Below are 144,179 nucleotides of genomic sequence, written 5' to 3' on the forward strand. Positions count from 1 at the left end.
CCTGTGAATGTACATAACAAAACAAGATGCTGATTTCAAATTCACTTTTTCTTTTTAAAATAGGAACTTAAAATACTGTTCAATTGTTTCTTTTTACATTTCCCTCAAACTATTTTAGTTCCCCCCCCCCACTTAAAATATGAAAAACTGGGATATTTTAACCACCTATCTAGGATTCTGAGTCAGTGTTTGTAAATAGTGAAAAAGATTTGGTCTGAACTTTAACAGTGGAGGGTAGATTGGGTTTTGGAGGCAGAGTCATGTAAACTCTGTCAAATATGCAAAAGTGATCATCTTTAAAGTTGGCACTGTTGAAGCCGACCTCCATTCGCTTTACTCGGCAGTTCTGTGTTGAACTTCAGTGAAAAGGGCTTATTATTCTTTTCCTACGGCCATATTCAGTTTACTTTCATTGTTTAAACTCCCAAACTTAGAAATGTCTGCCTGTTACATCTTGGTTTACCATGAGCTTTGAGCAAATGATGTCAGTTTGCCTTACAAGGCCCTAAAAAGCTAGTGCGTGGGCCTCAGGGGCAACAGTTCCAGCAGAAGGGAGGGTTGTTGGTGAACAAAGTGGCATCAGATCTGCTAAAACGTCCAAACAAAAGTCATGACAACTGATTACGGCAACAGTCACCTCAGAGAGCTCTTAGAAAATTCTAGTGAACTTCCCTAATGTGAAAGCCAGGAGTTACATTTTGCAAACATGTTTTGGGGGTGACTGACTGCATTGAATTTGAAGGCTGAACTTCACATTCTCATTTCAAGGCTGAACGTGTACACCTTGAGCATAATCACATATATTTATAAATTTAAGAAGAAAATGACACATAATCAGGTTTTCTCACGATACTTTTACATTTGATAAGCACTTAGATGTTGTAGAATGAAGATTTTAAACACTATATTCAAACAGTGAGATACTTAGTATGGTTGCTGGGTTGAAACATGCACACAAAAGCTCCGCAGATGCCACTGAATGGTTTTGTGGCAAGCCTGTATGACCACCTGCCATTTCAGTTTTAATTTTGAATTCAGTCCTTACATTAATCATTGCATTCATTTTGATAGTGTATATCTGCACATTCATATATGTATGTGGCTGCCTAATTGTTGGAGTTATTAAAGTACACTCAAACATATATGACTTAGTATTTTAAACACTTGAAATTGTGTAGCAACCAGGTATTTTTGGTTTGGACTTCAAAGAGGAGAGGAGGCCAAGAGACTAATGACATGATAATCAACCGTGATTTATCATCAGATAATTGTTTTTGTCTTACTCTTCAAAAAAGTATTTGGTTCTTATGTTGGTGGAGCATAAAAAGGAAATAGGTGTTAAAGACAATTATTTTAGAGAGATAGTCTTAACAGCCCACTTGAATGTTTGGAAAGACAAGTTTGTAGGGCATAGCTCATTCCCAGAGGGTTTATGATTTCCTGGACAAATAGTTGTAGAATCTGAAGGAGAGATGACTTTTAAGGAACAGAGTCTGGAAGACACAATCTGCATTTTCAGGTGTTGCCTGTTTCATTCTAGGCCTTGGAAACATGCCTGAATGTGATGGAAAATCATACATATCCTGTAACTGAACAAAGAGAAATATCACAATATATTGCAAACATAAATCATAAGGGAAGAAATTATAAGTCCAAGAAAGAAGACCGCCCAAAAATACAAATAAACATTAAGTAAGTCAGACAAGCTCTAGAAAGGGATACATATGTACATACATACACACATACAAGTGTCACTACTTAGTTTCTTTTTTTTCATTACCCAAGCACAGGAAAGCAGAATTATTTTCCTGGAAGCATGTGTGCTGTCCTCTTCTCATCTGTAATTAGCTCATGTCCCTAGACTATTATGCAGTCTCCTTTTCTGTCCAGCAATGCACAGGTCTGCTTCTTCTCTGATTTACCAATACGTATCTTGATATTTTTCAACATGTCCTTCTGTTCTCAACTTACACTTGAAATATATTATGTTATTTCCCCTTGGCCTTTTCTTATCCCAGGGAGAAAACAGGAGGAGGACAACATATTATAAAATGTGTTGTGACTTTTTTCTTTTCTTTGTTCTACAGTGGGAAGCAACTGGCTTGGGGACTTGGAGATTCTAGTGTCTGGCTTGATAACCATTAAATTGTTATCTAAATCCAGATAGGGAGTTACAGAGGCAAATGTGAGTCTTTCCTTCTGCATTAGAAGATATTTTTAGTGTTTTACAATTTACTTATTTTTTAATGTGCAAACAATAAAATAAAGAGGATTGTAAGAATGTTCTTTGTCCTTTAAAGTTTTAAATTTGACTTAGTTTAGCACTTAAAACACCTAGTAATCAAAGTTAAATGATGACTCTTTGTTTCTTTTGAAATTATTTCCTTGGAAAAAGTAAGAGAAAAACATGTATATTTGGGCAATGACTTGACCGTATAGTCTTTCCTGCTAAATGTCTTAGAGGGAATTTCTGAAAATTTTCATTCTACAAAATGAATTTTTTCTGAGCAAGGACTTTCAAATCTTCCTAATCTTTGAGGTTGACCATCCACCACTCTCTATTCATCGCTCTTGCGGGAAAATCAGTCATCTGCCATTCCATTTTCACAGCAATACAGAACTTGTTATATATAGGCATTGTTTCCCTTTGCTCAGTAATGTATTGTAAAGCCTCAATCTCTTGAGAAACCTCTATGCTGTTTCTGTGTCGCTAGGTGCGTTGCAATTGTTAAATGACAGACACTGGACACTTAGGGCATTTTTCTGACTCACACTTTGTGCTTGTTGCTTATGGTCCTAAAGTTTTTAAAGAATAAAATGAAGACTTTGTGCTGGTTGATATGTTGTTAGATTTTGTTATATTTATATTCCCTCTTTCTGATTAAAGTATCCCTTCCTAGTAATTACCCTTCTGCTTCCTCAAAGTACCTAGGATGGGACTTGACATGGTTAGGAGAATGGGGGACCTAGGCTTCATAACAGCCTTCACTTCAGGACATGGATTTAGGAATATTCATCTACAGAGGTATACGGTGAGCTCATGAAGCTTGACGTGGTTGACGCAGATTTGGAATCTTTGCGGGAGCAGCCATTGGCACTTGGGTCTCTGGGCACCCCTCTTTTCTTGCGGCTAGACTTGGCTGGGTCCCCGTCATTGGGGTCAAACAGCACGGTCACTGACTCCATTCTGCTCACGGTGTACAGGCTGCTCTGCCGCGTAGGATGAAACCTGGTGGTCTTGAGCTCCAACTCGTCATAGCTGGAGACTTGGATGAAAGGACACCAACGAAATGCTCTCTTGAAGCCCGCGCGGAATCTGAGAGGCAGAAGAGAAAAGACGTTTTTCAAGTGGGCATTTCCTTCAGATGCCCCTGAAAAGCATGTAGGCTTACAGTGGTTTTGAATTGAGTCAATTTCTACAGAGGCTTGATTCTATGCTACAGAATGAGTGCTGTGTGTTCTTGTTCAAAGAGAATCATTTCCATCATTGGGGAAATAATTCATCAAATTGGAAAAGCATGGCAAGGGGTTTATCACCGTGGCAAACCACTTGTTGGCAATGATCTCATATATTTACATAACTAATTGCAAGAGGCTGGCCTGTTAAAGTATTTAAAAATGGCATCCTCTATTTCATAAAGGCTTTTCCAGAAATATTGCACATTTGCAAATTAGATTCATTTAATATTAGAATTACTTGTTAATTTTAGTGGCTTTATTTAATCATATATAAATATATGACAACCTTGTGATTAAATGACATTGATTCAAAACAGATTTATTGCTTGTACAGTGGTTTAAATTGAGGTCTGGCTTATACAATTAGTTTAAAAAGAATTAATTATGTATTTAATCAACTTAAGGCACAGATCTCTTGGTGTCTTCCCAAGCTAGGAAATTAGACTGTGCAGTTACTTACATTTACATAGAGAACCAGTTCTACTGTTGTATAAAACCCATTGGCTTATTGAGGGAATTTTCAACCACATGGGAACTGTATCTTACTCCTCTTTGTGTTCAATATACCAAGAAGGTGAGGATTTTTTTTTTTAAATTTTGTAAAATATGGAGGGCACAGTTAATCTTCTTTATAGTATTAAATTGTTTATAAATGCTCTTACTTTATTTAAAAACAGGATCTCGATGCATATCCTTTACTCAATGCAAATTTCACAATCCTCTTGTCACAGTTTCTACTGAGACAACAGGCATGTGCCAGCACACTTGACACAAATGATGTTTTTTTTTTTTTTTTTTTTTTTGAAAGGATCTTTTACTTGACCTTGTCAACATTTTCACCATTCCATGGAAAGTACAACTCTTTGTCAGCCTGCAAGGCTGTGTGGGAAGGGCAGGAATTCACCTTGCCTTGATAGTTATACCCATTTTGAAGGATATTGGCAGGAGAACTTTCTTAACAGAGTTCATCATGTATGGCATTATTTCCCTCTCTTGTCGAAAGTGTATTTTATTTTCTTTGAAGAACTCTCCCATCTTTGGGATTGCGGATAAACTTCACTCATGAGGATTTCTTTTATACTGGTAGATAAAATTCTGAAGGTTTAAAGAGGAGAAGGTTGGCCCATGTAAAAACCACCCAGGGCAAACCTCTAGTTCAGTGGTTCTTGACCTGTGTGTGTCACAACAGCTTTGGGGGTTTAAGGACCCTCTCACAGGGTCTGCTGAAGACCATTGGAAAATATACACGTTTCCATTGTGATTCATAACAGTAGCAAACTTACAGTAATGGAATATCAATGAAGATAGTTTTATGGCTGGGGGTCACACACTACACAAGGAATCGTATAAAGGGTCACTGCATTAGTAAGGTTGAGGACCACTGCTGTAATGCCACTTCCGAGTCCCTCAGTTTTAAGGTAGAATACTTTGTGAACTAAGAAACGTCTACAGCAAGCTCTGTGTTTTCCTCTGAGTTCTTCCACTGTGTCCCATGTCTGAACTTTAAATCAGAACCAAGAAGCCAGGGTGACATGTGCTTCCAGGGAAGGTGAAGTGGTAAGATGCCCGTGACAGCAGTATTGCTTTTACCTTTTATTCAAACAGCAGTAGATGATGGGGTTGTACATGGTTGAGCTCATTGCTAGCCAGAAACTGGCCAGATAGATCTGTTGGATGTATTTCCACCTATTTAACTGTTGGTAGATCGCAGTGAGAATGAAATAAATGTGATAGGGCAGCCAGCAGATGGCAAATGTCACCACGACAATAATCATCATTTTTACAACCTGGAGAGAAAGGATAAAATCGTTTTGAGTGACTTAAAAAGTCAGTAGAATAGTTTCAGTAGCTTTCTACAAGTTATTTTTTAAGCAATATAGCTAAATACACACAATATATAGCACAACTTATGAACAGCTGAAGCACTGTAAATGGTAAAAACAAATATATTTTTATATACATATATATGTATACCTATATACATATATATATATATCTAAGCTAAATATCAAAAGGTATATTTGCCACAATTCCATCTCTACCTAATAGTAACTTACGCTAATACAAAGATAAATGAGTATATTTTCATTGGTATGGAATAGAGATAGGGATATTTAGTTCAATGGTAGAGCATTTGTCTAGAATGCATAATAATAGCCTGGTTCGATTATTTGTATTATATAAACACACAAAAATTGACCTAGAGAAAGTACGTACAAAAATCTGAGAGGGAGGCAGGATCTAGGTTTGGTTGTGATAACATGTAATGTGTAGCAGTGAAACTATATTTAGGGAAACTAAGTTATTATGAAGGTATATTATTCTACAAGATATGGGCTGGCTTTTCACTATTTACTACAGTCTTCTCAGAGCTACAGACTATTAAATTTGGTTAATATTTGCTCACTAGGCAACTGTCTGAGTATTATTTTGTAGAGACATTTTCTCTGAATAGTAATTATTAATTATTAATCTAAGGAAATTTCACTAACTTTCAATTTATAAGTAAGTGATTGGTTTGATTTATTTGTGTTATTATCATTTACTAGTAGGTAGAGATGGATGTTGCTTTCAGAAGAAGAAGAGGAATCCCTGTCCTTCCCACAGAATCTCCAAATGAATCTTTTCGGATACTGCTTCATTTTTTTGTTTCCATAATTTTGAAATTTAATATCCTAGAAGATTCTATTTGAGTAGGATGATAATTGTGTAGCAACTCCCTCAGAGTTGAAACCTCCCCTCCTGAAGGAAGACCCTTTAAAGCTTAGGGAGCTCTAAGTGGGAATGCTTCCTTTGGGAGTAGAGTGGGAGGCTCATGTGGGACTCAAAGAGTAAACAATACACATATCCCAGAAAGTTCAACATTACAAGTTCTTGGGGATCCTGCCTTAGGTTACAGAAATAACAAACAGTTTCTGAAGAAGAGATCTGACTTGTTTGCTGCCTCCAAGTCATGCAGAGCACTCTAGGGATGTGCCCGAGTCAGTGTTTGGTGATACAGTTGCCTCTGTTGCTGTACATAACCTTTTCACCCATATTAAATCATGGAACAAAACTTCCTTTTGGGTTATCATAAAGACTTGTAACCACGAAGCCCTGAGAAGTGACTGTGCTGTTACATAGTTCTCCAGTGGCTGTGGATGAGCATCTAGATGGTGATAAAACTCAGTGGCATAGCACTTGCCTTTCATGCAAGAGGCCCCAAGTTCAATACCTATCAACATGCATTGGTTAAAAGGGTAGATGGCCATCTATAACACCCCTCCATGGATTAGGAAACATCACAGAAGAGAGAACAAAAAGAATGTAAGAGTTGGAGAAAGGGTTGAAGTATTGTATAGCAATTTCCTCCTAGTTGGAACATCTGTAAGGTTCCTTAAGGCCTCCAGGAAGGATGAGGTAAGTTTACAAGACCCAAGAAATAAACAAACTTTACATATCTAGGGAAGGTGAAAATTCTAAGATTCATGGGCTTCTTCCCCATCTCCATGGATATGGAGGCATTCAACAACCACAGGGGATGAGATTCTCTGATGCATTGTTTATAAGTCACACATAGAGCTCTAGGTATGCAGCCTTCCTGGGCAAGACAGCATCCACTGTGTTAGTGTGAGTTTCTCAGTAATGTAGTTGTCTTTGACTTGTCTCTTTTCCAAGAAATGCCTTATCCATACTCCTATAAGTAATCTGAATAAACTCCTGCTTCATCAAGTTGGACTCTGGTCTGTCTTTGTTTCTCTATCTGGAGTCAATAGAAGTTGTGTTGTGTCTCCCCAGGAAAAGTCTCACAAAAATGCCAACTTCTGTTTTTTCTCTACCTGTCCTTGAGTTCATGAAAGGCAGAGAGAACCAAACACAGGATTAGTCTCTAATGTACTTGGAGATAAATAAGCAGGCAAAGAATATATGCACAATGAGCAACCCCAGGAGTGAAAGGAAATGAATGGAAGTACGTTTTATGTCTATAAATGAAGTAAAATCTCTCCTGTGTTTACAAGAAAGAATGAAAAGCCCCACACACTGCATCATGGACATGATTACCTCTTTTAATATTTCTTGTAACTTGGGTATCCCAAATATATTCATACTTCTTTAATAATTAAAAATAATATTTCATAATAATTTTTATCCAACAAGACAATCTTAAGGCATAGCAGCACAACTTAAAGGAATACCCTGATGCATGGCCCATGAGGCATCACAGAAGCAGAAAAATACATTATTTATGAACTCCTCTTGCCGTTTGACTGCAAGGTTTGAATTTGGATGAGAGTTGGCAAGGTTAAGAATCTTGAGAGACATTATTCTAGAAACAGACAAAGCCTGACATGGCCAATGTGGAGGGTAATGCTTCCCTTAGGGTCTAAACACTACACGGTACAGGTGATTAGTACTGACCTCATGGGAAATTGACCATTAGAGCAGAAAATCCAGGTCAATAGCTCAAAGAGTGTTGTCATTGGCTCTATCAAGTTACTTGATTTTTGTCATTATTCTTTAAATTTCATTTTATCTGGAGATCACATTTCTGTAGTCTCATGTTTCTTATTCATGTATTTGTAGAACTCAAAGCTACTCTAATTAATTCATTCAGCATCACACATATCAACAGGTTATGATCTCTGTTTCATTGTGAAACTAAAGACTAAAAGATTTAATTGCTGCCATTTATGGAACAAAGTTATACTCAGACTCTTAAATCTTTGTTTTTCAAATTAAATCTGAAAACGTTTGTTCTGTTGCTTGGGTCTAGAAATATATATTGGGAAATACAATGACAAGGACATGCTTCTTGTGATGCTTATAGCATAATGAAAATGATAACAATGTATGAACCTTGTGAGATGCTAGCAATGTGATGATACATACATTTGTCAATAAAATGAAAGTATTCATTACATGGACTTGCTTATTGCAATAATTAGCTGAATGTAAGACTTAGCTGTATGCTGAAGGGATACTGGACTGAATGAAATTGGATATAAGAACATCCTATTCTTTCTGGAACAATTGAGGCAAGCCTCTGCCCTTCACTATTCTCCTTGACATACCTCTTCCCCTAAAACTCTGCTGCTAGATATTTCAATGGCTAATATTCTCATCTCTCTCAAGCCTTTGAACAGCTATCAATCAAGACTCTTGTTTAATAATGTGAATCTTTCTTGCACAACCAGTACTGCTTAGTCTGTGCCTATTTTCATTTTATTTGTTAGCTTTACTCTGTACTTTTTTTTTTTTTTTTACTACTTTATTGATGTATTCTAGACACCCGGACAGAGTGATCAAAACTTTTAAATAAAAAAATGAAAGTGAATATAAAGGGAATGATATTAAAGGGCATGCAGTTGGTTAAATAGTGTCCAAGATTATACACAGTAGTGCATTGTGGGTGTCACTCATTCAATTAATTTAGAGTGGTTATTTATATAAAACATACACGTTATTTACTGTTATTTCTTCATGTCAAATGAACTTAGGTAAATCAAGAGAGAGAATGAGTGTACAAGTAATATCAAAATATGCTCCTTGGATAAGGCATATATTTCATTTTGAGCAAATATAAACAGCCAGAGAACCATCCTTGAAAATGGATGTGGAGCTTATTGGAATCATTCATAGACACAAAAATGCCTAAGAGTGAAATTATTCTGCATAATACTGAATGAAGATCCTTTAATGTTATCAGAGTATTTGTAAATGGAATCCAGGCTGTCAGGTTTAGTTGTAAGCACTCATTTGATGAGTCATCTCACTCACATTCTAGGTTTTACATAAATACAAAAGTAGACTTTTTTGATGGGAAAATTATATTGCTTTATGAAATGCTAAAGTTACAGAATTATAATCATCTCCTCATAAAATACCTACTGAACAGGTTGTATTCATGTTTTAGGAATATTTATGTATATACACATACATATACAACATGTAAAGAAAAAAGAGGCCATAAATTTGAAAGAGAGTAAGGAGGAGTATATGAGAGGATTTGTAGGGAGCAAAGGGAAGGGAGAATTATGTCATAAACTAAAAAAAAGAAAACCCAAAAAATAATTAAAAAATATCTAATCAACTTTAAAAAAGGAAAAGTACCCTTTGAAGCACCACGTTTGACCAATGACAAACACATGAGTGTTAGAAGCAGTTGCCATGATGTGTACAGGGCTGGCTGGGGCTGGCTGGGGCTGGCTGGGGCTGGCTGGGGCTGGCTGGGGCTGGCTGGGGCTGGCTGGGGCTGGCTGGGGCTGGATGGGACTGGATGGGGCTGGATGGGACTGGATGGGGCTGGATGGATCACAGACAGGCCACATCAGCCAAGCAGAAAAGAGACTCAGTCAATAGGAACCTATACTACCTGTGAATTTTAGGTAAGAGGAGAGTCTGGGATGGAGAAATTAAAATCTTTCATCATGTCCTAACAAAGTTTAACTCAATTGGATCGAAAGGCTGATCAAGTGTTGGTTATTTCTGAAGTTGAAGAAGGTACATTGCTTCTGAGGCAGTAGGATTTTTCATGGCAGTATTTGCATTGTCTTTGGTACAGGATTTTACCAGCAACAGGAAACAGGAGAATGATGCACAGACAAGTGACATAGTACTTAAAAGGCTGTTTTTATTTATTTACCTTAATTACATATCTATCATCTATCTATCTATCTATCTATCTATCTATCTATCTATCTATCTATCTTATCTCTCTCTCCCTCTCTCCCTCTTCCCTCTCTCTCTCTTTCACCTACCTATCTTTGTGTGTTTGTGCATGTGTGTGGGCACATGTATGCCATGGAATCCATGAAGGTAAGGGGACATCTTTGAGTTGTTTGTCTCCTCCATTGTGTGGGTACCAGTGACCCAGCACAGGTCACCAGGCTTGATGACAAACACATTTACCAGTGGAACCATCTCCTCTGCCAAGTGCCTGCTTTTAGTGTTAAGAATCTCCTTTAATCACACAGGCAGTATTAAAACACAGATCATTCACTGGTGGTCTACTGGTTAATTCTATATGCTCTGTGGAAAGCTAATTAAAGTCTTTCTTTCATATGGGATTAACTACTTAGACATTCAGACACAAAAAAGTGCACTTGGAAATATATTTTTTTTTTATAATAGTTGGCAGTTATTTTAATTTCCTAGGCCAGTTCTTTCCTTGTGACCTAAACCTCAAAACCATCCATCCTGCTGTGATTGAATATGAAAGACAAGAAGAGCTCCAGGCATTGCAGTCTAACCTGGCAAGGCCCAGAATGATAACGTTTCATTTTCCTTTTGTTACATACACAAGTGGGTATTTGTTCACAGAGCATATAGAACTAACAATAGACCACATCCTATCCCTTCCTGTTCCTGTTTTCTGTGTTAGAAACCTAAGTGGACATTGCATTGAAAAATACAGGCCTTCTTATTTGAAGTACAAATTACTAATAAAAAAACAACAAAAAAGAAAAACATTTAGATTGAAAACATTATTCCAATAGTAATTTAAGCTTGGTTTTGGCAATTCAGTTCCAAAGACAGCGCTTAAAAAATTCATTCCAAGTAAAAAATAATTCTGTGTGTTGTCAGTTATTTCAGCAAATTTCAAGATAATAGGCATATTGTAAGTGTATTATGGTAATGATGTTAAGGCCATCCAGAAATTAGACACTATTCCAAATCTAACTAACATGGACATCTACACAACTGAAACCCATAATATGGCCTATAGGAAGTTGTATGAATCTCACATGAGTAAAGACAACATCTATACTCAGGGATCAGTTGAACTATTTGCATATACAAATTATAATTGCAACTTATTTTCTATACTTTGTTAGTCACAATTGACTTTAATGTCATTTTTATTTTCTAATTGGAAACACAGTCTTGGGATTATTGTAATACTTTAGTACTATCTGTCAGCTTTCACTGATCTATGCAGATCTGCTTTGAACTTGGGATCTGAAGGAATGAGGTGGACTACAGTCCACTGCTGTAGACAGTTTACCTCAGTTTCAGTGTACTTTTATTCAGGAAGGTAGCAAAGAAAGCAGTGATCCAAGGAAGATTGTTTGAGTTCAGAAAAATATGTAAACAATCACCAGTAAGTGCACACTAAGTATTAACAGAGCAGTCCTTTCCCAAAACTTCCTCAGGACAGACCAATTTAAACACAGTCAACTGGTACATGCTATAAATTCAATGTGAGAAAGCACAGAATATCCAGATTTAGGGTATAATGACGACAGCACACAGCATATTCTTTCACCAGATCAGGTTCTGTAGCTATGTAAAGATGTCTAACAAGAATAAACTTGTCTCACAAATTAAAGGCCAATACTTGTCACAGGAGGCATGACTCCATGTCCAAGAACAATCCAGAGAACAAAATGCACTTGAGTAAAAGACTCCTTGCCTTGGCTTATTTATTTATATTTATTGAGCCTCTCTCACGGTTCCCTAAGGAACCATGTAGCATTCTTTGGACTGTGTTATGACATTAACACAACTAAAAGGATGTGGCCATAGAAAGGAGATGTATATCATTATGAAAATATATTAAAGCAAAAGGAGTAGAGATTGATTTAATGGGATTATGGCAGTAAATGACAGATAACTTACAGAGGTTTTCCCTAGCCTGTATAATGTACCCTCCAAATGTTACATCTTGGTCTTTGAGCAACCAGTCTCTCATATGTGATCCTATTTGGATAGATTTTTTTTTTTTTTTTTTTTTTTTGCAAATGTGATTCTGTCAAAATGCAAGATAGTGGGCTCCATTCAATACGAATAGTAGTTTTATTGGAAAAAATGATTTCATATAGACACATTCATGGGAAAGCAGATGAAGGCCTAGATGCCACCTTTCTGCAAGTAGAACAGCTTTGGAAAAACAACCTGTGCTGATGTTTCCTTTGCACTTCTGACCTTTGTAACTGTGAGAGAGTAACCCTTGTTATTTACATCTTCCTGTCTGTCATTTGGCTGCCCCAGAAAAAGAACTGTGGAATTTGTTTATGAAAAGTGGGGTGCTGATGCAAAACCTATTTTAAAATGTGCTTGGAACTAGGCTATTGTTGGTTCAAGGAATTTTGTAGGTAATCAAGAGCCTGGATTTCCTCTAAGACACTATTGACAAAACAGTAGATACAAAAGGCAACTCTAGTGTGGGCTTTAGTGAGAACACCAGAGAAGGGTTTTATAGTTGTAGAGATGTGCATGCATAACAATAGATGGAGTATTCATTCATAGGATATGAATATTTAAGCTGTGTCTGGTGAATTCTGGGATAAAATTCCAACAGTGTTATTGGAGGAAAGACAATTTTTGTGAGATGGCAAACAATATAGCCAGATAATGTTCTAATGATTGTGAAAAGTAGAGCTTGTGAGTAAGGCATATATATGCTCTCTTGTGGTTGCTGACAAAGTATGAGAAGAAATAGATGAAGGAGGAATTTTAAACAAAAATTGTGAATCTACATCACAGAAACGTGAAAGTGTTTTCTGGAAGGAATACGGCATATACACCATCAATTGGTGAAGGGGTTACAGGAAATGACATAAGGACCTAACCAGGTGTCTCAGTGGATGTCAGAAATATGATAACTTTCACTAGTAGAAAATCTGTCAGCTTTGGATTTGGGGACAGAGATGGGGCCAGACAAGGGAAAGCATACTGCAAGCCAGATAGTAGAGTTGTTCTGTGGTACAAACATGTTTCCCTTCAAGAAAATGGAAGGAAGACCGTGGTTAACAGGGCTCTATTGCCACCCTGGCCCAGAGAATACAGATGTAAAGCACTTTGTTCAATTATTTAAATGCAATAGAATTTATCCCACTATGTTTCAAACTTTCTAACCTTCAAGACTTGGAGAAAGTGAACTTTGTTATTTGCATTTTCCAGTTTGGTATTCTGCTGTCTCAGAAAAATAAATGTGGAATTTGTTCATGAAAAGTGGTGTCCTGATGTAATAAATATTTCAGAATGCTATTTCTGAGTCTTGGAGCCCATCCCTACTCTTTCCTGGTTTATCCTCTTCAGAGTGGCCTTTCTGCCTTTGTATTTTGTAAGATAACTTGTCTGGCACCACAGATGTTGTGTGACAGACTTTTTCTGGGGAGATGAAACACACACACACACACACACACACAGACACACACACACACACACACACACACACACACACACACTTACTCACCCCATAATGGGAACCTGTGAATGGCCCAATGGTAGAAACGTTCAAGTTGGCAAACCAATGAGATTTCTGGAGGTTGCTAATTGAAGTATATGTGACGGATTACTTAAAAGAACAGGGGTGTCTAAAAACTTGTGTACATCATGAAAAGCTCACAAAAGTGGCAAGCATGGAGCTTTCTGAGCATCTTGTAAGCAGTGGACAGACCCATGGAATCTCTTCTCACAGCTAAAAGTTCTGTTTGCACCTGGCCTGTTGTCTTCCTAAGCAGGTATTTATTCTTTTGTACAATGTGGGACAGGAGCCATCAAGAGTTTTTTTCTGTTCTTCTAGACATGTGATCTTTTGTTTACCCCCTGAGTCTCATTGACTTTTCCCTGGAGAGAATGTGTCATCTGGGGAAAAAACCTGTTGCACAGCAACTTTTGCAGGTAGAAAGAATTTGTATCAGAATGGAGATCTTCCTTCAGTTAAACCCATATTTTAAGTAAGATTGTGTGTGTGTATACATATATACATATGAATTTGAATTTAAGAATTGATAAAGTACATGCATTTTGCATTTAAGAAAGGATTTGGAATAAAATGGGCTGAATTGTAGCCTCCTCAAATTCATACGTTAAAGTTTCAATTTCCAGCAACTCAAGAATATGGTTTATTTGTACAGAGGGCCACTCAAGAGATATTTCAACTAAGATGAGGTCATTGGAATGGGCGTTGACCCAATCTGACAGCTAACACACACAGAGGGATGAATGACCCTGTGAAGAAACAAAGATGTAGTTGTGTGTAAGTAGTCAGACCTGATGACACCTTGGTCTTGAACTCAGGGGCTTCAAAATTTGTTGTTTAAGGCAAGTATTCTGAGGTGTTTTGTTATGGTAGCCTGTGCAAGTGTCTGAAATATCATTTTTGTGGTAGATAGTACACGAATGTGGCTCCATTCAAGTAAAACAAGAAATAAATTGCTGTGTAGGATCCTTGTGAAAAGTAATTCTCCATGGTGGTTTAGATTGCTTGTAGACTGTCTTGTAGCAGTGTACAGGATAGAACAGGGAATCTATTCCTCTCACTTTGGCCTCTTTTAGATTAAATCTGATTTTTCTCACAAGATCTGCTTTCCATGATAGTTCCCATATCAAAAAAGGAATGACAATTACACAGAAAGATTGCTTTCTGAGTGTAGACTGATTAGTCTTGGTTTTCATACAACTCAAAACTCAAATTGAATCTGTCACTTAAGCTTAGATTGAAGAGTGAATCCTTTTGATGATGTTTCTTAGTTATCATACTCAAGTGTTCACCTCTGCCAATTTGTTGTTTGAAGAGAACTAAAATAGAAAACAGCCAGTTCAAAGTTCATAATCTTAAATTAATGGAAAAAAGGCTTACTTATCAGTATTGCATCAATCAGAATAAGACAAATTTCAACAATAAATTTTAGAGGAGATCCCCAAATATGATAAATATTGTGAGACATCTAATTTTTTAGAAGTCAAATATAGTTTAAAAGGCACTGTCTACTTTGGAGGTATGTATATGAGTAAATAAATACAAATGTAATAAATATACATTATTCATAGTGCACATAGTCAAAATATGTAAAATACATAACAGAGTATAGACTCTTGTAATAGGAATAGGAGCTTTTCAAATTTTTGTTAGTTCTTTGGGAATTTCATATATTATGTTTTTATCATGTCACCCTTCCTGTTTCAACTCTCCCAGATCCAGTCTCCATACTCTGTACATACAATATTGTATCCTTAAAATTGGTCATTGTATCATGACCAATTTTTGCTGCTTAAATATACATGTATGTGTGGCATTCCACTGGAGCCTAGCTGACTCAGTAGGAGCCACACACTTACAAAACAAAACAAAACCCTGACTGCTCCTCTCTTACCTATTGGCTAATGATCTCCAAAAGTTCCATGGTTATGGTGGGATTTCATGTCCAAGTTCTTTCTCCAAGCTGGGATTTGGCCTTGGGTTTGTACAGGACTTGACATGCTATCACAAGTGCTTAGTTCATATGTGTAGCTGCCCCACTGTGTCCATAAAATACTGTTTCTTTGTAGTGTCCCACTACCTCTGGCTCTTACTCTCTTCCCACTCCATCTTCCTCAATGATCCTTGAGCTGTGGGAGCAGGAATTGTTGTGTGTGTTCCATTTAGGAGGGCACATTCTTCAGTCTCTTATTTTCTGCACTCTTGCTACTTGTTAGTTTCTATGCTAATTACCATCTCCTTCAAACAGAAGCTTCTCTGATGAGGGCTGAGAGATGCATTAATCTATGGGTATAATGATATACCACTGTGAGTTTGTTTCATACTAGGTGTATTTACTAAAACAATAGTAATAAGTTCTCCCTGAGGGCCTATGACCTGCCTAGCCACAGGTATTGGTTTCATTTTATGGGGTAGGATTTAAATCAAAAAAGAAAGTGATTGGTTACTTTCAGAATGTTCATGCCATTACTTTGCCAGGGGGCAGATCTTGCTAGTTGAGGTTGCCATTTTTTGGCAAGTATTTTTCCCCTTTATGTTTTGTTGAGGCATCATGTCTTTCTGTATCCAAGACTGGTGTTGATCACATGTTGCTACTTGCTCAGCCTCCCAAGTGCTTGTTTTATGGGTATGTATTACAGTTCTGCCTTACTTATGGAGATGGCTGACTTGTTATATGGAAATAGACAATATAGAGAGCCTGTTACTGTTTATTCCTTTTCAGATTTTTCTCTAATAAAATCAGAATGGGCCAGCAATATTTTCAAAATTTTCAACTCATGGTCTAGTTAAGGATTTTATTTTCTATCATTTAAGCATCTATTACTGCATTTTTCTCCTCACTATTTACTCAACAAATTTCTGTTTATACCTCTGGGCTGCTGAAGGCATTGTCCAGTACATAAAAAGACTCATTCTTCAGTCTAAGCTTGAGTGACAGTTTCAATTATATCTGAGGTTTATGAAATCCATTACTAAACCATCTCTTTTCTCTGTAAGCCATACAGTATCTCTTTTGGAGAATCACCATAGAAACTCATCCTGGTAGTATCTTGGAAATGGAAGATGATGACCATAACATCTTAAAACTCTAGAGTATGATAAAGAGACCAAACCTAAGACTGGGATATAAGAAGGACCTGAAATAAGTCATAGATGATATATTTACTTATTGGATTATTTATTCAATGAAATTGTAATAGAAAATGTCCAATTTCTAGAAGAAAAAATGAATATCCAAACACAAAAAGCATTTTGAATCTCTAGTACAAAGGTCCAGAGATGAACCTCTCCACAATATAGTCAAGGTGCCAGAATATAAAGCAAAGAAACAATATTGACAGCTGCAAAAGATAAGGGCTGACTCATCTACAATGACAATCAGTAAAATATCAGAGTCCTCATCAGCACCTCTAAAAGTCAGCAAAGCATGGAACAGCCCAGTTCAAGCCCTGAAAGCAAATAATTAACCAAGATTGTAATACCCAGAAAATCTGCCTCTTAAAAAATTGTTGAAGTCAAGGAAATTACAAGAGAATCCACAGAAACAATTAATCTGGGCTCATAAGAGTTCATAGAGTCTGGACTAATAGTAAGATAGCCTACATTGAACCAACCTAGGTCCATTACAAATGTGTGACAGTGTAGCTTGGTCTACTTGTGGGATTCCTAGCAGTGGGATCAGAAGCTGTCCTTAACACTTTGACTGGTGCTTGGAAACCTATTCTTCATACAGGGTTGTCTTACCCAGCCTTAATACAAGGAGAGGAGCTTAGTCCTACCTCAACTTGATATGCCATGCTGTGTTGATGTCCATGGGAAGCCTGTCCTTTCTGTATAGAAACTGAAGAGTAGACTGGGTGGGGATGCAGAAAGGAGATGGGGGATGGAAAGGGAGGAGAAGAATAAGGGGAAACTGCAGTCAGGATGTAAAATAAATGAATAAACTTAATTAATAAAAATTATAGAATAATAAATACAATCAAGACAATCACAGAGTAAGGCAGATCATAACTTCCAATCCAGAACTGCCAGGCATTTAAAAGAATATTGTATAGAGATGATGAAAGCAAAAGAAAGAATGGATTTCATCAGAGGAGAATATTAACAAAGCAGAGCAAAGCAGGAATCTATCATGCCCAACATAAAATAGCAGCAAACCTTTATAAGTCAAAGGGGAGAGGGGAAAACAAACACAAACAAACACTAAAACAACCAGTCACAAAAACAATGAACAAATTCCCAGGAATTAGTGAATCTATTTTAATAATAATCTCAAATGTAAATAGCCTCAGCTCACCAATACAGACTCTGACTGTTTGAGTTGGCTAGAAATATTTGTTTGTGTCAAGCAGTGTGCCTCACCAGTAAATACAACTATAGACTGAGAGTCAAAAGATGGAGGTCAATCTAACAAGTGAATAGGCAAAAAGTAGCCATTTTGATACCAGGAAAATAGAGTTCTATCCAAAATTATTCAGGAGAGAAAAAAGGCTACTATATATTAATAAAAGAGAATCACTCATCAAGAAGATGTAAAATTATAAATACTTATCTAATATTGGGTCTTCCCATTTCCATTTCCTCCTTTCATTTTCTTTTCTTTTTTTTTTTTTTTTTTTTTTTGAGGCAGGGTCTCTGTATGTAGCCCTAGCCATCATGTAACTCTATGTAGACCAGGCAAGATGCATACAGTCTTATACAATTAATAGTAATGACATGATTTCAATAACCCCACACTCATTTTTTGTTAGGTCTCCAAACTAAAAGACAACAAATGTCAGACTTAACTTATACTATAGATCAAAAAGACTTAACAGAATCCACAGAATATTTTATCTATCAGGAGCAGAATATGTATTCTTTCCAGCCATCCATGAAATATTTTCAAGTGACCAAATTCTGGTCCACTAGTCAACTCTTAGCAAATACAAAGATTCAGAATAAAATTTTCATTTTTATTAGATCATAGTGTAGTGAACCCAGAATTCAATAGCCAGGAAAACCACACAAATTCTTGGAAACAGAATGGAACATTCTTGAAAGATCAGTACATTTTTGAAGAAATCAGGCAGGATATTAAAAGAATTCTGTGAATCAAATAAAAATGAAGGTACAATTTACTAGAGCCATTGTGGTATAGGAAAGGCACTTCTGAAGAGGAGAGCTTATATCTATGTATGTTTACATAAAATTTCAGAAAGATTACAAATAATAAACCTAATGTTATACCTTAAAATTGGCAGAAGTCAAATTCCCAATCAGTAGTGACAAAAATTTATAGTTTAGGGCAGATATGAATGAAACAAAAACAAAAGAACAATATGTAAAAATAGTTTTATGAAGAAATAAATAAGATTGACAAGCCCCTAGCCAAACATATCAAAGAAAGACAAAACCAAAATTAATAAAAAATGAGTGATAAAGAGGTACTTCCAACAGATTCAAATGAAATCCAGATAATCATTAAGGAGGTCATTGAATATTTATATTTCCCTAATTGGAAAATACAGAAAAAGTGAATAAATCTGAAGAGTTTTAAAATTGATTACTTCCCTAGCTTGACGACATTTCCCCCTCCATCCTCTCTTCCTGGCCACTACCCCTAACCTTCCTTTATTCCATCTACTCCTCTTTTCTCTTTAGAAAGGGCAGGACTTCCTGAATTAAGTAAAAATACATGAACATAATAAATCTATATTAATCTATATTAAATAATTAGAATGAAGCAACAATGTTTGTGACCGAGCGGGTTGCCTTCAAATTCTACCAAGTTTTAGAGAAGAGCTGAGACCATTGCTCCTTAAAGTGTTCTATGATTTAGAATGAGAAGGGATACTGCCTTCCAAATTGATTCCAAAGTCGGCAATACTCTTGTACCAAAATTGGATAAAGGACACAGCAACAATAGCAACAACACCCATAGACCAATTTCTCTGATGAATTCTCATCAGAGATACATTCTCAGTTTTGCAGCGGAATTCAAGAACACAATAGCATTATACATTGTAACTATTTGTTGTCATTCAATAAATTGGAAATAGCACATAGATTAACTTAAGGACAGAAATAATGAGATTGTCTAAATTTCTTTAGCAAAGTCCTTTGACAAAGTTCAGTGCTGTGGAATAATCCTTCTGTACACTGTGAAAATGTGTTTCTCTTATCAAAAGCTGTTTAGTATATAGCTAGGCAGGATTTTAGGGGCAGAGAGAATGCTGGGAAAAAGAAGGGCTGAGTCAATAGTCTCCATCCAGATGAAGAGAAAATATGACATGCTAGAGAGATAAAAACCATGACCCTCAGGGCAGCACAGATCAATAGAAATTTGTTAATTTAAGTTGTAAGAGCTAGTTAGTAATAAGCCTGAGCTATTGACTGAGCATTTGTAATTAATACTAAATACCTGTGTCAGTTATTTGGGAACTGTTAGGTGTAAAAGAAAAGTCAGCCTACAGTTCATCATCCCTGTATGATACAAGTCTTGAATCTACTAAAGAATTGTGTAAACATTCCTCAACATAAGAAAGACTATGTGTAACAAGTCTACAAACAACATTGTATTAAATAGGGAAACACTACAAGTATTTCCTAAAAAATTCAGAAGTGAAATAGTGTCCATTATCTTCCACCTTATTATAGAGCTTAAAGTGTTAGCGCATTAAATCAAGAGAAATAAAAGGGATACACATAAGAAATAAATAAAATTTCCCTATTTGCAGGTGACATTATAGTATACTTGAAAATCCCTAGTGACTCCACAGAAAACCCCCTAGGTCTGATAAGTATTTCAGTATATTAGCAGGATATAAAATAAGCATACAAAAATCAATAACCTTTTACATAACAATAATGAACAATCAGAGAATAATAAAAGGCCAAAGAACTACCAACTGCTAAAACAAAACAAAATCAAACCTAACCAAGCAAAATAGAGACTTTTATAATAAAAGATTTAAAGCGATGGAGAAAAAATTGAAGACACTAGAAGATGGGAAGACCTTGTGTGTTTATTGATTGGCAAAACCCATATTGCATATGGTTATTTTACCAAAAATCTACAGGACAAATATAAGCACCATTGAAACCTCAATTATCTTCTTCAAAGATCTAGAAAAAGAAAAAAAAATCAATAAAACCTGGAATAGCTAGCTTGATCCTAAGCAGAAAGAACAATGTTGTTTGTGTCATAGACAACACCTGGTTTTAAACTATATTATAATGTCATAGTAACACAACCGTATAATTCTGACACAAAAGCAGACATGTAGGCCTAGCTATGATGCTTTTAAACTACAACACTGACCAGCATGGTGTGATAACCCCAAGGGTAGAATAGTGGAACATGCTTTGGTAGTAACCAACGGCTCTGTAATTGAACTTCAGGCTCATTCAGCAAGAGGAAAACCATGACTAGTAATGGAAACCTAGATAACTACCTGGGGACAGTGACATCATAGATCTTGAGAGAGAACTAACAACAACCACTTTACTAAACCAGGGTAATTCCCAGCTACATTCTATATATTTGTTGGTATTCACAGTGTCATCTAATGCTTTATGTAGTAAGCGAAACATCTTTGCAGCAAATGCAGACCTCTGTAGAAAAACACATCTAATCAAAATGCAGAGTTGTGGCTTTGTTCCCAATGGATATATTTTATAAAAGAGCTTCCATGGAACACTGAGGAAGAGGAGACAGAAAGATTATAAAAGTCAGAGGATCAGGGAGTTTCCTTTAGGCTGTGTTTTCTAGTGATGCCAGAAGTTATACCTATAAAATGTCACCAATGTGACTGCCCAAGCATGAACTGAACAGAGACAACACAGAGCAGACAGGGGAAAGACCTTGAGGCACTGACCCTATGCATGGAACTGCAGGCAACTGCAGAATGCTGAAAGTGGGAAGTTTGTCTTCTCCAGGGAAAAGCATGCCAGTTTGTTATCCAATATCAAATGTCAGGCTTGAAAACATAAATATGAGTAACATTAAACAGAGTGAGCAGATACATTTAGGCACACGCACGTTCGCGTGCTCACACACACACACACACACACACACACACACACACACACACACATACTCAGAGCAATTAGTGAAAAAGAGACCATGAATTTGTAAGAAAGCAAGGAGGATAGTTTAGAGAGTTTGGGGGGAAGAAATGGAAGGACAAAATGATGTAATTATGTTACAACTTTAAAAATAAAATTAAAAATAACCTATAGAAATGTCAGAGATGCTACAACCACAAAGCCTCATCAATGGCTGCCTAAAGAAGACCTGGATGAGGATGACACACTGATCTGGAAATCTCATGTGGCTTCAGCCTAGACAAAGAGCCACAGGCAACCAAGGAAAGACAAGAGCAGGAGAAATAGTCTTCCCTCAGGAAAATCCTATACGTTGGTTTTTGAATACTAAGTGGTCAGCTTTGAAATAATTTACATATAAATAACATTATATAGACTATTCAGGTTATATTTACATACTTAGAAATATATATTATGTATATCAATAATTAAAAAATAGAGTCTATGAATTTGAGATAGTGATATGGGAGAGGGAAGGGAATGGGGGAAATATTGCGGTTAATAAGGATCAGGATAAGCAAATAGGCCGAATAGATGTTTATTCTGGGAGAAATAACTTACAACCTAGACAGATGAACACCAGGAAATTCAACCCGATCTTCTCCTGTCCGAGTCACGCCAGAAAGAGAGCGCCTTTCCTCGCCCCCTCCGACCTCCTTCCACAGGTCACTTCCGCCCATGGCTCCACCCCCCAATGGGTGTGGTCAGTGCCACAGAAGGACTATCTCACTACAATTCCCCTTTTAGTCTAAAGAAAAGATTTAGGCTTAATACAAAACTATATAAAAAACAGTGAATAACAAGTGTGTTCTAAGAAAAGGAAAATCGAGAACAAAATGACCTACAGGGAAATGATGTAATTATATTTTATTTAAAAAAATCTAAATACTCTCCATGGGATTCCATCTCACACAAGTCAGAAAATAACAATAACTTCTCGTAAGGGTGCAAGGAAAGTGGGAATATGTAAGGAGTTAGGTTTTTCCACCCACTGCTGGTCTTGTCCTGCTGCCGCGCCAGCCCCAAATAACACACCGGGACTCTGTATTAGATATAATGCTGTTGGCCAGGTACTTGTTTCTTATCAGCTAGCTCTGTCTTAGTATTAACCCATTTATATTAATCTCCACATGGTCTTATCTTACCGGAGAGAGAGCCCGCCAGCATTCTGTTCTCTCTGTCTTCCATCTTGACTCCTCCTTCCTACTTCCTCTTTCCTCCTTGTCTCCTAGCCCCTCCTATCTTCCTTTCCTATTGGCCAACAGTGCTTTATTCATTAACCAGTATGAGAAACATATATACAGAATGACATCTCCCATCAGGAATATATATTAATGCAGTAACTATAGTAGTCACTATGGAGTTTCCTTGCAATAGTACAGTAGAACTACCATATGACTCAACTATACTACTTGGGTATATATCCCATGCAACACAACTATATTTATATATCTATGTTTATAATTGTTGCACTATTTTCAATAGCTTACATGTAGATGAATGGATAAAAAATGTGCATACATACACTGGAATTCTATTTAGCAACAAAGATAAATGATGTCACAGCATTTGTGAAAAAAAATTGTATAAAACTGGAATTTGCTCTACTAGGAAAAATAAGCCAAACTAAATAATACACATCTTCTTTCATTTATAGAATACTAGATTTTATACACACACACACACACACACATATATATATGTACACACATGCATGTATGTATACATACAAACATACATACATATATATATATACACAATACATATATATTATGCATATGTGTGTGTGTTTATAGAACATAAAACTAGGAAAGAAAGCAGTGAGAGAGAGAGACAGACAGACAGATACAGAGACAGAGAGAGGAGAGAGACAGAAACAGAGAAGAAGAGAAGGAAAAATCATAACAGAGAGAGAGGAGGGAAAACAATGTAATGGAATGTATGTTATATGAAAGCAGAAGTGTGGGATTATTTGGGAATAGTGGGACTACCAAGAGGAGCTAGAGGGGATATAGTAGTTTGAATAGGAATGCTCATAGATTTGAATGCTTAGCTATTAGGGAGTGGTGCCACTTGACAGGGATTAGGCAGTGTGGCCTTGTTGGAGTAGGTGTGGCCTCATCAGAAGTATGTCACTGGGCGTGGGCTTCGGTTTTCACATGCTCGAGCCATGACCAGATTCTCTCTCTTGCTGCTGCTTTCTGATTGATGTAGAACTCTCAGGTACCATGTCTGCTTATGTGCCATCATGCTCCCGCCCTGAGGATAATGGACTAAATCCCAAACTGTAATCCTCAATTAAATGCTTTTCTTTATAGAAGTTGCTGTGGTCATGGTGTCTCTTCACAGTGATGGAACAGGCAATGAGTATGGGCAGTGTGGGAGGAGGGTGAAGGAGGACAAAGTATAAGAACATGTACATATGAAAATACCAACTTAACAAATAAATTCAGACATCTTTTAAGTGTGTGAGTTCATTTCATTTTCCCAACAAACCTTTGACAGAGGAATTATTTTTCTATTTGGGGGAGGAAGGGTTAAAAACACAAGGAAATGCAGTGATTTTTCAAGATCTCAAACGCATGAGATCATCACTGGGGCTCCATTCTGCATTAGCAAAAGCTCTTCTTTACTTTCTCTCTCTTTTATCATGTCATCAATGGTCACCTGGAATGGAACCTATGAAATATTCCTCCTCCAAGAAATATCACCTAAAAGCCTCTGGGGGTTGGGATATTTCTCTCAAGCCAAAATGTGGAAGGATTGAGAAACTCAGGTGAGATGGTGTGGGCAGCTCAAGGCTGAAGGAGAGCTTTAAATCTACAGAGCATGGACAGACTTCTCCGAGTAAAAGTTGTGACATGGGGACTTTACTTGGAGTATTTTATGGCCTCATATAGTATAACACACTTTTACAATATTCATTTATCTGGAAGCAAAAGCGTAGGACTGTAAATCCTTGACAATCTCATGGATACTCATAACAGACCTGGAAGGACTACTTTAGCCCTGATAAATAGCTACCATCAGGGCTTGAGATGCACAGAAGGAAGACAAGCTTCATTTACTTTTTTCCCCTTTGAACAGAAAGTGCCACATTGACAGGTCTATGAGTTTGAAACTTCCTGGCAGAGAAAGCCTATGCTGACACTATTTGTCAGAACCACAGATGCTTTTTCTATATATTGATATCAGCTAGCCCTCTTAAAAATACAGTGTGGTGATTAATATGTTGTGGTTTTTAATACAATGTTGTACCAACTACTGCTTCAATGTGATTTTTCTCTACGGGGGGAGTTAGACTTCTTGTTTAATTTTTCAATGTGCTTTTGAAGTTGGCCTTTCATCTTGAAAGTGTAAAACCTTAATTTCTTTGCTCTTTGAAGTAGCATAAACCCAGGCTATTTAAGATTATTCTTTCCTGCACTGAATCCAGTAGAAAATTAGATTGGTCACTGAAATAAAGCCATTTCTTTGTAGTGTTTGCAGAAGTGAGTCATGAGGGTGTGGAAAACATGATCTTACTTCTTTCTGCAGTGAAGCAAAGCTATGTTAATTGCACACACACATTTTCCCCAGAAGTCTTGATCCTTGGCCTTTGCTTGTAAAACTGTCCTGTGGGAGTTGCCTGTAGGTATCTTCCCTGCAGTGCAGGGTAATGTCTGAGGAGGCTTAGCGTATCACTCTTTCATTCTTTCTAATACTCATATTTCCTAACATGGAAAATGTTTCTGTTCCTTTGGTCCAGAACAGGGGCATATGTATCATTTATTTTGTGTCCCTAGAACTTACCAGACTCCATGATAGTGAGTAAATATCATTGGATAAGGGCATCTGTAGTGAGATAGTCCTTCTGTGGCACTGATCACGCCCATTGGGGGGTGGAGCCATGGGCGGAAGTGACCTGTGGAAGGAGGTCTGAGGAAGAGCCCGGAAAAGCACTCTGGCTGGGGGAACTCGGACTGCAGAGCATCCGGTGGAACTTGCTGGTGTTCATCTGTCTTGGATGTAAGTTATTTCTCCCTGAATAAACATCTATTCAGCCTATTTGTTTATCCTGATCCTTATTTAACAGCAATAGGCATCTGCTTTCCCCAAATCATGCTATGAGAAATTTTTAAAATTAATTAATTTATTTTTCTTTATTTTACCTATCGATCCCAGTTCCTTCTCCATCCCTCCCTCCCTTTTTCTCTCTCATGCCCCCCCACCCTCTCATCCCATTCCCCCACCGACTCCACAGGGAGGGTGATGCCTTCCAGGAGGGGTTATCTAAATCTGTCAAGTCATTTGGAGGAGGGTCTAGACCCTCCCTCCTGCCTCTAGGTTAAGGGAGTATCCCTCCATGGGGAATGTGCTCCCAAAGTCCTTTTGTGCACCAGGGATACATCCTGGTTCCACTGTCAGAGGTCCCTTAGACTGCTCAGGCCTTCTAACTGAGACCCAGGTTCAGTTAGTGGGTCCAATGCTGGATTCCCAGCTACCAGTCTGGGGGCCCATTAGCTCCTCCTTGTTCAGGTCAGCTGTCTCTGTGGGTTTCTGTAGCCTGGTCTTGTCCTCCCTCTCTGCATCTGGACTCCAGTTCTGCTCAGTGTTTAGCTGTGGGTGTCTGCTTCTGTTTCCATCAGCTACTAGATGAGGGCTCTATGCTGGTGGATAACTGAAAGATCCATCTTTTAGCTAGCCTCACTTCACCACTTGCATAGCAAGTTCACTGTATGAATTCCAAAATTATTTAAATGAACAAAATAAAATGTTTTCAAATATTTTACAGTCAAATTCAATTAATCTTTATTACCCATTTGTTTCATGTTATCAGGCATGTAGAAAGAATAACTGTCTGAGCCACATAAGATCATATACTGAAATGGACTATTATTTTCTTTATTTAATATTATATCCTTAGATCATAATTGCTTTATAATAATGCTGTATTTCTAAAGAAACAAAGGCCCTAGGTTCTGGTAATACAGTAATGAATTTAAATAGAAAAAAAAAGCTCTGTTTTTACAGTTCTTTCCTCCTAATAAAGACATTTTTATTACTTAATAACAAATATGTGAATGTATTTATAATTATGGCAAATTCTTTAGAGAAAATGATCATGTGTAGATTGTTGAATACAGTATTATGAGCTCTTGGAGAAACTAATGTTCCAGCTGAAATTCATGAATGTCAAGGAAGAAGAGAAACTCTCACATCAATGGAGGCCCTAACACTAATATGAATGACTAAAGAGGAAGAAAGCTCGATGGAGTAAATGTACCTGGAATGTGCTGTGTGTATGATAGTTACCAAAAATTAAGTTTTTCTACTAAGGTATAATAAGATTCTATAGGGTCTTATACATTATTTTCAAGGATCGAAATTTGTTTTGATTTACTTTACTAAATATATTTTAAAAACTATTTAAAAATCATAAACAGATTGCATGAACTGATGTTTATCTGAAGAACCTTACATCGGGCCTGGCAAGATGGCTCATCAGTGAGGAGCACTGGCTGCTCTTCCAGAGGACTTGGGTTCAGTTCCCAGCACCAACCTGGCAGCTCACAACTGTCTGTAATTCCAATTCCAGTGATCTGACACCTTCATACATACACACTTGCAAGCAAAACACCAATGCATATTAAATAAGAATAAAATGTTTTATATATATATTTTAAAAAAGAACATCACTTTGGCTTCTGGAGAATGAATTTGATAACAAGACTTGTCCTAGGGAATGCCGCTCAGGAGTCTTCTCTGATGGTCCTGGCAGGCAGTGGAAGTATCCCGAAGAGAATTGCAGTGGAGTTCAAAGGAAGCAGGGATGTGTGATATGTGATATTTCTAGGGAGGATAGTCTTCAGAACTCACCGAGGGATTGCATGAGGGTTAGATAGAAGAGAGAAAGTTCCAGATTGACTTTTTCTGAATAGTGGCACCTGGATGCTTACACTCTATGGTGAGTGGAAATGCTACTTACTAATGTCTGGGTAGTTAGTTAAAAGAGGAATGCATTTTCAAGCCAGGCTCTAAACTCAGAGTTTTATATGTTATGAGTTTAACATATTTGTGAAATAGTCAAAACAAAGTTGTGTAGTATGCAGCTGACTATGTAAATATATTACTCATAGAGGAGGAACCAGATTGAACCACACAAGTTCATTTCATGATGTATGGATGATAATTATGTCAGGAAGATGAAATAAAACACTCAGAGAATGCAGAGTGAGAAATAGCCCTGGCTAAACTCTGATATGTAGGACAGAGCACTGTCAATCTTTTAGATGTCAGTCAAACTATGACTAAGGGAAGATCCATGAAGATAAGAGATGAACTGAGTAAGAGGGATATAGGGAACTTTTAGTTTGTTTGGCTATAGGGGAGGTCAGAAACTAGGTGGAGGAAAAGAAAGAAAATCAAAAGGTAATTTACTAAAATTATTAAGCTTACACAACATTTGAATACAATTTTCAATCATCCCATAGGCCCTGAAGCAAAAAGGAAGATATTCTGTCTGAACACAATTTATAGTTTGTGTGTGTGTGTGTGTGTGTGTGTGTGTGTGTGTGTGTGTGTGAGACCTGGAATTCCTCACTATAATAGGAATGGAGAATGTAGGTTAGAGTTAAAGGAGACAGATTTCAGATTTGTCCAGGGTTATTTCGTTGAACATCGTCATGTTTCTTTATAATTTGCACTCGATATACCTAGGAAAGTAGATATCATGTATTCTCATCAAAGTGATGAATGAATAGAAAAGTATGAAGTTCCCTATATTATACGTTTATAAGAAATTGAAAGTCAAAGATTGGATTGCTTCTATAGGATGTAGTAAAATATGAATTGTAACAGGCGACTGCACACCATAGCAGGCAATAGCACAGCTTCATCAGGCTATTGGTTGGAATTTTGTTTTGTTGGTAATAGAGAAGGATTGCTGCTTATCTGCACTGTTCATTATTCTTTAACTCAGCAGCCTTCAAAATCATTTTCAAGCACCAACTTACTTTCATAGAGTGTAATACTTATTAGTATAATTTATTTATACTCCAAAGTATGTGTGATTCAATGTACATATTCCAGAAGATTTTGCTCCCCTTTCTCAATGTCAAAAATTCTAGAAAAAACTCCTTGTTACTGTAAAGTGTGAGGGAGAATTCAGAAAAGGAGTACTAAACAGGATTATTGCTAATTAAATAATACCTCGAAAGAAAACAAAACAGCAAGGTGCATGCAAAAAGTGTCTGGAGGCAGGAGTGATTCCAATTGTGTGTCACTGTGTGTGTATGAGCACATTAGTGCAGGTACCCTTAGAATCCAGAAGCACTGGACCCTTTTTAAACTGGTGTTGTTGACAGTTGTGATTCAGTTGAAGTGGGTGTTCTTGTAATATCTATAAGAGAAGTGTGTGCTCTTAACTCTGAGCCATCTGTCCAGACCTTTTAGAGGTGTTTCTCACCTCTAAAAGCTTATCTCCTCCCTTTTTATGACATTCACTTTAACTATAACGCACTATAAAGGGCAATTGAAAGACAATTGATCCTTTCCTTGAATTTAGTGATAGACAGAGATCCATAGCAGTCTCTTCCACTTACTTGACACCACAATTTCAATCAAGTCAAATACTTTAGGTCTTTATTACACTATCAGTTTATGCAAAGCATTATCTCACAGTGTTGACAGGTCTAAGTCAGTGAATGTATGTCACCAACTGTGATTTGGTATATTATACCTTTATAATTATTTAAAAAAAGAAGCTGAACATCTGAAAGAAAAAGTATATCTAGATTTTATCATTCCAGTGGTTAGATGAATAAAATAAGAGAAGTTCAGTGGATAGATTACTACTATGGCATTAATATGATAATTTCTGTTGTTGATTGAGCCACTGAAAACATATCCAAATAGTTGCTTGAGCCACTAAAAATTAAGCAGATAGTTTCTTGAACCCAATGCAATCTTAGGGTTTAATTGTAGTTGTTCTATTTTGTGATGACAGATTTCTTCAAACTCAGTAAGTGCTTTTCAAACAGTCTTTCAAAAATAGAAGCCAAAGAAAACATAAAGATATTAGTCAATACTAATCAGTCTGTCACCATGCTGAACAAACAGCCACAAATGCCATTCCTGCTGACAGTGGATTAGAAGTTATGAGACAACACACTGTTATCCACGCAAGCCATATAATTACCAGGCCAAAAATATGAGGCAGGTGGTATGAACTTTCTGAAGTCAGTCCCAAAATAGATGTATGATCAGTCAGTATTAACTCATCTTTTCCTAGGGATATTGTATAACCAGTTTCCAACTGGTAATCTCTATAAAAAGGACAATTTCTGTTTAGAATTTATGTATTGGTTAGAATTATTTCTTTTACTTAAGTATAAATTAAATGCAAAATAATGGGGAAATACAAATAGTGTAGCAAAATGGTTGTTTTCTGTCCCCATCTTGTCTAGGCTCCAACAGTCAGGAGACTGACAGAGGATACATGAGTGGGCTGTTGTTTATGATTCCTAGTATACTAGGTATTTGTGTTCATGGTTTTTATGCACTTTAGAAGTGTGTTAGAACACTCCTGTTAGAAAACTGAAAATTTCTAATCAGAGAACAGAGTGGTCTAATATGAACCTGTGCACATATGTTGCAGGATATTTGTTTACACTGTGTAAAGATGGGCTGTTGTGATTGGTTTAATAAAGAGCTGAATGGCCAGTAGCTGGAGAGAATATGTGGGAATACAGGGAAAGAGAGGAACTCAGGATGAATGTGGGAGATGCCAAGAAGACACTGAAGAATTTGGACACATGGTACAGAAGAGAGGTAACCAAGCCATGTGTCAGAAAATAGATTAGTAAAAACAGGTTAAGTTATAAGACCTAATTGGGAAAAAAAAGAGCCTAATCTAAGGCCAAGCTTTGATAAATCTCAATGTCCTTCTTTGTGTGTTGGTGGCCCAAAGGAAAATCTGATTGCCCACATAGGTTACAATCAGTTTCCTCGTGAAGTTATCAAGTGGTACATACCCCCACTTATACATAGTCATTTCAACCTTGCTGGATTGTCCTATTCATTGTCCCTGTCACAAAACCATGCTGGATTGTCATAAAAGCAATCCCTCTCCCTCCCTCCCTTTCTCCCTCCCTCCCTCTCTCCCTCCCTCCCTCCCTCCCTCCCTCTCTCCCTCCCTCCCTCCCTCTCTCCCTCCCTCCCTCTCTCCCTCCCTCCCTCCCTCTCTCCCTCCCTCCCTCCCTCCCTCTCTCTCTCCCTCCCTCCCTGTCTTCCTCCCTCCTTCTTTCCCTTCCTCCCACCCTCCCTCCCTATCTCCCTCTCTTCCTCCTCCCTTCCTCCCTTTCTCTTTCCCTCCCTCCTTCCTTTCCTCCCTCCTTCCTTCTCTGTCTCTATTTCTATCTCTCCTAGCTTTATGTAGCTCAGGAAATTAATTTTCTTCTATCATCCTGCTAAATATTGAGATTGCAGATATCAGTCTCCAACCTGATTCAGACTTTCTACTTTGTGTCAGTGGTGTGTTCATTTTATTAACAATTGAACAATGAAAGAGAATATTTTTCTTTCCCCTCTCAGTGACTATATCTAAACAGTCACTAAAATAAGACATTATTAAAAGTTTTCCACATTGATCCTTTTCATTGTATTTACCTTGTCTGGGTTCAGCTTTCTAAATATATTTCTTATACAAGTGAGATCATTATTTTGATGGTAAGATTAGTAAGAGCTAACCAATTGGTTATCCAATAAGAAATGGTCAGCCTATAAACATATACATACAAATAATGTTATATAGAGTGAATAACTTTGTTTATGTATTTAGAAAGATATATATATATATATATATCCATGGAACAGCAATTAATGAAAAAAGAGGTTATGTATTGAAAGATAGCTAGGGATAGTATATGGGGGTTTTGGAGGAAGAAAATGGAAGAGACAAATTGAAATAACTATGTTATCTAAAAATTAATAAAATAATTAAAAATTTAAAAATGAAGTAATGGGTTATAGAATTGTTAATCACTTTTTCATCACAGGTTTTGAGCTAGTTTCAGACTTTATCATTGTTTTGCCATCAGGTAGACTTCTGATGTACACAAAATATATTACATACACTAAGTATAAATACATACATGAATATTCATATGAAGAATTATGAATAATTACTACACAAAAACACCATGACTTGGCTCTGTATATGTCAATATTCTAAAGATCAATATTTCTGTTATTCCTGTTCATATTTTCTTTCATATTATCTTGTCTATGAAATATTTGCCAAATGTAAGTCAAAAACATACTTTTTTTCTCTTTTCCCCCCAATTATCTTGGACTAGTTGTAGGTGTGGGGAAAGATGTAATAGAAACTGAAGAGAAAAGATGTCATCATTTGCATTTATAGGCTAAAAGAAGTTATACACATGTAATTGTATTAGTAATTAAAGAAATAACTAATCAATTACTGTCAATTTTACCCACTGAGTGAAAGACAAAAAAGTAAAGTTAAAGACCCCCCCCCCCCCACACACACACACACTTGAAATGAAGGACTAACCTGGAAACCAATATCTGTTCCTTGGAATTTGCTAACTTCCCCTCACAAGGCCCTGAGATAACAAGAATTCACACTGCCCCTCCTTTCTTGTGAGTCAGCAGGTGGTGAATAGGGTCGTTAGCAAACAAAGAGATAGCTTCAATTCCGGTTTGCCCAGACAAGATTAATTAGCACACCCTGAGGCCCTAAGGTCTATTGACCCTAATAGCAGACCATCTGGTCTTAAAGGGTCAGGTACTCAATGGACAGAGGGTCCCACCCCCTCCCTAAGCTTGTGGGTTTGCCTTTAAAACACCTGTGCCCAGGGGAGGGGGCTTCTCTCTAGCCTGCGTGCTGGAGGAGCCCGTTTGTGCAAACGTTTCCTGTTCATTAAAGCCTCTTGCATTTTGCAGCAACTGGACTGGACATTGAGTTCTTGGGGTACCGACCGAACCTGGAAGACTCCTCATTCTGAGGGTCTTACATGAGGAAACTATAGACAAGCTCAATATACTTGAAATCAGCATAATGCAAAAGTTGAAAGTAGTTTTAAGCCAGACCCCTTTAGTTAATATTTTGAGTTTTACTCAACAGCCTGTGGCATTTTTTTTAAAAACCCGTGTAATAAAACTTTCAATAAATGGTCATTAATACAGAGACTCTTAAGTGTTTAAAGTGCAGAGAGTAAGAAAGTTATGTTCAGCTCTACATGGGTCACATATGTAGAAACCCCCTTTTCCATGGGAAGGGTGAGAAGATTGTAAGAATCAGAGTTGGTAGGTAACTATAAGGAAACAATTCTTTCTGGACACAGTGGGGTGTATGCACATACTCACAATAGCTCTGACAGCATGCAGAAGGTCTGTGCAAGCTCATGATAGACAAAATCCCAGCATGGAGGGGAGGTGAAGAAGAGAAATCCTACCCATTGACTGAGGCGCTATTGGCAATTTTGAGAGGCTGAGAGAGGAGGGAGTAGTTACACTTTAAGATTTAGTCCCTAATAGGTCAATTATTCTCCACTGGAAGGCTGTGCATCAAATAATAAGTGTACATCACAAATTGGCTTTGGGTTTAAAAACAAAAACAAAATATAAAGTTGGTTGCATTGGGAAGGGGCTGCATCTGGGGAGAGTTGGGAAAGGAATATGATCAAACATATTTATGATATTTTAAAAGAACTAATAAAATGAGAAAAAAGTATGTAAAAACTGTGACTAAAATGTGTTGATCATGATAGAAGCTTGAGAAAGACTTTGAGACAAGAATGAGTTGGAGAAGCAATAATAAGAAACAAGTCATATGCATTGACTTAAACCAGGTAAAAGTGCTCATACTGTACAGAGCCTTCATCCAGTAGCTGATGGAACCAGAAGCAGAGATCCACAACTAAACACTGAGCCGAAATCCTGGAATCCAGTTACAGAGAGGGAGGAGTGATGAGCAAAGGGGCCAAGATCAGGCTGGAGAAACCCACAGAAACAGCTGACCTGAACAAGGGGGAGCTCATGGACCCCAGACAGACAGCTGGGAAACCAGCATAGGACTGATCCAGACACCCCTGAATGTGGGTGTCAGTTAGGATGACTGGGCAGTCTATGGGGTCTCTGTTAGTGTATCAGTATTTATCCCTAGTATACAAATGGAGTTCGGGAACTCATCCCAAATAGAGGGATATTCTCTCAGCCTAGACACATGAGGGAGGGCCTAGGCCCTGCCCAAAACGATGTGACAGACTTTGAAGATCCCCATGGAAGGCTTCACCCTCCCTGGGTAGAAGATAGGGGATGGGCTGGGGTTTGTTGGGGGTGATAGGGGAGGATGGGAGAGTGAGGGAACCAGGATTGGCAAGTAAAACAACCTTGTTTCAAATTTAAATTAAAAAGGAAAAAAAAAAAAAAAAGAAAAAACAATAAATGGAAAAAAATTACAAACACATACAGCAATAAGACCTATGTATTTCTGAGTATTTAATTAGCTGAAAGTTTTGAAAATTCTACATGTCACTGAATTTGAGCTTCATGAGTAAAAATAAAGGTCATGTGTATTTTTAAAAAGCTATTAGACAAAAGCTAATTGTCTAATACTATACTGTCATGCCTGAAAACACACATACAAGTAACAAGGTGCAGAATGAGCAGATTGTAATTAGGAATATATGTGTATACACATACCTATGTGCATGTGACAACAGTTATTGAAACCAGAGGCCATGTAGTGAAAGAGAGCCAAGAGGACACTTGGGAGGGTTCGGAGGGAAGAGAGAGAAGTGGGAAATGATGTAACTATATTATAACCTCAAAAAATTAAAGGATGTAATGGAAATGTAGGGTAAACATAAAAAGTAGTATTGTATGTCTGGGTAAAAGCAAGTTATCCTAAATGTGTCTACAAATAAGTCACCACAGCATGATTACAACATTTTTGTTGACCATTTTAAAACACATTACAAAATAAATTTGTTTCTAAAGATATCTATGCCTCTCTTCTGATTGCTTCTTAAAATTAATACATAAGATACGTAGTTTCATAGCAAGCATCACCTTTGACATTTTGTTTTGTAGTATGCTTTAAATCATGCTTATATTTACTGCTACATACAGGAGACAAAATTTCTGATTACAACTGATAGTTAAACCTTGAAAAGAACAGATTTGAGATTAGAGTTGGGGCTAGAAAAATAGATGTGAACTACTGAGAAAATTACATTAATTAAATTTTTATTAATAAAATTCATTAATTTTATTAATGAAATATAATAATTTTATTACAAGGTTAAAACATATGTTATAAAATATTTGTGATTTTTTTAAAATGTGTTTTCTTTTTGTTTTTAGAAACAGGGTTTCTTTGTATTGTTTTGGAACCATAATGGCCTCAAACTCTCAGAGATCAGCCTGCCTCTGCCTCCCAAGTGCTGGGATTAAAGGCATTCACCACCAATGCCTGGCTTAAAACGTATTTTGTATATGTTTATACGGATGGACATGTTTATTTTTCTCTCTACATGTATGCTTGTGTTAATATATTATTGGCATGATGTCAAGTTGGTTATAGGAGAGTGAGCATGCACATAAAATAAAACTGTTAAATTAGCCCAAACACTTCCAGTTTATATGACGTAAATAGGTTACCTTAGACTTTTGAGGAGAATAAGGATTGCTGGGCATCAATGCTCACATATTTAATCTCAGCACCCATGAGGCAGAAGTAGGCAGATCTTTGTGAGTTCAAGGTCAGCATGGTCTCCATAGTGAGTTCAAGGTTAACCAGGGCTACATAGTGAGGCCCTGTCTCAAAATAAAATAAAATAAAATAAATGTTCTGACAACATTGTGATTGCACACATTCATGTACCCTGCTGTGTTCAGAAAGTACTTTCCCTTGTAGCTTGCATGTGTGTTTCCTAAATTACAATATAGTTACGTCATTCCCCTTCCCCTTTCATCCCTTACCCTCCTTTCTCTCTTTCAAATTCATGGCCTCTGCTTTCATTAATTATCATTTTATACTGTCTTCAGATTTGTTAGCATTTGTTTTGCCTGAGTTGTTAGCTGGTTGGGGATATATCTCTTTATTAGATGTCTAAGTTATTCTGTTCATTGCTTTCTATGTATCCGAACAGGAGATCACACCATTCAGAGACAGAGAAAGGCCTTTTTTTTTTTGTTTGTTTGTTTTGTTTTTTTGGTTTTTTGAGGCAGGGTTTCTCTGTGTAGCTTTGGAGCCTCTCCTGGCACTTGCTCTGTAGACCAGGCTGGCCTTGAACTCACAGAGATTTGCCTGCCTCTGCCTCCCGAGTGTTGGGATTAAAGGCGTGTGCCACTAACATCCAGCTAACTTTAAATATTATTTGTTGGGATTCATGTGTACAGTTCATGTGTAAATGGTTCAAATGCACATTTGTTTAGAAATATTTCTCATTTGTGACTGTTGTTTTTGGCTGTCTGTATAAGGCATCAAGCATCAGTAGAGGTCCGTATCCAAGGCTGGGATTGTCGAGCAGTTCTGTGATGCCTTAAGAGTCTGCAGCCAGAGCCTGCAATGGTTAACTATTTCTGAGTGGAAAGCTCAGAGGCAACAGCAGCCTTGCTCTGAGGCCAAGAGAGCTCAGCACAACCATTTGTTTTAAAATGACATCCACAACTAACCCTAGCTTCTTAAGTTTCAAAGAAGTGACATATATTTGGCCCTATTAACAAATGTGACACATGTAACTTATATTGTTGACATATACCTGGTAATTCAAAATTGCCTTTCTCTTGGGCCTTCACTATAAATTGTTGCTATTAAAAAATTTAATTCACATTGAGACATGTAATTCTACATACAAAAGCTACTAATTTTGTAAAATACATTCTGTTAATGATCATTTTCTTGGGAAAATGCTTATATCTAAATTGGAAATTTCTTAAAATGGTGTTTCAATATATAAATTTAAAAAAGAATAAAAATAAAGCCAAAAGGACAAGCAAATAGTGAGGAAAATATAAAAAGAGATTTGAAGAACAAAAATATGTATTTTTAGCAAAGCAACTATTAGAAATAAATTTTTATGATGTTTTGTCATAAAATAAGACTTTTGTCCTAAAGTTAATTAATAAGGCTTAAGTGAAGAAATTTTGATTTATAAAAGATGATAACTAGGTAATTCCGGAGATTACAGGCTAACTTCTGATCTCCTAGTGCTTCTAACTTAAAAAATAGGAAAGAAAGAAAGAGCAAAAGAAACCTTCTAGAGTTGTATAGTCAGAGGCTAATCTCAGTTGGAAGAGACTGCATTTGAGGCTTTCAACAGCATAGGTATGGACTAAAGAGTAAAAAGAAAAAGTAAGGCCCCCTTTGGTAGTTGCCTTCCATTCTGCCTCCTCCTGATAACTCAAAGGAAAGAAGAAATCATCTTGGTTGAGTACTGTCAGCTCCTAGAGAGTGACCTCTTAGTTACCAAAAAGGCTGTGTCCAACATCATTGTGTATCCACAGCAGGATGGACAGTAGCAGAAGGAAGAAAGCCAAATTAATTTCTACTCCCATCTTAAAGCAGATTACAGTTGATGGGACCACAGCACTCCCCATCCGGTCCCTTAACAGAACCTAGATTTTCTCTGAAGAGCTCCGATTACCATCGATATATGTAAAAGAAATACTGAGCTTGCTCAATATTAGAAACATACACTCTATATTGTCCTGTAATGAGGGCACAGAACAGAGACGAAACAAAGCATTGATTCAAAGAGAGGGAAGACACATGGTTTATTGAACCTCCGACTTTTAATTTCTATGTTGCCTAGTGCCCTGCTTTCTTAAGTGTCCCCTTACATCACGGGGCAGTCATGACTTCACTCTTAGGTGCTTGTGTTCCCGTTGGCTGACAAGCAGCTAGAAGCAGCAGGATCTGATCCAGATAATTTGGTTCAGTACCAGGAGGACCCCATGGGACAGCCAAACCTCGCTTGACAATTAAGATTTTTCTACTGCCAGTGGCATAAGAGCGTCTAATACATTATTTCTCAGAACTCATACAGAGTAGGCAAATTTCAGACAAAATGGATATTCAGAATAAGCCTGCAATAAATGCTAAAATGTATGATTGTCAGCAAGAACGATTTTATAATTAATGACCCATGGTGAGTTTATTATACAGAGGTTTCTTTCTAATGAGGCGAAAGCTCCCTATTCAGAACTCTGTCAAAAAATCTGAAACAATAACTCATCTTAAAACACTCAGATTAAGAAAAGGGGAAACGTTAACTTTCTGTACAGCTTCCAGATGCACCTTCTCAGTGATCCATGCTGCTGGTACAATCTAGGAATAGACAGAGATCATTTCTCTCCACGGTACCAGTGACAGCCTTGCAGTTTATAGTAAACTTCAAAACAGAGCCCAAAAGCCGCGGGGCCCCTAATGGGCTCTTTCCTGTGGGAGAAGGGACCCGGTTGCCCCCATTATGTCTGGTTTTCTTTTTCTCAGTCATATACAGTGGAGCTTTTTATACCTTCTCATTAAGGTCAGCTACTAGCTCTAACTTGTGCATGCCTGCTAAATATACCAATCTTTGTTTCTGGTGGAAAAGAGAGGTAAAAATTTGGTAGTTGAAGGAAGTGACCCTCTTTTGAATTTAAAATATGTCCTTTGTCCTGCCAAGGCTCCTTTCGGCACGCTATCATTCTTTACAGTGTGTCTCTTATCTCAGGGGGAATTAGATAGGAAAGAAAGATTTGGTTATGAGAAAATTGTTAAATTCTCCCCAAGTCCATTCAACTTATTATAAAAAAGTTTATCTCCAAATTCATATTATCCCTATTCATCCAAAATGACAATGGATTTGCTTTTATTTTATAAGCAATAGGTACAATTTCCTAGATGTTGGACACCAATCACATTATCCTCCCTGGGCCAAGCTGTATGAAAACATCACAAAAGCTGGTTAAAACTTTATCTTTTACCCTAAACTACATAGATACTGCCCTAAAGGGAACTCAATCACAGACCCTTTGAAATGTTACATAAAAGGCCCTTCCCAAGAAAAAACAAAACCAGATGACAGCTCTAAAATATACTCTGTCAAAATTAAATTGTCAATAAAACACAATTTAAATCTGATAATGTTTCACATACATGAAAACCCAAAGCTTCCTTCTACAGAGGTAAGACTTCATTCCTATAAATGAGGAAATTCAGAATATTATAAACTTGGAAAATAGTGTCCTGCCAGGATTAGCCTAGCACTATTTGGACAGTATTTATTTAGTTTTATTAACTATGAACTCTTCTTTTAAGTACAAAGTATGACTCCTTGAATTTATTGTGCCAGAATAAAGAGCAATAAAAGACAAGACTCAAGTGAGTCTCAAAATGCGCACTCCTTTGTACCAGAACCTACACTTACTCTAAAATAAGAACTAAAGTAATAAGGAAATTGAAAATATAAATTATTCTTGCTGTCCTACTAGTCTAATTCAAATATTTGTTTATGCAGCTTTGACCTTCTAAGTATATAGTATTGTGTTTTAACCAAACTTAAAATAATACATAATATATTTATAGATAAGAGATAGCAATATATTCTATAACTTATTCTATTTGCTTCATTATGTTTTGGTTTGTATTCTCTGGCACATTTAGTTTTCAATCTTCATAAATTACAAATATTAATTTACTGATAGTTTATGTTTTAGCTCATATTTTAAATGTACCTTGAAACAGTTAAATATATGTCACAAATATACTAATATAATGTTCTCTGGCTATGATTGTAGGTGGTCCTGGGTAGTTATTATACCTATCTTGACTTAGTATCAAGTTTCAGTTTTCTTACTAGAAAGATACAGCATCCTTATCATTCAAAGGTGGGGTATCCATAGTATCCCCATCATTCAGAGGTAGGGCATCCATATCACACAGCATCCCTGTCATCCAGAGGTAGGGTATCCCTCCTTATCATCCTTGGGAATAATAACTATCCATGACCTGCTCAAAGGTGGGGAATAAAATGACTCAGGGCCAATTGTTAACCATTAGACGAGTTAGACACTTTCAGAGGCATGCTTTTTGTATTAATAAGCCATTAAAATATACTTTTCTCTCCAGCACTTTCATTTCCATGATCTTAAAGTGAGCATGCTTAGGAATAAGCCAGCTTCTCTATAAATACATATAATCTCCCTGGATAAATATGCATGCTTTCTTTGTCCAAGGAGAATATTGCTTTGGAAATAACTTCTGTGTTCTTTCCGGTTGCAGATAATAAATTGTTCTCTACTATTTTTATATGTCTTAGCTCTGCTTATTTTGAATTTTCATTTACCATCACAAGAACACATTATGATCAGTTACATAGTATTGAAATATTGACAATTGTTATATATCTCATGTGTTAAGATTTGTTTTTTGATAGAAATACAAGATGCCTGGACCTGTAATTGCCAAATGTGAGATATGAAGAATAATCTCTGGAAATCTTTTCAAGTCCTTGTTAAGCAGTCAAGACCTATTTGCACCATCCTATTTTTTAATAAAGGGATAAACACTTTTACTTCTCAAGGATTACTGGAAAACCTGAAAGAAACACAGGCTTTCCAAAATGAATCTTTTCCACTGTCAGCCACAGAGGTCAGGAAGATTATCAGTTGAAGGACTTAGACATGGGGCTGGCAATGAATGCACAGCATAGCTGCAAAGGGCTCTCTGATTGCAGCTTGTAGAAGAAGTTAGCCAGAGTGCACAGACAGCTACTTGTGCTTTAGTTGCATTATCTCAATTAAAAGCACAGAGTGCCAATGTGAGTCAGCCCTGTCAGAAGTTTCTGATGTATGTGCCTTTGTTTTTTGTTTCTTTCCTACTAAAAGAGTGAAGCTTTAAAAGGGCCACTGCAGGTTCCATCTTTCTCTGCTGGGTTATTTTATTTGTATACTTCAGAAAGATATGAAGCAAGTATATTCCAACACTATTTCTTCAGTTAAAACAAAAAAGCTAAATGAAAAATGTTTGACAAATAATCATTAGTTTCTATTTAGAATTCATGTGGTATTTACTTTTTCTTGTTGGTGGAGACATTGTGATACGTGGAAGAGACTTCAAAGTTATTTTTTAGTTCTTAGCTTTGTTTTCCTAGAAAATCTACTCTTAAAATAGTTGGTATATACTTGCATATTTATATATATATATATGTGTGTGTGTGTGTGTGTATGATTATATATACTTAAAAGTAAGACATAAAGGTGTTTAACAGCATATCTTCCTATTATTATTAAAAATAATAGATAATGTTTCTACAATTTGTTAGGGTCTCATGGAGAATGACAAAGGAGAAAAGGTTATCAGCACAGGCACCCCACAACTGTGAGGCATAGCACTTGGGAATCTTTATGATATTAACACCAGAGGGATCTGGGTAAACGCTATAGCCTAAGCATTCTTTTTTATTACATTTAACTTCTTTATCGTGTATGTGTTTGCTAATTTTGTATGTGATACTGAATGTGTGGAGAACAGAGAACAACTTGAGTCTCTCATGGATTCCAACTAAGGTTGGCAGACTTGGTGGCAAGCATCTTTACATACTAAGCCATATAATCAGTACTGGATGCAACATTCTATATTCTGTTTATGAACACTAACTCTAGAATGCTAACAGTTCTTTTTAACTCAGATTGTGGTTTGAGAACAAAACCTTTAATAACTAACTTTCAATGTGTCATTATGTTACGTTAAATCAAAAGATAAAGTTGCAGGAGGCTGGCGGGGGGAGGGCAGCTCAGCAGATGAAGTACTTCTTGCACAAGCATGTGATCTGAGTTTGGATCTCCACCATCCACTTAAGGATCCAGGTGGTTGTGCCATCTGTAATCCTAGCTTTGAGGAACAGAGGCAAGAGAATCCCAGTCTAGCTAACCAGGTTCTGTGAGAGACACTGTCCCCACCTGCTTCACCACCCACAAAATAAGGCAAAAAGTGATAGAAAAACACATAGAGTGTCAACCTCTGCTGTCATACATGCACATGCTAACACTCACAACATATATACATATGTGTAGACACAGAGAGATAAGATTTCAAGCTTAGTTATATACTTATGTTGATGATTATGTTGAAGTTAAATAGTTTTAATAGTATTCATCTGTGAAAATTTAGTTAATATCTGTGATTTAGTAAAATCTGTGATTCTGTCTCCCAATTAGTAGAAGAAAGCATACAAGGTTCAGTTTGCTTTTCTAGGTAGTGCATCATTCTCACAGTAGGATTTAAGCATTTCTATGGCATATTAACAAATGGCTCCGCAGTAGGAAAGCTGTTTTCCTTAAGAGTTTATAAAAATGTCACTTCAATTTTAAATATATATTAATACATCATAGTAGTGGTCAAAATAGTCAATATTCCTCGAGAAGTAACTTTGACAGGATTTTTAATCAATAGCCACTGATGGTAAAAGCATAAAAAGAAATGAAGCTAAGCTTTAGCAATTCTGCTACCTGTCTGACATTCATATTTTGCATCTGGCTGAATCTCCTTTCACTTGAAGTGCTGGAGTTCTACACACAAACACACACACACATGAATTGAAATATTTGAGTACAGTAGGTATGCAATGTACAAAATTTTAGAGTCAGAATGTTTACTTTAATTAGACTGTGACACATAGCAATTTCTCTGAAATTGTAAAATATATATAAGGTTTATTAATGTGTTGTATTGTGCATATTTTTCTATTAAAGTCCACTTTCTCACATGTGATTAAAATGTTGGAAAAATAATACAGATTGCTCTTTAGTTCTCTTTTGTTTCTTTTTATTTATACTATCTTTTATTTTTTTGATATTAGTATAATTACATAAGTTTCTCCTTCCCTTTCCTCCTTCCAAACTCTCCCATACATACCTCTTTTCTCTCTTGCCTTTTTTACATTAATTGTTTGTGTGTGTGTGTGTGTGTGTGTGTGTGTGTGTGTGCTCAGTCTGTATAATGCTATTTGTATGTTTTCATAATCAGTTGGTGTGCTCTTCCCTGCGAAAGACTATTTCTCTATCTCTCAGCAGCTGAGGCCTCTTGGGCTTTACTCTCTCCCCTTAGTGTGTCTATTGCTATTGTCCTTGTTCAGCTCATGTCTAGGCAGCCATGTTGATGTGACTTTATGGGTGTAGCTTCTGACATTACTGTGCTCTTAGTTCTTACTAAATTCCAAAGGTCCATGAAGCATAGACCAGCTTTCAGGTTCTACACTATAATGTTAATGATGTGTTGTTGCTTGGGGGAGAGTGTTAATTTATTTCCCAAGATTAATGCCTTTTTATCTGGAGCTGATTACAGCCAGTGCTATTATTCTCAATTCACATACTTAGGTAATATATATGTAAAAACTGGGATGGTTAATCCCAATTTTTATAAAAGCTCATTTTCATTAAAAGTATTGAATATACTAGGTCTCATGAGCCTGGAAATACAGTGCACTGGCTTTTCTTCAAAGAATTTAATATGTAGTGTCTGAAGAACAACTCTAAAGATTATAGATATCAGAGATGGGAAGAATGCCTCAGTCTCTCTTTTGAATTTTTGTTGTCCTTGAACTCACTGTAGACCAGGCTGGCACTGAATTTGCCATCTTCTTACATTAGCTTTCTAAGTGCTGAGATTACAGGTGCCAACATGCATGCTAACCAATTTTATTTAAGTATATATAAAGTGTGTTTATTCTTATACACATATTTTAGAAGTCAGCCACATCTGTCAATATTTTATTTTTAAGTGACTAGATCAAAAATTGTTTATGGAGTTGTTTTCTTAGTCATGATTAATTTGCATCATTATATCCAGTGGTTTTTTATTCTGTCTCGAGACATAATATTATCAGTGATTTAGTTATTTATTGGGAAACAAGTCATAATTACAAAGAATATTCAAGGTAGGAATTACAGGTGTGATTTCATGAAAAATATGAGACAATCATTATGTGTCGAGACACTATATTTCAAACAATAACAGGATATTTTCATATATATATATGATTACTTTTATATTTTGGTTGTAAGTCTAGCCTTTAATGGCTGAGCCATCTCTCACAATTATTATGTAGCTGATAAAATAAATTTAGTAGTCATTTTTTAATGTAAGAAGAAACGAAGAGATGTCCATACTTTAAAATTAAGGTAACATGAGGATTACTGTGCAGACAGTGTTAGAAGCATGGATAAACTGTGAAGAAATTCATGGTTGAGGTGAGATTTGGCTAGGAGATACCCATGGCTGGGATATCAATTTTACATTATTCCAGTCAGAGAAAGATAAAGGAATCAGAACTTTAAAATGCCATATTTTCTGAAATATTCTAGAAATGTCATGTTGCAGATTGAGTTGGTATTTCTAATCTGCAAATGTAGATGATGAAATCAAGGGCACATTTATGTCTTATTGTTACCAGTAATGGCAAAGGGAGAAAGACACAAACTTCCTCTTGGTTTTGTTCTCAATAAAACTTCATATTAAAAATATAAAAGAACAAATATGAAAATTTCACTTTTACTAGAAAACATTACATGAATATGAAAAAATTAAAATCTGTAATAATACAACTGGATTTCGTGAAAGTTGTCCTCTAACCTTCCATACAGAGCCTGAGACATATTATGGTATTCCCTAGTAATAATGACTATGATGGTGATGATGATAATAGTAAAATAAAAGATTCCAAAGGAAATGAAGATACATCTAAAATGAGCATATTGTTGAAGCACTCCTGCCTTAGAGTTTTTCCTTGGGTGCTAAAGGAATAGTTTGTTTTTGCATATCATTTTTAAGATGAGGTTTTCTAAAACACAATATGAAATATATATATATATATGTATGTATATATACAGATCATATCTGTATCTAGTCAAAATAAATTTTAAATATAAAAGGTTGTGATGCATATTAATTCAACATGAGTATTGTTTGGCATCATTTGTCAGTAGAAGACGTGATGTCAAAATGAAGCCATTTGCTAATACGATATTTTAAATACTGGATTTTTTTGTGTGTGTGAGACAGTGGTAGATAAGATGTTTTAAGGTTATAGCAAGATTTTAAAGGGACTGGTATGAGGTAGGTAGTAGTTCAACAAGTAGATTAATCAGTTCTAAATGAAATAAACAACGATGACTGGCATGTTCAACAAATGTTGCAAAACGCCCATTTCTGAGTAAGTTTTAGGGATTTTAGTTTAGGGATCAGAAACAGCACTTTTTCAAGTCGCTCAGCGAAGTGTGGAACGCCAGTCATGAAATTCTCCTTCCTTAAGCAGGTGTATATTGTTGCTGATGAAGGGAAAGAACAGAGAGGAAAGAAGGGAAAGAGAAAGCAAGAAGAAGGAGGGACGGGGAAGGGAAGGAAAGAGAGAGGAGAAGGGAAGGGGCAGTGTGGGGAGGAGGACAAGGGGGAGGAGGAGAGAGGGACAGAGGGAGGGGACGGGAAAGAGGGGGGAGAAGGAAGGGGACAGGACACAAGGTGGACGAGAAAATTCCATTGTTCTAACTTTTAGTGAGCCATTGGATAAAAGCAGCTTTGAGTGGATTTCCGAGTACAGCTGAAGTGCTCCGAACACACACCATAAAAAGCAGATACCCGTGCAGAAATCAAATGAGCTGGATTCCATCTAAGCAAAACTGACTATTTCAGGTGAAGTAACCAAGAATGGTCCACAGGCATGACAACACAGTCATCGGTAATGATGTAACTTATACTGCAGACAGACATTGACAGACTTTCCAGGGCCGAGGTTTGCAGAATGCCAGCAACAACAAAAAGAGAAAAGTTCTGTCAAAGGATGCACTTCGAAAGGCTGAGGTTGGATATGAAAGTACACCATATTGAATGACACCGGCCAGTTCTCTCTTCCCTCTCGGGAGTGACCTGGTCTACCCCAGTCTCATGGGACAGTACCTTTCGTTTAGCCTTCAGCTGCTCATGGTACTTGTCACAGGTGTCTCCTGGGATCTCTCCTCCCCAGAGAGTAATTCCAACTATGGTGTAGGTGACACCCATAATGAGCAGTGGGAAACAGTACACCAGGATGATGACAATAATGTGGTACCTGCAGAGAAACACACAGACACACTGAAGAATCCTTCGGAGTGAGACACACGGGACTTAGAAATTGGGGCTTTAAATCATCATTCAAACACAAACAGTTATTTTCACCTTATCCTTATGTCTTCATTTCTCAAAGCTATCAAAACATCATATGAACGTTACAGGCTAGCGTCACATGTCAAATGTTTTCATTGCCCATTTCCAACCTGTAATTTATGAATGAAAATTTATAAACGAAGACTGTCTTAATTTAGGCATATTCCTTTCACTTAGAATCAAGGCTGAATACCCCTACTCTTTGGTCCTTTGTTTAGTAATTTCTGAGATAAACTATTGAACTGAATCCTCAAAGGTAAGTGTATAGGGGAGAATAAGCCAGCCATGATGTGTACTTTATTCCACAAGAGACTGTCCTATTTATTCTTGTGACATCAGGCATTCACAAAATATTTTTTTCTTCTGCATGAAAAGAGGAATTAGGCACTCTGAACCACACTGTGCATTTCTTTTGATTTTCAAGTGCACCAGGTTAAAAACATTTGCAGGCATGTCTCCACAGTCACGGTAGATTCGATTGCCTTATTAACTTGGATAGCAAGCACATCATGTGTGATGATAAACACACAGATTTACAAATTGCCAAATTTAACTCTATGATTCCATACTTTTCCATCAAAGTGATAAGGATGTCTTTAGGGTGACATGGAAACATAATGTGTATGATCCTGGCTCGTACATAATTTTACATGCTGTGTGTGGTTTCTACCTTCTTTTGATGGCTTTAAATTAATGAGTTTATAACTGTGCAGGTTTCCTTCCCTCTTCTCCTCCAGGTCCCTCCCCACATCCTAGCCTCCAATCCACTTCTTCCCTGCCTTGTTTAGGAAAGGGCAGATCTCTGGCAGATCTCCCCATGAGTATCAACAAGACGTGCCACAACAAGTCCCAGCAATACTAAGCACCTCCCTATGTATTAAGGCTGGGCAAGGCGACCCAGTATGAGGAGAAGCTCCCAACAGCATGTAAAAGAGTCAGGGACAGCCCTTGTTCCCACTGTTAGGAGTCCCATAGAAGACGAAGTTAAACAGAGTGCCTAGGTCAGTCCCTTGCAGGCTTCCTGGTTGTCAGTTCAGTCTCTGGGAGTCCCCATGAACCCAGGCAAGTTGATTCTGTGAGTCAAAGACACCATAAAATAAATGTTAAACTTCCTCGCCTATTTTCTTCCTTGTACTAAGTACTGATTTAAAATCAATGGGGAAGTGACTCAGACCGGTTACATGCTATAGCTAAGGTCATTCATAATAAAAATTAAATACAGCACAGCTTAATATCCTTGCTGCCTTCCGGTTAGCAGTACTTTCCTCTTGGTCAAGAGACAAAACTGGAAATGAAAACTCCTAAATATAAGCCATGCCTAAATGACTGATTGATTAGAATACTATGGAGAGATTGGAAAGTGGCAGGTACAAAGTCTACTTTCCTTATCTTCACTGCTTCTAGCTATCTGGAATAGACATTCCCTGTCCACCTCTGTCTGAACTAACATCTTTTTTACAGATAGGCGAAGATGAGTTGGAACCTATTAACTTAGCAGACCACTAGCTTCCACCAGCCTAAAAGCTAAGAATGTCATCAATATCAGGTTAGGTCTATAGAACAGTTTCCATTTCCATCCATCTCGATGTACCCGCCTCTCTGTCATATCCACCGATGCATTTTAAACTTGTCTTGATTTATGACTTTCTTTGTTCTGTAAAACTGAATGAAACTGCTTCCACAATGGAACTTGAAGTAACCTAAATCTGTGTGTATGGGTCATAGTCACCCAGAATGGCTCCAGAATAAACTCTCATCCTCTTAAAAAAAATCCAAAATCAAAACCAAAACAAAAATCCTCTGGACTCTTGGGAGAGAAGAGTTGGATAGAATAACTACGTAAGAGGTGACCGGAGGCCAGGCTTGGCTACAGGCCAGGCTTGGCTGCACGTGCCTTTGACCCCAACCCTTGGGAGGCAGAGACAGGCATATTTCTTGGAGTTCAAGGCCAGCCAGGGCTACATAGAGAGACCCTGTTTCAAAAGATTGATAGTTGTTGGCAACGTTTGTTATCTTCAATGTCATGAAAAACAAGAAAACAAACAAGTTCATTGAAATTTACAGGAACAGAAAAAATCAATTAGACAGTTGGTTTTCTCTTTTACTTTTATCAAGTTAGGACTAAAATATGAAATGGCATGCCTGTTTCCCTTTTAGTATAGTGTCCAGGCCTTTTCATGCTGAAATGAACAAATACACACAAATGAAAGCAAATCAAAATTACCACACCTGCCAGGACTTCCCTCCAGGCCAGCCATGCTTTCTAAAAGAGCAATCAACACATTGGCCTTTAGTTCCCACTTCTTAGCTCTCCAGTCAATAATATCCTGCTGTCGCTGGCACATTGTTGCCAGCTTTTACCACTCCCTTTTAGGAACAGCTAGTGCTTCTTCAACAGAAGCCATCACATCTCCAATTAAAAACCTTTATAGCCTTACAAATCAACACATCTCACCACAGTGCATCTCTACATGTCTTTCTCCAAGTACTGTCCTGAGGTGAATGACTGTGTCCACACTGCATCATTTTCCTCTCAATCTTCATTTCCCTATATGTTTGATAGACTGATTTAAAAACCGTCAAGGAGAATTAACTCACGTGAAATGTTGCTTGGGACCCTCTGGCCACTGCACATAGCAAAGAGTACGTCCTGGCATGACTTTTATTTTGGAATAAAGACATTGAGGGAAGGCAAGTAGAAACGCCAAAATCCAGATACTCCCGATGACAATCTTGGTGGCCGTGGCAGATAGTCTGGGCTTCAGAGGATCGATAATGGCCATATACCTGTGTGAAACGAAGTAGAGCATCTGTCATTTCCTTCTTTATTGGAATTTAAGATGCAGCTTCCAAGGTGCTTTCATAGCTGTACCCCAGCACTAAAGGTGAGAAGGATTTTGCGTCTAGAGGTAGCACACAGATAGATGGCAATGGCACTTTCTCAGGAATGAGCAGATCTGGGGTCAAATCCTATTCCGAGACTTGTTTAACCACCTGAAACTCAGCTTCAGTATTTTTAAAATAGAATTAAGAACACCCACACCTTAGTGGTGCAGGAAGGATCAATGGAAACCACATAAGTGAAAGTATTGATTACTTGGTGCTGTGTCTAGAACACTATCTGAATTCATAAATGTCTGTTGGATGGACTGAAAAGGTATCTACAGAATGCCTGAAAGTAGAGGCTTGTTACCAAAACAGCTTTTTTTTTCTTTTCTTTTCCTTTTTCTTTTTCTTTTCTTTTCTTTTTTTTTTTGGTCAGTGCTGAGAGTCAAGTGTGGGCCTCACTGCCCCTAGCCATGAAAGTGCTTTGTCACTGAGTTATTTTTCCAGACACTAATTATCATTTCTTTTATGCCTCTCCTGGCTTAACTTCTTAATAGAAAATTAGGGTTAGGTAACATGGATAATATCTAGATGATTGACAATGATAAAGAATCTCACACTTAAAGCAGTAAAAGAATTCAGGATTCAGCTGGGGTGACTATGTCAAGCTGGATAGAGGTTTGTCTTTCATATTGTGCAGTAAGTTGAATTTCTGTTGCACCACAGGAAAAATCCATGGTGTTTATTACATAATCATCCACAGCCTAATTTGTGAATGTGCCCGTGCAGCTCACAGGGCACACTTCCATGTGCCCATTGCAATCCACTCTTCAGAGTTTGGGAATTTTTTTAACATGGGGAGAAAAGTCATTTGTAGCTTTAAATTGGATAAAATATGGTTCATTGACAGATTTTGGATACTGATTAGAAAAGAAAATAATATTTATAAAATCAGCTTAATACATGTTTCTACCAATAAACAAAACACAGTTTTTTTTTTTTCATTTTCAATGTGGTTCATTTGTGCTTGCAAACATAATTTTATTTATTTGTGTCTTTTAGAGATTATACTTAAGGTTTAATATTGATAAAGAGAAAGTATTGTAGTATTGGCCTGTGCATACACACATACCCAGACACATACACACACACAATAACCATAGCAACCTTGAGTCAAGGATAAGGAGAATTGTATAGTTTATTATTTGTTTATGTAATTTTAGGCAAATTTTAGTCCTTAAGTAGATATATTGGAAATTATAAGCTGCTATTGTTATTAATATTAGTTACAACTTACCTAAAGGAATATTCTTAATTCAGTATATGTGATATATAAGAATTAGAGATACAAATATCCTCTTTGTCTACATGTGATTGCTTTATTTCACTTTGCTGCAATATTACACAGATATGAAACATCTAAAATATTTAAATTCATAGAAGCAGAGGATAGAATAGTGGAAGGAGAAGAAAATTGGTAATTATTTTTACTGGGCATAAAATTTCATTTATGCAAGAAATAATTTTCTAAAATCTGTTTAACACAGAATCTATAATACTAAGTAATATTAGGAACTTGAAAATGTGTTAAGAGGCCAGCTCTCATGTTCAGAGTTTCTAACACAAAAAAACAAAACAAACAAACAAAAACAAAATGAAATAAAACTCCATCCATGCTGTCCCTAATGGAAGTTTTGGATTATATTTAGCAACTTGATTATGGTGACAGTATCATGGTTAAATACATTTTCTCAAACCCATCAGATTGTGAATATATATGTATGTATATATATATATTTATATATGTATATATGTGTATATATATAGTTATTGAAGCTTAAAAATAGAAAATATAAAAACATTTATAAAAATGGTAGTTTGTTAAGAAAACAAAGTGAACTTCACAGAATGTGTAACACATAGTTGGCATACAAGGCTACTTAACATTCACCCCTCATGTTTTTGATGATGAAGATAATACTACTAGCAATCACTGATTACTAACTATAGCCAGCACTTCACCATGTGTACGTTAAAGCCTAAAATAACCACATCAATAAGTGCTATCAAAAGATAGGTTTTATAGATAAGAAAATTGAGCTTTAAAGAGATTAAAATCACTCATAGTTGTACAAAAATAGAAATCCTTATCAATCTCCCTTGAGGGCAACAGAAAGAAGTAGAATTACCGTATCTCCAGATGTTCTGGTACTCATCCGAGTCCATATAGATGCAAACAATGGCATTGGTAGTCACACAAAGATCATTTTGGATATCAGTATGGTGGTACCTTAGGAAAATGGGAATCGTTTACCTCAGGATCTGGCAATCCCCCTCTTAGGCATATATCCATATGATCCACATCCATGCAACAAAGACATCTGCTCAACTATGTTCATAGCAGCATTATTTGTAATAGCAAGAACCTGGAAACAACATTTCCCCCCAACTGAAGAATCTATAAAGAAGATGTGGCACATTTATACAATGCAAAACTACTCAGCAACCAAAACAGACAAAAACAACAATGGAATCTTGAATTTTGCAGGCAAATGGATGGAACTAGAAGAAACCATCCTGAGTGAGATAACCCAGTCACAAAAAGAGGAACTTTATATGCACTCACTCATATATGGATTTTAAACATAGAGCAAAGTACCACCAGCCTACAATTCACACTGCCAGAGAAAATATGATATCTAAGAGATTCATACAAGCACCCTTACAGAAGGGGAAAGGGACAAGATCTCCTGAGCATATTGGGTACAAGGGGGGTGGCAGTGAGTGGAGAGGGAGTTAGGAGAAAGAAAAGAGGGAGGGGAGGAGAACATGTGGGACCAGGAAGACTGGACAAATAGACGAGAGCAAGAAAAGAGACACCATAATAGAGGGAGCCATAAGTTTGAAGAGAAAATTGACTCTAGAGAAATGCCCAAAGACCAACATGGATGACCCCAACTAACAATCTGAGCAACAGTGGAGAGGGTATCTTAAATGCCCTTCCCTGATAATGAGATTGATAACTAACCTTCATGCCATCTTAGAACCTTCATCTAGTAGCTGTTGGAAACAGAAGCAGACACCCACAGCTAAACACTGAGCTGAACTCCTGGAATCCAGATTCAGAGAGGGAGGAGTGATAAGCAAATGGGTCAAGACCAAGCTACAGAAACCCACAGAGACAGCTGACCTGGACAAGGGGGAGCTCATGGACCCCCAGACTGATAGCTGGGAAATCAGAATTGGACTGACTCAGACACCCTGAACATGGGTCTCAGTTAGAAGGCCTTGGCAGTATAAGGGACCTCTGACAGTGGAACCAGGATGTAACCCTGGTACACAAAAGGACTTTGAGAGTGCATTCACCATGGAGGGATACTCCCTTAACCTAGATACAGGATGGAGGGCCTAGACCCTACTCCAAATGACTTGATAGACTTTGATGATCCCTCCTGGAAGGCCTCATCCTCCCTGTGGAGTGCAGGGGGGTAATGAGATGGTCGGGGGTCGGGGGGGCATGGAGGATGGGAGGGAGAGGGAATTGAAGTCAATATTCAAAATAAGAAAAATATTAAAAACAAAACAAATAAACAAACAGACAGACAAACAAATAAAAAAGACCATGAGAGAGGAGGACACAGCTATAAGCAGAGCATCAAAAGTAGCCTTTTTATCTCTAAATCCAGAAGCGCTGAATTCAGGCATTGCAATAGCAGGAACTATAGGCAAGTATGTTTTGTTCTCACTGCCGCTGCGTCTAAAGTACAAACTGTATCACAATATAGTCAGTTATGGCTTCATGGGTGTTTCTAGAGCCAAGCACACTTGTCAATGAAGTGTGCTGCACTAGTGAACTGTGTATTGTGTCACAATTCGTCTTCTTTTGTGGCTCTAGAAGCTTATAAATGCCATTTGGATATTTATACAATCAATTGATCGTATATGTTTAAAGAACTTTCTAGGAGCTATAACACAGATGGTAAAAACAAAACTCCAAATTTTTAATTGACTCCTTTCTATAGTTATCGTAACTTTAAATAAATTATTTTCTGATAGGTACACTGTTATGTGGAATCAGTTTATGCTCTCACAAAGTAGTATGAAATCTTGGAACTTTAAATCTTATTTTTGTTATTATCTGAACATATGTGAATATACTATTTATATCAGAAGACAACTCTGTGCAATTTGTTTCCTCTTTCTGGATAACATGGGTTCTGGGGATTGAAAATTGGGCATCTAGTTTCAAATACATGGCTAGTACTTTCACTTGTTGAACCATCATGCCAGCTCTTGGAACCTAAGGCATTTTTCTCCTTTCTGGTCTATTATTAAATTATTCAATGAAATATCAAGTTAATGCATATGTGGTATTCCAAACAGCATGATAATATAGTAGTGAGCACAAATGCCATTTTAATTGCTCAAAGCCCATGTAACAGATGCCAAATGAATCCATTTTCTATTGTTTTAAATAATAACCCAAATCTGGGTGACTGATAAAGAAGAAAATGCATATAGCTTATAGTGTTGGAGCCTAAAGACTGAAAACAGCTATTGAGAATTCCCTGATTGGGTACCACAGTGGTAGGACAACTTGTGAAAGCAGAGATCACAGGGCAAGATGGGCAGCAGCCATGGAGTGGCTGATCCTGTTTTTGTCTCATCACCTTCTCTCAGACCTGAACTGACCAGTTTCCATTATTCTCACATGTAAAAGTTCCACCACCTTTAATATCTGTGCATTGAGACACTTTGAAGACACCTGTCTCTAGAGAACAGACAGTGTCTAAACCACATCAGAATCTAATCAGATGACCTCACTAGGCATCAGTTTCAAATGGGACAAATCTACAAAGACAAGGCCAAGGCAGTCCATTGAATGATACAAAAAATTATGTTTATATTATATTATATATTAGATGTTCTCTAAAGAACATAATTCTAGGTTAAAGCCCTGAAGGATAAATAGACTGGATGGGCTCTCATTAAATATCTCTGATGTCATAAAAATGGGAAATACGGAAATATAGAGACATGGGCACATGGAAAATAAACATTCATATTTGGGCTGAAGAATGGTTGGTGGGAGATTGGAGACAGTAAGTTACATGGAGCCTATTTTGATTTGGATTAGAGATAATGTTTCTAGGACAAGGCCTGGTCACCAGCCATTGAATTTCTCTAACAGCTTGATGGAAGTAATGGAATGACAAGATACAGAACCCATTAGGACAAACGCAGTAAAGTTTTCTTATTGCTGAAGACCAGTTTGGAACTGATTTTGTCACACTCCCTGTCCTGTATCTTGACCTAGCAATAGTAACTTGCTCACCAGTATGAATGGAGCAAATGCGTGCTTGGGTTTGTGGGAACAAAAAATCCTCTGGACCTTCACAGACAAAAGATCATACTTTTGCTATTTGCAGATGATATGATAGTACACATAAGTGACCTTAAGGATTCTACCAGGGAACTACTAAAGCTGATAAACATTCAGTAATGTAGGGAGTTACAAGATTAATTTTAAAAAATCAGAGCTCTCCATATACAAATGGTAAATAGGCTGAGAAAGAAATCAGAGAAACACCACCCTTCATAATAGCCATAAGTAATATAAAACATCTTGGGATATCTCTAACCAAACAATTGAAAGAACTATATAATAAGAACTTTAAGTCTTTGAAGAAAGAGACTCGAGAAGGTATCAGAAAATGGAAAAATCTCCCGTGCTCTCTTACAGGTAGAATCAACATAATAAAAGTGGCAATCTTACCAAAAGCAATCTACAGATTCAATGCAATCCCCATCAAAATTGCAACACAATTCTTCACAGACCTCAAAGGAACAATACTCAACTTCAAAACCCCCAGGATAGCTAAAACCATCTTATACAAGGAAGGAACTTTCAGAGGCATCACCATCCCTGACTTCAAGCTCTACTATAGAGCCATAGTCATAAAAAATGGCTGGGTATTGGCTTAAAACCAGACACATTGACCAATGTAATCAGATTGAAGTCCTTCATATTAATCCACACTGTTATAAACACCTGATTTTTGGCAAAGAAGCCAACACTGTACAGTGGAAAAAAAAGAAACATTCTTCAACAAATGGTGCTGGCATAACTGGAGGTCAAGATATAGAAGATTGCAAATAAATTCATATCTATCTTCGTGCACAAAAATGGATCAACGACCTCAACATAAATCAAGGTACACTGAACTTGACTGGAGAGAAAGTGGGAGGTAGCCTCAAATGCACTCACACTGGATATCACTTCCTAAACATAACATCAGAAACACAGACACTGGCAGCAACAATCAATAAACGGGAGCTCCTGAAACTGAAAAGCTTCTGGAAGACAAAGGACATGGTAAGTAGGACAAAATGATAGCCTACAGAATAGGGAAAGAACTTTATCCTAACAATTGTCAACAGTATATTCCTTTAAGGAACCTAAACCTTTCCTGTGATTACCCTGGCTTCTCCCAGACAATTAGCTGAGGGGGCAATGCCCCCCACTTCAGTTTCTGTATGTGGTTCTTTCTTAAGTAATAGCTACAAGAGGCTTCCTCAGGATTCAATTATTCCATCATCTTAACACTTTTGAAAGTATTTTATTCTGTTCTAAAGAAGACAATTCTTACACTCATCCTTTGGACTTAGACTTCTACACACATCCTTGCTCCTCTAATACTTTTATTACCATCTTTATGGTATAACTAAGGAAGGTGTTTATAATTACTTGGATGTTTTTTGAAAATTAAACACTTTGATGTAACTTCTTTATTTATTCTTCATAAACAAGCCTTTTCTGTTTTGTAACTATTATAGGTATCTAGTATAATTCATCCAATATTCTAAGCGGGCAATCATGGCTTGTTTTCAACAGCTGGAACTGCAACAGGATTGTGTGTGTGTGTGTGTGTGTGTGTGTGTGTGTGTGTGTTGTGTAAAATGATTATTAAAGACTGAGATTGATGTTAATGAATGGGAAGAACACAGGAGGAGTTGAAGGGGCAGTGAGGATGATGTAAATTCAATACTCATATTTATGAGTACTGTGTGTGAGAGAGTGTGTGAGTGCCCAGGTGCACAGGCATAAGTCTGGGCTGTTCCTGTGGGCTCTTCCTCCTGGTCTTCGGTCCAGATCTTGAATAGCCAGCCAGGATTTCTTCCACGGCTATCTGGAGCTGTGTGCTGGCCTATGCCACTAATCCTCTGTTCCCAGGTGTGGAGAATGCCACCCAGTGCTGTAGTGGCTCCTGCATTGGTCTGTTCCATCCACCCCCCATGCTCAGGTGCTCAGGATTCAGTCTCCGGGCTTCATCCCAGAGACCCGCACCTCTCCTTGCTCTACCTGCCCTCTGTCCAGAATATCCAGGGCATTCTTTCACTATATCAAGGTGTGATGTTCCACCGAGGCTCGGCTTAGGAGGAATTGTGTTTGTAAGTTCTTCATTTGTGGTGGGTGCACAGACAGGAATGGGAAGGGAAAACTGTTGTCATGGAATCCATGGTCATCATCCATTGCTGGGCAAGAGGTCTGAATTCATGCTGCCACAAAATTACAACTAAAACCTCTTTATATATACTACACCTTCAAACATGTGGGAAATGGATTTCCCAATCTTAAAGTGAGGTGGATAGATTCTCCTTATTTCCTTGAGGTGGGTGTTAGTGCCCAGGTCAGCATGTTTGATGTTGGTTTCTCACATGGAATCAAACAAGAACTTGCCCAGGCAAGCTTGGTTGTTCCTGTAGTTTTCAAAAGATAAATTTTAAAAAAGGTCAATAACAGCCATAACAATGAGTTTCTTGTGAGTTTGGAAGAATTTGTGTGGGAGAATAGAATATGAATCTTCTACACTGTGGTTTGTTTATTAACAGTAAAATAAGATGCTTTTAAACTTTAGAAGATACGATTTTACATTTATGCAATCCCCAGTCTATAAAGTAATGATGGCTCTAGAGGACTGTGTTAAGAGTAGATAAAATGATAGTTTATAATGAAAATTTTTCCTTAACAGAATTTAAGTAGTAGATTGCACGTGACTTTTCTTTAAAAGAAATTAAACCACAAAGATTGAATGCAGGAATCATGGCAAATCCCACCATATTAAACTTTTGATGATGAGTTTGCTGTTGTTTTTCATTTTCTTTTTCGTTATGGAGTAGTTTTGAGTGATAAAATTGAGTTTGTAACATCTTAAATTCCATGCAAGGAGAAACACATTATTATATTGCTAAGCAACTATGTTCTTTTCTGCCTCTCTTTACTCCTTTAATTGAAGGTATTCTCTAACCTTTTCCAAATTATGCATATATTTTAGTGCCAGGTACTTGAGAGCAGAGAAATGAAAGGTGTTCTTTATGGTGATATGCAAATATTTTTTCTCTTGTGTGGTTTATATAGTTTGAAAAACTTTCAGTGACAGAAGAGGCAATGGCATGTGGATAGAAGCTTTGCTGTCTCCTCAGGTTCCCGTGGACCAGCTTCTCTTTTCCTCCCCTACAGTCTCCTCAGCCACTTACTAAACAACCATCCTGAGGCTTAATATTAATTATAATTGTTTGTTCAATGGCTCAAGCACATTACCGACTAGCTTTCACAATTAAATCAACCCATTTCCGTTATTTTATTTTTTACCATGAGGCTTGTACCTTGATAGCTCAGGTCTTACTCCCTGGAGACTACATGGTGTCTCCCTAATTCCACCTTCTTTCTCTCCATAGCTTTGCTTGGATTTCCTGCCTGGCTCTATTCTGCCTGACCGTTGACCAAATCAGCTTTATTTATCAACCAATAAAAACAAAACATATTTGCAGTGTACAGAATGACATCTGACACCATCTACCACTTTTTGCCTAATTAAAAAGGACAGTTTTAATTTTAACATAGTAAGATTATGTATAACAAAACATTCACCAAGCAAAAATTACAGTTAAAATATTTACTCTATTTGTACTTGGAAAAATTAAAGAAAATACTCTATCATCTATTCTATCTCTGTGAGTCTAAAGTTTTATATCTAATGTCTTTTATAATAAGAAAAATGGTAACTATATGTATTCAACTCCATCAAGGACCCCAGAAGGATATAATATTACCTAAATGAACAGTAAGTGCCTTGTAAACAACTTCCAAAACTCTAGAAAAGACAGAGGTTATTTGGCTGCCTGAACAGTCACCTAAAATTCTTTTATAGCACTGAGACATCTATCTTCAGCCTATAGGCCTAGAGTCTCTGGCAGATTTCTCAGTGAAGCAGTAACTTTGAAGGACTGTCCCACCTATTTTGGCAAAATTCACCAGTCACATCTTTCTGTGTCCTGCAGAATGTCTGGCAGACTCTTTCAAGAAGCAAGAAACCGGAAGGACTGTCCCACTTTTTTTTTTTTTTTTTTTTTTGGCAAGTCCAGCAGTCATCTTCCTGTGGGTTCCGAATGTCCAGTTTATGCAGTACACCATCAAGTAGTTCAGGTAAGTATACTTTATTGCCCAAATAGCTAGCCTTGTCCTATTGAAAGTAAACTCCATTAGGAGTCTCTTTGTCATCCTCATGAAAGAGATTGGTGCTACCAGGAGTGGATATGTCTCACTGTCAAGACAAGTCTAAGTTCTTAAAACATTTTAAATGTTGTATTTGGTAGGTCTTTGAAGTGTCTGAAGATTACCTATCCATTTGAAATATATCTCTGTATCTAGAAAACCTAACATGACTATAAGCTTGACTACTATAAATGACTATTAATTTGTATTTCTTAACTATATATTGCATTTTTAAAAGAATGGCATGACCACAATAACAAAATTGACATTAAATTTGTATAAATAAACCAAAAATCCATACCAATGTAAACTATTCATTTCTATATCATATCCCTTTTTTCTTTAGATAGAGATTGACTGTGACCTTTAACCATTTATAACCAACCCCTTTTAAATGAAAACAAACATTTATAAACAATATTTGGAAATTTGGATGTAGTTTTCTAGACTTATTTCTTTTGGTTGGTGGTGCTGGTAATCTTATAGGGATCCTAATAAAAATTATAATTATGTTAAAGTCCTGACTGGGTTATCCTGTGTGGTTGGTGAATGTCAGCCAGCAGTCCTGAAGTTGTCATGGATGTTGGATCACCTGGGCCATCATTTCAGAGGGTCTTGTTTGATCAAACCATATTAGGCTGAAAGGAACCCACAGTTTCTCATCTTTTGTGGAAATAAAAGCAGAACTTCTTTTCCAAAGCAACATATTCTTAGATGCAAATTTTGAAGTCAAGATACCCTTATGTTGGTTTAGCTTAGCAGTCCCCACAATCAAATGTCTCTCTGCAGTTAGCTCATTAACAGTCAAAAAATAAAAAGAAAACACAATAATATACATAACCCAGACTTTCTGTGTATTTTCCATCTTTACATGGCCCATTATAATTCTTTTGCTCTGTTTGTCCTTTAAGGACTTAGTTTATTATCATTAAATTATTTTTTTTAATCTATAACTCTGTCTTATATCCTGTCTGTCCCAAGACCAGGCACATTTATCAATCACATTGTGAACCATTTAAAGGCATTATTTATTTATTTATTTTGTCTGAAACTGTTCTTTCTGTGTATCTGTAGTCCTTTTCTGTCCAGGGGAAGTTTTTTAAAAAATGTTAAGTGGGCATGGTTAGGACTAAAGCAATGGCTTTGACTGCTGCCTCTGCCTCGTTTGGCTTTCCAGCTTGGTGGGGCTATGTTTACCACCAGCTTTGGGAGCCATGCTTATTGCCTTAACTCTGGTCTATGCTGCCACCAAGCAGCTTGTACCACACTGTCCACAAACTTTTTTGGTCATTTGCGTAAAAGCTAAATCTACCACGCAGCATACTGCAAGGCATGGAATGCCTCAACTCCTCCGCACTGTGATGTGAATGACACTGTGAGACCAAGAAGCCCAGTGTGGCTATGGTTTTGTGCATTCAAATCCCTTTTTAAAGTTTTTTTTTAGGTTGTATATGTATCCATGCCAGATGTTGGGTGCTATATGTAAATGGAGGTTTCTATCTTGCCTGCCAGTTCCCCAATAACCACTTTGAAGCTTAATATTAATTATTATTGTTTGGCTAATGACTCAGACATATTACTAACTAGACTTCACAATTAAATTAATCCCTTTCTATTATTCTATATTTTACCATCTTGCTTCCCTGGCGGCTACAAGGCATCTCCCTGACTTTGCCTTCTTTCTTTCAGTATTTTTGTTTGGATTTCCTGCCTGGCTCTATTTTGCCATATTTTCAAATCTTCTATAATACATAATATTGAGACATTCATATTAATATGAGAAAATATTTTGGCATTGTTGTCAATCAAATATTTAAAGCTGTTTGGGTTACATGACAAGTGTGTTTTATTGTAAACACATCCCTTCATGACAGTCCATTGGAAGGTCTTTACTTAACCATTTCAGGTTAAGTAAAGAACATCTCCTTCTCATCATCATTAAGTGATCACATCATCATTGCTATATACACAACAGCATTTCATTTGTTCCTTCCAGTGCAGCTAAGAATGGAACCCTGATTAGGAGGTCAGTTTCTCAGTTCACAGCAGCTTTTACTTAACTGATCTATTACCTGAGATTATTGATGAGAGCTATAGATTTTCCAGCTTTATTTTCTCACCATGTGAGGATTGTTTTAACTGTCTAGAGTAAAGAATCTCACTTATAGTCTCACTTAGTGTTAATGGAGTGATTACAAAGTTGACAATTATTTTGTATAGCTACCTGCTTGTTACCATAACCTGAAAACTTCTCCTAAAGAGATTATAATTTGTTGGTTGTCTCTGAGCTTATTCTCTTCCTTCCTTAAATGTTTTATTTTGATTGATTGGTTTTCTTGCTGTGCTTGCTCATGCAATTTTATATGCAGTGATTTCTTCTGTTTTGTCTGCATTTCAAAGTGATGAAATAGGGTATTTAAGAATTAACTTTCCTAAAACGGAATCATACCCCTAAACCAATGAGCCACTGTAAGAATTAACTTTCCAAACTGAGTGTGAAATAACATTAAAACACAAGAAGATTTTATATTACATATATTATTCTATCCCCTCTCCCATCGAACTCTATTTTCCCATACATCAAATAATCTTTAAACTTTACTTACTTATTGATGTTATAAAATTTATTCAAACTATTATCTCTCTCATGTCCTAAATAAACCTTTGGAAATTTATTACAAACATCCATTTTGTAAAGTCACGAATTCCTTGATGATATGGATGCATTCTGAGATGTTCATTTGTCGTTTCCTAATTTCCAGACATCATGGAGTGTGCTTACTTATACACAGACAGTAAAGATTAAAAGGTTAACTACCCCTGTGTACACATGAGGTTGTTGTTTGGTAATCTGATGCACCATTTGACAATAAACCTTTAAGATTTCTATTAGTATTCTCCTGGTCCCCTTCACCCCAGTGTGTGTGTGTGTGTGTGTGTGTGTGTGTGTGTGTGTGTGTGTGTGTGTGCACGTGCACGCGCATGCATGCGCGTGTGCATGTGTGTCTTAATGTGTGTTTCACTCTACCACTGACTACATCCCATAAATGTTTCAGTCAGTAGAAGAATTGCACTTTAAGACAAAAATAAAAGCTATAGTGTGGGGAATATATACACTAACAATGTAGTCAAATATAATGTATTGAACATTGTTGTATATTCCATAGTTTTATAAGATTGGAATCTTAGAAAATGTGTTGCACTAAGAGTGTTCAACTTTTTACAGTCTTATAAAGTCACCATATGACAACAATGTCACATGCAATTGGAGGTGAATTACATCTAATTGGCTGTGAGGGCATGAGAAACTGAATAGATGGTGCTATAATATTCCTCTATTAATCCTAAACAGAATGTCAACAGTATACAAACTCAATCTCAGGGCCTCTTTCAAGTAGTTACAACTGTGTTGATGAAGATGACAATTGTTATACTTGGATGATCATTCTACAATACTGGAAAATCTCTAAGCTTGGGCATTATACAGAACTCTGCTATAACCCAGTTGATATGTTATGCAATATACTGTACTAACTCAATGATTTATATCTTAGTTTTATGTAATGTGCACTAACTCAGTGTATAAACAATACAAATTCAATAAGGTTCAATTTCTATGATTTAGAAATGTGTTGAAGACATCACTCGGTCTTCTACTTAGATCCTGTAAGCTGAGTGCTTTTGCTTCTGGGACACTGACTATCAAAGTTCTATGTCTAACCTTCAAAGGGTATCAGGAACATGTTCTTGTGGCCACAAGCTTCATGCAAACTTTTTTCTTCAGTCATCAATACAAAAAAAAGGCAACTGTTAGGCCTATCTGCTAGTGATGTGTGAGTTATAAAGTTAGGTAATTATGATAACATCATCTTATGTCATTTGCCACATTTTATTGGATATATGCAAATCAGAGGTTGATCACTTACCAGGAGATAATTTTTTTTAAAGGGGAATATGACTGGGAGACAGAGATAGCAAGAACTATCTTAAAGTCTACCTGTCACAAAATGGGTCAAAGAGTTCTCAAAACCTAAAAGAATATCTTGAACTGAACTAGGTATATAAGAATATAAAAACCAGTGTGATCACCTACAGTAGCTCTTAGATGCAATTCAGGACCAAATGCTTTGTACCAGAGAAAGGAAAAAGAAACTTTAAATAAAGGCTATGAAGAAAAAAAAAAACAGAAAACAATAAGAGAAAAGCAAATTCAGCAAGAGAAAAGGGAGGAAATCAATACAGGTTCAACAGAAGAATAGAATAAAATAGGTGAACCTGAAAGCTGACTCTGGAAAAATCCCTGAAGATGATAATGCAATGGAATTACACAAAGAGCAAGGAACACATAAAGTCTTAAGTGGAGTAATTGATATCACTATGGAAGTGTCTTCAAAATCATAAAAGAGAATGTTGTAGATATTTTCTTAGAACAGAGACATTCCTTAATACTATAATTGCTCATTCCGAATGATGTCCATATTTATTAAATATTCATCTAGTGGTGGATGAAAAATTCAAACGAAATAACACAAAATGAAGCACAATGAAGCATAACTGAAACCTAGAGGCTCTATGATTTGTATTTGAGGGTAATATTAGCCTGGTGCCAAAACCAGGTAAATATAGTAAAAAAAAAAAAATATAAACAAAAAACAAAAACAAAAACCACAAAGCTACACACCAACATTTATTATGAAATTAGCCACAAAGCCCTAATATAAATTCCAATTTTCATGACTCTTTCCCTCTCCCTTCCCCTCCCCTTCTCTCTGACAGAGACATGTTCCGTCAAAAAACAGTATTCTCAGAAATCAACTGTGCCTATGTATATACACCACGTGTTTGTGTGTTTTTCAGGGTCAAATCCAGAGTTTATTCATGTTTAGTGTAAGTTATAACACTTAGGAAGACTCCCAACTCCTAAGACTTGTATAATAATAATAATAATAATAATAATAATAATAATAATAATAATAATAATAACTCTCAGTAGCTTAGGAAGGGTCTGCCTGCCTGAGTTATTTAGAAAACCCCTTTATCTTTTCTTCTTCCTCTTTTCTGTATAGGATGCTTTCCCTAAAACTTGGGGCTTTCCCTGACGCCTTCGACAATTTGGGCTTCATCACTGTTTCTATAAAGCTTTGCGTTTGTGGGCATTGGGTCTGACAGCCATACCAGCTTACATGGCATGGCTGTTTTTTCTCTCCCTTTCATTACCCTTTGGGCAATTGCCAAAATTTTACAGCTTGACTGCCCTGCAGTTTTTCTTTTAAACCCTCACAAAATTACCCTTGTGGTTCCATTTGAGCACACTTTAAATTCCTTTACTAATGAAGCTAAGACCCTAAGATGGGACCCCAACTTTCTCTGTAGTATGTGCATCCCAGTGAATTTCTATACGGTTAGAATTGCTGTTCTGAGTCTGTGGAGATTCACTTTGGATTTCACATTTCACTGTCAGCTGTGTTTTTATGCACCTGTGAAGTATTTCTTTAAACTAATGAGAAACAGACTTGCTAGGCTCTGTCATGAAACTGCCTCGCACAAATGCATCTATCTCACAACCAGTCAGAAGCTCTCATTGCATTTACAGAGCTTGGTTTTGTTTTTGCTGCTTGTACCTTCTCCAGAGTCCTGTTTGCACAGGAGGTCAGTGTTAATGAGAAAGTGTCAATCCCCTAGCAGGAGTTCCCAAGTGAAAACTGATTAATACTAATAATATTTGAGCTTATACTTTATTGAAAAATCAATCAATTTGATCTAAACTAACCTTTGAACCTATGAACACATCAAACACAGGAAACATATCCAGTGGAATTCAAAATACAGAACTTTAAAATATAAAATGATTTCTGGAAATCAGTATGGCAATTCCTCAGGAAAATGAGAATCAGTCCACCTCAAGATCCAGCAATTCCACTCTTAGGCATATACCCAAAAGATGCCCATTCATACAACAAGGACATCTGTTCAACAATGTTCATAGCATTATTTGTAATAGCCAGAACCTGGAAGCAACCTAGATGCCCCTCAACTGAAGAATGGATAAAGAAAATGTGGGGTATTTATAGGTGGAATACTACTCAGCAGAAAAACAAAACAAAACGAAACAAAAACAAAACACAACAATGGAATCTTGAAATTCCCAGGCAAATGGATGGAACTGGAAGAAACCATTCTGAGTGAGGTAACCCAGTCACAAAAAGGCAAACATGGTATGACTCACTCATATATGGATTTTTAAACATAGAGCAAAGGTTTACCAGCCTACAATCCATACAACTAGAGAAGCTAGGAAACAAGGAGGACACTAAGAGAGACATATATTATCCTCTGGAGAAGGGTAAAGGGACAAGATCTCCTGAGCAAGTTGGGAGCATGGGGGAGGGGAGAGGGAGTTAGGAGAAAGAGAATGGGAATAGAGGAGGAGAGAGGAAGACATGAGGGAACAGGAAAATTGAGTCAGGGACCAATAGATGAGAGCAAGAAAAGAGATACCATAATAGAGGGAGCCATTATAAGTTTAAAGAGAAATCGGGCATTAGGAAAATGTTCAAAGATCTACAAGGATGACCCCCAACTAACAATCTAAGCAATGGTGAAGAGGCTACCTTAAATGCCCTTACTTCATAATGAGATTGATGACTACCTTATATGCCATCATAGAGTCTTCATCCAGTAGCTGATGGAAACAGAAGCAGAGATTCACAGCTAAACACTGAGCTGAACTTCTGGAATCCAGTTGCAGAGAGTGAGGAGTGATGATCAAAGGGGTCTAGAACACACTGAAGAAACCCACACAAACAGCTGACCTGAACAAGGGGGAGCTTTCCCAGACTGACAGCAGGGAAACCCGGCATAGGACCGACCCAGACCCCATGAATGTGGGTCTCAGTCAGGAGGCCTGAGCAGTCTATGGGACCTTTGACAGCTGAACCAGTGCAGGAATGGGACTTGGGGAGCCCATCCCCCATGCAGGGACACTCCCTTAGCCTAGAGATGGGGGAGGGCCTAGGCCCTACTCCAAATGACTTGACAGATTTTTATGATCCCTCCTGGAAGGCCTCACCCTCCCTGGGGAGTGGATGGGGAATGAGATGGGGAGGGGGCGCTGGGAGGATGGGAGAGAGAGGGAACTGAGATCCATATGTAAAAAAATAATAAAGTATTTAAAGAAAGAAAGAAAGCATAAACAAAAACAGAAGATAAGGGGGAGCTCATGGACCCCAGAGTGATAGCTTAGAAACCAGCATAGGACTGACCCAGACTCCCTGAATGTGGGTATCAGTTAGGAGGCCTAGGAAGTCCATGGGGCCTCTAGTAGTGGATCTATTTGTCTCTAGTATATGAATGGACTTTGGCAGCCCATTCCACATAGGGGGATACTCTCTCAGCCTAGACACATGGGGGGGAGGGCCTAGACCCTACTCCAAATGATATGATAGAGTTTGAAGATCTCCCATGGAAGGGATGGGATGTGGTTTTGGGGTGCGTGGAAGGATGGATGGAAAGGGAATAGGATTGACATGTAAAGCAAACTTGTTTCTAATGTAAAATTTAAAAAAGGCCAATATAATTTCTTTAATCTCATAGTCTACAGAATCTTAAACTTATAACATGTTTAATGATAAAATTCTGTACATTTCCCTACTATAAGAACAATGCAAGAATGTTCATTTGTATTACGTTTATTGAACATTGTGCTTGTGGAGCAGAAAATCACAGATAAGGATTGGCAGTCAGGTATACTCAAAGGAAAAAGTAATATCTCTCTTCTCACAAAATAATACTTTTAATGATGCAAATAAATCTACGAAAGTCTCTACCTAAAGCTAATTAGTGAGTTCATGAAGGATCAATTGAGAAAATATCAACAGTATTTATATACTGCCAATAAACAATGTGAAACAAAAACTCAATATTATTTCACAAGCCAAAAACATTCACACATTAATCTAACAAAACATACAGGATCTATTTCCTTGAAATATATAAAATACTGTCTTAAAACATCTTGAATATGCTGAAGAGAGACATGGTCTGGAAAATTTAGCATGATGAATGTTAACGATCTCCAAATTGACCTACAGATTTAATGCAAGTATTGTAACGTAGGAGCTTGTTGCAACAGTATGAGCTCATTCTGAAATTTATATGAAATGACAAAAAAATATAATGGAGAAAGAAGTGCAAACAAGATTGGAGTCACACTTTCAGATTTAAGACCTAGGCTATGCTGCAGTAATCAAGACTGTGGATTTGGTACAGACAAAGATCAATGAAACAAAATCAAGTGTCCAGAAATAGACCTCCAAAAATATGGCTCATTGATTTTTGGCAAAGGTGGAAAGGCAATTAAATGGAAAAATGGTAGTCTTTTCACCAAATGTTTTGAAACAATTGGGAATTCATATATAAAAAATACTGACTTTGATCTCAACCTTGTATTTAAAAAAATCTAACTGAAAGAGAATCATATATCTGAATATAAAACATAAAGTTAAATTAAAGTTAAATGCAAGTTAAATTAAAGAAATTCTCAGATAAAGAAGACTGCTAGAATTTGCTCAAATATACCCACCTTAGATAAATGTTGAAAGATGTTCTTTAGGCTGAAAGAAAGTAACATCAAATTTTATCTCAATTCCATATGAACTAAAAAAAAAATATAAACTCATGTAGACTAGTGGATTGAAATAAAAAAAAATGGATAGACACCATAATAAAATTGAAATAAATTAGTAAAAGTAAAAGAACCACTGACTACACTAATATCAGACCAAATAACCAGTAAGACAAATTGCAAATTTAGACCAGTTATGAAAGATCTGAAAGAAAACTTTTAAAATGGCATTTAAGATAATCTTTAAAAAACAACACCTAAGATAAAAATTAATAAAGAAGAAATGCAGGGCTCATTTAGTTAGGTTACAAAGCATTGCTGAAAATAACTGAAACATAAGAAATGAATATGGACCAATAGGCCCAATATTCTTCAACTGACAACGTCCTCCAAATTTCTCAGAACATGTAACACTATCCTTGTAAATGCCCCCCTCCTCTGAGTCCAATTCCTTATAAAGGCTCACCCTAATGTCACATAGGAATTCACAGGTTTTAGATGAAAAAAAAATCTTAAAAAGGAAGAAAATTTTAGAAGACTTGTTACAAATTCCATTTAAAGAGAAGATGGTTCAGAGAGTGTTAGTAGCATAGGAACAGACATGAGGACGGATGGCCCACAAGATTAAAGCTCTTATTTTAGTCAATTGACACTTGACGAAGGTCTCAGATGCCTGTAGCAGCTCTCTTTATAGTTTCTTAAAGTTAGGAAGCCATAGGTGCCCCACGCGGACTAGATGGACAAACTCTGGAACAGCTGCACAATGGGATGCAATAAAGAAGAAATGTGATTATACCATTAGATAATACCAGAAATGTTTTAGTGGGCAAAAATACACAGTATCAAAGATTGCATACTGAATGTTCATGCTAATGTGACCTTTACATCAGAAGGCAAAGTGACAGGGATGGAAAAGTCACAACTAGGGTTTAGGAGAAGGCAAGGGTGTTCCTTTGTGATGATGGAAATATTTCATGAAATAATGGCGACGAGCTTATTCATGCATTAAACAGCCTAGATTTTTGCATCAATCAAAGTAAATTTTGACTGGACTTTTTTTTTTTTTTTTTTTTTTTTTTTTTTTTTGGTGTGGGTACTTTAGATAGTGTCTTGTTATACAGCAGAGTTGTCTTCAAACTCAATATAGCCATTGCTGACCTGGGAATCATGGTCCTTCTACCTTATCCTCCTGATCTCTGTGATTAAAAGTGTAAGCTACCATGTTAGGTGAGTTTAGTGAATTTAAGTTAAAAATAAAATAATTTGAAGTTATAAGCTGCCTCAAAGGGTGTACAAAGCAAACTTAGAAGCAAATTGGCAGTCTTCAATGAGTAGCAAATAGAAGCACATAGCAAGGTAAAAAAACTAGTTAACATAAAAAGCATTTATACATTATGAGCAGTCAGCTTGTTATGAGATGATGATGGTATGTGTGGGACAATTTTGTTAATTTTAAAATGCCATATTTATTTTTCTCTAAAACTAATAAGTCAATAGTTTAAACATAGCTATAGAAAAATTAGTGGAAAATACTACACAATGCATCATTACTTATCTTCATGGTGCGATTTCAAAAGTATGTAGAAATGGATACACATAACCTACCTCTGTTGTTAGGGTCATGTGTAAAGGCAAAGTCAGTGTCATTGCTTGATATTCTAGAAGTAAACTGGTAACAGAATGAATAAAAGGAAAACATGAGCTTTCGGTTTCTTATAAAATTGTGGGAAATATTCTATTGAGAATAAAAAGTTATATTTGCTTTGGTGTCGCATGCCTTTAATCCCAGCACTTGGGAGGCAGAGACAGGCTGATCTCTGTTGAGTTTGAGGCCAGCCTGGTCTACAGAGCTAGTTCCAAGACAGGTTCCAAAGCAATACAGAGAAAACCTGTCTCAAAAAACCAAAACCAAATAAATAAATAAATAAATAAATAAATAAATAAATAAATAATTTGCCTTCATATTAAACATATGTTTTTGAAAGAAAGAATTGTATACATAAGTAAATAAAAGTATTCCTGGTGCACAAAAGGATCTTGTGAACACATCCCCCATGGAGGGATACTGCCTTAACTTAGGGACAGAAGAGAAGTCCTAGTCCCTACTTCAAATGATCTGTCAGATCTACATGACCCCAACTGGATGGCATTGCCCTACATATGGAATTGGGGTGGGGGGATGGGAAGGGAGGGTGGTCAGGGTGCATGTGAGAGGGCAGAGAGGGTAAAAGGGAGGGAGGGAGAGGGAACTGGGATCAACATGTAAAATAATAAATTAAATAAGAAAAGTATTAAAAAAATTACAATTAACACCCCCCCCAAAAAAACGTAAATAAAAGTCCTTTCAGTCACTCTCAATCTCCATACAGGCTCAGAGTAGATTCAGACCAGAAATCCAGATAGGTCTCTCAGATCAGCTTTTCTGCCTACTTATCAGTCATCTAATTTACCAAGTGCCTGGAAACAACAGAGTGTAGAGTCTGACCCAGAATCACAGGACATCCTAGAGATTCCAGGGAGATATGCACAGACTTCTGATGATTGGAAGAGAGGATCGTCTAAGCCTACAGAACCTTTATACTAGGTTGGAAGTTGCACTTCTGTCTAAAACCCAATCTTCATCAAAAAAGTCATGGAGAATCTATGGATATGTGGGAATAACTCAGCATAATAAAGGAAACATATAACAGGCCCATAGATAGCATCATGCTGATGAAGAAAAACTCAGAAAATCAGAAAATAGTGTGGGATGTCCACTCTTAATTAATGTAGTCCTTGATGTCACACCTGGGGGATTAAGGTAAGTGAAGGGGATGAAAGGGAAAATAAGGAAAAGAAGACAAATTATCCTATTTTCAGAGTATATAATCTCAATATAAATGTCCCAAAGGCTCCACCAGAAAACTCCCACAGCTGACAAACACTTTCAACAAAGTACCAGGGCATAAAATTAACACTCAAAGATCAGTAGCCTCCCTATATACAAATGACAAACATATCAAGTAATAAATCAGAGAAACAATCCCTTTCACAGTAGTCTCAATAATATCTTGGAATAATCCTAAGGGAGTAAAAGACTTTTATAATAAAAATCTTAAAACACTAAATAAAGGTATTGAACAATTTACCAGAAGATTGAAAAACCTTTTAGTGTTTGTGGATTAGTAAGATTAAAATTATGAAAATAGTTATCCTGATGGGAGATGCCATTATGTATATATGTTTCTCATACTGATTAATGAATAAAGCACTGTTGGCCAATAGGAAAGGAAGATAGGCGGGACTAGGAGACAAGGAGGAAATAGGGAGAAGTAAGGAGGAGTCAGGATGGAGAGCCTGGAGAGAACGGAACCGCCATTCCTCCACTCTCGGTAAGACCACGTGGAAATACATAGAAATGGGTAATAATTAAGACAGAGCTAGCCGATAAGAAATTAGCACCTAGCCAACAGCATAATATCAAATACAGAGTCTCTGTGTATTATTTGGGGCTGGCGCGGCAGCGGGACAAGAGTGGCGGCAGGAGGAAAAAACCTGTACTCCTTACATTATCCTATCGATTTTGGGAGCCCATTCCACATAGAAGGACACTCCCTCAGCCTAGACACATGGGGGAGGGCCTGCTCTCTGCCTCAAATGATATGACAGACTTTGAAGTCTCCCCATGGAAGGCCTCACCCTCCCTGGGGAGCAGAAAGGGGATGGGATGGAGGTTGGTAGGGAGGAAGCAGGGGGGGGGGGCAGGAAGGTGCAGAAACTGGGATTGATATGTAAAACAAGCTTGTTTCGAATTTAAATTATATATATATATATGAAACTAGTTATCCTACCAAAACCAATTTACAAATTCAGTGCAATCCCCATTAAAATTCTAAAAACAATTGTTTTTCACAGAAATTGAGATAATGTTCTTAAAGCTAATTGGGAAGAAAACAAAAAAGATATCCAAAACTTCTCTGAAAATCAAAGAATTCCCAAAGATATCACCATCCCTGATTCTGAGTTATACCACAGAGCTATAGTAATAGAAACAGCATGGTACTGACATAAAACAGATGATTTTGACATAGAACCTATGAAGACCCAATTTTGACAAAGAAGCCAATACTACACAATTGGGAAAAGAGATACTGGTCAAATTGGATAGGTACATGTAGAAGAATGAAGTACTTTCATATCTATCATCTATACAAACTCAGATCAAGGACCTTAACATAAGAACTGATACCCTTAACTTGATAGAGAAGAAAGTAGTGGATGTATTTTATCTTGTAGGAATAAGAATGGGATTTCTGCTTAGAACCCTGGTAGCCCAGGTGTGATGGTCTGAAAGAAAATAGCTCTTAATAGGAGCAGCACTATTAGGAGATATAGCCTTGTTGGAGTAGGTGTGGTTTTGTTGCAAGAAGTGTGTCACTGTGAAGGCAGCCTTTGTAGTCTCGTATGTGCTCAAGATACTATCCAGAGTCTCAGACCATTTCCTATTGCCTGCAAGATGTAGGACTTTCAGCTACTTCTCCAGCACCATGTCTGCCTATGTGCCACCATGATCCACCAGAATGATAATGGACTAAACCTCTGAAACTATAAACAAGCCACCCCAATTAAATATTTTCCTTTGTAAGAATTGCTGTGGTCATGGTGTCTCTTCATAGCAATGGAAACCCTAAGACACCAAGCATTGGAAAAAAATTGACAAATGGGACTATTTGAAACCAAACTGCTTCTCTACAGCAGAGAAAACCATCATTCAAGCGAGGAAACAGCCTCATACTGGAAACATATCTTTATTGCCAACAAATATGGCACATGGTCAGTACCTTGACTGTACAAAACTAGAAGACTAAATGTCATGGAAACAACCTGACAACATTTAAAACACAAGCAAGCAAGCAAGCAAGCAAACAACAGCAACAGAACAGGACATAAATCTAAACAGAGTTCTCAAAAGATGAAATTCAGATGGCTGAGAAACATTTTTAAAAAATTTTTTTTTTAAAAATGTTCAGTATATTTAGCCATCAGGGAAATGCAAATTAAAATTACTTTGAGATTTCCACTTTATTCCAACCAGGTGAAAATCATCACAGAGATCATCAACTGGTGAACATGTAAATATTAAAAGTTGGTAAGTTGTTTATCCGTAAATGGGACAATGGATGAAAAAAGTGTAAGAGCAAGAGGTTGTAGATAAGAGTGTACTGTTTCAGTATGCAATAGGGCAGATAGCACAGATAAACTATCTGTTCTTGTAAAGCTTCTGTTATTTGTATCTGCTCTCTTGATTTGTAGGGACTCAGTGGAATTTAAAGCCCTTGACTACACCATTTACATTTCAATTGTTTAAAAGAGTTTCTTCATTACTTTATTTGGCTTTCATGTTACGATATATGATTTAGAGTTGTTGCAGTAGAAGATGAATGCATTCTGCTTTATTATGAAGTTGGTGTATGTGGTGAGATAGCTTGAGATAGCCTACCACCAAACGCCATGATGTGTTTGTTCTCTAAGTCTCACAGGGTGGTAGAGGAACACTGAATCCTGAAAAGGTGTCCTTTCATCCACACACATAGCTTACATACACTACACTAGTAAATACTAATTACGTTGATGAAGAGGTTTAAAGGGAATGCTATCGAGGAACACAAAATTAAATTAGTATAAGAAATTTGGATATTCTTGATGATTTTGTTGCATTTATATTCTTGGGCCTAAGACAGAAAACTTGAACTAAATTTCAACTTAGAAGTTTTTATTTCTACAATGATTTTCACTTCTAGATGACCCAGTATTTATTTTCCTTTGTAGTGATTTTTCATGAGAGCTGCATTATTGAGATTTTGGCTTAGAAAAATTTTCTAATGTGGATTTTTATTGAAGTCCATTGTTATTCTTGGGGGCTGAAGAGATGGTTGAACAGTTAACAGCAATCAGAATAAAGGTAATATCACTGAAATAGGTATAAGAATGCTATCTTTGCTGTATATTAGTCAGTTTTTGATCTTTTTTTTTTGGGGGGGGGGTTTGGCCAGGCTCTCATAATACAGCTCAGGCAGTCCTGGAACTCATCACAACAATCATATTTCAACTTTTCAAGTGCTGAGATTGTAGGTATAAGCCAACCTTCGTGGCTTTCTGTTAGTTTTATAGTTAAAAAGTGAAACTCAGTTCTAGTCTTCACTGATTTAATTATTCTTAAAGCTGCTGGTTTTCTTTTTATGATTTTTTATTTAAATTAGAAACCATCATGTTTTACATGTCAATCCCAGTTCCCTTTCCCTCCTCTCCCCCCCCCCCCACTGACCTCTTATCCCACCCCTTTCTGCTCCCCAGGGAGGGTGAGGCCTTCCATACAGGATCTTCAAAGTCTGTTATATCATTTGGAGGAGGGCCTAGGCCCTCCCCCATGTGTCTAGGATGAGAGAGTATTCTTTTATGTGGAATGGGCTCCCAAAGACCATTTGTACACTAGGGATAAATATTGATACACTACCAGAGGCCCCATAGACTTCCCAGTCCTAACTGACACTCACATTCATGGGGTCTGGTTCAGTCCCATGCTGCATTCCCAGCTGTCAGTCTGGGGTCCATGAGCTCCTCCTTGTTGAGGTCAAAGCTGCTGTTTTTCTATGTTTAAGCTCTTATCATGCTCATAGCTGAACCTGCTTTCATTATACCTACAAGGCTGTTAGAGAAAATTGACTAAATAGCTTATGAATGAAATTTAAATTATAAAGTTTGAGAAGTTATTTTATTTTATTTTTTATTTTTTGGTGGGGGTGACATTTGCAATGCCACCTGGAGGAAGTACACATTTGATGAGAATTGGAAGAGAATTTCAAACAGGAAAACTATGATCAAAGGTTTTGTTGAATATGAAGGAAAATCTGAAAGTGTGAAACAGAGTAGGTATTTTCAATCACAGACTGAGAACATCTTATCCTTTCCACTATCAGTGAGGATCACTGCAGGACCCGAGTCACAGTACAAGAAACACAACTTCTCATCTATTTTCAAAGAATCATTCTGGGCTATCACGTGAGAGACCCGCTAGTCTAGTGGAATGAACAAAAAGACATGGGGGTGACTTATACCAGGGGAATGGAGGAAAATATAATTGATGTGAGCTATTTCAGAATTGGGTGACTCCTTGTATTATTTATTGAAATGGGGCAAAGGACTGGAAGAAAGGTAATATGTGGGATATAAGGATGTCTTCAGACCTTCAGACACAATGTAAGTTATTCAATTGAACACATATAGCCTGAACATAAAGAATGTTTGGGAATGGGATTTTAAGTCTGTGAATCAAGTGTTTTGTAAGTTTTACATCAGATATACTCATTATCTATACAAATAAAAATTAAAGCAAAATTTAGTAAGAAACATTCCTATATATATTATAATGCCAAAATTGTATTGCATATCCAATGAAACAGCAGATTTATTTAAAGATGATACAACAGTGTGATATTTTTTATAGTAATTAAATGAAAAAATTCACAAATATACATAATACAATATTTGTTTACATTGTGTAAAGAGGTGCCACTGTGGTTGGTTTAATAAAGAGCTGACTGGCCAAACGCTAGGCAGGAGAAAACGGGCCGCACTTTTGGGCAAAGAGGGGAACTTGGGGTGAATTTAGGGGCATGAGAGACACCAGCAAGACACTAAAGAAGTCAGACATACTATACACAGGAGAGGCAACTGAGTCATGTGGCAGAATGTAGATAACATTAACAGGTTAATTTATAATAACTAGTTGGGGAGCGTAAGCTAAGGCCAAGCTTTCATAATTAATAATAAGTCTCCATGGTGTTATTTGTTAGCTGGTAGCCCAAAGGTAAGTCCAACTGCACAGTGTGAAAGTGGATGCATCCGGATGACAGACAGGGACTGGAGTGAACAGGGTCTGGAAAGCTTTGTCCATGCATGAAAGCTTTGATATTTTTTTCCTGCTATGTTCAAACTGAAGGCAAGACAAATATTACCAGAGTAAACAGTGTTTTGTCTTTCTTGCACTTTACCCTTGGGTCAGATGAGATCACATAAAACTGTTCAGACATAGGGCAAATACCTTGAGAAGTTTTTTTCACTGTGTTTTTCTTAGTGCTGGTCCTTTATCCAGTCAGATAAATGCTAGTTAAAATTTGTAGAGAACATATTTTTCTATTCATGACAATTTTGTTCAAAGATACTGTCTTTTTTAACCATTCAATGCATTCCTCAAAAGTAAGTATCTGAGTTTCTTCAGAAGACATGGCATATAGTGTGTACAGTCAATTTAAGCCATGCTACTAGTTTATTTCCCTTTCTGTATGGCAATCCATAAGCTTACAGACTTAGAAAAATTAAAAAAAAAAAGCCTTAGAATGAGGCTGAGTGACATAGAATATTTGACAATAAATTTTCCTAAGTGATCAAGATCCTTTATCCCAATAGCCATGCTACATTATCCCAGTCATGCCTTGTGTTACAGGGATGGAAGAAATAAAAATATGCAGATATGTAGGCATGTGTGTGTAAACACCCAGTATTCTCCACTCTCCTTTTTAAACTAATTTTAATTTGCCTATATACATTTTCATGGTATCTGTTTGCCACTTATAATCTGAAGAAAATAGTTTTCAATATAAAACAAACAAAATGAAATTCCACATTGTTTCTAAGTGATAAATATAAGACCCTGTCTAGATTAGGTAACTTGAGGACAAACAAGAAAATAAAGGAAGAAGAAAAATGGATTCAGTATTTGGAATTGAGCCTAAAATGCAATTGTTACATGCAAGTGGAGTTTCAGAAATGCAGCCAGGGAGGATGGACAGGCCAGATAAGCCAGAGACTGGAGAGGCCTGCAGGCAGAAGTCCCTAAATGAATCCTGCTCAATGATCAGAGAACGGATATGCTTGCTGGAATTGATCAGATGGTTCTTTGACTAGAAATAGGGAAAGAAATCAGGTTTGAGTGGCCTAATGAGAAAATAGTTGGTAAGGAAATGGAAATCTTGAATATAAACAATGGATACATTTGATGCTTGATAGTTTTATTTCTTCTTTTGTAAATGTTCTATTTCTCTCTTTTCTTTTCTCAGGTTATATTGGTATAATGGGCTATATATTAAGGGTTTGGTTTGTAAAGCCATGCCTATTAGAAGGCAACAATTTGACCAATGCCTCAGTGGTACCTATTTACTACAGGTTATTTGGGGGCTTATCCTACTTACTGTTGGTGTATTCTTGGCATCAGCTGGAGTTTTCCCATTATATAACACACCACTGTTTGTAACTTAGTTGTGCTGACCTTACATATTAATCTAATGAGTAAATATGCACTTATTGCTTTCATTATGTATGTACTCATGATTAATTTAATAAGAACTGGCCCTGACAGCGCTCATGAGATGGCTTAGCAGCAGGTGGCTACTGAGTTCAATTCCCAGAACCAAGAGATTCAGTGCCTCTGGCCTCTGTGGACACATACATGTCTGTATATGTATGTGTCACACACATGTGCACACACATGCACAATACACTTAAAAATAAAATAAATAAAGCAATTGAATTTGAGAAAGAATAGAAGAGAGCAAGAGAAGAGATAGCTTAATAAAGGGAGCCATTATAAGTTTAAAGAGAAATCTGGCACTAGGGCAATGTCTACAAGGATGACTCCAGCTAATAATCTAAGCAATAGTGGAGAGGCTATCTTTAATGTCCTTCCCCTATAATGAGATTAATGACTACCTTAAATGCCATCCTGGAGTCTTCATCCAGTAGCTGATGGAAGCAGAAGTAGACACCCACAGCTAAACACTGAGCTGTACTTCTGAAATCCAGTTGCCAAGAGGGGGAAGTGATGAGCAAAAGGGTCAAACAAAGCTGGTGAAACCCACAGAAACATATGACCTGAACAAGGGAGAGCTCATGGACCCCAGACAGACAGCTGGGACTGACCCAGACACCCCTGAATGTGGGTGTCAGTTAGGAGGTCTGGGAAGTCTATGGAGCCTCTGGTAGTGGATCAGCATTTATCTCCAGTATACAAATGGACTTTGGGAGCCCATTCCTCACAGAAGGATACTCTCTCAGCCTAGACACACTGGGAAGAGCCTAGGCCCTTCCCCAAATGATATAACAGACTTTGATGATCCCCCTTGGAAGGCCTTACCCTCCCTAGGGAACAGAAGAGGGATGGGATGGGAAGCTAGTAGGGGGCATGGGAGGATGGGAGGGAGAGGGAACTGGGATTGATATATAAAATAAGATTGTTTCTAATTTAAATGAAAAGAATGGAAAAAAGATAAAATAGCTTTGTAACAGAACTTTTACCATTATAGATATAGATATTATAGCTAAATAATTTTTAGATAGAAATGGATTTTTAAGCTTTTAAAAAAGAACTACAAGAGAGCCAAAAGTTTATGGTATTTCCTGAAAGTAATATTTCCCCAAACATAGCATTATTATTATTTTGTTAATAATTCAATGATATCAAGTGATTGATCTTATGTTGGCATCAGCAAATTCATCTTATGGACTACGTAATGTGACATGTATAACTGGAATAAAGATAAAGAACTGTAACTGTATAAAAAGTTGGTTATCCCCAAGAATAGAGCAAAATTGGCTCAGGGATCTCAACTCCAATAGGTAAAAGGATTTCTAGAAACATTTACAAAATCATTATACCTATTTTATTTTTAGCAATAATGTGACATTTATCATAGTTTTAGAGTCAGCTTTAAGATCAACTCTTCACTATTTCCTATATTGTAGGTTTCTATTTGTTCAGTTTAATCTTAGAAACACCCCCAAATACTTCATGAAGAGAGCAAGTAAGTTCATTTTTCACTTGTTTGGATAAACACTATTTCTTGGTTCATCTAGCAATTCTTTCAATAATTATGAATTTCAGTATGTGTCTAAATCTAAAGAAAGTAAGTTATCATTTGTTGTGACTTTGTTTTTGGACAGTTACATAAAACATATGAAATTATCTTCCCAAGATTTATCAGGAAGAAAAAGCAAATCGAATTTTAGAAAGTTATTTGAATATTCAGCTCAAACTTGGTTGTGTACCCGGTGATAATCCTTTACTAGATTAAAAAAAAAACTTGCCAGAATGTCTAATTTCATCTCAAAATACAGGCATAGAAAATGGAAGGAAACATTTATTTCCTATATCTCCCTAAATCAAATACTGTATGCAACTACTGAACAGAAGACACATTTTAGTGTATTAACTCTTCTCTTAGTAATTGTCTACCATCTACACTCTCAACTGAAACTCAGGTAACAAAGAACTTGTTACATGTTTTCATGCAACATGTGTGGTATAAATAAGTGCTAGATTCTAGCAGTCCTAAAGGCAGCCTCAGTCAAACCAATACTACGGGTTTCACAGCTAACTACTAGGCATCATAACTTCAAGGCTTGGAGATGCACCAGTTCTGGTCAGACTGAAGTAGTTTAAGTCTTTTCTTCTCAGCATGATCTTGGAAAGGTTTGGCATCTTAAAAATGTGTTACAGACAAATATTTTATTTCAGAAAGACAAATTCGGAGAGAATGGTAGAGAAATACAACTAGGTAGTGGCCAGCAATTCTACCTTGCATTTGGGGCCTGGGTATCAAGATGGCAATGATGATAGGGAAGTGATTTTCTAGGCAGCAACCAGGCTGTCAGGAATTTTTAATAATGTAGTAAGCACCACACTTCAGTAGAAAGCTAAAACCTGTGATCTCACATTCTAGTCTTTGGTGGACTTATTTACAGAGTGGAAACATAAAGCAATCAATTCTACTAGCACAGAATGGGTTTCAAAAAGACACAATGCTTTTTATTGAATAAATGTGTGACTGTTTCTGTCAATTGCTCATTAAGGGAATAACCCTTCTCAAGCCCTGAGTCTTCTAGGTGTCACAGGAGGCTTGCAAACATTCGCACAGCTGATGGAAGTGCAGATGCCTATGTCAAACTTGTTCTCCTTCCACACTCGGGGGAGCTTTTAATTTAGGTAAAGAAGCAGATTGAAATGAGTGTGCTTTCCATTCAGAATGGGGTCCTATAAGCCAGTTTATGTTATATTAGGATAGAGAACATTTACCATGAAACAACCAGTGTTTCAGTTATATCAGGGCACTCCCCCCTTTCACATTACCTTACGATGCTGTCATTCACAAAAGCATTGAGCCACAGACACAGCTATCCTGGGGTGCACAAAGCCTGAGGGCTACTGGTGGGACCCACCTGGTGGCATGTTCTTTTATTAACGAGAACCGATGGCAGATTATTTAATTTTATGGTTAATTTAATAAAGCATTCACTATTCAAGCAACTATGCATTCTGTGAAAAGAATGTGTAGTTAGCAATGATGGCGGCTAAGTGCTACAGTGTGTCCATGTAACTGTAACCTGAGAACTCATGATGCTCTTGCCCCCTCAAAAAGACTAATTTTGCAAAGTTTATCTTATGACAGGGTTGCAAACACCACAGGGTCAGCTCTCCCAGTCTGTGTTTGATAAGATATCATTGCTGAAAGGGTCCGTGGAGTGGCAAAAGAGAATTTTAATCTGTTGTACTCTTTGATCTAAAAATTATCTCAAATAGGGTTTTTTCCACATCTATATTTTTAAGGCAAATTTATCTGCTCAAATAAGTGTACTCTTTTAAATAAAAATTTAAACAAAAGAGAGTCACAGTGCATGAAGTAAGCATTCTGCAATTTCATAACAAGCTGTATGCTGTGTTTTGTTTAGAGTCAGTTTTACGATGTTTCTTATAAAATAAGCGAAAAAGAATAAATATAAAGTCATATTATTTAAAACCATTCAATATAATGAAATAGCTTTGCATCATCAGTAGAGATAATGCCAAAGCCATCCAAGAAATGTTGATTAAATAAAACTGGAAATATAAAGTCCTTCCTTCTCAGAAACCAATTTTACACACACTAGAATTTCCATCAAATTATGTGTTGCCTTGCTAGCACTTGAAGAAGATTGTACTAATTCTGTGGCATTAAATGCCACCACCTCTTCCCCCATCACAGCATTCAAAACTCAAACATGAGAAATTCGTCTAAGAAGAAACCAAGAACAGCAGGTAAACCTAAAGAAACATTCACTTCTGCCTCTGTGAAGAAAGCTTAAGGGGATTCACTTTTCCAAACTGAGGTCACTGTTTGCACTCACTTTTGTCTCCAGCAGAAATGTGTGGAAGATCAGAGATGGAGGGGAGGGGGATGATACAGGACTGAAGACCTTTAAAAAGTGCTTTTGTGCATTAGTTTATCCTAGTTAGACACATCCATCCATCCCTCCTTCAGTTTAGTATTGTGTGGCATGACGTAAGAAATGGTCTGCAGCTTTACACTATTAAAACCTCTTTGTTCATATTTCAAGAAATCAAATATTTTTCTCATTATGATAGCTGAGTGTTGTAATAACTAGCATTCATTTAGTCCTTTTGTTTAATAATGAGCTTGTTAATGTAAGAAAGCAGTCTTGAGACTGCTAAAACAGACATTAAGCCTAGGCAAGTGTCAATCACTAAGCCAATGCAGTATCATCTGGCTGTGAGCTGTTCATCTTCATTGTAAAGTCGGATTTAAGTGTAACCACTAACAGAGAAGGGTTCATCCATGTTTCCACAAGACTGTGCACTTCCTAATGTTCTATAAGAGAAAGCTAATGCATGAGGAATTTGTAAAAACTTAAATATAGTAACAAATACTTGAGGTTTAATAAGCTTTCAGAATTTTCACCTTAGATGAAGAACCTCTCTCTCTCTCTCTCTCTCTCTCTCTCTCTCTCTCTCTCTCTCTCTCTCTCTCTCGCAAAGAGCTATAAAGTAATGCATCTTATTTTGTAACCACTTATTCTTTGGATGTAATGTTTTATGTGTTCTGAAAATTCGTTATGCCCTTCCAGGCACACGGATCTCCCTTGGGTTACTAGACGTTAAATGTAACCAGGAACATCATAGAAAAAAACAAGACGTTTTAGCCAAAAGCTTGCTACCTCTGTTAGACCTGGAAGAGAGGTTAGGAGAGTGCTGGCTTTGGGCCAGGTATAGAGATCAGAGAATGAGTAAGACCAGGATTCCAGAGAAACATGGTGGCAGGGGCATGGGAGACTCATTGTAGTGTGCTTTTTTTTTTTTTTTTTTTTTTTTTTTTTTTCTAGCATAGTGGCTGACCAACAGAAAAGAAAGGAAAAAAAAAAAAAAAAAAAAAAGAAGGCACAACAATTAATTTTCCATGGGATACACATTCTAAGCAATTCATTCTAGTTGATTGCCTATTTGGAATGAGACATCTTCACAGTAGTCATTTGTCTCCTGCTGTCCCTCTACATGCCCTATTCCAGAGAGATGGGGCTGGAGAGGTAACGGTGGGAGCAGACCCACTTGGGTCGTCGTTTCTTTTTAGCCATACCGACTGCTTGCCCCATTTTGCTCTCCTCGCCCTGGCCCGCCTCCCCCAGCTCTCCTGCCTCCCTCTCCTCACCTGTCCACTGCAATGGCTGTCATAGAGTAGATGCTGGCAAACACCGCTGTGATGGGAAAGAAGTTCTGGAAGCGGCAGTAGTTGGCGCCAAAGTACCACTCGCTGTGAAGAGCATAGATGAAATTGACCAAGGTGTTGAAGGCTGCCATGGAGGCGTCGGAGAAAGCCAGGTTTACCAGGAAATAGTTGGTGACAGTCCTCATGCGCTTGTGGGCCAGGATGATCCAGATAACGATGAGGTTCCCAAAGACTGCCACAGCCACTACCAAGCCATAGGCCAGTGACCACAGTGCGATCCGCCAGGACGGCTGCACGAACTGGTTCGTGAGATTGGCCCGGGCCTGGGAAGGTGCCTGGGATGCCATCGGCAGCCCCAGAGCTGAGGAGAAGTTGCCAGCCTGGAGCGCAAGCCACTCAGTGACTCCCAACGCAGCGCTCAGGTTCTCTGCGTGGGTCCCCACTCCGGTCGTCCCGTCGGTCCAGCTCTCCGCGGAGGGGACTGAGGCCATGGCTGGCGTTTGCAGCCAGGGACCTGCCACCCTCCGGCCAGCAGCGGGAGCCGGTTCCCCTGAAGTGCTCCAACCCCTGGACACGGTGGTCTTGGGTACTGCCTGGTAGCGGGTAGGGAAGGTACCGGTTCCTGGGATTCTGGGATGGGGCAGAGGATGTGGAGCAGAAGCCACACTTAGTCCTGAGAGTTTGCGACTCTGCGGGGCAGGGAAGAACCAGAGAGACTGTTCCCGCTTGGGTCCTGCCAGGAAGGAGCAGCTGGAGAGCGGAGATCTGCACTGAAGGCGCGCTATATAGTCTCCAGGAGTCCCCAGTCTCCGTGACGTCGCGGGTTGCAAGATTGACGAACACCTCCCTCCCCCACCCCCCCCTGCAAGCTACAGCTCTAGGCTCTCTGCTTCTCCAGCCCACATTCTGGTTTCGTTTATTCTCTGTTCCTCTACAGGCAGCTGCCGGCTGATGGCACAGGAAAGACACGCTTTCTCCGCACAATCAAATCTTTCCAGTATCATCTTCACTCGTTTAACTTTGCTCTCAGAGTTTTTCAGTGAGATGTACTTTCCTGAAACAATTAACCATTCACCACAGCACGTAAATGTCAGGGGAGTGAGTAGGAACTCAGCAGCTGGCAGTGGGGGCATACACTCCGTGTCATAGGCTTCGGGATTTAATTCAGCTTTGGAGTTAAATATTCAGTCTGAGATTCCTTTTCTTGCTCCCACTTTCAAGCATGCACCAAATCATTTCTTACCCTAACCCTCATTACTGGAAATCTGCCCGCTCTGCTTTCTGCTTTCTCCTTTCAGATGGGCTCGCCCACCCCACGCGAGGATTCTTCTCAGGTTAGAATGATTGCCCCAGCACTCAGAATGCAAACGTTCCTAAAACAAATCCGTGCAGTATAGGTCTCTCTTCCCCACACTGGGCAATGTGTGTGTGCCCATGAACTTCTGTGGCTCCCAATGCTTGTGCTCACGCCTGAACATTGTTTTGCAAGCACACCTGCTGGCCTGACTTCTGAGAGAGGTGAGAACTGTGCAGCCAGAGTGCTTTGTGGTGTGGAAACCACAGGAGGCGATCTGCAATTACGTGGACATCACAGGCAACTTTTCAGAAGGTTCCAAGGCAAGGCTCCCTTGATTAATCTCTGGGCAGGTGCACAAGGGCTCAGGAATAAACATATTCTTGATTTTCCACATACTTAACTCTTTGAAACTCAGTTTCCAATGTGTTCATTGAAAGCCATCACTCTAATTGACTTCTGGGTATGTGGTGTTTCAGCAGGCTTCCTTCAACACCACAGTGTAGAAGGAACACTTGAATCCCTGTTAGCTCCCTTTGTAATCACCACTCTGCATCTCTACTTTATCAGGTGAAACGGACTGGGAGAAACTAGAGTCAGTGGAAGCTAGGTTATGACTTAGGGCATTCTGTATTTTTACACATTCTTCAAAAGCTGGGTGTGATTATTGCACCAATGGACAACAGGTACTGAAACACAACTAAAAGGGTAATACTAAAAATAGGTTTAGGCAACCTGGTAGCCATCACATTGACAAAACCCTCTTTTCAAACAATGGCATGTGGAACAGAATAGTTACCAGGTATTATTTCTTCCAAGAGTTCCACAGAAATGTGTAATAAATTATAGGTAAGGCTATTAAAAATGAGTTCTACAGTTTCTGCTTAATAGGATCATGATATATTATAGATTTTCTTTTCTCTCTGCATCTCAACAGGAAGTTGTTTGTTGTTGTTTTTTCATTTTTTAGTAAGTTTTGACTGTACTTCATCTCACATGTCATATCAGATACGGAGAATGTAGCATGAAGGCATCCAGCTATATTTCTCCCTGAGACACCCAAAAGAAGACACAGAAAAATATTGGAATACTTAACAATATGGAAGGGTGCTAAGATCATGGGCCTTCTAAGGATTCTTTCAATTTATCTTCTCATATTAGTTTGTAAGGATGGAACAAATATATATATATATATGTATATATATATATATGTATATATATATATATATATATGTACATACATACACATACATATACACACACATTTGAAAAGAAAAGCTTAAGTATCAGTAGCTAAGGATGATTTTCCTATTCAGGGATTTTGGAGAAGAGTTGATCCAAAAGGTTAGATTCAGAGTCCTGCTGTTATCTGAAGGCCGGCACCTGTTTTTTTGGGGGGGTTGATTTTCCTTTTTTTATTATTTTTTTATTTTACATGTGGATCCCAGTTCCCTCTTCCACCTTCCCTCCCTCCCTCTCTCTTACCCTCTCACCCCCTCATATGCACCCTGACCACCCTCCCCTCCCATCCCCCACCCAAATTCCACATGTAGGGCAATGCCATCCAGGTGGGGCCATGTGAATCTGTCAAATCTTTTGAAGTAATAGGACTTCTCTCCTGTCTCTAGGTTAAGGCAGTATCCCTCCATGGGGGATGTGCCCCAAAAGTCCTTTTATGCACCAGGAATATATCCTGGTTCCACTGTCTGAGGTCCCTTAAACTGCTCAGGCCTTCTATCTGAAACCCATCTTTAGGGGATCTGATCAATCCCATGCTGGATTCCCAGCTATCAGTCTGGGGGGGGCGTTAGCTCCTCCTTGTTCTGGTCAGCTATCTCTGTGGGTTCATGCAACCTGGTCTTGTCCTCCCTCTCTGCATCTGGATTCCAGTTCGTCTCAGTGTTTAGTTGTGGGTGTCTGCTTCGGTTTCCATCAGCTATTAGAAGAGGGCTCCATGATGGCGGATAAATTACTCATCCATCTCATTATCAGGGAAGGGCATTTATGGGAGCCTTTCTACTGTTGCTTAAATTGTTGGTTGGGGTCAGTCTTGTAGGTTTCTGGACATTTCTCTAGGTTTAGTTTTCTCTTCAAACCTATAATGGCTCCCCCCTCTCTCTCCTGTATTACTCGTCTGACTCAATCTTCCTAGTCCCAAGAGCTTTCCTCTCCTCCCCTTCTCTTTCTTCTAGTTCCTAATCCACTCATTGCCCCCCTACTCCCCATATGCCCTGAAGATCTTGTCCCTTTTGTGAGGGATGTTATATGAATCTCTTAGAATCCTCCTTGTATCCTAGCTTCTCTGGCAGTGTGAATTATAGACTGGTGATCCTTTTCTCTATGTCTGAAATCCATATATGAGCAAGTACTTACCATGTTCCTCTTTTTGTGACTGGTTTACCTCATTCACGATGGTTTCTTCAAGTTCCATCTACTTGCCTGACAATTTCAAGATTCCATTGATTTTTTTTCTGCATAGTAATATTCCATTGTATAAATATGCCACATTTTCTTTATCCATTCTTCAGTTGAGGGGCATCTAGGTTGCTTCCAGGTTCTTGCTATTTCAAATAATGCTGCTATGAACATAGGTAAGCACATGTCTTTGTTGAATGAATGTGGAACATTTGGGTATATGCCTAAGATGTGGATTGCCAGATCCTGTAGTAGACTGATTCCCATTTTTCTGAGGAACCTCCATACTGATCTACAAAATGGCTGTACAAGTTTGCACTGCCACCAGCAGTGGAGGAGTGTTTCCCTTTCTCCACATCGTCTCCAGCATAAGCTGTCATTGATGTTTCTAATTTTAGCCATTTTGGCAGGAGTAAGATGGCATCTCAAAGTTGTTTTGATTTGCATTTCCTTGATAGCTAAAGATGATGAGAACTTTCTTAAGTGTCTTTCAGCCTTTTTCATTTCTTCTATTGAGAGTTCTCTATTCAGTTCTGTACCCCATTTTTAAATAGTGTTATTTGGTGTTTTGTTTACTAGTTTCTTGAGCTTGTTGTATATTTTGGAGATCAGCCCTTTGTCAGATATAGGATTGGTGAAGATATTTTCCCAGTCTGTGGGCTGCAATTTGGTCTTGTAAACTATATCCTTTGCCTTAAAAAAGTTTCTCAGTTTGAGGAGGTACCATTTATTAATTGTTGATTTCAGCGTCTATGCTACTAGAGTTATGTTCAGGAAGCAGTCTCCAGTACCAATTTGTTCAAGGGTACCTCCCAGTTTCTCTTGTAAGAGGATCAGTGTTTGGATTTAAATTGAGGTCTTTGATCCATTTGGACTTGAGTTTTGTGCATGGTGATAGACACATGTGTCTATCTGCAGTCTTGTATACACCATAATCCAGTTGTGCCAGCACCAGTTGTTGAAGATGCTTTCCTCCTCCCATTGTATAATTTTAGCTGTTTTGTCAAAAATCAGGTGTTCATAGGTGTGTGAGTTAATGTCAGGATTTTCGATTCGATTTCATTGGTCTACCTGTCTATGTTTGTGCCAATACCATTTTAAGGCATTTTAAGGACTATAGCTCTATAGTAGAGCTTCAAGTCAGAGACAGTGATGCCTCCTGAAGTTCCTTTATTGTACAGTGTTGTTTTGGCTATCCTGGGTCTGTTGTTTTTCCGTATAAAGTTGATTATTATCCTTTCCAGGTCAGTGAAGAATTGTCCTGGAATTTTAATGGGGATTGCATTGAATCTGTAGATTGCTTTTGGCAAGATTGCCATTTTTACTATATTTATCCTACCTATACAAGAACATGGGAGATCTTTCCATTTTCTGGTATCTTCTTTAATTTTTTTCTTTAAAGAAACAAAGTTCTTATATAGTTCTCTCACTTGTTTGGTAAGCATTACCCCAAGATACTTTATGTTGTTTGTGGCTATTGTAAAGGGTGATGTGGTGATGTTTCTCTGATTTCTTTCTCAGCCCCTTTGTCATCTGAATAAAATAGGAAATAGGGCTACTGTTTTTTGAGTTTATCTTGTATCCTGTCTGCTAGTTTTCTGAAGGTGTTTATCAGCTGTAGGAGTTCCCTGGTAGAGTCTATTGGGTCGCTTATGTAAACTATCATATCATCTGCAAATAGTGAAAGTTTGATTTTTTTTGTATGTTGAACCATCCCTGCAACCCAAGGATGAAGCCTACTTTGTTTTGGTAGATGATTTCTCTGACATGTTCTTGGATTCGATTTGCCAGTATTTTTGCATCAATGTTCATGAGGGATATTGTTCTGTACTTTTCTTTCTTAATTGTATCTTTGTGTGGCTTGGGTACCAAGGTAATTGTGGCCTTGTAAAAAGAGTTTGGTAATGAACCTTCTGCTTCTATTGTGTGGAACAATTTGAGAAATATTGGTATAAGTTGTCCATTTTCTTTGAATTTTCAAATTTTCTGGAGTACAGGTTTTCAAAGTATGACCTAAAAGTTGTCTGTATATATTCAGTGCCCATTGTTATGTCCCCCTTTTCATTTCTGATTTTGTTAATTTGCATATTCTCTCTCTGCTTTTTTTTGGTGAGTTTGGATAAAGGTTTGTCTATCTTGTTAATTTTCTCAAAAAAAAAAAAAAAAAAACCCAACTCTTTGTTGCATTGACTTTTTTTTTTTTTTGTATTGTTTTCATGGTTTCTACTTTATTGATTTCAGCCCTCAAATTAATTATTTCCTGGCATTTACTCCTCCCTTTTTTTGTTCTAAGACTTTCAGTTGTGCTGTTAATTTTCTAATGTGACTATCCTCCGTTTAATTCATACGTGCAGTTAGTGCAATAAACTTCCCTGGTAACACTGCTTTCTAGTTTTCCCATAAGTTCAGGTATGTTGTGCCTTCAATCTCATTGAATTCTAGGAAGTTTTTATTTCTTTCTTGTTTTTTTTTTCTTCTTCTTTGACCAAGGTTTGGTGCAATTGTGCATTTATCAGTTTCCATGAGTTTGTAGGGTTTCTGCGATTTGTATTGAAGTTGAATTCCAATTTTAAAGCATGGTGGTCTGATAAGGTACAGGGGACTATTCCATTTCTTTTGTATCTGTTGTGGTTTGTTATGTCACCTAGTATGTGGTTGATTTTAGAGAAGGTTCCATGTGGAGCAGAGAAGAAGGTATATTCTTTTGTGTTTGGATGGACTGTTCTATAGATGTCTGTTAAACCCAATTGAGATATAACTTCTGTTAGTTCTTTTGTTTCTTTGTTAAGTTTCTGACTGGTGGTCCTGTTAGTGCTGAGAGTGGGCTGTTGAATTCTCCCATTGTAAGTGTGTGAGGTTTTATGTGAGCTTTGAGTTATAGTAGATTTTCTTTTAAGAATGTGGGTGCCTTTGTATTTGGGGCATAGATGTTCAGAATTGAGACTTTGTGTTGTTGGATTTCTCCTTCGATGAATACAAAATCTTCATCTCTTTTGACTGATTTTGTTTGAAGTCCAACTTGTTATATATTATGATAGCCGCACCTGCTTACTTCTTGGGTATATTTGAATGGAAGATCTTTTCCCAGCCCTTTACTCTGAGGTAATGTCTGTGTTTGAAACTTAGATGTGTTTCATGTATGCAGCAGAAGGATAGATTCTGTCTTTATATTCATTCTATTAGCCTGTGTCTTTTTATAGGCAAGTTAAGACCATTAATGTTGAGGGAAAGTAAGGACCATTGATTGTTAATGCTTGGTTGTTTTAGATTTGTTGTTGGCAGTGGTATTGTGAATATAATTGCCCTGCTTTACCCTTGTGTTCTGGTGAAGTGGGATTGTCTGTTGCCTATGTCTTTGTGAGGGTAGTTAACTTCCTTTAGCTGGAGTTTTCCTTCCAGAAGTTTCTGTAGTGCTGGATTTGTAGATATGTATTGTGAAAATCTGGCTTTGTCATTAAGTATCTTGTTTTCTCCATCTAGAGTGATTGAGAGTTTTGCTGTGTATAGTAGCCTTGGCTGGCATCTGTGGACTTTTATTACTTGTAGAACATCTATCCAGGACCTTTTGGCCTTGAGAGTTTCTATGGTGTAGTCATATGTAATTTTGATATGTGTCTGTCTTTATATATATTTGACCTTTTTCCTTTGCTGCTCTTAATATTCTTTCTTTATTCTGTATGTTAGGTGTTTTGATTATTATGTGTTCCCGGGTGGGTTTTTTTTTTTTTTTTTTTTTTTTTTTTTTTTGGTCTAGTGTCTTTGGTGTTCAGTATGCTTCTTGTACTTTAATGGGCATATGGGCATGTCCTCTTTCAGATTGGGAAAGTTTTCTTCAATGATTTTGTTAAATATATTTTCTGCAAATTCGATCTGGCCTTCTTTGCTGTCCTCTATGCCTATTATTCTTAGGTTTGGCCTTTTCATGGTGCCCCACATTTCCTGGATTAATGATTTATTAGATTTAAGATTTTCTTTGGTCCATGAATCTATTTCCTCTAATTTATCTTCAGCACCTGAGATTCTCTCTCTTTCATCTCTTGTATTCTGTTGATTATGCTTGTATGTGTAGTTCCTGGTCGTTTGCTCAGTGTTCCTTTTTACACCATTCCTTCAGGTTGTGTTTTATTTATTGTCTCTATTTCAGTTTTCAAGTCTTGAACTTTTTCCTTCATTTGTTTAATTGTTTTTTTCTTGGCTTTCCATACTCTCTTTAGGAGATTTGTTCATTTCCTCCATTTTTTGTTTGTTTGTTTTTTCTTCTATTTCTTTAAGGGATTTTTTCACAACATCTTTGAGGGTCTCTATCATTTTTATGAAGATACTTTTTAAGATGTTCTTTCCTGTTTCATCTGTTTTGGGGTGTTCAGGTCTAGTTGGTGTAGATTCCCTAGATTCTGGTGGTGTCATGATTGTTTTTCTATTGTTAGGTGTTTTCTTGTATTGCCATCTCCCCATCGCTTCTTCCAGTATGTGCAGGTGGGGTCTCTCTCTCTCTTTCTATGGTACTCCCCTGGTGGGCTTTGGTGGGTCAGAAATTCAATGTCTGTAGCTCTGGGTTGCCCAAGCTCTCTAGGAGGTCTCTCCTCAGGCAGAGGACGGGCGATTGTTGTCAAAGATCAGGCTCCATCAGTGGCCAGGTGAAGGGGGGTCTGAGATCAGGCAGGCGGAGAATAAGGGTGGTCCTAGGTAGATAGGCAGGTCTAGTGTGCCCGGAACAGCTCCAGGTGGTTCACTGAAGGTGGCAGGATTGTTGGATCTGCCCTATGTTCCAGTGTTCATCCAGAGCAGTGGGACAGTGGGCAGGTAGGGCACAGGGTGGAAGGTGGGCAGGCCTTTCGTGGGGGGTGGGTGGATGGGTAGGTGTGTATCAGAGCACCAGGAATGCTCTGGCTGGGGACAGGACACGGTGGGGAGGGAGATTCGGGGCCAATCCAGAGAGTTCCCAGGGAAGGGTTTGGGGGGGATTCAACCTGAACTGGTCCCAGACTCACCTCTAGCAGAGGCCTGGCGATGGGTATCAAAGATCCAGCAGGCAGGGACTTAGAATGATCCTGTGGCCTCTAGATTGTATTTCTACTCCTCTCTATTTGCTAGCCACAGTTCTGAGAATATATACTGAATATGGGCTCTAGCTATTCGCTAACCGCATATGAAAGAGAGTGGGTACTTGTCATGTGTTAATGATATATGAATTTTTAGCAGCCCTTCCCCAAATAAGCGTTTATGATAAAATGGTGTTTCAGGAAATGGCTGCTCTCTAGTGGAGGAACTGCTGCTGTTTGGAAAACAGAATTTGTCTAAATTCCAGATTCATGTCTATGTCAATAACCTTCTGTGTGACAACTTTTGCATAAAACTCTGTTTCAGTATATTCATTTTACTCTCTCCATGTTGAAATACTGCTCTCATCAAGTTCGGATCCTCAGCATCCTTTGGCCCCCTGATGTACATGTTTTTCTTTGCTGTTTCATCAGAATTGCTTTGTGTTCCTATCAATTCATTTCTAGTTTTTGAGTTCTGGGCTGCTGCTGGGAAACCATGTAGTGATGGGAGTGAAATGCTTCCTATATTCTCAGGCTTCTGCATGTTTGGTCCTCAGCTGGTCTCCATTTGGGAAGATTTGAGAGGTGTGGTCTTTCTGGAAGAATTTTGTTACTAGGGTACTATTTTAAAGTTCAAAAAGCTACGCGTTCTTTCCAGTGCACTATCTCAGTTTCCTGTTTGCGATTCAATGTCTGCTGTCTTCTGACCCACTGAGCCCATTATGGACCTAACCCTCTGGAGTTGTTTTCCCCAAATTAGTTGTTTCTTCTGTAAGTTGCCTTAACAATGGTATTTTATCACAGTAATAACAAAGATACCCCGTCAATCAATACAGTCCATTCAATTGCACAGACAGGTGCTCTTTAAATTTTTCTCTAATTACCATAGTAATCAGCTGTTTAAAACTGAAATTTGCAGGTAAATGAATGGAACTAGGAAAGAATCATTGTGGTGGAGGTAAATCAGACCCAGAAAGACAAATACGGTATGTATTCACTTATATGTGGATGTATGAAGAGCTTTCACTTCCACAGGCTATTGTTTAGTTCATAGTACTGGAAAATACTCCACGAGCTACCAAAGGAAAAATGGTAACATCAACACAGCTACCCTTCAATGTATGTGGGGAGTGCCTGAAAGATACACTGGTATGATAATGGTACAAAGACTGCGGGAATAACAAGCCAATATCTAATTAGATTTAAGTACCACTTTATGAGAAAGAACCCATATCTAACACTACTTGGGTAGGCAAAAACCTGAAACTAGATAGGCTGGGGACTTAAGGTAAAACCAATTACTATTGTTCTGCTAAAGGGGCATAGTAATAAAATGACTCTTAACAATATTCTGCTATAATCATTAAGAGATACCTTGCTCAGCCATCATCAAAAAATAATAATAAATAAAATAAAAACCACCCTTCAGTAGTTGGAAACAAAAACAGAGACCCATATCTGAGCAATGTGCCAAGAGTGGGAGACCCTAGAACTCTCAGCTCTAAATGTGTTCTTTCCAACAATTCTCCCCTTGGGGGTTCAGGCAACTCTGTAGAAAAGGATGCAAAAAGAGTGTAAGAGTTAGAGGAAGTGGCAGATATCAAGGAATCAAGGCATTCTAGACACAAAGCAGTTGGCACATGTATAAACTCACAGGGACTTAGGCAGGATGATCAGGGCCTGAATAGGTCTGCACCAGAAAGGGTCCCAAAGCTGAGATGAAAAGTGGATACATCCACCCACCCCTACCTAAAAGCTATTTCCAATTGATGACCACTTGCAAATTAAAAATTTGTTTTCTCCAAAGGAGTTTCACTGGGGAAACAAGCCATTTTTAAGTGTACATTTGTGCCCAGTAGTAGATGGCCAACACAAAGTGATAAACCTGGGTGAACTTATTCAAACTAAAATATTGGAAATTGCCTTAGATTACCTTGCATTTCTTCTTTTTCTGTTATGCCACAAATCCAATACTTACTAGAAGAATAGATGTTAAGTTTTTTTTGTAGCTTTTTATTATCATTATTTTTCTCATTTTCACCCATGTACTGGTTGTTTCTTATCCACTCGACACAAACTTAGATCTATCTGGGATGAGGATATCTTAACTGAGAAAATGCATCGGTAAGACTGGCCTCTAGGCAAGCATGCAGGTAATTTACTTTACTAATGGTTGATGCAGGAATGCTCCCTGTGACCAGTGCTACCTTGGGAAGATGGTCCAAACAATGTAACAGAGCAGGGTGAGCAAAGCATGAGAAACAGTATATTCAGCAGAATCCCTCCATTGCCTCTGCGCCTGTTCCTGCCTTGGCTTCTCTCAACGGGCTGTGACCTTGGATCTTTTTGTCAAATGAATCTTTTCTTCCCCAAATTGCTTATGGTTGTGGTGTTTTATCACAGCAATAAAAACCTAGCTGACACTCCTGTTCTACTTCCACGGCCCAATTCCTCTTCTTTTTCTTGTGGATTCCATGACAGGCTCATAATAGAACATTTAGATTTTAGTATGTACTTTCCCTGTTCTCTACTGTGGTTTTTCTAAAAGTAAATCAAAGCAAACACTTATCTACCAATACATTTCAGGAGTGAGAAACAAAGCTCTTCAACATTTGTCCACTTTTTGGTTCATCATCTACTTTCTGGCATGTATCTTTAATGATCTTGACCTACTGACAATGCTAAGATGGTTAATACTGACTGTCAACTCAGCAGGATCTAGAATAATATAGGGAACAGACTTCTAGTTACATATATGATGGGGTTTCCAGACTGTGTTGATGTGGGAAGACCTACCCTAAATGTAGGTAGGATCATTCTTTTTACAAGTTGTTTGATATATAATGTACTCACTTCTGGATCTACTCAGAAGAATATTTTCATAACCATTTCTATATTACTTGATATTTAAATATAATTGCATTTATTCTATTTCAAAGGGAAGTTTGCAGGACAGCACAGCTCATTATAATGTTCTATTTATCGCAGCTTTGCACTTTCTGCACCAGCCTACACTTATTAATTAATTTGTTTCTCTTTGCAAATAAACTATAAGTAAGATATTTAATTTTATAATGATGGGCAGCACAGAGTCTAAATTAAATATTTTAATTGAAATACTATGTGCTTAGCATACCATCACTTGTTTCAGACAGAAAATTCATAGTCTTCAGTTGAATACTGAATTAAGAGCACTTTTGGTTTATCAAACCATGACCATTTAGTAATGTGTGTTATTTCACTGTGTCATTTGTGGATAAAATTCACATTCTATTGCAAATAATTTTGGAAGTTAGTCTGTATCTTAAATCATATTGAGAAGACATTATTTTATGTTTTGGTTAAGAAAATGCATTAGCAGGCTTCAAGGTAGACGTAACATGCTGGTTATTGGTCCTTCCCCCTTGCTCAGAAGGTCTGAGGAGACCTGCTATCTTCACAGAATTCACAAAAGATCATGTTAGATTTTGTTTTAAACCTAGATGTGTTCATTTAATGCTCATTAATTTTTCTCTGTACTTCCTAGAATGGTGGTGTTATTTTTTTTTTCTGTTTCTATGATAAACTCTATGACCAGAAGTAACTTGTGGGGGAAAGGATTTATTCCATGTTATAAGCTACAGTCTACAATCCAGGGAAGCCAAGGCAGGAACTCAAGACAGGAACCTGGAGGCAGGAACTGAAGCAGAGACCATGCAGAAACTTATCTAACTTGCTTGCTCCTAGGTTCACATTCTGCTGTCTTTTTACACATTTAAACCTGCCTACCTAGGAATGGTACCATTCATACTAGACCATGCCCACTTACATAAATTAGCAGTCAAGAAAGTGCTCCACGGACATCCCCACAGACTACAGGTTGAAGAGGTTCCCTCTTTTCAGGTGTGTCAAACTGACAGTCACGATTAGTCATCACAAATAGAAATTTTACATTTTTTTATACACACACTCAAATTCTCTATTCATCTTTGTAACAAACTGAATTAAACATGAAAATCAACTTTTGCAGCTCTATGTATTAGAATAAAATTAGCATACAATTAGTATTTGAAATATGTAATTGCCTACGCTAGAGCCTAGAATAGTTACTGTTTTAGTCTTGCATTTCCCCCCGATTTTCTTACACCAATAAGATTCAACAGTCTTAACAGTTTTAATATAATGTTTATTATAATCTTTCTTATTTTACTTTTAGTGGTGGTGTCTTATTTTCTGAGCTTCCAATTATTTCCCTCGTGTATCCTAAGACAGACTCATCATACATCACTTGATGTTGGTCACCATTCTTCACATTTCTGGATGACAGCAATAACAGTGTATCTTTCATATCCTCAACTTATACAGTTCTGGATAAAATCTGCAGACATCTTCAAGAGTTTGTCTTATCAGTTTACTGAAGGCAGCATCACCAATTCTTGTGTATATTTTTTTTTTCTGATAAAACTCAGGAAAACAGATGTGATTCATGTAACACTCATGATTTTTATTTCAAACAGTGACTTTAAAATAGAATTCTTATACCTAATTGGCTGAGAAGATTTGGTTGAGAGTATAAGAAATTAAATCGTTAGGAAATGCAGTGGCCTTTTAGAACCATTAAATGAATGACCCATGGAAGTGAGAGTATAATCACTTCCACAGAGGTTTTATTTACAAAGAAACAGTTATTGATATTATTTTATAATAATCTTTCATTAAAGTATACATCAAAAAAGAGAATCTGGAGTCAGTTCTTTGATCATTTTTGTCTTCTGTTGACTTGTGAATCACTTCCTAAATGTATATCACTTGCAATGAATTATCATCCATATAGCTATTGCTTTCTCTGCTACACACGTGTGGGAAGCAAAGATATATACAGCTAAAGTGACAAGAACAGCGAGATCTCAGAAAATTAGCATATGCCTTGAATCTACTTTTGTTTCTCTAGTGTAGATCCCCCCTCCCTTTCAAAGGAGGACAACTTGCTTGAGTATTTGCATAAAATCATAGCTTTCTTATGGACTTTAACTGACAGAAGGTTTTTTCCCCTGCGTCCTTCAAAAGCTCGTGATTTCTCATTTTATTATAGTGTTAGCATACGGTTGGTAATCACGTGCTACTTGGGCTTCCATGCAGATTACCTACAGAGTGTCTATAACTATACTTTTTTCTTAGAGACCTTAGTATGCTTTCTGTTGCTATCATGAGATATCAGATGGTATTTATACAGAAGAGAAGTTTGTTGAGTCACAGCTGGCAGCCCCATCTGTGCAGATTTCGTAGAGGGACTTTTGGCTCCACCATTCAGTGTGGATGACAGCACACCTGGGGGCACCTGCAAGAGGTGAGCAGTACATGCCTAGAGGTTAATCAAAAGTAATCCATGGAGGCTTCTATGTGCTCTTGGAACAACCTCTTAAACAAATGTTCCAGGTCATCCTGGTCTACAGAGTGTATTCCAGGACATGCTACAAAGCAATACAGAGAAATACTGTCTCAAAAAACCAAACCAAAACCAAAACAACACAAAACCAAGCAACAACAACAACAAAAAAAAATCCCAAAACAAGCAAACTATAATAACACCTTGTGAATGTAGTACTTCCAATGACCTGAAAACTTTTTGCTAGCTTTATCATTACCGCACTGAGAGCAAAATTTTCAGACAGGAACTTTTGAAGAAAACAGTTAAAATATTACCTAGTCACAGTAGACATTGTAAAAACAGCATACAAGCGCAAATTATAGATGAATTTATCACATAACTTAGTTTATATAGTTATCACTTATGGAACATTTATTCTGAAAAACATAGTTGTGAAAATCTCACTCTTCCTTACAACACAGGATTGAAATATTCTTTTAACAGCAGAGCAAACAAAGACTTTGGGAAGTTTGTCTAGGAACACTAGGATGTCAAGGGGAAGAGGATCCTGCTAGAAACATGGATGAAACATGAAAACACAGGATGAAAACATGAATTTTCCTGCTGTGTATGAGCAAGTTCTACTGCTGTTCACAGATATTACAGGGCAAAGCATTGAATGGTAAGTAATGTGTAAAGAGACTGTATGCAATGATCCTATGAATTATTCCCCCTGGAAAGAGTAAGTGTTCTAAAAAAATTGTCCAGTGGGAGTGTATATATCATTAATGAGGTAGAAGCTTATGGACTACAAAATAACTTACTAATAGATACCAAAAATAGTAATTGAACAAGTTCTCCTCCTGTAACTTAATTTCACTGCTAGTGATGCCTGGTGACTTGATGCAAGGACATAATCCGAACTTCACACAAATTTACAAAAAATTACATACATCGTGGTCTTATGTTTAGTGTAAAGACATTAAAAGTATAACTATAAAATGATTTTGAAATATCAATAAAATTATTAATGTCATATTTCATCGATGAGTTTTTATCCTTATGAAGATCATGTTTCTTTATATTTTTTTCTTTTAAATTTCATTTTCTATTTCAATAACAATTGTCCCTGCCACCCCTACTTCTGCCATCCTTCCCTTCCCCCACAGTCCACCTCCAGTCCAATCTGCCTTAAGGGCTCCCATGGAGATTCAACAAATTCTGGCACAATAGGTTGGGGCAGGGCCAAGCATTAAGACTGAGCATCGTATCCCACCACAGGGAATGAGCTACAACAAGCTAGCTCAGGTACCAGATTTGTATTGTGATCCTCTTGCCAGGGGCCCTTCAGATAGCTCAAGCTTCACAACTGTCTCCCACATAAGGAGGGCCTAGTTCAGCCCCACATGGAGTCTCTACAGCTGTTGGTCTAGAGTTCATGAGTTTCCATGAGTTAGATTTCTCCATCATAATCTTGACTGCCCTTGATTGTATATTTCTTCCTCCCTTTCTTCAACTGGATTCCTGGAGTTTGGCCTGATTCTTGGTTTTGGATCTCTGTGTCTCTTTCCATCAATTACTGGATGAGGGTTCTATGGTGATAGTTGGTGTATTCACCCATCTAATTACAGGGGTAGGCCAGTTTGGGCATCCTTTCCACTATTGCTAGGAGTCTTAGTTAGGGTTTTCCTTGCACCTAATATCTCTATTAAGATATCTCTTTCATTGCTCTTCCACTGTGTTCCTCCCTGCCTCGACCATCCTGTTCTCATGTTCTCATTCCCCTCCCCCATAACACCCTCCATCCCCAATTTACCCAGTAGATCTCATATAATTTCTCATCTCGGAGATACCATTAGTGATATGGGATGTATTAAAATGATAAGTTAAAAACAAACGTATATCTTACTTTTTAATGCGTGAGCAGTGAAATCCCTTGTGTGTACATAGAAATGAAACTGGAGGTATTAAATGTTTTTTGCCATCAGAGATTATTGTTTGATTTAGACTTGTTTGTGACTTTTACTCTTATAAATCTTTTTATTTCTACATTTTTTATCAGTTATATATCTTTTAATTAAAGGGTGTTGTGACTGAGAGAATATTGGATATTGAGAAAGGAGAATTGAGAAAAACATTCTTTGAATCTCAGTAATTGAAATAAATAAATATTTTAGGGTGAATCAATAAAAGTCTCACATGAAGGGATATATTTATTGAGGAATTGATATTCTTGACTGACACGCTAATTTAATCATGTGACATTTTAATGACATTGATATATTGCTACTGATACTCTCCAAAGAATATCACAGAATAATTAACAAGAATAAGACAGTACATACTTGGCCTTAAATTAGTGTTCTGTTTTCAGGAAGTTATGCTTTGGAGGTAACCCATAAACCACAAATATACAATCTTTTAATGTTTATTTTTTTTACTGATCCTGGATAGTGACAATGAACATAAGCTTTGAACACTGAGATACTAAGTTTAAACTCAGGAATATCATTCTCTTTATTTTTGGTACTATCTTCTTTTAGGCTTAGTCTTGTGTTCAGTAAAGTAGTGATGTGTATATTAACTCATATATCTTTTATATTAAAAGTCTACTGCATAATGTATGTATAGTAAGTATAGAATGCCCAAGCATATAAGTATAGAAAACGTATCTGATAAAAATAGAAGTTGAATTCACCGAGCATTTTGTATGTACTAAAGGATTTTCAAGCATTACATTTATAAACCTTATATCAGTCTTGTGTTATAAGCATCCAATATGGTGATGTCATTTATATTACAATTTTTGAGCTAAGAGTTTAGGCATAAGGAGATTAAACAACATGCTGAATTATCATATAATGTCCATAAAATAATAGGAGGCACAATTATACCTAACATTAGGTGTAGGTGTCTAGTATATTAGTAATTTTTCAACCCATCTCTCTAATAAAATTAACAATCAGTAAAACAGTTTCCAAAGTAGTTCAAATGAGAAGCTGAATTTGCAATGAAGATGCAGTGCAATGTTCTTCTGTTACTAGCTCATCTGCAAGAGGAAAACAAAACCAAACATAACAAAATGCAAAACAAAACAAAACAAAACCATAAACTCTTTTAAAATAAAACAAGTGCATTATCCAGTTAAAATTGATGACCCAATGATATTACATTGTTCCTTTTCCCCTGAAACTAATGAAAAAGAAAGGTAGTAAAGCTTTTAACAGAATCTGTGAATACAACATCAATTCCAGAGAGCTGTAAGTAGAGTCGGATTGACTCATACAATTCAGTAGGAAGACCAAGTGAGTAGCTGCCAAATGGGAGCAATTTGATAACTCTCTGTGTTTTCCTAGAAAGTGGAATGATCAAAAGATTCAACAGATAGTGTTTTTGAGCCCTGTTTCTTAACAGCAAAAGTTGGTATGAAGGGTGAATGAAATGTGAAGATGGGCATTCCGGCTGTTATAGAATAATTTGGGTTAGATATAGTTCTGAAAGTTTTGGATTTTCTGACTTTAGAAAGCTATAAAAGTACAAGGGATACATTATTAAATAGAAGCTAAGAAATGAGTGATTAATTATAATATATGAATTTTTGGCTCACAGGTAGATCATTCAATCAAATAGTAGTTATAGAACAATAGAACCAAACCTAAACTTCCCATTATTAAGGACAGAACATGAGCATTAACTTTATTCTATGTTAGTAAGTAGATTACTTACACCAACCCCTTCTTCCCAAATATAAATCTAAAATTGAATAATAGTAATGGTTTATTCTTAGTTATAGACTTTATCAGATCAATAGACAATTGGCAAAGTACATATCTAGAGACCACCTTGAGGGTATGCCCATAAAATGTTGATTTGTAGTTGAGCGTAGTTGGAGTTGAGCATAGAAGACCCACATTGAAGAAGACTGTTACTGTTTAATGGGCTGAGGGCTTAATGGAGCACCAAGGATATGTTTTTGTTAAATGTCAGATAGATAGACAAGCAGCAAAGACTATTTTTGGATTCAGGGTATATTCAAGAAAAGGTGGACTGAAGAAAGAGTGATTAAAGGATGAAACCATGATCTAGAGCTGGTGAGGATCCACTGTGCTGATTCTGTATAATCTTCTCATTATTAGTATTTATCATTATTCACACCATAGTTTTATGTACATACACACACACACGCACGTGCACACACACGCTATAATCACACATTACATGGACATTGGCTTCACTTGTCTTTGTGTAAAAAATGTTCATGTCCACCTTTTACCCAAAAGTCCACAATGTCTAAGACTATTTCTAAGAACATAATCTATAATTATTAGCTAATTTAATAGAATTACCAATATAATTTTAATTGAGTTTCAATTATAAACATTTTTTAAAAAGAATTAAATGCCATTAGTTACAACATATACTGGGTAGAGTAATACTCAGTTAGTCATGAGCTATAGAGAAAGATATGCTGTTGACATATGCATCTTTACATATCATATACATAGCTGACAGTGACATTAGCCACTAAAGGACTCATGCTACATATGATTAGGATGTTAGGGGAAGGCTTAGATGCTCATTAATTTTTAATGTTTCATGAGCCTCTTCTAGATGTGAAGAATCTTTGAGGAAACTCATTATCATATTTTTGCAGTGCTTTGTTACTAGTTTATATGTATTGAGAGATGTTCTCAACACTATTTTCCTTATATGTCTTGTTTTTTTTTTAAAACAAAACAAAACAAAAACAAAAAACTTTCCCCTCCAAATGTAAAAGTCCTCCATGAACACTTACACTAATGTGACAGAAATTTCCATCTGTAATTAGTATTACGATTTCTAATTTGTGAATGAGAAAACTGAGAAACAGTGAAAGAATTTGAAACACCAGGGCCAGGATGCAGTAGAGGTGTGTGTAGCTCACGATCATTCTCACTCCATTTTATGGCCCTAATTTCTTTGAGAAATCAATGGATGAAGATAATGTAGCTTTCTCTCTCTTGCAATCTCATGGGATAAAAGATGTTGAGTAAAGCAGGCAAGTGAAACGAATCCATCAATAGTTATAAGAGTTTTCTAAAATTTAGTCATAGTTCAACTTATATTTTAGTATGTTTTATACTAGTTAAACATTTTGGATATCATCAATTATTGTTTGGAAACAAGACCCTGTCTGTTTCCCACAGAAACAAAAATCCTTCTTAAGACGGTTCCCATGGTGACTCATATTTACTTGAAAATCAAAGGTTTTTGATAAGACTTCTAGTAGTTGGTCAATATATAAATGTGGTAGTTTGAAAAAGAATGTCCCCCCTATAAACTCATATATTGGAATGCTTGGTCCTTAGGTAGTGGTACTATTGAATGGGATTTGGGGTGTGGTCTTGTTAGAGAAAGTATGTCACTTGGGGTAGGTTTTGGTGTTTTAAAATGTTTAAGCCAGGCCCAGAAGTCTCTCTCTTTCTCTGTCTGCTGCCTGTAGATCTGGATGTAGAAGTGAAAGACCCGCAGAGCATGGACCTTCACGCTCCCACACAAGAAAGGTGACACCCCAAATCACTCATGAGAAACAGTCTTGATACAAATAGCATGAAGAATTTTTATTCCAAGTGCACTGGAGTCCACAGTCATCGGACTGAGGACCTCAAGGGCAGAATTGAGACAGTTTTTATAGGGTTACAACAAAGCCAATATATAGGTCACTGGGGCGGGGGTTTCACAAGCAGTTTACGAAGTCAGGTAAATGGTTAGTCAGCTCATTTTCTGTTATCTTACTAGGCCAAGATTACATACTCAAGGGCCTGTCTGTTGTAAACAGCAAGGAGTGTCCTTGCCTATTTACTGGCAGAGGACAGGGTCTAGAATTTGAGGATTTTAGGGCTTTTAAGCTAAATTTTCAGCTTCCTGGGGTCATTGGAGAGTTAAGCTGTATTTTTCCATCCTTTCAGAACTCTCAGCACTCTCCTGAACCATGTTTGCTTGCATTCCATCATGCTTCCTGTCATGATGATGATGTACTAAACATTTGAACAGTAAGCAATCCCCAATTAAATGTTTTCTTTAATAATTGTTGCAATGGCAATGGCGTCTCTTTACCAGCATCAGAACATTAAGACAATAAATGTGATGTGATTTATGATTTATAAACTGGTATTGCAGATTATATCCTCTCTCTCTCCTCTCCTCTACCCCTCTCAAAAATTTTAGAAAATTCTGCTTTCTAAATAATTATAAACCAATACTTTAGAACAGTTGAATCTCTATATTCAAAATTCTTTTAGGGCTTTTAACATTATTTGATATAAAACAAAACTGTGTGGAAACATGAAAATTCTGAAAAATAAATGTTAAAACGGTTTTAGGAATGGCCACGTTTATACAGCATTGAAAGTAGACATCATTTTGCCCCATTGGTGGGCCTCTGCCAGAGTGCCAGGCCTCTGCCAGAGACCCGCCTATCCACATGGGACCACCCTGAGCCACCACCTGCCTGATCTTTGACCTCCATCACTGGGCCTCTGCTGGGGGTGAGTCTGGAAGTTTGGGTTGAATCTCCCCCCACACCCTTCCCTGGGAACTCCCTGGATTGGCCCTGAATCTTGATACCCCCTGTGCCCTCTACCCAGAGTGAGCTCTCCTGGTGCTCTGATCCACAACCCCCTCCAACCCTGTGCACTCACTGCCTAGCCCACTGCCCCACTGCTCTGATTAAGCTCTGGAACAGAGGGCAAGTCCAACAATCCCTCCATGGCCAGGGAAATTCCTGGATCTGCTCTGAGGATAGTAGACCCACCTATCTAATCATCTATTTGGGACCACCCTGAGTCAATACCTGCCTGATCTTTGACCCCCATTGCTGGGCCCCTGCCTGAGGAGAGACCTCCTAGAGAGCTTGGACTACCTAGAGCTACAGACATCTAACTCCTGACCCACCTAAGCCTACTGGGGGATAGCATACAGAGAGAGAGACCCGACCTGCACCCACTGGAAAAAGTGATAGGAAGACGGCAATACAAGAAAACACCTAACAATAGAAAGACAAGCATGTCTAGGGACTCTACACCAACTAGACCTGAACACAGCAAAGCACATGAGAAGAGAATGACTTAAAAATATCTTCATAAAAATGATAGAGGCCCTCAAAGACTATATGAGATAAATCTCCTAAAGAACTGGAAGAAAAAACAAAAATAAATTGGAAAAAAAGGTAAGGAAAGACAAGGAAAAAAAACAAGAAGAAAACAACTCAAACAGTTCAAGAATTGAAAACTGAAATAGAAACAATAAAGAAAAAACAAACTGAGGGAATGCTGAAAATAGAAAAACTGGACAAATGATCAGGAAGTACAGATGCAAGTATAACCAACAGAATATAAGAGATGGAAGAGAGAATCTCAGGCACTGAAGATAAACTAGAGGAAATAGATTCATCAACTAAAGAAAATCTTAAATCCAACAAATTCTTAGCACAAACATCCAGGAAATGTGGGACATTGTGATAAGGCCAAACCTAAGAATAATAGGCACAGAAGAAGATGAAGAAGCACAGTTCAAATGTGCAGAAACATACTCAACAATATCATTGAAGAAAGTTTTCCCAATCTGAAGAAGGGCATGCCCATGAAAGAAAGTAAAGAAGCGAAAGTAAAGAAGCATACCGAACACCAAATACAATGGACCAAAGAAAAAAGACCCCTCGACACATAATAATCAAAACACCTAATATACAGAATAAAGAAAGAATATTAAGAGCAGCAAAGGATAAATGCCAGGTAACATATAAAGACAGACTATCAAAATGACACCTGACTTCTCCATGGAAACTCTCAAGGCCAAAAGGTCCTGGATATATGTTTCACAAGTACTAAAAGCCCAAGGATGCCAGCCCAGGCTACTATACCCAGCAGAATTCTCAATCACTGTAGATGGGGAAAACATGATACTTAATGACAAAGCCAGATTTTCACAATATGTATCTACAAATCCAGCCCGACAGAAAGTTCTGGAAGGAAAACTCCAACCCAAGGAAATTAACTATGCTCACAAGTACATGGGCAATAGATAATCCCACTTCACCAGTACCCAAGTATAAAGCAAGACAAATATATTTTGGCCACTGCCAACAACAAATCTAAAACAAACAAGCATTAACAAGCAATGGTCCTTACTTTCCCTCAACATTAATGTCTTAACTTGCCTACAAAAAGACACAGGCTAACAGAATGGATACAAAGGCAAAATCCATCCTACTACTGCATACAAGAAACACATCTAAGCTTCATACATAGACATTACTTCAGGGTAAAGGGTTGAGAAAAGATCTTCCAATCAAATGGACCCAAGAAGCAAGCAGATGTAGCTATCCTAATATCTTACAAGTTAGACTTCAAACCAAAATCAATCAAAAGAGATAAAGACAGTCATTTAGTATACACCATAGGAGAAATCCATCAGCACAAAGTCTCAATTCTGAACACTACTACTAAAAAGAAAGAAACTCTACTAAAACTCAAAGCTAACATAAAACCTCACACACTTTTAGTGAGAGACTTCAACAACCCACTTTCACTGCTAGACAGGAAAAACAGACAGAAACTTAACAAACAAACAAAAGAACTAACAGAACTTATGCCTCAATTGGGTTTAACAGACATCTATAGAACATTCATTCCAACCACACATAAAAGAATATACATTCTTCACTCAACATGGAACTTTCTCTAAAATCGATCACATACTAGGCAACTTAACAAACCTCAACAGATACAAAAATTTGGAATAGTCCCCTGTATCTTGTCAGACCACCATGCTTTAAAGTTGGAATTCAACAATAACACAAATTATAGATAACCTACAAACTCATGGAAACTGAACAATGCTCAATTACACCAAACCTGGGTCAAAGAAGAAATAAAGAAAGAAGGACTTCTTAGAATTCAACAAGAATGAGGACACAACCTACCGAACTTATGGGACACTTTGAAAGCAGTGCTACCACGAAAGTTCATTGCACAAGTGCCTATATGAAGAAAATGGAGGATAGTCACATTAGAGAATTAACAGCACAACTGAAAGCCTTAGAACAAAAAGAAGCAAACTCACCCCAGAAGGATAGACACAAGGAAATAATCAATTTGAGGGCTGAAATCAATAAAGTAGAAAACAGGAAAACAATACAAAAAGTCAATGCAACAGAGAGTTGGTTTCTTGAGGAAATCAATAAGACAGACAAACCTTTATCCAAACTAACCAAAAAGCAGAGAGAGAGAACATGCAAATTAACAAAAAAGGGGACATAACAATGGACACTGAGGAAATCCAGAAAATTTTCAGGTCATACTTTGAAAACCTGTATTCCACAAAATTTGAAAATTCAAAGGAAATGAACAAATTTCTGGATAACTATCACTTACCAAAATTAAATCAAGAACAGATAAGCAACTTAAATAAACCTATATGCCCTAATGAAACAGAAGCAGTCATCAAAAGCCTCCCAACCAAAACAAACAAACAAACAAACAAACAAAAAAAACAAAAACAAAAAAACAAAAAACAAAACAAAACAAAAACCCAGGGCCAGATGGCTTCACTGCAGAATCCTACCAGAAACTCAAGAAGAGATAATATCAATACCCCCAAAATTGTTCCACACAATAGAAGCAGAAGGTTCATTACCAAACTCTTTTTATGAGGCCACAATCACCTTGGTACCCAAGCCTCACAAAGACACAACTAAGAAAGAAAACTACAGACCAATGTCCCTCATGAACATTGATGCAAAAATACTCAATATAATACTGGCAAAGAATCCAAGAACACATCAGAGAAATCACCTACCACGACCAAGTAGGCTTCATCCCTGGGTTTCAGGGATGGTTCAGCATATGAAAATCTATCAATTTGATCCACCATATAAACAAACTGAAAAAGAAAAAAACACTTGGTCATCTCCCTAGATACTGAAAAAGCCTTTGAGAACATTCAACACCCTTTCATGATAAAGGTCTTAGAGAGATCATGGATACCAGGAACATACCTAAACATAATAAAAGCATTATACCGTAAACCAACAGCCAACATCAAACTGAATGGAGAGAGGCTTAAGGCAATTCCTCTAAAATCAGGAACAAGACAAGGCTGCCCTTTCTCTACATATCTCTTCAATATTGTACTCGAAGTTCTAGCTAAGCTATAAGACAACAAAAGGAGATCAGGGGATACAGGTGGGAAAGGAAGAAGTCAAACTTTCACTACTTGAAGATGATATGATAGTTTATATAAGTGACCAAAAAATCTCTACCAGGGAACACCTACCGCTGAGAAAGACCTTCAACTAACTATAAGGAAAATAAGATAAACTCAAAAAAATCAGTAGCCCTACTATATACAGACAACACAGGGGTTGAAAAAGAAATCAGCCCCTTTTTTTACAATAGCCAACAACAACATAAGGTATCTTGGGGTAATGTTAACCAAACAAGTGAAAGACCTATATAGCAAGAACTTTGTGTCTTTAAAGAAAGAAACTAAAGAAGATACCAGAAAATGGGAAGATCTCCCATGCTTGTGGATAAGTAGGATAAACATAGTAAAAATGGCAATCTTGCCAAAAGCAATCTACAGAGTCAATGCAATGCCCATTAATATCCCAGCACAATTCTTCACAGACCATGAAAAGATAATAATCAACTTTATATGGAAAAACAAAAGACCCAGGATAGCCAAAATAACCCTGTACAATAAAGGAACAACATGAGTCATTACCATCCCCAACTTCAAGCTCTACTATGGAGCTCTAGTCCTTAAAACAGCTTGGTATTGGCACAAAAATAGACAGGTAGACCAATGGAATCAAATGGAAAATCCTTATATTACCCCATATACCTACAAACACCTGATTTTTGACAAAACAGCTAAAATTATACAATGGAAGGAGGAAAGCATCTTCAACAACTGTTGCTGGCACAACTGGATGATGGTGTATACAAGACTGCAGATAGACACATAAGTCTATAGCCATGCAGAAAACTCAAGTCCAAATGGATCAAAGACTTCAACATAAATCTAGCCACACTGAACCTCTTAGAAGAGAAAGTAGGAGGTAACCTTGAACAAATTGGTACAGGAGATTGCTTCCTGAACATAACTCCAATAGCACAATCAATAAATAGGACCTCCTCAAACTGAGAAGTTTTTGTAAGGCAGTTTACATGACCAAACAGCAGCCCACAGACTGGGAAAGGATTTTCACCAATACTACATCTGACAGAGGACTGATCTCCAAAATATACAAAGACCTCAAGAAACTAGTCAACAAAACACTAAATAACCCTGTGAAAAAATGGGGTACAGAACTGAATAAAGAACTCTCAATAGAGGAAATCAAAAAAGGCTGAATGACACTTAAAAGTGCTCAACATCCTTAGCTATCAGGGAAATGCAAATCAAAACAACTCTGAGATACCATCTTCCTCCTGCTAGAATGGCTAAAATTAGAAACACCAATGACTACTTATACTAGAGAGGATGTGGAGAAAGGGGAACACTCCACTACTGCTGGTGGTAGCGCAAACTCATACAGCCATTTTGGAGATCAGTATGGCGGTTCCTCAGGAAAATGGGAATCAGTCTACCATTGGACCAGGCAATCCTCCTCTTAAGCATATATCCAAATGATCTACATCCATGCAACAAAGGCACGTGCTCAACTATGTTCATAGCAGGATTATTTGTAATAGCAAGAATCTGGAAGCAATCTAGATGCCCCTCAACTGAAGAATGTATAAAGAAGATTCAGCACATTTATACAATGGAATACTACTCTGTGGAAATAAAACCAATGGAATCTTGAAATTTGCAGGCAAGTGGATGGAACTTGAAGAAACCATCCTGAATGAAGTAACCCTGTCACAAAAAGAGGAACATGATATGTACCTGCTCATATGTGGATTTTAGACATAGAACAAAAGATAACAAGCCTATAATTCACACTGCCAGAGAAAGTAGGATACAAGATTCATATATAGCACATGGGGAGTATGGGGGGCAGCAAGTGGTGAGGGAGCTAGGAGAAAGAGAAGGGTGGAGAGGAAAGCCCATGGGACTAGGAAGATTGAGTCAAGGGAGGAATAGATGAGAGAGAGATATCATAAAAGAGGGAGACATTATAGGTTTGAAGAGAAAACTGACTCTAGAGAAATGTCTAGATACGTACAAGCCTGACCCCCAATTAACAATTTGATCAACAGTTGAAAGGCTACCATAAATGCCCTTCCCTTATAATAAGATTGATGACTAACTTATCCACCATCATGGAGACCTCATCTAATAGTTGATGGAAACAGAAGCAGGCACCCACAAGTAAACATTGAGCCAAATTGGAATCCAGATGCAGAGATGGAGGATAAGACCAGGCTCCAGAAACACATAGAGACAGCTGACCTGAACAAGGAAGAGCTAATTGGCCCCCAGACTGATAGCAGGGAATCCAGCAATAGATGACTCAGACCCCCTGACTTGGGTCTCAGCTAGAAGGCCTGAGAAGTCTAAGGTTCCTGTGATGGTGGAACCAGGCTGTATCCCTGGTGCACAATAGGACTTTGGGAGCACATTCATCATGGAGGGATACTCCCTTAACCTAAAGGGAGGAGGGAGGGCCTAGTCCCTATTCCAAATGACTTGACAGATTTAGATGACCCCTCCTGGAAGGCATCACACTACATGTGGAGTGGCAGAAGGTGGGAGGGGAGGGTGGTTGAGGGGCATGGGAGGGTGGGACAGAGAGAGGGAAGGAGTGATATGGAACTGGTATCAATATGTAAAATAAGAAAAATAAAAATAATAAAAAAGAAAATATTCTCTGTGGGTATAATTGATCAGTTTGTATAATGTAAAAATATCTGTTGCTATCCAAAATGAATATATGGATTTATTTTCCCATAGCAATGCATAATTGCCACATTAAAGTCTGATATTTGATAACATCAGATTTTTTAAAAAAGTAAGTAGACATCATTTCATCTAAGTTAGTAAACATATATGTTTAATCGTTGCTATGTCTTACACCATTGGTCTCTAAGAAAGTCAGTCATATTTTTCATGTGGTGCACGAAACAATTTAATAGTGTATATGAAGATATAGGGGAACAACCTTTTTATGTAAAATAATTTTTTTATTTAATTTATTACTTTACATGTCGATCCCTGTTCCCTCTCCCTCCCTCCTTCTTTCCTGCCCTCCTTCCCTTTTACCCTCTCTGCCCCCTCACATGCACCCTGACCACCCTCCCCTCCCAGCCCTTGCCCAAATTCCACAAACAGGGCAATGCCATCCAGGTGGGCTCATGTAGATCTGTAAAGTCATTTGATGTAGGGACTAGAGCTTCTCTCCTGTCTCTAGGTTAAGGCAGTTATCCCTCCATGGGGTATGTGTTTGCAAGGTCCTTTTTTTGCACCAGGGATATGTCCTGGTTCCACTATCTGAGGTCCCTTAGACTCCTCAGGCTGTCTGGCTGAGACCCATATTCAGGGGAGCCTGAGTCAGTCCCATGCTGGATTCCCAGCTATAAGTCGGGGTTAGCTCCTCCTTGTTCAGGTCAGCTGTCTCTATGTGTTTCTGCAACCTGGTCTTGTCCTCTCTGTCTGCATGTGGATTCTAGTTCAACTCAGTGTTTAGGTATGGGTGTTTGCTTCTGTTTCCAACAGGTATTAGATGAGGGCTCCATGGATAAGTTAGTTGTTGATTTCACTATCCAGGAAAGGCATTTATGGTTGCCTTTCCAGGGTTGCTCCAATTGTTAGTTGGCGGCAGTCTTGTAGGTCTCTAGACCTTTCTTTAGGTTCAGTTTTCTCTTCAAACCAATAATGGCTCCCTCTTTTATGTTGTCTCTCTCTGTCTCTCCATTTCTCTCTCTCCGTTTCTCTCTCTCTCTCTTCTTCCTGTCTTCTATTCCTACCCTGACTCAATCTTCCTAGTCGCACGTGTTTTCCTTTCCTCCCCCCTCTCTCTCCTACTTCTCTCTCCATTCGCTGCCCCCCCAACTTCCCTTGAGCTCTGCAGGACTTGTCCCTTACCCTTATATGAATCTCTTAGAATATACCTTGCATCCTAGTTCCTCTGGTGGTGTGAATTATAGGATGGTGATCCTTTGCTCTAGGTCTAAAATCCATATATGAAAGAGTACATACTTTGTTCCTCTTTTTGTGACTGGGTTACCTCATTCAGGATGGTTTCTTCAAGTGCCATACACTTGCCTGTGAATTTCAAGATTCCATTATTTTTTCTGCAGAGTAGTATTCCATTGTGTAGATGTTCCACATCTTCCTTATCCATTCTTCAATTGAGGGGCATCTAGGTTGCTTCCAGGTTCTTGCTGTTACACATAATGCTGCTATGAACATAGTTGAACAGGTGTCTTTGTTGCATAGATGTGGATCCTTTTGGTATATGCCTAAGAGGGGGATTGCCGGGTGCTGTGGTAAACGAATTCCCATTTTCCTGGGGAACCGCCATACTGATCTCCAAAATGGCTGTATGAGTTTGCACTCCCACCAGCTTTGGATGAGTGTTTTGGGGAACAATCTTATGTTCAATCTTTATCTCATTTTTTACACATATTGTTGGAGCAGTTTAGAAGATGTAATTTATAAAGTATTGACCACATTATGATGCACACCACACATATGATATGTATGCACACCATTTTGATTGAAGGGGATACAATAAAAGGCTTTTATGATAATGTTTTGAGTATTTGTGTCCTTTCTCCTACTGCTACCACCATTCCCTAGACATAGAGAAGATGAATGTTCATTGTCTTCTGCTATTGGGAGATTTGTTTTCCATTGGTTTCAATATGCAGAACTTGAAGAACGCATATTTAATGTCTGCTTTGTTATAGGTTTCTTGAGCCCTAGAAACAGTGTAAATAGTGAGGCTAGACTACAAACCTTTTTCTTTAACCATAAATAGTTTCATTATAATTTCCTCTCTTCACAGTAGAATTTTAATCCAACTCTGATGTTTGGTATCTTATTTTAAAGATATCACTTGTTTATTCAGATATTTCGGTTAGTATACTAGAAACATACTAATATGCCTATTGATAATTATATTCCTAGAGATAAACCAGTCAAAATATTTTAGTGTAGTCCTTGAATAAATATTATTAAAGGAAAAATATTCTGATTCTCTGTAACACTCTTCCTGTTCTTTTTAGGTTACTGAAATTTATTATCGGACAACACAAACATTAGTTGCTTGTGCTGCAAATAAGTTTGTGTTTCTCAGATTTTAGAGTCTAAATTTATGATAAAATAACTTGTTTATTGAGTTACATTTTCAGAGAGGGGTTTATAATTCATCTCCCTGGGTTTAAAAGAAATTGATTGCTTGTGGGAAGCAGTTATTTCCTTGACTGACTGAAGTAAGAACAGTCAAAAGATAGAGGAGAAATTAATGGCTAAATGTTTTTGTTTGGACTATGAACTTCACTTATTCTGATGCCCCAGAAATGAAACTACTGAGTTACTCAAAGAGGGAGGTCCATTGAAGTAACATATATTTCTATAGAGGAGACATTGTTAGAATTGATAAACACTTGTGTTGAATGCTCTGTCATACCAATATCTTACAGGAAAAAAACTGGAAAAAATAAATGATTGAATCCAATGCTGCATAATTGAAATGTCCAATGGACTAAATAAAGCTCACTGTGAAAACAAATAGCCCATGTTAGTAATTTATGAATGAAGTTTAAGCATGGTCATCGACTCATTGTTCTTGGAACATATTACTGAAGTAAATGTAACAACAAAATAGAAAAGTTTCCCTTGCCCCAAATAATGGGGAAAGGCATCTGTTTATGTCATTTATTCATCTTGATTTTTATTTGAGAATGTTATGTCAGAATTCTTCCAATTACCTGAGAACCCCAGTGATTCACTTCAAAATACATAGGTTAAATGCAATTCATAAATACACTTCATTTTAAATTAGGATCTACCCAATGCAGATATTTGTATAACCTACTCATCACCTAATACATCTGAAAAAAAAACATGATAGATTCTAGGATGAACTGTGGATTATATGATAACTGTAATGCTTTAGTTAACATTAGCAATGTCTTATTTAACATCAAAAGTACAGGATGTACAATAAATTAGGATATTTGACAATTGATGCAGCTAATGCCTTTCTTTTCATCTTCATTTTGTAAGGAATCCATATTCAAATTTTCATTTGTGTGGAATGATCTCTATCTCCATTTATTATTCTAAAAAGAATCTGAAAATTGTTACTACTAATGCCAAAATATGAAGAGAGGAGCCTTGCATTTGAGTCCATAGAAAAATCTTTATTATCCCTTATACTGATACTAGTCTGTTGACACCTCATTATGAGATCAGTCTAGGATTCAGTTGCAATAACCTCTGGAGGATGGATGGTCAAACCACTGAAGCCCAAGGGTTATAGCAAATAAGGAAGCTCCTAGAACTCATGTGCACAGAAATGACTGAATATAGCTTTCAGACAACCAAAGATAACCTGTTTTGTTTTTTCTCTCAGATCTAAAAATCAAATCAAGAGGCAGAAAGACTGATTTCATTTATCAATTTCTGAAGAAAATACAGAACATCTGGAAATTTCTCTCTCCATTATTTACTAAATTACTAGGAAACCACTAACTTTAAAGAGATTTTTTTTTCTTTTTTCTTTTTTGTAAAAAAGTGTTACCTCTAAGCTTCAAGATACCAGAATGCAATCAGATTTATTAGGGCCTCACACTGGCCCATTAAAGATTTTGGAAATATCCAAAATACACAGTTACCTGACAAATGGAGGTAACAGCAAATAAAGATCCAAATACCTACAGTAAAGAGGTCAAACAGATATTTGTACCGAAAAAATATTTTTGAGAACCCAACTCTAGATGTCCAATTAGCTTAAGAAAGACATACACAGTACACAGTGTGCACGCATGCACACACACACACACACACACACACACACACACACACACACACACACACCACACCACACCACATCACAGGATACTATGTTTCTCTCAATAACCAGTACTCCATGGTAATATTCCCTGAGAAAAGTAACTTAAATAACAATTAGTGGCATGAACATTATGGGAGTAACATACCTCTGTATGATTGGATTTAAAGCCCACTAATCAAGATACAATACATGTTTGGTGTTTAACTGGGCCCAAAAACTCATTCCTGTTTAGGTTGTATACTCTAGGAAAGAACTTAATACCAATATTCTGCTAAATGATTATATTAATATATTTCCCCCATAGTTCTTAATTTTATACTCACAAGAGTGACTCATCACTAAGCTTTCATCAGGAAAGCTTGTGGACTCTGGACTGACACCTGGGGAAATATGCATGGGACCAAACTAGGTCTTTAGAGTGTAGATAGAGGTTTATAGGTCTTGATCTGTTTTGGAGGGGTCCCTGGCAGTGGGACCAGGACTTATCCTGGGTATATGAACTGGCTTTTTGGAGCCCATTACCTGTGGTGAGATACCTTGCTCACCCTGATTTGGGGGGAGGGCCTTTGTCCTGCCTCAGCTTGGTATCCCAGAATTTGGTGACACTCCTCTGAGCAGTAGATGGGGATGGGATGTAGGACATGGGGAGGAGGGAGAAATGGAGAATAGAGAGCATTGGGCCTAATACTTTATGGCAAATAGGCATCAAAATCCTGTAAAAGCTTAGAAACTCAATCTATATTTTGATTCATGTATCTTTATATATATATATATATTTTTTTTTTAATTTAATTTTATATAACAAAGTCCAATTAAATGAAAACAAACATTTATACACAATATTTGGGAATTTGGGCGTCGTTCTTTCCAAACTACTTCCTGCTGGTAAGGGGCGCTGTCTTGGGGGATTCGAAGAAGATTCAGATATCCTAGCTGTAGTCTGTAGGGCTGTTTTGTCCAGCTATTTGGAATGTAGGATCAGCTTGTACTCTGTTTCAGGCGGTCTGGCGTGATCAGACCACATTAGTTGATTCATGTATCTTTGAAACCCACAATGTCTGTAACAAACATAGAGCAGAAAATATCCCAATGTAGTCTTTCTGCTTACACGGTATTTAGTCAAGGGTCTCATTATTGTGCAGGTGTCTAGACAATAATAGAGTGAAAAACACCTTACTTTATCACCTTCAAAACAGTAGGAAAGCTGAAAATTGAACTGGTCAGTTGAGCAGTGTGTGGGTAACTGAACCCTGTGAATGGGCAATTGGCCACTACACACTGAGAAATGGAAAGGATGGGCATGCACACTGAATTAGATGGTGTTAAAACTTAATATATGTCCCACACAGAGCAGGATTGTGTATATTATTGAAACACTGAGAAGAAAGTAAGGAAGAGGGAATGAAAAATGATAGAGATGCATATGCATTTCTTTCTGTTTCTAATAATTTCTTACTTCCCCTCATTTTACAGTGTGGAACTTGAGTTTTATTTTCAAGTCCAAGAGGAAGAAGTGATTGCTGAATATGAACCATGACAATATATCTAAAGAAAATTAAAAGTGAAAAGCAAAGTAGGTTTTTCTTACCATTCGTATGGTGTTGAGAACTAAACTTTGGGCTTTGCTTTTTCTAAGGAAGCACCCAACCAATATAGAAATGCTCACCAAGAAATAAGTCTTGAAGAATATTAGAGTAGACGGGCAAAGAAAATCTAATATAACGAGATTAGCATACTTGAAATAGAACAATTCTTAAAAACCTTTATTAAATATGTTATTAAAACTATTCCGAAGTCTGCATAGGGTCCTACAATGAGTTACAGTGGTCTACCCAATTTCACTTATTCTTTTGTATGCACAGCAAGGTCTCTTACAAATGATGTCTGCATCATATATGCTTTGCAATGTTTTTCAAGGGTGAATTATATGTATGCCTATAAAAGGCACACTTTTTCTTACTTTATACAGACATACACCATTATTCTATTTAGCAGGAAACAGTGCTGTGTCATATGTATTTACTAATAACAGTTTTCCTCTTGGTGGATGACAATATTATCCACTTACTATTTTTTGTTTGTATATTTTGTTACTCATGCCCTTGACAACCGAAACTTAAAAAAAAAAGAGTAGAAACTTTAATCTATAACAAATATGGAAAAGGTTTACATCGTTGGTCAAAAAAGTACTGTCTACTAAATTATCCATATTCAAGACAAGTCTCATAAACAGAAAGACTGAGACTGGAAAGAAAGTCCACTTCATTAGTGAGGTCCCCTGTCCCCTCAAGTGGTGTTAGGGGCACTGAATTGAGTGCCACGTGTGTGCTAAGCCTGTGCTCCACTGCCGAGAGGTATGTTCAGCCAGTTTTGCTCTTAGAGTCTCTTGATGTCATCTTCATCAATGAAATCCAAGGTGCAAAGTTACAGTATTTCTGAAGGCAGAAAGTGCACTTTGTTCCTTTTGTATTGACCTCTTCAGCCAAATCTAGGGAGGATGTATAGTTACACTGTGAATATAAGCAAATTAAGCAAACAAAAATGTCATTATTTCAAAATAAGACTTGTAAACAGCATTCTTTGCTTTATCATTTAGAAGTATGCTTGTTAAGCCCTGGCTACTTGAACTTAAGGCCAGTTCTTCCTCATGGGATATGTATCCTTTTAAACATTTCACTTCTTTCAGTGGGAGGCCAGACATATTTAAACATATTTTATGTTAAAATATAGGAGAAAATGCAGGCATGACCTGGCGGCCTGCCTACATGGCAGACTGCCCTTCTAAATAAGAAGATTGGCACACCATGCTCCTGAATATCCCAGAAGTCAGGACTCTGAGTTCTGATGTAGTGTGGTAGCTGGTAGCTGGTCTAGTCTGCTGATGAGTCTGCCCTCTTTATGTTGAGACCCTGGTGGTATGTGTGCTCACTGTTGAATCCAAGGCAGTGTGCCAATCCATCACAGTAGATAGGCTTCCATTAAATAAGCAGTTGTCACAATCAATCAAGCAAAAACTGTTCCCTGAAATAGTCTCTGGAGTGGCTCTTCATCATGTTCTTGTGATCTTAGTCAGGGACTTGCTGGTAATAATGTCATTAAAACACAACAACAAAAAATAAAAATACATGTGATTTGAATGTATTTTTTTGTTTATATTCACACATTAAGATAAAGAAAAGGAAACATTCCTCAATATTTGCATATAAAATGAACAGGGTATATAACATTTTTTCATTAATTTGAATGAGGTTTTAGTTCATACAATTTCTTTAAGTATTTTAACCATAAAACTGGGACTAATTAGCATTTTGGAGAAAAGCATATATCTGTTAACTTACTAAAATAGCTCCCCTGAAGGGAACCATCTGTCAATTGTGAAGAGAAGCAGTAACTATAAATGATGCACGTCCTTCTTCAGTTATGAACAACTGGACTTTGAATTGGACTTTTCTTAAATGTTTTTGAGTCCTGGCTATTGTTGTAGCTAGGCATTTGCCAGGATCTAACTCCTTACAAGAGAATAGCATTTCCTTGTTGGTTTTCAGAGGCACCATCAGAGAAGCAATGTAATAAGAGCTACTCCATAACTGGTAATCAACCTGAGACAGACATGCACTCACACCTTGTGGATGTCATCTGTGCCTACAAGGACTCAGAGTTAACATAAATATGCACAATGATTAGCCTATGATTTAGCAATGTTTTATACTTTCATGTAATTAATTGACTGTGACATAATGATGGATATAATGGTAGCTGTCTTTTGGGGAGGATTCTGGTTAAAATTGGGGATAACATACATAGACTGTTATCTGGAATTTCAAAGGGGAAATTTGTGAGGTCTGTTTTGAGCTTTCAACAAAATTAGCTTATTTTTTTTAATTTTTAAAATTTTTATTTTACATATCAATCCCAGTTCTCCCTCCCTCCGTCTTTCCCTCCTTCCCACCTTCTCATGCCCCCCAACCACCCTCCCCTCTCATCCCCCCCCACTCTACATGTAGGGTGATGCCATCCAGGAGGGGTCATCTAAATTTGTCAAGTCATTTGGAGTAGGGACTAGACCTTCTCTCCTGTCTCTAGGTTAAGGGAATATCCTTCCATGGGGAATGTGCCCCCAAAGTCTTTTTGTGCACCAGGGATACATTCTGGTTCCACTGTCCAAGGTCTCTTATACTGCTCAGGCCTTCTAGCTAAGACCCATGTTCAGAGGGTCTGAGTCAGTCCCATGCTAGATTCCCAGCTATCAGTCTGGGGGGCCCATTAGCTCTTCTTTGTTCAGGTCAGCTGTCTCTATGTGTTTCTGCAACCTAGTCTTATCCTCCCTCTCTGCATCTAGATTCCAGTTTGACTTATTGTTTAGTTGTAGGTGTGTGCTCCATGATGGTGGATAAGTTAGCCATTGATCTCATTATCAGGAAAGGGCATTTACGGTAGCCTTTCCACTGTTGCTAGATTAATTTTTTATTGTTATTCTTTGTTTTTCTCCAATCAAAATTCTTAAAGAAAAAAACCTAAGTATTTCAACATGAGAGCATCCAAAAATGATTAAGTCCAGAAAGAACTCGACTAGACTATACTAACACACTGATTAAAAGTATAGACTATTTTTATCCAGGATTTTTAACTTTAAAATACTTTTATTAACTGTGTGATATTTTCATACATTTTAATTTGATCATATGCATTCCCCTCTACCAACTCCTGCCAGGCTTAGCCCTCATTCCATACCCACCCACTTCTTATAATTTAAATCTATCAAGTTCAATTTTTGTTGGCTATATACTTTTAGAAGTGGGACCTCCCACTGGAGGGTGGCTAACCCATCAGATGCCACACAATTAAAGAAAGTAAACTCCTGCTCTCCTGGAAGCTGTTGATTACAAATAGCTCCCTAGCTAGGTAGGAGTTCATTCACTTCTGCCTCCACCCCCCATGGTGCAATATTTTTTTTTCTTCCTGACTTGATCTTATGTAGATCTTACATCTGCTATAAAAGAACTGTGAGTGTATATATGCAATTCCTTTTCTGCTACAGAGGTAGCCACAATTAAATTATGAATTTTAAATGACAACTTAAAATGTATGTGGTTATATGGTTCTTTTTGAATAAATACTTTGTTAATTCTTTGAGAAATTCCTACAATATATTTTTATAACATTACTCCCTATCATCCCCTTCTTTCCTCCAAGAATCACTTCTACCTGCTTAATATCCCCTATAAAAATGTATCAATCAGACATCGAAGTTTTTAAGATTTCTTTTTCTTATATATATGGGAAGTGGTGAGTGTAAATACATGAAGAACCCAGAAATGGGTGACAGAGAGCACAGAGCTGGAGTTGCATCTGGAGGTTGGCCTCCTGCGTGCTGGAAACTGAGGTCCAGACCTCTACAAGGACAATTGCCATCTCTGCAGCTCCATACTTAGATATTATTTTATGTTGAATTTTTGGGATATAGGTAGGTCTAAATAGTATAAATAATTTCTCAGATTCTTTTAACAATGATGTCTTTTTCTGTAGAGAATGAATCATAGCTATATATAATCTTTTATTAAGTTTGATTTACAACTTCATATATGGAACGCATCCCAGTTACTATAATCCCACTTTCGCCTCTATTCCCCTCTTTCTTAGAAGTCCATTTCTCACATTCTTATCTTTTTGTTGTTGTTTTGTTTGCTGAAATACACTGAATTTCATTGGGATCATCATTGTGATGATCATTGGTTTGAAACTAGCCTGGCAGGCTCCTCAGTGAGATCAAGATTTAATGGCTGACATCAGATCAATATACAGTATGCTGTTTTTCTAATTAATAATGAAATCATTGGGTAAAATTGTTTTTTATTTGTACAGAATGTGCCCTTCCAATAAATAAAGTTCAATGCTGCATCAGTGAATAAACAACTGACTCATTTTTTTATGAAACCTATTTTTGTGATATGTATATTGTATTAAACACTGTGTTAGGATTTAGAAAACATAATAAAAGGTCAAAGGTATTACATACCAAGAGATAAATGTCACATAGGAATCAGAAAAAGGGCAATCAAATGCAATCTTTGAGTGACCCTGATGCACTTCAAACTCTGCATGCCAAGTTCTATTAACATTATCGTATTAACTATTTTAAGTTAGGAAATTCTTTCTTTGTTTTGGTCATGAGAAAATTGAGGTTAAACTCACATAAGTGGATGAAGAAGATTCCAAACTTATCAATCTATTTCCAACAATCAGAAATGCCACTGCTACCTTTGAGTACTAAGTATCAGAATTTTAGTTGATCCAGCAACATCAGTGAGTAAGAAACAAAAATTATGTGTGCAACTATGAGGTGTTAAATAAATTTAGCATGGGGATCTGAACTATGTTACTCTAGATTCTTTGGTTGCAAAATTCAAATCTCTGGCATTTTAAACTCATAAGCAAAACTTTTGGTGAGTGTATGATGCTTGGTTTTATTTTTGGAAGGATGTTGAGATTTTTAAGCATTGGTAGAAATATTTGAAAGGACTCAGAAATGAACATAATTAGAGACACTTTAGATGTTTGCTGTTTTTCTGCAATAACACATTTCATTGATGTTTTATCTTACCCCTAGTAAGAATGGCTGTCTTCAAATCTGAGCAGATCTCTGCAGGTGCCAAGGCTGACAATGATCCATGAAGAGGTGAAAATGAAAACTCGGTTTAGATTGACTTTGTTAACCTTGATCAAACTTCAGGGAATCTGAAGCCAGATAGCTTCTTGCCAGCATATTTAAGCAAATATAATTTGGAAACAGTTTGTTTGTGTAATACAATCCCTGGTGCATAAGGAAGCATAATTACATAGAAACAAAACTCAGAGTACATGTCAATTCTTCCAAGAAGATGGGTTCTGGAGATAGGCTACTTGTATAACTTAAGGGTCTGGTCTGGTCTCAGTTGTATAGATAGTGTAGTTGTCATGTGGACTATTAGCCACCACTGGGCCTGGTTGTGGGACTGAGGGAGAGGTAATGTAAGGGTCATGTATATTACTGGCCATCTTTGGTTCTGGTTGTGGAAACCTGATATGGCTTGGCTCCACAGATATCATAGATCACTAGGCTAGTAATCACTTCCAATGCCCAGATTTCTGGATGGAGGAACAGGTTTTACATCTTTTACATTTAAAATACAATCTTGTGTGTTTAACATTCCTGATTTCCTTGGAGATCTTAGGGTAGAAGGACTTTCATTCTCCCAACACAAATTAAAAGGCAAATGCTGGCGAGGGTGCAGGAGAAAGAAACCTTTGTACAGTTAGGGGTAATGTAAACTAGTGCAGCCATTATGGAAGTCATTATAGAAATTTCTCAAACAAAAAGTAAGTAAACTAAAATAGAACTGCTATGTAAGCCAGCTATGTCAGTATGGGATATATTCCTATAAAAACAAAACAAAAACCAACAAACAAACAAAAAACTAGGTAGTTTGGATATTTCCTCATCAGTCTTTATCTGTAGTATTCACAAGATCCAAAACAGTGAATGAGCCTAAATTTTCATCAATGGATACATAAAGAAAAGTGACATACCTACACACAATAGAGTTCTATTTGACCATAAAGATGAATAAATCATTTGTAGGAAAATGGAACAGGAGATCGCCATGTTAATCAAAGTGAGCTAGACTTAGAAAGCAAATATTGAATGTTTTTATTCAGAGAATAGATTTGAAAACTAAGGCATAGCAACAGAAGACAGAATATTTGAGAAGATGAGTGAGCAAAGGGAGGAGAGAAGGGAGATTAAAGAAGATGTACATCAATACACATTATGGATCTTATGAAAATGTCACAATGAAACACATTTTAATTTTGTATAATGAAGATATGATAATAAAAGTTAAAAGTATTTCCATAAATGTTTTCTTTGTATCATACCAATATCTATTAATCAATAAAATTCATAGTATTTATCTGTGGGTATCAGGAAAATATTCAGAATATGGTTAAAATTATCTAGCAAAATGACAGTAAATGATTTTTTTTCTAAGTGTATAACCTCACTAGCCCCAGAGATCTGCCACGCATGATTTTACTCCTGCTGAGTGAGCCTTAAGTACAGTTGGATCATTGCTGGTTGTCATTGTCATGTAAGAGCCACTTCTCTCGACTTTATGTACATCTTGACATACTGGGAACTTGCATGGTGCATAAGTGTTGTAGCCAGAAGCACTATTCATTTGTGTGCTGAATTATATAAGTTATGATCTTGGTGGTACATAGGACCAAATATGGTGCAATCATGTCTTTTTAAATACTAGAAAATGATTTGGAGATGAAACTTTTATTTTCAAACATCTAATGCAAATGTAGGAATGATAGGTTAGAAAAGTCACTGTTTTATAGTCCCGACTTCATATTAAATTTAGGTAATCATTATCAACTGATATTCAAATCCAGAGAAACTAGAAAGATGTATGTGTTGCTTCATGACTTAACTCATGTAGTACTTTAAAACATATTATTCAAAAATAAAGAACTTCAGTATAGAAGTACTTCTTACATAAAACTATTTTCAAAATTTATCAGAAATTGACTCCTTGGGAGTTACATCATTTGAGAGAAATGCTGTTTAATTATTACTCTTCATATTTTGGAGATGTATTACAAGTTATATTCGATAAAAACCACAGCACGGACATGCAATAATTATGGCTAAAATACCTAATAAAGTATAACAGTAATATTCGTTTTATTTTATTTTTCTTGAAAAATGGAAGAAACTTGGGACAACTATAATTTATAAAGCAGAAAGGAAATAGTCATTTCATATAAACTTTAGTCAATTTTCCCTTATTCCTTTTTTTAACATGCAAACTTAAACTAAATTTTGCAATATTTTTTTTTAATTGAGCAGTTATATCATTGCATATTAAAAGCTTTAGAGACATACTTTGTTTAGTAAGTATTGATGAAAACTTTAAGGATATTATATTTGGTGTGTCAAAAATAAACCTTTTCCTGTTCAGTTCACATAATATTACTTGCTTGTGTGTTTTTACAGCTGACAGTTTTGCACAGGGCAACTAATCGGTGTGCTTCTCCCTGGGGAAAACCACCCCTATTGCTCCCAGCATTCCTCAGGTGTCTACAGCTCTTTGTGTACAGTGGAGGCCCCATCAACTTTTCCCCATCATTTTTGGCATCCTTATTAGGCTCACACCTGGACAGTCATGTTGATGAGACTTAATGGGATTATCTTCTGATATTCATATACATGCAAGAAATAATAGTGAAAAATGACACCATGAATTTGAAGGAAAGCAGGAAGGGGATGTGGAAGGTTTAGAGGGAGGAAAGGGAAATGAGGAATGCAATTTGCCTGTAAGCTGTGTTCCAGGTTTTCTCATGAGCTGTTATCTATGCTGGGATAAGTTTGGGTGGTGCAGCTGATTGGAGTCATTTTTGCTCCTGTAAGTGACTCCTTGCCCACATTCCTGCCAATAACCCCAGTAAAATTCATCGGTGACCAAGTTCGACTTTGGTGGTGAAGGGATTAAGCTCTCTCACTCATATCTAAATTTGGGTTTCAGTTCTCTGAGAAGGTGTCTCCCAACAAAGGCCCATTTATCCAAAATGCCCTTTCATTCAGAGATGAGACCTGAGCCAGCCTTACAGTGTCTCAAGGACAAATCCAGCGTTCCCCTCTAAGTCACATCTGGGCTTGCTCAGGCTTGTGGGAGTATGTCCCAAAATGATAAGACAAAACCTCAGCCAATTAAAAGCTCAGTAGTACAATTGCTGCTTGATTCACCAATTATATATGAAATGACCTAACTCCCAAAACTCCCCTTAGCTGTGCTTAAAGGCGACACTCCTCTAAGTGTCGCCATTTTGTACAGGTGAACAACCCTGTATATGCTGGTGTAACAAACGCTCTTTGCTTTTACATACTTTTTGAGTCTTGGGTCTTTCTTCAGTATTTTCTAGAACCCTGAAGTGGCATGCTTAATTTGGGCTATAATTGGTTCTCTATATGGAGTTATAGATATTTGTTCATGTGTCTTTAGGAATAGTTTCATGATGTGTGTTGTTAGGGTTGAGGACAAGATGAAGAGAATAGACTAAAAAAAATTGCATGGATTCAAGATAACAAATTATCCTAATTTTCACAACAGTTCAAAGGCTCAATACAAAGCCTGTAATAAAATCTCAGTTAGCTTTATTTTAAATCATTAGTTAGGAACCTCTAAATAAACCTCAGATGCTTTTTTCCCTGAACTATTTTTTCTTCAATTTCTTAATCTGCATTAATAACACATAGTTAACTTTTATGATTCTTGTATTCATGGGTATCTATGAACATGTATTAAATCAATTTTAACTGTAGTCTTGATTTGGTATTGCTGGCCTCCTTGAAAATATCACAAAGATATATATATATATAATGCTTTATCTCAAAGGGGTCCAGTAGAAACCCTTATTGGTTTCCGTAAAAACTCAGAAATAGCCGAGCATTGGTGGCACATACCTGCAGAGGCTAGTGGATCTCTGTGAGTTCCAGGCCAGCCTGGTCTACAGAGCAAGTTCCAGTACAGGCTCCAAGACAATACAGAGAAACCCTGTCTCAAAAAACCAAAATAAACCAAGCCAAGAAATCACAGACTTCCTGTGAGAACTTCTGAATGGTGTGCTTCTCTGGTACTCTCATCGGTCATCCCAGGGATAATCAAGAACATCTCTGTGTAGCTTCATCAGAATGACATTTGAAAACACAGCCCAGTTTTGTCTTAGAAGTTTGCCTTATGTATATTTTCATTTGCTAATTTTAATTTGTGCCTTTTTATTAAGGCAATGAAACATTATATTTTCAATTTTCTTCTTGGAGTCTTGTGAGTCTTTCTAGTAATCACTGTTCCTTAGAGAATTGTATAATATGTCCTTAACAGCATAGCCAAGATTATCTCATTCTGTTCTTGTAATTCCAAGGTGTGTAGTATCTCTTTAAGTACAGCTGGTTGTAGATATATTGTCTTTTCAGGTTGTGTGTTGTCTGCCTTTGGTACATTCTATAAGCATTCGCTTAGGACTAGATTTGTTACAGAGGGAAACTAATGAAACCATTCTGGCTTGTCATGGCAATCTGAAGTTGAGCTGTTCAGTATTTCCCACAGTTGTAGGTTATGAGGGATTTTAAATTCCCTTGGAATTCTGTTTCCAGAGACTTTTCTACATTTCCCAGTTACCCTTCAGAGAAATTCTTGCTTTGTACTTTCCCACCATAATCTCTCATGTTAGAGCTCCTTTGCCTGTTGTGAGCTCTGGGAGAGGACGTCATTCACTAGGCTTCAACTAAGTCTCTGTTTAGTTTGTTTTTTTAGGAACTCAAGCAGTAGGTTTTACAAATATATTTAACCTCCCTGCAATTTTATAGCCTTTTATTTTCCTGGTAAATCTTACCAATATTCCCATCCCTGTCTACAGCAGTCTTACTTTATATGAATAAAGTTTTATCATTTGTTGACTGTACTTTATACATTTAGATGGGACAGCAAGACAAGCAACAGCTGTGGGTAGAACTTTCTTTTCCCCAGCCGATATAGAATTTCAGAATTGTATGCCAGCAGCACTTTCTCCTCAGGGATAGAACTTTGCCCGTAAAGGGCTTTGGGGTTGTTTGATAGTGGCTTCTCTTTCCCTGCCTTTTTGGGTGTTTGACACTGGTGTATCTTTCCCTCACTTTGCAGAGACAGATGGGCTCCATGGGCTCTTAACAATGACTGAGAGTTCTAAGATTGTGGGTCCACACTCATACACTCATATTAATCCATAACCTGTCTACATCGATTCATCAAATGTTGATACAATTTCCAAATGTATGGCTCTGTGTGCATGTAAGGGAATCACAGTAGTTAATTAATCTCCCTGGATGCAAGCTTTTCTCCCGTATCCTGATATGGCTCAGTATACTTCACTATCATTTGATGTGCTTAGCAAGCAGATAGCAATTCAGTACTAGAAATGGCAATTTATGATGCAAGGCATTAATTCTAGATTTTGTCATATATCCTTAATTGTTTCCTTTCTATATTTCAACCTTATTAATAACACATTTAGTTAGTAGAAAGTATAATCAGATATGTTTGGATAAGAGTGTTTATTACTAAAAATTAATCTTAGAAAGAATTTTTTTGAGTTTATGGAGAAGGTTTGCTGTTTCTAGCAATTCTTATCTAGAAAGTATTCTTTAGTCCTTGTCAAGGAAATTTCTCTTTGAAGTAGAGGGATACAACTAAGGAAAACCACAGCCAATCAAAATACAGAGTTGTGGAATCCAGTCCTAGTGAATACATCTACAAAACATATCTTTACCCAAGACTCAGGGAACATTGAGGAAGAGGGACAGAAAGACTATAAAAGATCTAGATGATCAAGCAATTTGCTGTGAGACTGTCTCCTGATAATATGAGAAGTTAATCTGTAATGTCTGACCAACATGACTGCTCAAACATGAGTTGAATAAGGAGGCCACACCAAAGTGGATAGGGAAAAGCCCAAGAGTCCTCAACCCTACACAAAGAATAATTTATAATAACATGTTTCTTTTTGTCTTTAGTAGTGGTTTTCTTTTTGCCTAAATCTAAAAGCGTTTATCAATAAAAGCTTGTGAAAAAAAAATGTTTTACAATCACCAATACCGCTTGGTAATTAATTGGTTTCTTAAATGCCCTTGTTTCCATTTTTTAAAGAGTAGATTTGCTGTTTAACCCTTCTGTTAAACACACACACACACACACACACACACACACACACACCAAGGTTAAGTAGAAATTCTTTCTGCTCCCTCTCCATGATGGCTGTGGACTTGAGAGCTCAGGCACCAACAGGCAAGACTGCCATTTTAGGCTAAACACCATCTTGAGAAGCTGCTGACCAGACCCTTAACCCACTTCCCATAAAACCATATAAAGTTCCCCAGAGCCCCCACATCCTGTTGAATCAGCCTGACACTGAGGAAAGAGACATCACAGTCACCAGCTATCCCAATAGGTCACAAGATGCTTTATTGGAAATTTCCAAATGTTTACTTAATGCCAGGGCCAATGGACCCAGGAAGTATCACACACACACCCCACAAACCAATCAGAAAATGCCTAGGCTTATACTCCCATAGCTTGAGGCTTTCTGTTTATAAACCCATTGCCCTGCTGGTTGGAGCTGATCCTCTCATCTGCTGCTTTTGGAGTGCTCCTGGACCCCTGAACTCCATTTTGTTCTTAAGAAACCCATGTGTTTGCATTGGTACTTGGTTCTGTGATGGTCATGTTTGGGGGTCCTGCATCCTAGGCAAAACAGACTCATTCTCTGAACTCTGAGTCCCAACAATTTTTCTTCTGAAAGTTGCCATGGTTATGGTGTTTCTTCCCATCAACGGGAAAATAAAGAAAACATAAGTAAATAAATAAAGGAGTAGATAATATAGCACTAACAAGATAAATTGAAGAGAACATGCAAAAATGGCAAGAGCTCCCATGTTCACAGATTAGAAAAAGGTAGTTAATATGGTTAAAATGTCAATATCACAAAGTAATTGACAGAGTGAATGCAATCTTTATGAAAACATTAATGGAATCATATCAGAAGTAGTTAATCTGGGACTACAAATGCCACAAAATATCAAATATCACACCAATTCAGAATGAAAAATAAAAATAAATAATTAAAAAACCAAACCCAAACAACAACAAAAAAACCCACTTAAAGCAGCTTTTACAATTCCCAATTTCAAACACACTGTAAAATTACAAGGAATGATGCCTACATGAAATTGGCATGAAGGCTTGTTGAAGACCAATGGAAGAATAGGTAACTCAGAATAAGACTAGATGACTGTCTCCCACCACACAATGTAATAAAGTAATGGATCAAGACTTGAAGCTGTTATACTCTAGGAGAAAATGGAGTATGAATCTTTGCTTCAAGACATTGCCACAGGCAGTGATTTTTTCCTTTTATTTTCTTTTGGAAAATATTATAAAACAATAGACAATAAAATAAGTGAATACGATTTTATTAGATTAAGAAGCTTTTCACAGCAAAGGAAACATCCAAGAGACAATGTACAGAATGGAGGAAAAAAACCAAATAATTTATCTGAAAAAGGATTAATATCCAAGCACATAAAGAATTTAGTAACACACCTACAGATAACCTAAGTGGAAATGTTTAAATGCTCTTAGTAAACATTTCTCTAAAGTAGATATAGAAATGGTCAAAGGTTATATGGGAAGTTTCTAAATATTATTAACAATCAAGGAAATAAAAATGGTTTCTACTATGAGATATCATCTAACCTGAATTAAAAATGGCTTTTTTACCTGGGCTGGAGAGATGGCTCAGCCGTTAAAGGCTAGGCTCACAACCAAAAACATAAAAATGGCTTTTTACCAAAGAGATAACAGAAAAACTCATGTCAGTGAGCATGTGGAGACCCAGAAACTCTTCTAGATTGTTGACGGGAATATAAATTCATTCTGCCATATGGGACCAATATGGAGCTTCCTCAGAATCCAAAAGTAGAAACGAGAATTCTATCTAACAATGCCTCTACTGAATCTATTCACTGAAAATGACAGTAGCATATCAAAGAGTCAGTATTCTTGCAGTGATATTCATAGGGTAAGATGCAGAATCCAGCAAGGTGTTCATCCATTAGTGAGTGGACCATGGAAATGTGGTATATGTGTTAAATAGGGAATTAGTCAACCGTGAAAAGGAACATATTTCTTTCACTGTGACAAAATGGATGGAACTGGAAGAGAGCATGATGAGTAATACAAGTGAGACACAGGAAGACAAATCTTGTCTTATTTGCATTATCTTATGCATTTGTGGATGTTAATTTAATCCCCCCCCAAAGCAACTCAGGGCACTGATGACCAGAACCTATGACAGATATAGAGAAGCAGAATGTAAAGAGGTCAGATGCTGGACACCAAAATACAAGTACATGCAAAGAATTCTGGTGTTCTATAATACAGCAGGGTTAACTACAGCTACAACAACTTCTGGTATGTATCAAAGTATCTTTTTAAAGCATGAAATTTTCCATTTTAAGTAAATGATAAATATTTGAGAATATGGAAGTGCTATCTTATCATTGAACATTGTATACATGTATTGAAAAAACAGCAGGGCACCTTTGAGGCCCTTCTAACAATTGAATGCTATACAGTAACAGCTGGCTAAAATAGCCACCACTTTAATTTTAACAATGCTATTGTTTAACAGATAAAAGACTCATGGCCAGAAAAAGATAAAGATTACAGAAGGGTGTGGGAACTGGGGTTGACATGTTAAACAAATTTGTTTCAATTTTAAATTAAAAAATTATATAAAAAATATCCCTCATCCCGGATCAAGCAAGACCCAGTGAAGCAGTGCCCCAGGTGATCCAACATTCAAAACAGCTGGGACTAGGCAGCCTTGCAGACTACAGCTAAGATTTCTTCTCTTCTTACGATTCCCGTAATATTTCAGCATTCCCAACCTGCAGGAAACAGTTTGGAAAGAACAATTCCCAAATTCCCAAATATTATATGTAAATGTTTGTTTTCATATAAATGGGGTTGGTTATAAATAGTTAATGATCACAACCAATCTCTTTTTAAAGGTAAAAGGGAGTTTATGACATAGAAATGAATACATTGTTTAGGGATGGATTTTCATATATTAATACAATTTTAAGGTCAAATTTGTGATATGTATATTTCTTCTCTTGTTTAAGTATTGTTTACATAGCTAATTTAAAAATGTAATGTATAATTTAGTACATAGTATAGTTACCTATAATAGTCAAAACTTATAGTTAAGTTTGTTAGGTTTTTATAGTTATACATAGATAAATTTCAATTGGATAGGCATTCTTCAAACCTTTCAAAGACCTACATAATATGGAATTTAAAATGGTTTAGGGTTTTTTTTTTTTTTAACTGAGGCACAACTACTCCTGGGTGACGCCAACTTCATCAGAAGGGAAGATGGACATGGGATAATAAACTCGTTATGGAGTTTGCTTCCAATATGGCAAGACTAGTCATTTGGGCAAGATACTACTCTAGTGTAGACTGTTTAACTATATGCTTTACAAAGTAGACCTGCAGGACCCACAGGAAAGTGACTTCTGAATCAAGATAGACATTGCTGCAGGTTCTTACTTATGGATGAGTCTGCCAGACATTCTGCAGGACACAGAGAAAAGTGACTGACAAATTGCCAATACAAGTGGACAGTTTAAAGTTTCCTGTTTTGCTGAGAAGTCTGCCTATAGGCTGAAGATAGAACATTACAGAAGAACTTTGGATGACTGTCTAGGTAGCGAGATGTCTCTTTCATTTTTAGAGTTAATATATTATCCTTCTATGGTCTTCGATGGAGTTGAAGACAGCAGTTATGATTATAGTTTTCCTTAGTTAGAATTAAAGATAAGTTACATATAAGACTTTAGACTCACAAAAAAATCTTCTTTAATTCCTGATAATATTAATTGACTAAATATTGTTAACTATAGTTCTTATTTGATAACTGTTTTGTTATATATTTTGCTATGTTAAAGTTAAAACCCTTCTTTTTATTTTAGACAGAAATGAGATGATGGGAGAGTCATTCTGTAAATATGTTTCTCATATTGATTAATGAATAAAGCATTGTTGGCAAATAGGAAGGCAAGATAGGTGGAACTAGGAGACAAAGAGGATTCTGGGAGAGGTAGTAGGGAGGAGTCAAGATGTAGGACATGAGAGAAGAGGTCTGGACCCTTTCTCCAGTAAGACATGACCACATGGAAACACTTAGATTGATAGAAATAAGTTAATAGCTAAGACAAAGCTAGTCAGTAAGAAGCTCTAGCCATTGGCCAATGGCTTTATAACAAAACAAAACAAAACAAAACAAAAACAAAAAATATACTGTGTAAACAAATCTATTTTCAATAAAAGAAAAATTCCTGAATGCTCACACAAAATAAAATAACCTTAGAATTTGAAATATGAAGCTACCATTATTCCTTTCTCACAAAGTGGCTGTGAGGATTAACATGTGTAAATACCATATTAACACATTTTAAATGCTAATATGGAAACTTCATGTGATTCATTTAAAGACTCAACAATCTGTAGAAAAAGCTGAATGGAAGTATCAACAACAAAGTAAATACATACAGTCTTTGGTAACCTGTTTCAAGGATTGAATTCTCATTATCCTACTATAAATTAAGTGGGAAACTGCAATTAATATTACTTAGAAACATTTTGGAGTGTTCTGTGAGATGCTTTCAATCACATTTTAGAGATTATCATATCCTTCTCGTGTACTATAAATCCTGAAAATACGTTGCTTTGTTTCTCTCAGGGTGAGATAGGCTTTGAAAAGGCAACATAATAGGCTGCTCTTCTGTGATTGGGGATTAGCTATTATTAATTGTGCCCCTTGCTGTCTTTTTCTTAATCAGAAGTTCAGCTTTAGCCTCTTAATGTTACAATTGGGAAAATAAATTGAAATAGGTGTTTTTTTGTTCGTTTAAGTGATGGTTTAAATTACCATTCATCTGTCCCATGGTTATTTTCCAGTTTTTAAACAAACATGTATTTCCTTATGAGTGCCTGGAGAATACAGACAAGTACAAGTAAGTTAGAGTAAAAGATAATTATAAGGACAATGCACTTTACCTCAACAGCATTTGAATTCAAGGTCAGCACTTCCAAGACCAACTATGTTAACTCGTGCTCTCTCTGCAGTGAAGCTCAAGGAAGCACCAGGTACTTGGCCAACCTACTAACGTGCTGTGAGCCTTCTCTGTCACCAAGCAGCATCAGTTTCTGTACTTTTCTGGTCTTGCACCATTGTTCTATCTTCCAGCCTTCTTGGGGCACTGTCTTTGTATTAGTCCATGCTTCCACATACTAATAGCAATGATGATGACTGAGCATGCTCCTGAGGCCTGATGTAGTCTCCCATAATGTCCCACTTTTGTCTTTATTTGTACACAGTGGTTTAGTATAGTTTTGGATACTGTGTACAATTTAAATGGTATAAAAAATTGTCAAAAATAATTTATAGGCTAAGAGATGATTACTAATGTATTTCAGAGTTTAAATAATGTACCTTAGCACTGTCCTGTTTGCCTTAAGTTTAGCAATGTCTTAAAAGATAATCAGAATAATCTTCATTCGCATATAAGTAGAACTCCATCCATTGATCTCATGCTCCGGTCAAGTGAAAAACAGTTATGGGTATCCATTGGACTCATTCTAATCCATTAAGCATTTCAGTGCTGATTGTGGATATACTATTTATCGGGAGATTAAAGGACATTCATAATTGACCAATTAATAAAGAAAGTATTTAAGATATTGTACTACTCCACACATGCTAGGGTCCATCTGAGAAGAGGGAACCTCAGCTGAGAAAATACCACCATTACATTGGCCTGTACAAAATCCTTTTATGATTGATGTTTAATGTGGAAGGGCCTATAATAGTAGGTGGTGCCACCTTGGGAAGCTGGTCCTGGTCTATGTAAAAAAACACACTGAACAGGCCAGGAACAGCAAGCCAATAAGCAGCCCTCTTATGCAGTCCTTGCTTCAATTCTCGCCCCCAGGTCCCTGCCTTGCAATACTTCCCTGACTCCATTCATGATAGACTGTAAGCTGTTAAGGTGAAATAAACCATGTTTATTTCAGTCCTCCCAAAGTTTTATCTATCTATCTATCTATCTATCTATCTATCTATCTATCTATCTATCTATCTATTTAGGACATAGTGATTTTTCACAGCTGTAGAAACCTAAGACAGACAGTCTTGTGGGTCCTCACTGTTGATAGAGAACTATAGGCAACTATTGACTGCTTAGGTAGAGAGAATTAGCCTTCCCCAGGAACATATCCCCTAATCGGTTATACGATTCCAAGTGGTCAAATTTGAAGTCATTCACATATAAGCAACATTAAACAGACTCAGCAAATTACATTTATATATGCCTACATTTACATATATGTATCAGTAATAATTTAAGAAAAGGAGGCCGTGATTTTGAGGGAGTGAGGGTGATCATGTGGGAAGTGTTGAAGGGAGAGGACATGGTAATTGTTGAAGGGAGGGAAGAGAAGGGGGAGTATCATTGTCTTGAATAAAATAGCACTCGAGCCATAATCAAATGATGAATAAAACAAAACCTGTGAAAACCAGGGAAATGGTCATGCTGTGCGCAGGCTCTGTATTGAAAGAATTTGAAGTATAGTAGGACTTAGAATGATATCAGTATGAGTGTCTGGGGGTAAAGTTCAGAGAGCACAATAATGTGATCCTTGGACACTTTAATTTACCAAACAATGGTACCTAAGTGCTGAGACCAGGTCTGGAATTCAGCCATGTCACACTCTAATGCTAATTCCACTTTTTTTGTATGCTTTATGAATATTTCTTATATTCCTAAAAACTAAAACTTATCTTGGTTTAGGTTGTTGTAGACACAGATTCTAAACTAAGGATTTGAGCATCAGTAGTTTATTAAGTAATTCAGAAGTTACTCTCTGAGGGAGCAATGGTCACATGTTTGATAGGCACACAGCCCAGTGAAGACTGGTTCACAATTTTCTAGGTGAATCCTGGGAAGAGGCACAGATGAACAAAACCACAACACTGGCTACCAATAGGTACAGTGTTCATCATGCTTCTTGACACTGTTGAGACTGTTCATTTCTCAGTGCTTAAAGCTTTCTTTAGATGCAGTTGTGAACAACAGGGCTCCTATAAGCACTGGAGAAGGGGCCCTTAGGCACATGCACATGGTGAGTTAGAAAGCTGTGAAACAAGCCAGGCTTCTGCACAAAGCCCTCAACGGCATTGCAGTCTGTGGTTCTTTCTACATCCAATTCACCTAAAAATATGAAAGATCTGATGAAAAAGTTGCCTGTGAAATGAGACTGACATACTCATTACTGTTGATTTAGTGCCAAAGACCAAGGACACTTTGCACAGAGCAGGGTGTGCTCCAGCACATCAGCATGAGGCCCGGGCAATAGGACACTGTTACCATGGAAGACAAGAGACTCTTTTGCTCCAATAGTCTCACAATAAAATGTGTGAAGTTGCCAGTACAGCAAGGCATATTATAAAGAAATGCAGATTATCTCTTGGTGTACTGAACTCCAAATGGAATTTGCGGTTCTTTTTAAAGTTATTGTTGATTTCTTGCTTTTATTTTTAAATGAATATGACTTAATTTTGTCTTGTTTCTCCTGGGGGTAAGACTGATTTATATGTATTATGTATCTATGTATGTATACACACACACACCAGTGCTTTCTAAAAATTCCAACATTGATTGCTCTACCCTGATGTCTCATGGATGCAAGCAGCAACATCTCTTGGACTTGGATCTTAGACTGAACAAAAGGAGCTAAGTAACAATATTCATCTTTCTTTACTCCATGGCTGCTGATATATGTGATTTTGCTATGTGATATACCATGTATACACACACACACACACACACACACATTCCCTATAGAGAATATTTGACTAACACAACCTAAGGGACTGAGTTTTTCTAGAGAAATTTAATAATAAGGATGCACTTACTAACTTGGCTTTGTGATTTCTGGAGTTGATTTTCTAATTTGATCAAACCCCATGTTGCCAAAGATTCTTCTTGTGATATTAAATTGGGCATTGATAATCTGTGTCATGAACTGTTTAGACAAAAGACTAAATAAATGCATTTAATACTCTTTAGTCACTACTCATGAGGAACAAGGAATTTAATGACTTTACATGTGGTACTTTTGCTCATTTTCAGAAAAGTGAGGAATTTAGCAATGTTGACTGATTGTTGATAGCACCTTCAAGCAAAGTAATAAAGGAGAATAATGAGCTTAGAGATACAGTTTCCCAGCTTTACATGCTCACAAACAATTTCATTATCTAAGTATTCCCTAAAGGAGAATGTTCTTTCCCATAGCTATAGGATTGAAGTTGTTGTAAACCAAACAAACACAAGCCCCCATCATATGATTGGCTGAATTACAAAGCAAGTAACTCAGTCTTAAGGCTATCTACATTAAAGCAACAAGGCTCCTTAGGAGAGACGAGTTCCTGAAAACCGGATGTAGATACATGGTAGTACTCTCAGGAGGATGGGCACACTGAATTCCCAAATTCTGAAGTATTAACTTTGCCAGAAGAAATGTTCTCATTACTCTCTTTGGCAATGAATAATAATGTGGATGCAATGGCCTGTTCTATGGATAAACAAAAAAAAAAATCTTTCCTCAGATATTGTCATAGCCAATTGGGCTTATGGAGCAGTGTCTTCGGTGTCAGGGCTGGAAGGTATATGCGAGCTTGACCATGTGAAATACTGTGTACCACTGACTTGGCTTTAGCTACAATCGAGGGCCAGATCAGTCAGCAGCAGGGACCATTTCACAGCCTCTCTTAATGGCATGTAGTGGAACCGGCTAGCAAACTAGAAGCAGGCTCATTATACTGGGTCACTTCCCATCATGGGAAGGGAAGTGCTTTACCTTTATTGGAGTGGACATCTCTTCTGTGGATATGAGAAGAGGGTGAGGTTGACCAGTGTGTGAAAATACTTGAGAGATGAAGTAGGGGCTTTGTTGCATAGTAGGAGGATTATGGTTATTGTGCTGAATGTTGCAAAGCTGTTAAATGAATACTTTGAACATTCTTATCATGAATAAATGATGAATATATGAAATTATATATGGTATATATCTATTATGCAATGTATGTACATATTTAAATGTCACAGCTTATCCCACACAGAACCAAAGACATTGTACAAACTTGTGAGGGCACTGAGTCTCGTAAACCACAATATTATAAAAATGTTAATTGAAGCTCACATTAAAAAGGAATCATGCATGGCTGTTGAAGCCTAGTTCAAGGCCCATCTCATTTGATAGGAAAGCAGCTTTCATTCTGCAATTCCTGAAATTTATTTATACACGTAGTACAGCATTCAAAATCTGAGAAGTAATTTGTTTGTTTTATGTTTTTTGACATGGTGTCTAATATTCGTTTTTTTCTTTTTTCTTAGGTGTTTTATTAGCATAAATTAATTGTGCATGACAATGAGCATCTTTGTGATATTTTCATACATCTACATAATGAATTTTGAATTTTGATCATACTCACTGCTGCCCTGACATTATCCTCTCTTGTTGCCCTCTACTCCTTCCTTCTTCCAAACTAGCATCCCTGTACTCTTGTGTCCTTGGTGGGGGTGTTCTTTAGGGTTATCACACGAACAGAAGGGAGGGTCTCTTTATAGGAACAACATGTCAGTGACAGTACAATGAAGGGTGTGTCTCTCCATGGTCAGGGATAGGTAGGGTCCCGAAACCCTCTTCTCTTCTCATGACATGTTGATGGGTGTCTAATATTCTTAAGTTACATTGTTATGTCTTGTGACTTTGTCGTTCTTTTGACTTCTTTCCTTTGAATTTAGAAAATCTTTGTACTGGACTATAAAGTGTTAATCGCAATAGAGAGATTACAAGAGCTATTCCAATCAAGATGACCTTGCTTACTCAACCATTTTTGTTGTTGTTTTCTAAAAAGTTGTGTAACAGGTTAGACAATGCAGGACATATTGGGTCACTCCTGTAAGCTCAACCCTCAGAAGGCTGAGTTGGGATATCAGAGCAAATTAGAGTAGCCTTGGTTTCATACTAAGTTCTTGTTCAGCAAGGGGAGTGAAATTGTCTCTTACTTGTTCTCTCATCTTAAAAAGAAGCAGAAGAAGGAAAAGGAGAAGGAGGAGGGGAAGGAGGAGGAGGTGGAGAGATGAAGAGGGAGTTTCTTGGGATACCAAGGCAGCATGATGTAGAGCAGACAGATACTCATGGAGAGACCATGCAGAAGTCTCAGTTTGTATCATACAGTCAGAATCAGTTGATAGACATATGAGTAAATATAGCTTTCATTGATTCCATCTCCTGCTTGTCATGTTAATCTCAGTTACCTAATTTTCCTAGAAAAACAAGCCACGCCTGGAGAGTCTTGTTCAAATTCTTGAGGTACACAATCATTGAAGCTAAAAGAAAAATGTTTTAAGTAGCTGTATTTTCAAGCATTTTGCTGTATAGTGTAGGGGTTTGGATAGTATTAGATTATATTGTGTTTGATAAGAAAGGAAATATGTACTATAACTATTCTGTTCCTGGATAGCTTTTATAGCAAGGGAGGATAAAGATGGCTCTCCTCTCACACACCCTTCTGCCAGCCAAAAAGCTGCACTCATTGTCATTGTCCAAAGAAAGCCTTCCCCCAGGATGAGTCTGCATCAGCCCTCACCTTACAAGATGCCTACACTTATTTTCTATTTTCAAAATTAGCCACAAAATTATCAATTTACAAGATTCAAACCAAGGCCTACAACTGGGGAAACTTCCTAAAATCTTGCAACTCAAGGTAATAACCTAGACCTTCTCAATGTCATTTCTAAAGCTAGTGTTTGAAAATCAAATGCAAATGTGCTGTAGACACACTTTTGTCATGTCATTTTTAAGTCTTGCTTGAGGCCTTTTCAGATCTCATTATAGGAAATGATAGAATAAACTGGCCCTTAGAGGCTCATTAGCAAAATATAATTTACAAATTATAATCTGATTTCTGTTTCTAAAAATCAGTAGAAATGATCTATTTATCTGTAATTGGGTAACTCAGAGGGTGCTCATTAGTTCATTAACTATGAACCAGCTGTATTCTTAAAGAAGAATTGTCAAGAATAATGATGTGATCTTTAAATGATGGTGTTCCCATAGACTCCTATCATTGACTGTGTTGCCCCTAGCTGGAAGAACTGTTTGGGAAGGATCAGAAGGTATGGCCTCGTTGGAGTAGGTGTGTTACTGGGGGTGGATTTTGAGGTTTTAAAAGCTCAAGCCAGGCCCAATTTCTGGCTCTTTGCCTCCAACTTTCAGAAAAGACATAAACTCTCAGCTACTGCTTCAGCACCAAGTCTGTCCACCTGGTGCCATACTCCCTACTATGACAGATATGGACAAGTGTTCTGAAACTGTAAGCAAGCCCCCAGTTGACTGCTTTTATAAGTTGACTTGGTCATGAAGAGATTCACAGTGATAGGAAAGAAACTAAAAAGAGGAGGACTATTACAGCACTTAAAATTTATAGAGAACTTTCTACACCTATCTCATTCTAACCTGCCTTGCATGTGTGTTGTGCCTTTCAATAAATCAGTCACACTTGCAAGGTAAGCATTAGACATCAAGGAATAGTGAATATTTACATTGTGGGAACAAGAGACATGAGAGTCTATAATATGTTTTAAGTTTCATAACTAGAGATGGGTAGAACCAAAATACCAAAATATAATTGTAAAGAGTACGGTTTTGCTGCCTGCCACCTAGTCTTGTCCCACCGCTGCACCAGCCCCAAATAATACACAGAGACTCTGTATTTGATATAATTCTGTTGGCCCATTATTTGTTTCTTTTCGGCTAGCTCTGCCTTAATTATTAACCCATTTCTGCTGATCTATATATTTCTCTTACTGGTAGTGGGCCGGCATACTGCTTTCTCCCGACTCTCCATCTTGGCTCTCCTCCCTACTTCCTCTTTCCTCCTTGTCTCTTAGTCCCTCCTATCTCCTTTCCTATTGGCCAACAGTGCCTTATTCATTAACCAGTATGAGAAACATATATACATAATGGCATCTCCCATCATATAATAATACAGGTCATCCAACCACGAAGCCTGGATTCTTCTGCTTACATTTTAGTGAAAGGGAAAGATTTCTTTAGAAGAATTTAGTTGTCCAAAATTATTTCCATCTACAAGTACAATCATAGTGATGAGAAATTTACACTATGGGTGGACAAAATGTGGGAGTAAGAAAATATTTTCACAAGAAATACTCTCTTATTAAAACTCATATTTAAATTTTTAGTAGAAAACATGTCAACTTTATTGAGGTCACATGAATGATTTTGCCTAGCTTCTACTAATCATAAATCCAATTTGGTTAGTGTAGATTATTTATTTTAATCTTTGAGCTGATATATATTAAGGTGTGAGGGGATGTTTCACTTCTTAGGCATTAATATCTTTGGCTTGCAAGCAAAAAGATATGAGGCTGACTTATCTGCAGCATGAACATAATGCTTATTCATAGATGGATTTAAGAGAATTTAGACAGAATACATAACAGAGGAAGTTACTGGAAGTCAAAAGATAGCAGTATCAGATGTAAAGTCACTCACAGTATCAATGCATTTATCTCCAATAGTATTTATGATATATTAGGCTAGGCTTCCAAAATAAACATTTTGAGAGGTTATAAATGTAGAATATATTTTACAATTATAAATGTTACCTCCTGCTACCATATAAAACATAGCTTATTTTGTGTAGTATTGCTACTTCCTTTATCCCACAAAATAATTTAGAATTCTCACTAGTTATTACATCACGTCATGTCAGGGATTTCAAAGTACTTTGATGTTTTTTCTGTCATGTGAAAATGTTTCCAAGTTTTATGTTTCTTTAATTCTTTCATTTTTTGTTTTTTTTTTTTTTTTTTGAAACATGGTCTCACTGTGTAAACCTCAGTGGCCCAGAACTCATAGAGATTCAGTCATCTCTATCTCTAGGGATTTTATATTTTTTATTTTTATTTTATATTTTATTTTTTGTATGTATGTATATGTGTGTGTGTGTGTGTGTGTGTGTGTGTGTGTATGTGTACAGACCCAAAGACTAATATTGGGGTTCAAACATCAAGCTAAAATTCAAAAAAGCAAAGCAGCTGGCCACTAGCTCTCACCTCCAGTTCAGGCTTATCCATTCAGGAGCTCTTCACCAAATCTCAAACTGCTGCCTCTCCTCAGTGTGGCTGGAGAAAAAATCCTCTATTCTCAATGTAGTTTGAGAATGAATGCTTCTCTGAAACTTTGCTTCTGTCTTATATACTTCCTTAATGTTGGGATTAAAGGTGTGAGCTATAATTCTCTTTTAGACTGATTCAGTCTTGTGTAGACCTGGGTGGCCTTGGACTCACATAGATCAATCTACCTCTTAATCCTGAGTCTTAGGATTAAAGGTGTGTACCATCATCTCCTAGCTTTTGGCTGCTTGGATTAAAGGTGTGTGACTGGTTTCTATAGCTTGTGACTTTGCTTTCTGAATCTAAGGCAAGCTTTAATAAATCATGGGTAATGTATCACTAAGCATATATATATATATATATATACACACACACACACACACATTCAAGTGAAAGTCTTCCGATTACATATGTATATAATATAATGTTTATATATGTGTATATCTAATAAAAGAAAATTATGCACTTAGTTTGAAAGAGTGATAAAATGCCACTCAAGGTCTCTGTCTATATAATACATTTGAAAATCCATAAGTAAATTAGTTAAGGCATCAAAGATACTCAAAGTAAGTACCAAAATTCATTGATGTCACATTAAGGATGGAGATGTAAACTTTTCTAAGGACTGGTTTGATCAAACGCTCTTCTCCATGAGTCTTTCTCTCTGTAATATCTGGTTAGTGAATGTCTGTAGTCTGGCTGTTGTGTGTGTCTGATTTGTCCATCCCTTTTTCCTGTGTGTATTGTGCCTGTGTCTAGTCTATGTTGATGTCTGAGCCTAATGAAGGGCTTTGCTCTGTATTTATTGAATAGCACAGAAATCATAGTATGGGGAAGAAATTAAGGATTTTTAAAAACAGAAATCTTATGTTTTATAGAGGAAGATAGGGGAAGAAGTTTACCAAAACTGACACAGAATGGCTCTCAGAACCTCACCAGATGTTAATATCCACGTGTTTCACCCAACATTTATCACGGATACAATATACAAGTACATGCACACACACACACACACACACACACACAGAGAGAGAGAGAGAGAGAGAGAGAGAGGAGAGAGAGAGAGAGAGAGAGCGAGAGAGAGAGAGAGAGAGAGAGAGAGATTATTATGGACCAGGGGTAAAAGGCATGGGAGAATATATAACTTAAGACTTCAGCTGTGCACTTGGCTTATGTTGTAGAAGTCATTGGCATGGGCAATCCAAGGCAAAGTAAGGTTGGCTCCCTTGTTCTCTTATGGGCAGATTAAACTTAAACAGGTTGAGCACACAGTAGGGCACTGAATTAAGTATATAGTATTAAAGGATCTCAAGGAAGAGTATTAGCTTGGCTGCAAGGTCTGGTCAAATTTCATTCTCTTCAAAAACAGTATATTTTCAGGGAAACGTATCACTATACATAAATAGAAAGATAGTAATTATGTTTTGGTGCTTGTCAGAAATGTGATAAATGAAGATGTCAAATGATACAATTTGTACTATTTTAGCAAAAAAAATTACTTAAACAGCAAAATGTTAAATAGGCTATTCTATTTTCACAATATTAGAGCTGATGAGAGGGCTAGTATTTGAACTTTGGTTCCAAAATAGAAAATAAGATGTGGAAATTCTTGTCCCTTTCCCCATTTCCAGGAGACTATGTATGTCTCTCTTTGTTTCCTAGCTTCTCTGGAGGTGTAAACTGCAGGCTGGTAATCCTTTGCTCTATATCTAATATCCATATATGAGTGAGTATATACCATGTTTGTTCTTTTGTGACTGGGTTATCTCGCTCAGAATGGTTTCTTCTAGTTTCATCCATTTGCTTGTGAATTTCAAGATTTCATTAATTTTTCCCCACTGAATAATACTCCATTGTATAAATGTACTACATTTTCTGTATTCATTCTTCAGTGAAGGGACATCTAGGTTGTTTCCAGGTTCTGGCTATTACAAGTAATGCTGCTATGAACATAGGTGAACAGATATCCTTGTTGCATGAGTGTGCATTTTGGGGCATATTCCTAAGTGTGGAATTACTGGATCTTGAGTAGACTGGTTCCCATTTTCCTGAGGAACCACCATACTGATCTCCAAAGTGGCTGAACAAGTTTGCACTCCCACCAGCAGCGGAGGAGTGCTTCTCTTTATCCACATCCTCTCCAGCATAAATATTGGTGGTTTTGATTTGAGACATTCTGGCATGTGCAAGATGGTGTCTCAGAGTTGTTTTGATTTACATTGCCCTGATGGCTAAAGATGACCACAACAAATAATCTAAGCAATATCAGAGAGGCTATCTCAAATGCACTTCCCCTATAATGAGATTGATGGCTACTTTATAGGCCATTCATTCAGTAGCTGATGGAAGCAGAAGCAGAGACTCACAGCTAAGCACTGAGCTGGATTCATGCAATCCAGTTACAGAAAGAGAGGAGTGATGAACAAATGGGTTAAGACCATGCTGGAGAAACCCACAGAAACAGTTGACCTGAATAAGGGGGAGTTCATGGACCCCAGACTGACATTTTGGAAACCAGCATAGGATGGAACTAAGCCCCCTGCACATGGGTGACAGTTAGGAGGCCTTGGCAGTCTATGGGGTCCTTGATAATGGAACAGCATTTACACCTAGTGTACGAATGGACATTGGGAGTCCACTCCCCATAGAGGGATATTCTCTCAGCCTAGACACACAGGGGAGGGCCTAGGTCCTGCCCAAAATGATGTGACAGACTTCGATGATCCTCCATAGAAGAAAGCCTCATCCTTTCTCTGGAGCAGAAGAGAGATGGGGTGGGGGGTCAGTGGGAGGCATGGGAGAATGGGAGGGAGAGGGAACTTGGATTGAATTATAAAATAAGAATGTTTCTAATTTAAATGAAAAAGACATGGAAATGGCTGAAGTTCTTATAGACATAAAAGTTTCCTTGCTTGAAAAAGTTTTAATGTCACTCAGTTCCTACTTTCTTTTTCTTTTTCTTTTAATTGCCCCAACTCCTATTGTTAGGGGGTTTCATTCCACTTCTGTCTGAAAACTTACAATAGACTATTGCTTCCATCACTCTCTGTAGTCTCTATCAGTGTGCTTTTATTCCTCCAACACTCTCTATATCATCACTGTGTATGTGTACATGCACACGTGTGTGAATGTGTGCACATTTGTTTATGTGAGTATGAACGCACACATTCCACGGTTAATGGGTGTCAGTTCTCATTTTCCACCTAGTTGGAGGCAAGGTCTCTTCGCTTTCTGCCGCCTCTTTCAGAATAGCTGGCCTTGAAACTGTCAGATGGTGGGGAATATCCTTCTGTAAATATTTTTCTCTTATTGGTTGATGAATAAAACACTGATTGTCCAGTAACCAGGCAGGTAGTATAGTCAGGGTTACGAAAGGAAGGAAAAGGAGAGAGAATGAAGCCACAGGAGAGATACCATGTAGAGACCTAGAAGATGGGATGTGTCAAGTGTTCCCTGATAAGATAAGGCCAAGTACAAATACATAAATTAGTAGTTATGGGTTAATAGTTAAGAAAGAGCTAGCCAGTAAGAAGCCCTTGCCATCAGCCAATAGTTTTATAATTAATATAGTGTTCATGGGTTTATTTGGCAAATTGGCTGTGGCATAACAGAAACTTCCAGCTACAGTCAGGGAATCTCTACCTTTAATTTTGATATAGGGGTTACTCATAGATATGATATTGGTTTCATATGGAATCTGGGACTTTGAGCTCAGATCATCACACTTGCATAGTAAGCATTTTAACAACTGAGCTGTCTCTCCAGTCCTAAATTGTTTTTTTTCTCCCCACTTAAACTTATTAATTTTTCTTAGTTGTCTACTTACTGCATTTGCTCTTATCACGCTGATTTTACTTGCTCTTGAGAAAATTCATTATAATGAAACAATTCCAGGAGCTTTAGAAAATATGTATTGTTCTAAACAAGGAGGAGAGAGCTGGAGAGTCGGTTTAAAGGGTGTATTTTCTACTAGGGAGAAGACTGTGAGTAAAACGCTAGGATTTGGAAGGGAGAATGGGTCAATCAAATCACTGTCTGTCTGTGCTGAGCTAAAGGGAACAGAGCAGTAGAGAGCCACTGAAGGCTGGAAAGAACAGTGCAATGTTGAAATCCGAGGGGCCCAGGAGAGAAGAGCTGAGGAGAATGTCACTTCAGAGGGGCTTTGTTTCATCGCTTATTACTCACAGGGGAAGGGTAAACATGTACCAAAGTCTGTAGTGCATAATCTTCTCCAGCCACAAATTCTAAGAGAATCTGATGAGTGCTGCACAGAGAGATCTAACTCAAATGAGGTAGAAAATGCTACTGTGCATATTGTGGATGTGGCCTTTGTAAGGCATTCCTATACTAGGGATAAATACTGATCCATTACTAGAGGTCCCATAGACTGCCCATTCCTCCTAACTAACACCTACATTCAGGGGTTCTGGATCATTCCTATGCTGGTTTCCCAGCTATCAGTCTGAGGTCCATGAGCTCCCCCTTGTTCAAGTCAGCTATTTCTGTGGGTTTCCTAGCATGGTCTTTACCCCTTTGCTCATCATTCCTTACTCTCTGCAACTGGATTCCAGGAGTTCAGCTCAGTGTTTAGCTGTGGGTGTCTGCTTCTGCTTCTATCAACTACTGGATGAAGGCTCTAGGATGGCATATAAGGTAGTCATCAGTCTCATTATCAGGGAAGGGCATTTAAGGTAGCCTCTCCACTATTGCTCAGATTGTTAGTTGTGGTCATCCTTGTAGATCTCTGGACATTTCTCTAGTGCCAGATTTTTCTTTATACCTATAATGGCTCCCTCTATTATGGTATCTCTTTTCTTGGTCTCCTCTGTTCTTCCCTTGACTCAATCTTACATTTTTAAAGACTTGTTAAAGGAAATCTTTAACATACACTAGTACTCAGCTCAGACTTAAGGACCTTAAAATGAAAAATTATGTCAAGTGAAAGTCACAAAACACCAAAACCAGCCTTGATTACCACTAGTATTGTATTTTTTTGTACTACATAGTTTCACTAAAATACAATACTAATATTTCAAAAGCTCTCATGAGGAGATAATTGGTATTTCTGTAATCAGGGGATTGAGGATCACTTGTTCTTAGCTTTGTTAACTTTGTTAATGTACTCATTAGAAAGCTCAGAGACAATTTTATCAAGGTTGGGAAAAGATAACAGGGGAGGCAGGCTGAGAGGAGGGTAATATAGAGGAAGAAGCGAGAAAGCCAAGAATTTTGTGTTAGTCAGTCACAATGAGCAACTGAGGACAGCAACCACCCACTTGGGAAAAGGAGGCAGCTTCAGAGAAAGAGTGAGAAAGCCCAAAGTGCCACCACACATATGCTCAGGCTTTGGCTGGAATCTGGGGGAAGGAAAAGAAAAAAAAAAATCACTCTTTTCTGACCCAGGATGTAGAAAAGCAGATGAGATAGCAAAGCAGTATGGCAGCATAGAAGAATAAGTACATTGTCTTATTAAGGGGATAATTTTTCCTTTTACACCCTTAGAATGGCAGCCCTTTTGAGTGGTGGTCTCTTAACTGACAAGCCCAGCTGTCTAAGGGAGGAGACAATGGTATGCAGTCTTTGGATGGATCAGAGTGCTATGTTTCTACCAGGACCACATAGATTTTGTTATTTTGATCAAGAGGAAATAATTTGTCCTTAATGGACCTCAACAGAATTTTGACATCCATTCTCAATGGCCT

The 144,179-nt window shown here is 37.3% G+C and overlaps 1 protein-coding gene across 1 annotated transcript; it reads right to left on the reverse strand.

Annotated features, from left to right (window-relative positions):
• Nucleotides 1-2,986: 2,986 nt before the first annotated feature.
• On the reverse strand, nucleotides 2,987-81,950 carry Tacr3 (tachykinin receptor 3). Its single transcript, XM_051185459.1, has 5 exons — nucleotides 81,442-81,950; nucleotides 48,525-48,713; nucleotides 45,681-45,831; nucleotides 5,050-5,246; nucleotides 2,987-3,316 (listed from the first exon to the last, which is right to left on the reverse strand). Exons 1-5 carry the CDS (start codon nucleotides 81,948-81,950, stop codon nucleotides 3,004-3,006), a joined length of 1,359 nt encoding a protein of 452 aa, XP_051041416.1. The 3' UTR covers nucleotides 2,987-3,003.
• Nucleotides 81,951-144,179: the final 62,229 nt, after the last annotated feature.

This window comes from Phodopus roborovskii, unplaced genomic scaffold (genome assembly GCF_943737965.1).
Source record: "Phodopus roborovskii unplaced genomic scaffold, PHOROB, whole genome shotgun sequence".
NCBI classification, from domain to species: domain Eukaryota; kingdom Metazoa; phylum Chordata; class Mammalia; order Rodentia; family Cricetidae; genus Phodopus; species Phodopus roborovskii.

Excerpts from the sequence above, each read along its gene's own strand:
- Tacr3 (XM_051185459.1), bottom strand. The coding sequence starts at position 81,950 with ATGGCCTCAGTCCCCTCCGCGGAGAGCTGGACCGACGGGACGACCGGA. Across the intron at positions 45,832-48,524 it reads GGTCCCAAGCAACATTTCAC|GTACCACATTATTGTCATCA; the intron begins GTGAGTTAATTC and ends GTTTCTCTGCAG. Across the intron at positions 5,247-45,680 it reads AGCTGAAGGCTAAACGAAAG|GTTGTAAAAATGATGATTAT; the intron begins GTACTGTCCCAT and ends CTTTCTCTCCAG.